Consider the following 121,896-nt stretch of genomic DNA (forward strand, 5'->3'; position numbering starts at 1 on the left):
TCCATTGCATTTTCTAACTGCCTGAGTGAGGCAAACACTAATTGCACCCTCAAAGAGGATAGCTGCATCACTGCAAGTTGCAAAACACAACTTCCACTTGACTGTGAAACATCTTCTTAAATGGTCCTGGATCACCTCTCGACCTTATTCACATCTTATCTCTGCTGCTCACCTTTGCTCCCAGAGCCCTCATCCCTCTGCTGGGGAGCCGCCTGTGCAAACTTTGGAGGCAGAGCAACTCAGATCTCTTTTGGTCCTGCCCTTCCTCTCAGGCCCACGTCCTATGGGGATCAGCTTGCGTCACTGAATGTCCATTTATGCACATTTCCAAAGGAAAAAAAACAGATGGTCAACGTCAGCAAAGATCAGAGTGGACCTCACTAAAGATGTGAGATTTCAGCAGAGACTCTAAGGGTGTGGGGCAGCTGGCCAAGAGGTTCTGTGGAGGAAGGGCATTGCTGGGAGGAAGCACAGGAGCCCTCCAGTAGGAGGGGCCTGGTGTGCACACAGAGTTGGGTGGGCAAGAAGACAGCGGAAGGAGAGGGGTGGGCGAGGCCAGGGCCTGTCCCTGACTGTGTCACAGCTCAGAACTTGTGGCAAATTTTGACTTTTACTCTGAGTGAACTAGAGTTCTTTTAGGGCTTTGAGTCAAATAAGTGATATGATCTGACTTTGGTTTTCAAAAGACTCTGTCCAAACAGGCTAGTAAAGTGTCTGTGGCAGGGGCAGCCAAGCACAGGGATGGCAGAGCCCAAGCAAGGAAACGAGAGTAATTCTAGGCAGAGCAGCCTAGGGACCAGTAACAGAGGAGGACGACTGTGGGGGTAAGGAGTTTCCACAAAAAAGAACCAGCATTCCTTGGGAAAATGCCTGATTCCAAGGCTCAAGCAAGGAAGATATGAGTCTGGAGTGTCTGATGCCAAAAAAATAAGAAAATGTTCAAAGAATGGTAAGAACATGGCGAAAGAATAGAGAAGCCAGTGTGAAAGAGCTCCTGCTAACCTAATTAAGGACAAGATGAGCATCAGAATAAAAAATGATAGTAATATGTAAAATAAAATAGTAAAGTGATTTAAATTATACAAAATTAAAGTAAGTCAAAAATTTTTTAAAAATAGGAAACTATGAGTCTATAAAGATTAAAAAAATTCATAGATAAATTGTTTGATGTGGCATGGGATATATACAAGGAATTTGTTGCAAATTACTTATCATTTACAAAGGAAGAAATGTAAGAAAGTGGAGAAAACTGGCAGACACTAAATGGGCTAATTGAACCTCATCAGTAATAGAAAAATTGAAACTCTGTACCACCACCACGTGATACATTACCCCAAGGAAAACGCAACTCACTCTGTGGCGTTCCTGTCAGAGCAGCATAATTCAAATCTATTTATGAGGAAACATGAGACAACCTCATATGGGAAAACATATTACAAAATAACTTGGCCAGTTATCTTCAAAAATATAAACATCTTGAAAGTCAGGGGAAGCTTGAGGAACTGTTTTAAACTGAAGCTATTTAAAGAGACATGATAACTAAGTACAACATGGGAAGTAGAGTCAGATCCCTTTATTAGATAAGTTATTAAATTCTGGGACCATACACTAATGATCCTACAGTCAGGGCAGCAAAGGAGACACAGAGGTAAAGAACAGACTTCTGGAATTAGCTTTGAAATATATATGTACATTATCATATGTAAAATAGATAGTCAGTGGAGTTTGATATATGATGCAGGGCACCCAAAGCCCACGCTCTGTGACACCTGGAGGGTTGGAATAGGGAGGGAGGTTGGGAGGGGAGTTTCAGGATAGAGGGGACACATGTATGCCTATGGCCAATTTATACTAATGTATGGCAAAAAAAAAAAAATCACAATATTGTAATTATCCTCCCATTAAAATATATAAATTTTTAAAAATATATTGGGACCATATTGGTGAAACTTGAATGTGGTCTGAGGATTCAGTAATAGATTAAAATGTATCATTGTTACTTTCCTGATTTTCAGTGCAGTTGGTTGTTCTGTGGAACAAAGTCCTCATTATAGGTAATACATGCTAAGGTATTCAGCGGGAAGGGAGTCATGTATCAGGTCAGCAGTTATGTTCACATGGCTCAGCAAATAGAAGTCCTTTGTACTGAATTTGCAACTTTTCTGTAATTCTGTGGCTCTTAGAGAGTTTTCAGGGCAGTGAAACTACTCTGTATGATACTTGATTGGTAGATGCATCATGATTTACCTGTTCGAGTTTACAGAATGCAGAACACCAAGAGTGAACCTAATATCAACTATGGACTCTGGGTGATGGTGCTGTGTCAGTGCAGATTCGCCAATTGCAACAAATGTACCCTTCCGGTGAGAGACGTTGATAATGGGGAAGGCCCTTAGTGTGTGGGCTGAGGGAGTAAATGGGAACTCTCTGCACTTTCTGCTCAATTTTGTTGTGAACCTGAAACTGCTCTTAAAAAAGAGAAAGAGTGACTATTATTAATGTGAGAGAAATATTCTGTCTCATTTACCACATCAAAATTTTAGTTCTGATGAAATGGACATTATTCTGCAGAGAATATCTGTCTCCTAAAGATATACAGAGAAAAAGAGTTTGATTATGCTGAATATAAAATTTGCTTTAAAATTATTTGGCAAAACTAATACAATATTGTAAAGTTTAAAAATAAAATAAAATTTTAAAAATAAATAAATAAATAAAATTAAATGCCTCATCTTTTAAAAATGTCCCTTATTTATATAAAACTTGTGTCTTGTATTGGCCTAAACTCTCCTGGATTTTACCTGATTGTCCCAGGTGGCTTTCTGTCTTGGATTCTAACCCGGATCATGTTTCATGGACCCTGCCAAAAGCTATCTAATTCTAGGACATAAATGTCAATCTTATGATTGGGAATCTGAAGTCAAAAATTGAGGAAAAGGAAGTGAATATTTTGATAGATTTTCACAGTGTAGACAATAGTAGGCATAACAGAAAATAGTAAACATGTCAACAATATTTCTTAAGAGAGCATAGATTGAAAGAACAAATGGGTATTAATTTGTAAAGACATTGAGATGCTCAGTTTATAGTCAGTGCTTCTATTATTAAATTTTGGTCTTGGAGATTGTACCCTTCTTGGTTCATTTAATTTCCTGTCTAAGATGACATTTTGCCTCCAATATTAATACAACATGTAAATATCTAAAACATTTTAAACCTATCTTTCCCATGTCCCCATTATTGTAAAGAACATTATTGTTCCATTCATATGTCATGGTATGCGTACAGCGCCACATTTCCTGACAGTGTAGCAAAGAGTTGAACTTTGAGTTGAACTCCAGAGACTCTTGAGCCAAGGAGGACAAAGTCACAGCCTTAGCCAATAAAGTCCTTGTTCCCAAAGCAGTTCAGTCTGTGATTTGAGTCCCAAGACATTAGTTAGAATGTAGGATTCTAGAACCTTTGAGGGAGAGGATGCTTGCTTTCAGAAAGAAGTCTTTTCGTGTTGATGTATGGCAGAAACTAACACAACATTGTTAAGCAATTATCCTTCAATTAAAAGTTATATATTTTTTTAAGAAAAAGCTAAAGAAAAGAAATCTTAGGGCAGAGACAAGATGGTAGGGTAGAAGGATGTGAACTCACCTCTTCTTATGAAAATACCAAAATCACAGCTGGGCATTCATTGACAAAAGAATAACGGAATCTGCCAGAAAAGATATCCTACATCCAAAGAAAGAAGAAACCTACAACCAAGAAAACTCTGTCCAGTAAGGCTCTCATTCGGATCTGACAGAGAAACCAACTTTTACAGACAAACAAAAGCTAAGAGAATTTAGCACCACCAAACCAGCTTTACAACAAATCCTAAAGGAATTTCTTGAGGCCGGAAAGAAAAGGCCACAACTAGAATCAAGAAAATTATGAAAGGGAAAGCTCACCAGTGGCAGCAAACATAGAGTAAAGGTAGGAAATCACCCACACAAAAATATGCCATCAAAACCAGCAATCCTGAGAAGAGGAAAGTACAAACGCAGGATATTGGAAATGTATTTGAAATTAAAAGAACAGCAACGTCAAAAACCTCTTGGTAAGTACAAACAGAAAATCTACAAGAGATACACAGTAAAAAAGAAAAAAGAATCTAAACACAACACTTAAATTCATCAGCAAATCACAAGAGAACAAAACAGGAATGGAAGTAAAAAGACCCACAAAAGCAAACTCAAGACAATGAAAATGGCAATAAGAACACACATATGGAAAATTATCTTAAACATGAATGCTCCAACCAAAAACCATAGGCTGGCTGACTGTATACAAAACAAGGATTAAATCCAAGAAGAAGATATAACAGTTGTGAATATATTCACACCCAACATAGGAGCATCTCAAATGTTAACATCCATAAATAGAGAAATCAACAGTAACACAGAAGTGTGTCTTAACACCCCATTTACACCCATGGACGAATCATCCAGACAGAAAATCAGTAAAGAAACACAGACCTTAAATGATACATTAGACCAAAAGAAGTTCTAAGAGGGGAGTTTATAGCAATAATATCTTACCTCAAAAAACAAGAAAAATCTTAATAAATAATCTAACCTTACACCTACAGCAACTAGAGAAAGAAAAACAAACAAAACCCCAAGTTAGTAGAAGGAAAGAAATAATAAAGAATAGAGTAGAAATAAAAGAAATAGAAATGAAGAAAACAATAGAAAATATTAAGGAAATTAAAAGCTGGTTCCTTGTAAAGATAAACAAAAGTGGTAAACCTTTAGCCAAACTCATCAAGAAAAAAAGGAAGACAGCTCAAATAAATAAAACGAAAAAGGAGAAGTTAGAACTGACACCATAAAAATACAAAGGTCATAAGAGACTATTACAAGCAACTACATGCCACTAAAATGGACACCTAGAAGAAATGGACAAATTCTTAGAAAGATTCTTAGATTCTTAAAAATCTCTGAAGACTGAACCAGGAAGAAAAAAAAAAATATGAACAGACAAATCACAAGTACTAAAGTTGAAATTGTGCTGTAAAAATTCCCAGCAAGCAAAAGTCCAGGATTATTGTCTTCATAGATGAATTTATCAAACATTTAGAGAAGAGTTAACATCTATCCTTCTGAAACTATTCAAAAAAAAAAAAATGCAGAGGAAAGAACACTCCTAAACCCATTCTATGAAGCCACCATCACTCTGATACCAAAACCAAACAAAGATATCACACACACACAAAAAAAAATTACAGGCTAATATCACTGATGAACATTGGTTCAGTCACTCAGTTGTGTCCAACTATTTGTGATCCCATGGACCACAGCACACCAGGCCTCCCTGTCCATCACCAACTCCCAGAGTTTGCTCAAACTCATGTCCATTGAATCAGTGATGTCATCCAACCATCTCATCCTCTGTCATCCCCTTCTCCTGCCTTCTATCTTTTCCAGCATCAAGGTTTTTTGCAATGAGTCAATTCTTTGAATCAGGTGGCCAAAGTATTGGAGCTTCAGCTTCAGCTTCAGCATCAGTCCTTTCAATGGATATTCAGGATTGATTTCCTTTAGGATTTACTGGTTTGATCTCCTTGCTGTCCAAAGGACATAGGTACAAAAATTTTGAACATAGGTACAAAAACTCTCAACAAATATTAGCAAAACAAATCCAATAATACATTAAAAGGATCATCCACCATGATCCAGTGGGATTAACCCCCAGATGGAAGGATTTTTCAATATACACGGGTCAATCAATGTGATACACCACATCAACAAATTGAAGAATAAAAACCATATGATCATTTCAATACTTGCAGGAAAAGCTTTTGAAAAAATTCAACACCCATTTGTGATAAAAAAAAAAACTCTCCAGAAAGTGAGTATAGAAGGCCCCTATCTCAACATAGTGAAGGCCATATATGACAAACATACAGCTAACATTATACTCAAGACTTAAAAGCTGAAAGCATTTCCTCTAAGATCAGAAAGAACACAAGGATGTCCATTTTAGCCACTATTATTCAACATAGTCACAGAAGTCCTAACCATAGCAGAGAAGAAAAAGAAATAAAAGGAATCCAAAATGGAAAAGAAGTAAAATTGTCACTGTTTGCAGACAACATAACATTATACATAGACAACACTAAAGTAGAAAAACTACTGAAGTTCATAAAGATTTCAGTAAGTTGCAGGGTACAAAATTAATACACAGAAATCTCTTGCATTCCTATACACTAACAATGAAAGAACAGAAAGAGAAATTAAGGAAACAATCCCATTTACCATTGCAACAGAAAGAATAAAATGTCTAGGAATAAACTTACTTAAGGAGGCAAAAGAAAACTATATACTCATAAAACTATAAGAAACTGATGAAAGAAATCAAAGATGACACAAAAAGATGGAGAAATATACCATGTTATTGGATTGGAAGAATCAATATTGTGAAAATGACTATACTACTAGAAGCAATATACAAATTCAGTGTAATTCCTATCAAATTACTGATAGTATTCTTCACAGAATTAGAATAAAAAATTTTGCAATTTAATAGAAACACAAAAAACTCTGAATAGCCAAAGTAATCTTGAGAAAGAAAAAAACAGAGCTGGAGGAATCAGCTCCCTGACTTCAAACTATACTATAAAGCTACAGTATTCAATATAGTATGGGATTGGCACAAAAACAGATATAGACCAAGGGGACAGGATAGAAAACTCAGACATAAATCCACAAACCTATGATCACCTATGACAAAGAAGCAAGAATATGCACTGGAGAAAAGACCGCCTTTTCAATAAGTGGTTCAGGGAAATCTGAACAGTTACATGTAAAAGAATGAAATTAAAACACTCCCTAACACCATGCACAAAATAAACTCAAAATGGATTAAATCTACATGTAAGACTGGACACTATAAAACTCAGAGGAAAACATATTTAAAAACACTCTCTGACATAAGTTACAGCAAGATCTTTTCTGAGCTACCTTCTGTAACAATGAAAATAGAAGCAAAAGTAAACAAATGAGACCTAATTAAACTTAAAATTCTTTGTACCACAAAGGAAACCACTCAGTTCATATCAGTTCAGTTCAGTTGGTCAGTCATGTCTGACTCTGTGCGACTCCATAGACTGCAGCTCGCCAGGCTTCCCTGTCCATCACCAACTCCCCAAATGTACCATCCAACCATCTCATCCTCTATCATCCCCTTCTCTTCCCACCTTCAATCTTTCCCAGCATCAAGGTCATTTCAAACGAGTCAGTTCTTCACATCAGGTGGCCAAAGTTCTGGAGTTCCAGTTTCAACATCAGTCCTTCCGATGAATATTCAGGACTGATTTCCTTTAGAATGGACTGGTTGGATCTCCTTGCAGTCCAAGGGACTCTCAAGAGTTTTCTCTAACACCGCAGTTCAAAAGCATCAGTTCTTTGGTGCTCAGCTTTCTTTATAGTCCAACTCTCATATCCACACATGACTACTGGAAAAACCATAACTTTGACTAGATGGACTTTTGTTAGCAAAGTAATGTCTCTGCTTTTTAATAAGCTGTCTAGGCTGGTCATAGCTTTTCTTCCAAGGAGCAAGCATCTTTTAATTTCATGGTTGCAGTCACCATCGGCAGTGATTTTGGAGTCTGAAAAAATAAAGTCTCTCACGGTTTCTGTCATTTCCCCATCTATTTGCCATGAAGGGATGGGACTGGATACCATGGTCTTAGTTTTCTGAATGTTGAGTTTTAATCCAGCTTTTTCACTCTCTTCTTTCACTTTCATCAAGAGGCTCTTTAGTTCTTCTTCACTTTCTACCATAAGAGTGGTATCATATGCATATCTGAGGTTATTGATATTTCTCCTGGCAATCTTGATTCCAGGTTGTGCTTCCTCCAGCCCAGCATTTCTCATGATGTACTCTGCATATAAGTTAAATAAGCAGGGTGACAATAAACAGCCTTGACATACTCCTTTTCCTATTTGGAACCAGTCTGTTGTTCCAAGTCCAGTTCTAACTGTTGTTTCCTGACCTGCATCCAGATTTCTCAGGAGGCAGGTAAGGTGGTCTGATATTCCCATCTCTTTTATGAATTTTCCACAGTTTCTTGTGATCCACAAACTCTTTGGTGCAGTCAATAAAACAGAAGTAGATGTTTTTCTGGAACTCTCTTGCTTTTTTAATGATCCAATGGATGTTGGCAATTTGATCTCTGGTTCCTCTGCCTTCTAAATATTCATCCTGAACATCTAGAAGTTCATGGTTCACGTATTGTTGCAGCCTGGCTTGGAGAATTTTGAGCATTACTTTGCCAGCATGTGAGATGTGTGCAATTGTGCGGTAGTTTGAACATACTTTCGCATTGCCTTTCTTTGGAATTGGAATGAAAACTGATCTTTTCCAGTCCCGTGGCCCCTGCTGAGTTTTTCAAATTTGCTGGCATATTGAGTGCAGCACTTTCACAGCATCATCTTTTAGGATTTGAAATAGTGCAACTGGAATCCATCACCTCCACTAGTTTTGTGAGTAGTGGTGCTAAGGCCCACCTGACTTTGCATTCCAGGATGTCTGGCTCTAGGTGAGTGATCACACCATGGTGATTATTTGGGTCATGAAGACCTTTTTGGTATAGTTCTGTGTTTTCTTGCCACCTCTTCTTAATATCTTCTGTTTCTATTAGGTCCATACCACTTCTGTCCTTTATTATGCCCATTTTTGCATGAACTGTTCCCTTGGTATCTCAGATTTTCTTGAAGAGATCTCTAGTCTTTCCTATTCTATCATTTTGCTCTATTTCTTTGCATTGATCACTGAGGCAGGCTTTCTTCTCTCTCCTTGCTGTTCTTTGGAACTCTGCATTCATATGGGTATATCTCTCCTTTTCTCCTTTGCCTTTACCTTCTCTTATTTTCTCAGCTATCTGTAAGGCTTCCTCAGACAACCATTTTGCCTTTTTGCATTTCTTTTTCTTGGGAGTGGTCTTGATCATTGCCTCCTGTACAATGTCATGAACCTCCATCCATAGTTCTTCAGGCATTCTGTCTATCAGATGTAACCCCTTGACTCTATTTGTTACTTACACTGTATAATCATAAGGAATTTGATTTAGGTCATACCTGAATGGTCCAATAGTTTTCCCTACTTTCTTCAATTTAAGTCTGAATTTGGCAATAAGAAGTTCATAGTCTGAGCCACAAGCTCCCAGTCTTGGTTTTGCTGACTTCTCCATCTTTGGATGCAAAGAATATAATCAATCTGATTTTGGTATTGACCATCTGGTGATGTCCATGTGTACAGTCTTCTCTTGTGTTGTTGGAAGAAGGTGTTTGCTATGACCAGTGCGTTCTCTTGGCAAAACTGTTAGTCTTTGCCCTGCTTCATTTTGTACTCCAAACCCAAACTTTCCTCTTACTCCAGTATCTCTTGACTTTCTGCTTTTGCATTCCAGTCCCCTATAATGAAAAGGACATCTTTTTTGGGTGTTAGTTCTATAAGGTATTGAAGGTCTTCATAGAATCGTTCAATTTCAGTTTCTTCAGCATTACTGCTTGGGGCATAGATTTGTTTTACTCTGATATTGAATGGTTTGCCTTGGAAACGAACTGAGATCATTCTGACATTTTTGAGATTGCATTCAAGTACTGCATTTCAGACTTTTTTGCTGACTATGAAGGCTACTCCATTTCTTCTAAAGGATTCTTGCCTACAGTAGTAGATATAACGGTCACCTGAGTTAAATTCACCCATTCTGGTCCCTTTTAGTTCACTGATTTCTAAAATGGGAAACAATATTTGCAAATGAAGCAACAGACAAGGATTACTCTCCAAAATATACAAATAGCTCATGTAGCTCAATATCAAGAAGACAAGCAATCCAATCTAAAAATGTGTGGAAGACGTAAATAGACATCTCTCCAAAGAAGATATACAAGTGTTCAAGAAGCACATGAAAAGATGCTCAACATTGCTAATTATTAGAGAAATGCAAATCGAAGCTTCAATGAGGTATCACTTCACATTGGTCAGAATAGCCATCATCAAAATATCTGCAAACAATAAATGCTGAAGAGGGTGTGGAGAGAAGGAAACCCTCTTGTACTGTTAGTGGGAATGTAAATTGAAACAGTCACTCTCAAGAACAATAGTGGAAATTCCTTAAAAATCTAAACATAGAGTTACTATATGACCTGGCAATCCCACTACAGGACAAATACCTGAGAAAATTATAATTCAGAAGGACACATGTACCCTACTGTTCATTGCAGCACTATTTACAATAGCCAGGATGTGTAAACAATCTAAATGTCCATCAACAGATGAATGGATAAAGAAGATGTGGTACATTACTCAGTCGTGAAAAGGAATGAAAAAGTCCATTTGTAGAGACATGGATGGACCTAGAGTCTGTCATACAGAGAGTGAAGTAAGTCATAAAGAAAAACAAATATCATATGTTGACACATATGTGGAACCTAGAAAAATGGTACCGATGAACTTATTTCCAAGGTAGGAATAGAACAGACGTGGTGGACACAGGCAGAAAGAGGGAACAGGATGGTGGGATGAATTGGGAGACTGGGATTGACATATATACACCACCATGTGTGAAATAGATAACTAGCAGGAAGCTGCTTAAAGCACAGGAAGCTCAGCTCCATGTTCTGTGTTGACCCAAAGGGGTGGCTTACGGGTGTGGTGAGAGGAAGGTCCATGAGCGAGGGGATAGAAGGGATACATGCGCCCCAAGTTTCACTGCAGTGCTGCTTACATCATCAACAGATGAATGGATAAAGAAGATGTGGTACATATACACAATGGAATGATACTCAGCCATTAAAAAGAATGAAATAATGCCATTTGCAACATCACGGATGGACCTGAAGATTATCGTGCTAAGTGGAAAATATCATATAATATTGCTTATATGTGGAATCTTAAAAAAAAAATGATAAAACAGAAACAGACTCACAGAGTAAGAAAACAAAGGGGAAGGGCTACCAAAGGGGAAAGGTGGTGGACAGTGACAAATTGGGAGTTTGGGTTTGACATGCACATACTATTTAAAATAAATAACCAATAAGGACCTACTGTATAGCACGGGAAACTTTGCTCAGTATTCTCTAACAACCTAAATGGGAAAAGAATTTAAAAAAGAATAGATAAATGTATATGTATAACTGAATCACTTTGCTGTACACGCAAAATTAGCACAACATTGTTAATCAACTATACTCCAAAATAAAATAATTTTAAGAAAAGAAAAAAAAAAAAAGAAATCTTGGTAATTCTTCCTGACTTCAGCCTGTCCTCTGTTCCTTTATTTCTTCAGCATCTCCACTCTGGCCAGCCCCAACACCTCCCTGCTCCTTTGTGGCTGCTACAGTTTCCGTACCATACTTTGCCCACTCATTCTTTCTCCATTGGTTTGGAAGCAAATAAAGTGGAATCCAACGTAAAATGCACTGACCCAACGTAACGAGACATTTCATACTAATAAAGAGAATCATCCAAATTTTAAAATTCTTAGAAGAAAACATAGGCAAAAAGCATTGGAGATTACTTCATGTATGTGACACCATAAGCACTGGAAACAAAAGAAAAAGATTGAACTTTATCAAAATTAAAAATTTGCATGCATCAAAAGACATTATTGACTGTGAGAAGGTAATTCTTACTCTAGAATGGTAGAATAATATTTATAAATCATATCTAATAAAGGATTAATATCCAAAATATACAAAAAACTTCTACAACTAAACAATAGAAACAAAAATAAATCTGATTTTTAAATGGGCAAACGACTTGAATAGACTTTTCTCCAAATGTTATACAAATGACAATAACTTCATGAAAAGATGTTTGGCATTTCTAGTCTTCAGGGAACTGAAGTCAAAGTCACAATGAAATACCACTTCATACCCACTAGGATGCCTGTTATTTAAAAAAAAAAAAATAGAAAAGAAAGTGTATTGGCAAGTCTATGTAGAACTTTCTTTATCATGTACACACACTAATTTAAGATGCACAAATCTTGTGTTCAGTTCACAGTTTTGACAATTGTGTTTACCCATTTAAGCACAATTCAAAGTAAAAATGTGCCTGCAATGAACTGCAGGAGACAAGGGTTAGATCCCTAGATTGGAAAGACCCCCTGGGGAAGGGAATGGCTCAGTTCAGTTCAATTCAGTCGCTCAGTCGTATCCGACTCTTTGCGACCCCATGAACCGCAGCACGCCAGGCCTCCCTGGCCATCACCAACTCCCAGAGTCCACCCAAACCCGTGTCCATCGAGTCGGTGATGCCATCCAGCCATCTCATCCTCTGTTGTCCCCTTCTCCTCCTGCCCTCAATTTTTCCCAGCATCAGGGTCTTTTCCAATGAGTCAGCTCTTCGCATCAGGTGGCCAGTGTTGGAGTTTCAGCTTCCACATCAGTCCTTCCAATGAACACCCAGGACTGGTCTCCTTTAGGATGGACTGGTTGGATCTCCCTGCAGTCCAAGGGACTCTCAAGAGTCTTCTCCAACACCACTAAACGCTCTAGTATATTCTTGCCTGGAGAATTCCATGGACAGAGAAGCCTGGCGGGCTACAGTCCATGGGGTCACAAAGAGTAGGACACGACTGAGTGCGACTAACAAAGTAAAATCTAAGACTGTGGCCTCATACCCCTTTCCAGTCAATTCCTCTCCTCAGAGGCAATTGCTTTCTGACTGTATCACTGTTGGTTAGCTTTGCCTGTTCTTGGACTCCATTTATATGGAAACACCCTGTATATATTCTGTTGTGTCTGGGTTTTATCACTCAATATCATTTCATATCTGTGAGACTTACACACGTTGTTGATTGTGATGGTGGATGTTCCTTTTTATTTCTGGGTAATATTCCACTATATAAATAAACCACAATTTGATTATCTGGTCTTTTGTAAATGGACATTCAAGATGATTTCCAGTATTTGGCTACTATAAACAGAGTTTCCTTAAGTATTCTTACAAAGGGATTATTTATTTATTTGGTGAAAATATGTTTTCCTTCCCTTTGGCAAATGCCTAGGAGTGGAATTACTAGTTCATAGGTAAACATCTGATTACCTTTATACCTAACTTCTGAAGTATTCTCCAAAGTGGTTGTACCACTGCATATACCCACCAACAATGTATGAAGGTTCTGGTTGCTCCTGATCCTATCCAATATTTGGTGTAGTCCGTCTTTTACTAATCCATTCTAATGTGAATGAGATGCCATCCCATTGAGGTTTAGCAGATCCCTGATGACACTGGGCACTTTTTCATGGACTTATTCTTCATCCTTATTTTCTTTCATTATGTTATTGTTTAAATCTTTAACCTCTTTTAATTTTTTAATTGATTTAAGGGGATTTTTTATATTTTGTGTACAAATATATTCTATTATATATTGATACTGTAAATATATTTCCCTCTCATCTATGGCTTACCTATTTTTTGTATTGCTATCTTTGGGAGAATAAAAATTTTAAATTTTGATGAAATCCAATTTATTTATATTTTATTAATGCTTTTTCTGTCCCTTTCAAGAAATGTTGGCTTACTCTTAAGGTCACAAAGATATTTTCCTATGTTTTCTTCAAGAACTTTTGTATTAATTTTTGCACACAGAGTGAGATGAAATCAAGATTCAGTTTTTCCCATAAAAATATTCTATTGTTCCAGAAGCATTTGTTAAAAAGTCTTTTTTAACCCATTGAATTGACTGTGCCTTGGTCAAAAATCAATTGAGCGCAGAAATAAGGATCTATCTCTGAACTTTCTATTCTGTTCTTTCAATTTATTTGTCTCTTATTACCCTCATACCACACTATCTTGATAATTGTAGCTTTATAGTAAATTTTAAAATAAGGAATAATTTTTCAATTTGGCTATTTAAGTTCCTTTGCATTTAGCTATAAATATTAGAATGACATTGTTAGTTTCTATAAAAATCTGATGTACATTTTAATAGACATGGTATCAGATCTATTGCTTCCCACGTGAGTTGGTGATAAAGCATCTGCCTCTTAATGCAAGAGACTCAACATGGGGGTTCAATCCCTGGATCAGGAAGTTCCACTGGTATATGAAATGACAACCCATGCCTGTATTCTATTCTATTCAGTCACTAAGTCATGTACTACTCTTTGCAACTCCAGGGACAGGAAGTTCCACTGTGCATGAAATGACAACCCATGCCTGTATTCTATTCTATTCAGTCACTAAGTCATGTACTACTCTTTGAAACTCCATGGACTGCAGCATGCCAGGCTTCCCTGTCCTTCACTATCTCCCAGAGTTTGCTCAAACTCTTGTCCATTGAGTTGGTGATGCCATCCAACCATCTCATCCTCTGTCGCCCCCTTCTCCTCTTGCCTTCAATCTTTCCCAGCATCAGGATCTTTTCCAATGAGTCAGCTCTTCTCATCAGGTGTCATGTTAAAAAATTGCTTTATGAAGTACACACACTAATCTTAAGATGTTCAAATTTTGTGTTCATTTCATTGAGTTTTGACAATTGCATTTACCCATTCAACCAACACAAAGTAAGGTCTAAGACAGTGACCTCAGAAAATTCCTTCATATCTCTTTCCAACCAATTCCTCTCCTCAATTAATCCATATTCAATTTAATTCTGGATAAAACTTCAACAAGAATATTATGAATCCTTAGCTGATGCTAAGTTTCATATGAGAAAGAAAATATGAGTTAATAGCAAAGATTTTTTAAAAAAATATTATGAGGAAAGCACTCTCCCAGATGTTCTTTAAAATATTTTGAAGCTATAGTAGTTAGATTAATATGACATAGATGTAGAAACACAGAGATAAATGAAACAGAATACAAAGTCCAGAAACACACTTATAAGTAAACAGGACTTCAGTATATTCCATAAAGGTGACATCACAGTCAGTTAGGAAATTACATTCATTGAACAAATAATATTAGAATATATGACTATTTGGAAAAAATAAAACCAGACTTTTACTTCAACTTACATATATACAAAACAATAATGGCAAATGTAATAGAGAGTTCAGTTCAGTTCAGTCGCTCATTCGTGTCTGACTCTTTGCAACCCCATGAATCGCAGCACCCCAGGCCTCCCTGTCCATCACCAACTCCCGGAGTTCACTCAGACTCACGTCCATCAAGTCAGTGATGCCATCCAGCCATCTCATCCTCTGTCATTCCCTTCTCCTCCTGCCCCCAATCCCTCCCAGCATCAGAGTCTTTTCCAATGAATCAACTCTTTGCATGTGGTGGCCAAAGTACTGGAGTTTCAGCTTTAGCATCATTCCTTCCAAAGAACACCCAGGACTGATCTCCTTCAGAATGGATTCGTTGGATCTCCTTGCAGTCCAAGGGACTCTCAAGAGTCTTCTCCAACACCACAGTTCAAAAGCATCAATTCTTCAGCGCTCAGCTTTCTTCACAGTCCAACTCTCACATCCATACATGACCACTGGAAAAACCATAGCTTTGACTAGACGGACCTTTGTTGGCAAAGTAATGTGTCTGCTTTTGAATATGCTATCTAGGTTGGTCATAACTTTCCTTCCAAGGAGTAAGCATCTTTTAATTTCATGGCTGCAATGAAAAATATATAAAAATTGTAATAAAATACAAAAGATAATTTTGAAATCTTAAAATTGATCTTTCTTGAACTCTGTGTGTGCGTGTGTGTGTTAGTTGCTTAGTCATGTCTGACTCTTTGCAACCCCATTGACTGTAGCCCACCTGGCCCCTCCATCCATGGGATTCTCCAGGCAAGAACACTGGAGTGGGTTGCCATTTCCTTCTCCAAAAGGAACTATAGAAAGAAAGAAAGTGAAGTCACTCAGTCCTGTCGGACTCTTTGTGACCCCATGGACTGTAGCCTACCAGGCTCCTCCATCCATGGAATTTTCCCGGCATGAGTACTGGAGCAGGTTGCCATTTCCTTCTCCTCTTGAACTGTAAAGCTCCAGAATTCAAAATGGGAAACATTGGTGGATTTAATTAAATAAAACTAAAAATTTCTTAATGATGAGATTTGCCATAAAGGTAAAAGACAATACCAGTAAGAAATAGTAGAACAAATAGAGAATCAATATTCAATCCATACTTTACCGTATGAGCCACCAGGGAAGCCCAAGAATACTGGAGTGGATAGCCTACCTCTTCTCCAGAGGATCTTCCCGACCCAGGAATCAAACCAGGGTCTCCTACATTACAGGAGCTACCAGCTGAGTTACCATGGAAGCAATATTCAATCCACATATAAATCAAAGGTTGTAAAAGATAATCGGTAGAAGAAATACATATGGCCAATAAAAACCTATCAAAAAGTGTCTGACCTCACTAGTAATCAAGGAAATACATTTCAATATAATATTTTTAAAGATAATATTATATTTCCCCCATCAGATTAATTAGAATTTAAAAGATTTATAATACCTAGTACAAGCAAGGATATGGGAAAATAGTTACTGCTAGTAGATAAACTGGCAAACTCTTTTGGGAAGTGAATTTGGCAGGACTTAATGAAACTTTAGATGCATATGCCTCTGATTCATCTCTTTCATTTCTAGAAATTTAATGTGTAAAAATTTTATTTAAAAATATGCATTAGGATCTCCATTTAGTATCATTCAAGACATTTAAAAATATAGCTACATGTTAAAAAAGAAATTAATAGCAAATACTGAGGTTAAATAAACCATGAAACAGTCATACGGAATGTATTACTATTACTAGGATGAGGCAATCTGGATTTTCTGACATGCAAAAATTTCACATTGCATATATAACAAACCCCCTTATGCATTTTAAATTATATATATCTATATCATGTAAATATTCAGAAAAAGACTTGAAGGGTACACTTCCAGAAGTTATAGAGGTTACTTCTGGGAAGAGAATTGTAAAAATTAAGAATAGACAGTTTCTTACATTTTATTCTGTGTATTTTCTATTGTTTGAATCTTTTACTAAGTTATACTTCTTTTATTAGATTGCCCTATTTGAAATTTTGACCTACAAAAAAATAAACTTCATAAGTGAAGTGAAGTCACTCAGGCGTGTCTGACTCTTTGCAACCCTGTGGACGGGAACCTAACAAGCTCCTCCATCCACAGGATTTTCCAGGCAAGAGCACTGGAGTGGGTTGCCATTTTCCTTCTCCAGGGGATCTTCCCAATCCAGGGATCAAACCCGGGTCTCTCACATTATAGGCAGACGCTTTACCATCTGAGCCACCAGGGAAGTCTAAACTTCATAAGACCCAGTTTAATAGAATAAGAATATTTTGTGTATTGCCTTTGTAACTTAAACAAATGCATAAGAAAAGAAAAGAGAAACTAGAATATGTATACACTCCCTCCCAGACAGAGTTAAATGAGGAGCATCAACCAAGACCCTAAGGATTTACAAGAAGCTGAGCAAGAGGAGGACTACCTCAGTCATTTTTCACATAAAATAGGTGCTTATTCATCATGTTGTTCTTCCTGCTGTTTGTCCAGGAGTTGTATAACTTTTTCAGCTTTGGAGAGATAGGACCTCTTGTCTTCTCCCTGACCCTGGGGCCCTGCCTATTGAGTGTGAGAGTGGTTCCAGAACAACGTGTTCCTCTTTGAACACATCTTGACATTTTTATGTGCTAGAAATGAAAATTCCACATTTTACAAAGCATTGAGAAATGTGATAGCCACTATTTCTACATCTCCATTAGTAATTTTCTAGAGTAATCCTGAGTTCAGTGGTGTGTTACTGTAAAAACAATGACCCAGACATCTTTTTCTTTTTTTCACATTACCGAAAACCCTATTAGCAATCTTATTCAAATAGACTGAGCCTTTTTCTGTAACCACTACAAGCAATTTTAAATCAATCCATCTTTTTTCTTAGCTGAACATAGAGTTGTTAACAGTTTCATTTGTTTTTTTAAACCTTGCTTTCTGAATGATCGCTGCACTGATTTACAGAGAATATATCATCTTAGTTAAGAAAAGAATCTCTCCTAGTCTGTTGAAAGATGACAGGTATAATAACCCACTTTTAAAATTTTTACCAAAGTCAATTTGAATAAGGTCTGTAGGTTAGATAATAATACTAGATTGATGTTAATTTTCTGATTTTAAAAATTGCTCTGTGGTTATATAAGAGCATGCTCTTGTTTTTAAGAAATACACACTGAAGTATTTAGAGGTAAAGGAGTCAATGTATTTCAACTTATTCTAAAACATATGAGAAAAAATTATATACACACTGACAGAGAGTACTATAAAATAAATAATAAAGCACACGTGGTAGATGTAAAAATCCAGGTAACTGTGGGTGAAAGGTAAACAGGAATTTTTGCACACTTTTGCATATCTTTAAAGTCTGAAATGATTTTAGAATAAAGATTTTTTAATCTATATTTTCTCCCAAAGTGACCCATGGACTCACTAGTAATAACAATTTCTAATGCCCCTCAGTATCTCTTTGTGCCAGATATTGGTTCAGGCTTTTACAATTCCAATCCCTGGGAAGTAACACTACTATCCTCACGCTCCTGAGCCTGTGAGTGCCTTGGCCAGGATTTCAGCAGTATTCTCCAGGGCCTGTGGCTGGAGGCCCTGACCTATGGCTTTAGGGGCTGTTCTAAGCCTGCACCGCTCTGTTGAAGCCCGCTTCCCCTATCACTCCCCTAACATCCTCCACCGCCCTAAGCCCACTAATTCATTTCGTTGTTCTTTATGCAATTATTTCTTTTCTCTTCTGTGTGTTCTGAACCTCCTCCTCTCAGCTGAGCCCCTCAGGCCATACAAGCACAGTAAAGTTACTCTCATCCTATTTAAAAAGTCCACCCTTAACTCGATGTGCTTCTCTGGCTTCCACCCTCTGTCTTCATTCGCAACCAGGCTTTTGAAAAGAATAACCCATATCTCCAATTGAATGAGGATTCAATTGAATCCTCATCCAATCCACTTCATTCAAGACAGTAGAGAGAGAATCTACATCCTACACTGTGATTGATTTTTGTCACTTTTTGGTATGGGTGTCTAATAAACAGGGAAATTTTTAATTTAGAAAAAGATAGTGATGGTGCCTTCAGGAAGGAAAAGGCAGACTTTCTCCTTGGTATGCAAAATACACAATGAATGGAACAAATAGTTCCTGGGTATCTCTTTACAAAGCACTCTGTGAGGGATTCGTTGCTGGATGTTTAAGAATCTTGTTCATAATCTATTTCTGGTTGTAAACATAAATCTCATGACCAGAAACAAAACAAAAGCTACAGACAAAGATTCTTAAAGTAGTGGGAGGCTATCAAACAAATCCCAGCTTTTTAGGTCAAATGTGATACTGGCAACCAAGGACAGGAACAAAATCTACACTCAGTTGAATCTGAATCTTCTATTACCAGAAGAGAGTCAAGTAATATTCTCACCTAAAGAAGGCTTAAAATCCAGGACAGTTTGGGGCTTTGCCTGTTCCTTTTGGTTCACACTATCCAGTAGATACCAATCTTGAGTTAAATGAGCCCCTCCCAGTTGCCTTCTTCCTCCAGTAGGGGGTTGTAGGACATTTCCTCACCATTCCCTGAGGACAAGCCTCCATTGTCTGCATCTGGACATTTAGCACTAAGCAAAGACAACTTCGGAGAAGGCGGTGGCACCCCACTCCAGTACTCTTGCCTGGAAAACCCCACAGACAGAGGAGCCTGGTAGGCTGCAGTCCATGGGGTCACGAAGAGTCGGAAAGGACTGAGCGACTTCACTTTCACTTTTCACTTTCACTTTTCACTTTCATGCATTGGAGAAGGAAGTGGCAACCCACTCCAGTGTTCTTGCCTGGAGAATCCCATGGACGGCGGAGCCTGGTGGGCTGCCGTCTATGGGGTTACACAGAGTTGGAAACGACTGAAGCGACTTAGCAGCAAAGACAACTTGGAACAGGGAACAGGGGGCATCATTCAGCATTGTTAACTGAAAGGATGAATGAGTGAACTGTATCTCTAGTACCCAGCACAGAGATGAAATTTTAGGAATATTTCTTGAATGAGTAAGTAAACTCAGCCCAATAGATGAAAGTCAGGGCAGAATTTCTAGCCTTGTGGTTATAATTCCAGTTTCCTCACTGCCCTGCCCCATCCCCAAGCTCACCCCTCTCCTGGAAATATCTGAGGAATTAGATGAGGCGGAAGACCATCAACTGATTATGTTTTACCGAGGATCTTTTCTGAGCTTAAAGCAGGTAAAAGCAAATAACTTGCAGAGCCAGCTCAGTGGTGTGGATGGATGGGTAGCTCAGTGCCATGAGTCAGCACTGCACAATTTTTCTTAGTTTCTTTGTTTCATTTATCCATTCATTCAACAACTAGCTATTTAAAGTTTTTTGTAGGGCTACTCAGGTGGTCCGGTGGTTAAGAATCTGCCTGCTAATGCAGGAGACATGGGTTGGATCCCTAGTCCAGGAAGATCTCACATGCCTCTAAGCAACTAAGCCCGTGCACCCCAACTACTGAAATCCAGGTGCCTGGAGCCTGTGCTCCACACGAGAGAAGCCATGGCAATGAGGAGCCCTTGCATCGCAACTAGAGAGTAGCCCCCACTCACCGCAACTAGAGAAAGCCAGCGCAAACCAACAAAAGACCCAGCACAGCCAAAAATAATCTTTTAAAAATAAAAAATAATAAGATAATAAAAATTATTGTGAACCAGTTTTCTAGACCCTTGAGGCAGAGCAATGGACAAGCCAACAGTGTTCTCTCATGGAATTTACCAGTGGATATACATTCCTTGCCTCCATGAAGTTTATATACCAATAGATGAAAACCAGAAAAGAACAAATACTGACATATTGGAAAGTAATAAATCCCAGGGGTTTACAGGTACTGAAACAGGAAAGGAGATGGAATGTGGATAGAATGTGCAATAAAGTGGTCAAGATAGGACTCACTGAGAAAGTGCTACTGGAGCAAAGTCTTATAGGAGGATAGGGAGCCGGATGTCCAGGGAAAAGCATCCTAGGAAGAAGAAAGCAAATGTAAAGAGTTGGGAACACTCTTGGCTTATTCAAGAAACAGCAAAGAGCCCAATTTGATTGAAGTAAAGCAAATAAGGAAGAAAAATGAGATGAAGCTGGGGCAGAAGGAATTGTGTTGAGCCTTGTTGGCCACTTTATAGATATTTCCCTTTCCTCTGAGATAGGAAGCCATCAGATGATTCCTAGCAGAGGAATAATGTAGTGTGACTCAGATTTCAGCAGGATTACTCTGGCTGCTGAGCTAAGAACAGGATGTAGTGTGGCAGGGACATGCTGTGATACCTGTGGGGTTTTGTAAGCCGATGGGTGTTGTTCTAGTGAAAAGACAAGAAACGATGCTCCAAGGACAAGAAGGGATAACTGCTGGGAAATGTACTTGAGTGGGCAAGAGAGCGGGGGTCTGGTATGCCAGCAGAGGAGCACACAACGCAGAGGTTCCATCAATAGTCATGGGGGAAGGCAGAGTTTATGGGCATAGATGAATGTAAGTGGGTAAATGTGATGGGGGAGTGTGTGTTACTTGTTTTACATTTCCCTCGATCTTTCACTGAAGTAGGAAGCAAGACCATCAACAGAGAATGAAGATGGAGTAAGCAGTATTACAAGTTGGAGGAGAAAAGAATCACCCATATACGAATGCATTTTTAAATAATCCCCCCAAAATCAAAAGATAATACACATAATACTAAAATTTTGGCTATAGATGTAGTTTCAGAAAAAAAAAGATCAGAAAATATTTTTACACACACAGCATATGTAAAGCCATCTGAGTACAACAACATGTACAAACCAAGTGACATGATTTGGCACAATTACATGAAGCAATGAAAACTGTAAATCAATTCTGTAAATGCTATTGAGATTTGAATAGGGTAAACATCTCTTTAGGGCTTCCCTGGTGGTGCAGTGGTAAAGAATCTGCCTGCCAATCCAGGAGAGGCAAGAGACACAAGTTTGATCCCTGGGTCAGGAAGATCCCCTGGAGTAGGAAATGGCAACCCACTCCAGTATTCTTGCCTGGAGAATCCCATGGACAGAGGAGCCTGGTGGGCTGCCGCCTATGGGGTCACACAGAGTCGGACACGACTGAAGCGACTTAGCAGCAGCAGCAGCAGCCAGAGGTTCTGAAATTCCCAGGAGTTTTTTTACTCTTCTCTCCTCAGCCCACAGGACCACCTCCAAGAAATATACTTAAAGCACACTCAGTGCCACTACTACTGGATTTACCAGCTAGATAAGACAACCTCATGGCACATCATGCACAAAATTAAGGTGAAGTACAAACCCAAACACATCTGTGTATTAAATTTGTTTTTTAACCTGGAACATTTCAAAGTATTAGGCATTTTCTTGCTATCTTGGGAGACTGTCCTCCAGCTGAAACCTTAGCAACATTGTCCAGCAACCAAGGCTGCTTGTTGGTACACCAAGCTGGGCCATGTACAGCTATTTCCTAAGGCAGGGACCCAGGTCCCACAGCACACAGAGCATTTAACCAAGAGGACCTGTGGGCATGGTGGGAACCAGCAGTGCAAGGGGCAGGCAGAGGCCACAGGTCCCTGCTCGGGGCCATCAGCAATCTGGGGACTTACCTTGGAAATAAGCGGCCTCATTCTGGAAGCTTTGAAGATTTGTCCTCGTGTGGAGAGCTTAGACTTAGAATTTTTATCTGTTTTGCATTTTTCGCTTTCATTTTTAACTTTTTAAATTTCTCAACCTCTTGGCTTAATTGCATTATTTTAACCTATTGTGTGCGTTGCTTGAATTTTTTAAGAAGAGTGTGTGCTTCTCTTATTTTATATAAATGTATTTATATATAATATCTGTGGACATAAACAAAGACCAACCAATGAGAAAAGCAAAGCCAATTTATTCAGAGCTTGCTATAGCAAAAGAGTGAACTGCATCACTTGGGTTGGGCTCAGGGAGGCTTAAAAGCAGACAGAGGAGTAGGAAATGTTCTATTAGCAAAAAGAGAAGGCTTCAGGTGTGCTCTGACTGGAGGCTGTTGGCATGGGGATGCCGTGGCTGGGCCAGCTAGGACTGGGGCATCCTGTGTGATTGGTTAGGGATACACATTTGGCTTTTTCCTGTTGGCCCTCAGCTGGAAGCAGGGACAAAGATCAGGGAAGCTGTTAGTTATTAATCACATTCTGGTCATTTTGGAGTGATTATTATAGAAGTCATTGTTTAGCTTCCTGGATTATCACTAGAGATAGCAAGCTGACCTCCTGCAAGATTGATTTACAGTGGACCGGCTTCCTGGGCTCAAGGTAAGGGGGTTGGTTTCCTAGCACGCTGCTACAGGTTGTGAGTTAGAATTCTATTTGTGTATGTGGTCTAGCCATTGTCTGTATATTCAGTCTCTCATACTTCACTATTGTTTAGTCGCTAAGTTGTGTCTGACTCTTCTGTGAACCCATGGACTGTAGCCCTCCAGGCTCCTCTGTCCATGGGATTTCCCAGGCAGGAATGCTGGAGTAGGTTGCCATTTCCTCCCATCTTCCCAAACCAGGATCAAACCCAAGTCTCCTGCATTAACAGGTGGATTCTTTACTGCTGAGCCACTGTGGAAGCCCATACTTTACTATCAGTTCAGTCGCTCAGTCGTGTCCAACTATTTGTGACCCCATGAACCACAGCACGCCAGGCCTCCCTGTCCATTACCAACTCCCAGAGTTTACTCAAACTCATGTCCATTGAGTCGGTGATGCCATCCAACCATCTCATCCTCTGTTGTCCCCTTCTCCTCCTGCCTTCAATCTTTCCCAGCATCAGGGTCTTTTCAAATGAGTCAGTTCTTTGCATCAGGTGGCCAAAGTATTGTAGTTTCAGCTTCAACATCAGTCTTTCCAATGAACACTCAGGACTGATTTCCTTTCGAATGGACTGGTTGGATCTCCTTGCAGTCCAAGGGACTCTCAAGAGTCTTCTCCAACACCACATTTCAAAAGCTTCAATTCTTAAGCACTCAGCTTTCTTTATAGTCCAACTCTCACATCCATATGTAACTACTGGAAAAACCATAGCCTTGACTAGACAGACCTTTGTTGGCAAAGTAATGTCTCTGCTTTTTAATATGCTGTCTAAGTTGGTCATAACTTTTCTTCCAAGGAGTAAGCGTCTTTTAATTTCACAGCTGCTGTCACCATCTGCAATGATTTTGGAGCCCAAAAAAATAAAGTCAGCCACTGTTTCCCCATCTATTTGCCATGAAGTGATGGGACTGGATGACATGATCTTAGTTTTCTGAATGTTGAGCTTTAAGCCAACTTTTTCACTCTCCTCTTTCATTTTCAGCAAGAAGCTCTTTAGTTCTTCTTCACTTTCTACCATAAGGTTGGTGTCATCTGCATATCTGAGGTTACTGATATTTCTCCCAGAAACCTTGATTTCAGCTTGTGCATCTTCCAGCCAAGCATTTCTCATGAGGTACTCTGCATATAAGTTAAATAAGCAGGGTGACAATATACAGCCTTGACATACTCCTTTTCCTATTTGGATCCAGTCTGTTGTTCCATGTCCAGTTCTAACTGTTGCTTCCTGACCTGCATACAGATTTCTCAAGAAGCAGGTCAGGTGGTCTGGTATTCCCATCTCTTTCAGAATTTTCCACAGTTTATTGTGATTAATACTAATTAACAAGCATATTTTATATAATATACTTAAATTGTATATAAAATGATCAATTTAAACTTTATATAAAAATAAAGATATTTAATTGTGGAAAAGATAATAAAAAAATCTTTAAATAAAGTAGGCAAATGAATGACATAAAGGAGAAAAATGCCTCCTCTTCTTAGCACTTACATTAATATGGTAGTGGTTCTCAAATCTATTTATACACATAATCACACTATTAAAAAGAATAGAAGTTTATTAACCTAAAATGGGAAGGATGATCCTATTTGTATGGGAATCTTTTTTAACTGAAAGAACTCCTAAATCCCGTTTTCAGTTGCCCTACCTATATCCTACTGATAGACTGACAACCCCATCTGCCTGCTACAGGTGTTTGCTGAGGACTGTTGGGCAGCAAGAACGAACCTGGCTTGGTTAGCTAGGCAAAAGGGCAAGTGATTGCCGAACTGCCCCAGAAACACCATAATCAACCATGCTAGGCACTTGCCCCAAGTCCTCTCATTGAGGAAGTTAAAACTGAAAAATACCCAACATGAGGAGAGTTGGGGCAAAGGAATTAACAAACAAGTGAGCCAAACACTACAGCAGAGGAGCTGCTGGGTCCTTAAGTAAGCCTAGAGTCACTAGAACTTGCCTTTTTTTGCAACTGGAAAGAGTCAAGCTAACACATAACCACTCAAGAAATAAATATTTCAAAATTTTGAAAATATTGTATTAAAAAGTGTAAAATATCAAGATGGGAGGTCCTATGCTTAGTTTGTAAAGATGTGTTTATCAACAGTTTTTCACTGTGTGTGATGCTAAGATGCTTCAGTTGTGTCCAACTCTGTGCAAGCCTATGGACTGTAGCCCGCCAGGCTCCTCTGTCCATGAGATTCTCCAGGCAAGAATACTGGAGTGGGTTCCCATGCTCTTCTCCAGGGGATCTTCTGAACCCAGGGATTGAATCTGTGTCTCTTACATCTCCTGCATTGGCAGATGGGTTCTTTACCAGTAGTGCCACATGGAAAGTGTTTTCAGAAACGATACTGGAAGCACAGACAAAAATTAAAATCTGAACGGCCTATTTCTTCTAGCTTTATAATTCTAAAGGGACCTTGTGTGTCTCTGGCTCCTCAAGTTTCAAACACTCCAAGCTATTCTCAAACTGAACCCACTCACTACTTTTACAATTCATCTGAACATATCTCTTAAATTGAAGTTTACGGGGACTAAGCTTTGTCACAGAGCCATTAGTATCTACTCCCAACACTGACTGGAAAAGGAAATGGCAACCCACTCCAGCATTCTTGCCTGGAGAATCCCATGGACAGAGGAGCCTGGCGGGCTACAGTCCATGGGGTCTCAAGAGTCAATTATGGCTTAGTGACTAGATCATCACCCAACACTGACTATGTAACACTTTCATCTCACAGAGAAATCAGAAAAGAAAAATTTAACACTGGAGTGAATGCTTACTAGAGGATAAGTTGGCACTGTTTTCCTTCTGTTTTCCCTGAAGTGAAAGTTGCTCAGTTGTGTCCAACTCTTTGCGACCCCATGGACTATAAAGTCCATGGAATTCTCCAGGCCAGAATACTAGAGTGGGTAGCCATTCCTTTCTCCAGGGGATCTTCCCAACCCGGGGATTGAACCCAGGTCTTCCTCATTGCAAGTGGATTATTTACCAGCTGAGCCACAAGGGAAGCCAAGGGGATGCTTACTCACCTCCTGCTACAGAAACAGGAAACTTGAAGATTCATCCCTAAAGAGGGGTGGGTAGACATTTAGTGCCTCCACCCTTAGGCCAGAGTGGGATTGTAGGCATTAAAGTTAGGCAGCCTGGTAAGGAGGATGCTACTTTAGCGCAGCTACCTTTCCAAGGGGTGCATGGGTAGGTAGATAGAGTGGCAACCTATAAAAAGGAGAACAGAGCCCCATTGGCTGGAAAAGAGGGTGAGAGGGCCAAAAGGTGAGGTCACTGGGGATTAGGAGAAGGACGGGATGAAAGAGTTGTATCACAGAGAAGAGCAGGCACCTCCATTACTAGTGCTTGCAACTCTCAATTGCCCTTTCTTTCAGGCAGCTTGCCTCTAAGCCAAGCTGAATGAACTTAATAAAGACTCCAGCTATTTATGTTCACGCAAAACGAGGGTAGGCACAAGTGACCTCCTAAGAAGTCAGATGATATCCTCCAGTGGTTTGTGTTCTGGCCCCACTTCTTTTTAATTTTTACATTCATAGCTTAAAATTGCTTTAGATGGCCCAGAGGCTATCCCCTCCCATACATAATAAGAAGACAAGTATCTCACTACATGCTATTAATAAGGTTTTATTATGAATAGGGAATGGATTCATAAACAACTGGTTCTTGACTCTATTGTCAGAAAGAGAGTCTTGGTATTAATCATGCAAAAACTAAAGCATATTGTCTTTGATAGACTCCAAAATTAACTCCAAAGTTTAACATAAAATAACCACTTACCATAAATAAATCTGATTCATTACCTAGAGACACATTTTGCTGTTAATTTATCTTAGAAAATATCCCAAGAAAGCAACTGAAAAGCTTTCAAATCCATCTCTTCCTTTTTATCAACTTTGCCGCTCTTCAGTGTTTCTTCATTGGACAGTCACAACTGAGTTCTAACAAGTGTCTCATCCTGACTACATTCAATGAACCCACTCTGCCCATACATATGTGTGAAAATATAAAAGTCCCACTACCTGACAGTCCCAGCTTCCATCTTTGGAATTTACTCAGGCCACCTCCTGCTCCATGTATTCCAATCTGTTATCCTTCACTCTTTGCTCTTCTGGGTCTCTGACTCTAACCTTAACGGTTTCCTTTGGACAATTCTATTCCAACTCAACCCCAATATCTCTCTCAAACAGAATCCTGGTGTTCACCTCATACCACTCTCCACCTAGCCCTTGGGTAAGAGATACCTCTAACCCTCCCCACAACAGTCTTTCAGCAGCCTATGCCAAATGAAACTGGAAACTTTGTGGTTTTTAATCACTTTATCTATCCTCTAAACTGAAGCCAGATTCATCTCTCTAAAATTAAAATTCACCCCTGCTTAAAATTTTGCAATGGCTCCTGCCGCCTGACTTCAGGAGAAAGTCGGAACTCCTCATGGCAAACATGGCGGACACGGGCGTTCGTGATGTTGCCCCAAACACCTTTTCCTGCCTCCTTACTCACAACCCCTCCCCAACCACTTCTCTTCTTAACTAGTATGATATATTTGCATTTCCCACAATGTACCATGATTCCTTACCTCTCCTATCCCCTCTTTCTAGAATGCTTTTGTCTGGATTGTTTACCAAGTTAATTCTAACTCAGTCTTTAAATATATAGTCAGAAAACTTTCCTTCACTTCTCTGAGCAGAGTTTATCATATCATTATTGTATGTCCTACAGTGTTTTTTTACTAATCTCTTTATTACTGTAATCATTTGTTTTTAATATTTGTCTTCTCACTAATTATTTTTTAATCTCTAGTTCCTTGCATCATATCTGACCCATAATTATTATTGAGTGAAGGGATAAATTAATTAACAAATGTTAAAGTAGATGCAAAACATGTAACTCTATCAGACTTTGGTAATATCATTGATTCCTTAAGGTGGATGAGAAGAAAAAGAAACATGTATTCTCTAGTTAGAACAATATTTTGTGAGAGTTTCTCTGGGACCCTGGTGATTCCTGCACATTCTCCAGGAATTCTGAAATAGAAGAGGTTGTAAAGGGAAGGAAATGAAAGAAATTTAAAAAGATAGCAGCTGATGGCTTTGCTAGGTTAAAAAAAAGTAAAACTTTTCTTTGGTAACATTTTCAAATATATGAGTTACTGACAAAATATTAACCAACCAATATTGTACAAGCTAGGAGGTAAGGAAAATTTACACCCAGGGATGTAAGTCTGTAAGTGATGCTTTGAGCAAACATGGCAGGCAGGACATCAGCCAGGAAAAGATGACACTATAGAATTGCTATTATTAACTGAGTTATACAAGGTATTCATAATTTTGCTATTGTTGTTGTTCTCTATATTACTGAAGGAAAAAGAAGATATTTTTGTGTGAATAAATATCATAGAATATCAGAGAGAGAATAAATAGAACCCTGAGGTCTATTTTCAACATACATAGCTGATTGTATATATTTTTGATAAATTATAAATAAAACATAAAAATATGTTTTGAAATTATATAATATATATATAACATATAATTATATAATACATAATATATAATTGAATTTTAATTTTTTCTTAATTCTGAAAAGTTGGATGGGGAGAAATAAGTTTATTCTTCCACCCTACATGTCTCAGATGTTTTTGATTTTCTGATCCATTTCCATGTGGAGGTAGAAATGATTATTCCAGAGTGCACTGGAAGAGCTTATATATTAATAATAGGATGACAATATGACCTCTATTGTTTTTATTTTCAAAGCACATATCCATCTCCACCAGCTGCAGAGAACCCTGGACATATCAGGCACCAGACAGAGAAGGTGCCCTCAGCATCATCTGTCTCTGACTCGGCTCGGATCAAGAGCCTCTCTGAGAGCGGTATGATTTAGCAATTGTCTTTCAGGAAGTGCGGTCCCTCTGTTCCTCTAGGTACTATGTTACTCATCAAATCAAATCAAACCGTCAGATGAGATGCTTATCAAAACCTGCAAGAATTAGTCACGTTAAATCCTCTATTTGATTTCCTATAAAATTAATGACCATCCCTAACAAAAAATTTCATGTATAACATTTAAGATGAAAGAAAAAAATAACAGGCCTAGGAAGGTCTTAGCTACTCTGAGAGAAATTGTATATGATTCCTCCTTTTAAGCAAGGGAAGTCAAAATTTCAGCCCAGTAGCTGATTTCTCCAGGTCCTCTGAGCCCAGTTCACAGCAGCAGCTCTGCTAGCCATTAGCAGGTGTTACAGCCACTCCAACACTTACTTGCTATCTCCTGAGTTCACAAGCTACCTTCTCCACTTATTCTTGCTTTTCCTCTCTTTTCTTTAGGCTTAAGGCATCACCAACTCAATGGATGTGAGTTTGAGTGAACTCTGGGAGTTGGTGATGGACAGGGAGGCCTGGCGTGCTGCAATTCATGGGGTCACAAAGAGTCGGACACAACTGAGCGACTGAACTGAACTGAACTGAAGCCTTTTTTAGTGGCAAATTCTCAGTTTTACTGTTTTATTCATTCATTCAACAAAATGTATTGTGGTACATTGAGAGCCCTCTATGTGCCAAGTCTTGGAGATTGTGATTAAGACAGAAACAGTGGGAGTTGGGAGGGAGGTTCCAGAGGGAGGGGATATAGTTATACTTATGGCTGATTCACACTGTTGTATGGCAGAAACCAACACAACATTGTAAAGCAATTATCCTCTAATATAAAAAAAAGAAAAAAAAGACAGAAGCAGTCATGGAGTTTACAGTCTAAGCTAGGAATCAACTCATGTTATTTTTGGCTCTTTTACAAACTTACAATTTCTCCGTCAAAAATTCCAGTCTCTTTGCAATTCTCTGAGCCCTTATATTGGTCTCTCTGAACCAGAGGACTCTGTAGACAGTACCAGACCCATGCCCATTAAGGACCTGAGCGGCAGGGTAATACAAATTTTCATTCTACCCCTGTACAGCCCCTGACCCCAAGTTCAAAATGGCCCTCCAGTGAGACGTACTTTAATATAGGTGCAGATTCTACCAGAGGCTACTGACATGAGGATCTTCTAATTCCCATGACATGATCCTTGTCTAACTCTTCTGCCTACTCTGTTCCTTGCACCAAACTACCACGGTTCCCGTGAACACATGACGTCTTTCAGTTCTCAAATCGTTGCAAATGTTCGCCATCACTCTTCTTTTGCCAACTCGTCCATCTGAGGTACTGCTCTCTGTCATTCGGATCATTGCTTAAGGAACACCTCCTCACTGATGCCTACTAGCCTCCCTCTTCCCTTTCTCTTCTCCTTTCCCAACGCAATCACTCCCTCTTCTGTGCTGAAGAGTTACAGGGCATTGGTTTCTAGCTTAGTCTCTGAATTCAAATCAATCTGAGTTTCTCTCCTGGCTCTACCACCTAGCAACTACGTGATCTTGGATGATTTATTTAACCTAAAGAGCTTCAGTTTCCTCATCTGCAAAAAGGGACAATAATAGTATCTATCTTATAGGGTTGTTAGAATTAAACAATATAAAGAATTAAAAGTACTTAGGTTCTGACATATAGTAACCATTGATCATACCATACTGGGTTGTAATTATTTATTTCAGTTTCATTCTTCCCAATGAGACTGGCAGCTTCTTAAGAGCAAGAATCTTGTCTCATTCATCACAGGACCTGGAATAAAGTAAACGCACAATAAGTGGGTTTTTTGTTGTTGTTTAGTTGCTAAGTTGTGTCTGACTCTTTTGTGAATTCATGGACTGTGAGCCTACCAGGCTCCTCTGTTCATGGGACTTCCCAGGCAAGAATACTGGAGTGGGTTGCCATTTCCTTCTCCAGGGGATCTTCCCAATCCAAGGATCAAACCTTCATCTCCTGCATTGGCAGGAGAATTCTTTACCACTGAGCCACCAGGGAAGCCCAAGTGGGTTTTTAAACACATATAAAATTCTTTGCAATTTAATGTAATTCAAAGGAAGGGCTTTTAATTAATTTCTACTGTACTAACTACAAATAGACCATCCTTCTCCCATGCCCTCTTTAAAATTTCCTACTCTTTTATGGCTTAACATCAGTTACTCAGCAAAGTTGTCTATCTAGTGTCTACCATGTGCCACGCAATGTGCTCAGCTGTGAAACTTTCTTGGTAAATATAAAGCAGTCCCAAGACTCTAGAAAAGAGACAGACAAGTAAAGCAGTTTACGTAATCAAGTCCTGTGGGAGTCACAGTGGAGTAACACAAAATGTCATAGAAAAATTTAAGGAGAAGCAATTATGAAAATTTTGGATTTAGAGAAATGAAACCTGGCTGAAATTCAGACCACAGGGTCTTTGCGAAGTTTATCCACTAAGTTAACAGTTGAACAACCAGCTGCCTAGGGGCACTCCTGGTCCAGAGGCACCCTTCTCTAACTATTAGTGACAGGTTCTAGGGTACTTTGGAGAGCAATACCCTAGGGTCTTGGGCATCCCTAGCTTTCTTGCGTCATTACTCCTTGTCGTTGCTGTTGCTCAGTCACTAAGTTGTGTCCAACTCTTTGCGACCCCATGGACTGCAGCACGCCAGGTTTCCCTGTCCTTCACCATCTCCCAGAGCTTGCTCAAACTTGTGTCCATTGAATATTCAATCTTTAGATGATGATATATGCAAATGTGTTGTGAAAAACATGAGATGCTGGGCCAGTAGCATCTGGAGTCTCCGTGCCTCCTAGAAATCACAGCAATGTCTTTCTGTTTTAAACAACCACGTCTCTTCTTGAAAGGGTTCATGATTTTTTCAAAACATCTGTTAAAATTATACATGCAAAAATTATTTTACTATGGTCAGAAAGATTTTTAATTCTTTTTGCCTGTAACCTTTGCTCTACATACAAAACATTCTGAGACAATCTCTAAGTTCTTTCAGTAAATAAAACATTCTCTGGGATATTATGATTATCACCATTACCCCAAGGGTTAGCATAGCTTGACTTTAATTCTTTGTTTCCTGACTCAGTTATCATGCACAGTTTTCCTACACCTGTGGGTTTATTTATATAGTCAAGTAATTTGCAGGAAGTGTAAATACACTGAAGAACAATAAAAGTCAACAGAATCCTTCCTCAGAGATTAAAACAGCTTTTAGCTGTGGCTCTGAGGGACCTCATTCTGGAACTTCCAATCTGTTTAGCAAGGGTCCCTTCCTTTGTCTGAGCAGCCCACTGGGGCAGTTATCTTTAATTCACATTTTCCTTTCCATGTGACATATAGCACTTTCCCCTCTTATTACCAACAGAATGTAACTCTAGATGTTGAATTTGAGTTAACTGGTAAAGGTTAAGAGTTCTGGAGGTCAGGCAGACTGGACTTTAATTCTGTCTCCAAATCATTAATTAGCTATGTGACTTTGGAAAAGTTACTTAACATCTCTGAATCTAGTTTTCTCATTTGAATAGAATTATCATAAAGATTAAATGAAATAACACTTATAAGTTATTAAAGTGTAGTCAAAAGTTTAACTACACTTTGTTCTAAGTACTTTATATGTATTAACTACTTTACCCCGTACAAGGTGTCCATCCCATATCAGATGCTTAGGGATGAATATCATGTGACCACCTTACAGTGAGTTCTACTAGCCCACATCACCCCTACATGCCATGTTTTGTACTTGCCAGTCACAAAATAAAAGCAGTTTTCTCGCCATGACCAGCCCTGACATGCTACTAACCCTAGGCATCCAGCCCTGACCCCTTCTGAACAGGGCCTTCCGTGTGCTCAGCATGGCTGCTTGACTCAGATAGGCAGCCTGCAGCCCTTTGCACTAACTGCTAATGCATCACTGCATTTTAATCCAGCAGAGCTGGCTTTGCTGACAGTGAGGACGTGATGCAAAGCACAGCTCTTTAGTTTCCAAATGAATGAAAACAGCACACTGAAAGAGAGGCTGGCCACAGCTTCTAGCTAGAAAACAATAATGACTCACAGGAAAGACAAAGAACTGAGTAAGCACCAACGACAAGCCACTCATCCCTTCAGCATCACTTGGGAAAATGTGATCTCTGTATGGAACAACTAAAAACATATGGACAAAATCTCTCAGGCTTCTGAAGATGGTCTAATTCCCATCTGGCTTATAAATTTCATCACTTCTAAATTAGCTACACTAGGAGTTGGGGGAAGATGTACAGGGACCATAGATATTAGAAATATTTACATGTGGTATGCATCTGCATCATGACTGGCATTGCTAATCAATTGTGAAATGAATGTTAAATAGCTTTGATGAGAAAGCTTGTTATTTACAGTCTGGTGACAATACAGAAAATATTTCACTGGTGACAAAAGGAGACTGAATCTTCTTTCTGTATGTATATACTGTCAGAGATCTGGACAGAAATCTAAAATAAATCTAAAAATATACAAAATATTTATATATTTTATAATATATAAAGTGTGATACTCCTTCCCTAATGATGATGATGATGATTTCCAACATATAATGCTACCTAATCATTGAATAGCTTAAGTAAGAAAGTGTCTTATTAATCCATAACTTTTTCTTTTAACCTATTCATTATTTTTATGGGTGATTATTCAATATATTCATAACTATTTTTGTGTAAAAACTAACACATCCTAATTTTTAATGCTAGTAAATGTTCAAAATTTTGAACTAATAATATCTCACGGTGGAAAAAATTACTTTGGTAAAAGGGTCTAATGAATTAGTCTTGCCTTCACTTTCTTTGGCATTTCTCAGAAATTGCCAAGAACTAGAAGCTAAAAGGAAATGTCTAGAAGTCAGCATGGTATGCTAAAATATCTTGTACTATCTAAATCAAGAGGTTGTAACCAAAATCAAGAATTCTTAGAAGACAAACCTTATATACACGTTTAATGTTTTTGGCTCCCCAGAATCTAAACCTCTTTGTTATACATGAGGAACCTTACGAGACAGAACGCACCTCCCACTACAGAAGCTCCAGATACTTGCCCAGCCTCCCTTACAACTAGGCTGCTGGCACATGGTCTAGACTCCTCTGACTGGATGCAGCCACCTCCAGTTTTGAATCTGGACCAAACAAGGAGGAAGTTCAGAGTCCATTCTGACAAGACGGACAATAATTATAAGAGTAATAATAGCAGGGACAGAAGCTGCATTTGTTTTTCAGAGCATCGTGACTCCAGACCACCTGCAGTGCCAGTATTAGGGCAAGTGTCTGAACCTGTGAACAGAGACAGTGATATCTTACTGGGAAACTTTCGCAATGTGATGGTAGACGTGATGACTGGTTCTATCACCTACAAGCTTGGTTTTCAAGCCCTTCTAGAGATATCAAATTGTTGCTGTTTAGTCAATCAGGCATGCCCAACTCTTTGCAACTTCAAGGACTGTAGTATACCAGGTTCCCTGTCCTTCAGCATCTCTTGGAGTTTGCTCAAGTCCATGTCCATTGAGTCAGTGATGCCATCCAATCATCTCACCCTCTGTTGTCCCCTTCTCCTCCTGCCTTCAGTCTTTCCCAGCATCAGGGTCTTTTTCAATGAGTCAGTTCTTTGTATCGTGTGGCCCAAGTATTGGAGCTTCAGCTTCCAGTCCAAGGGACTCTCAAGAGTCTTCTCCAGCACCACAGTTCAAAAGCATCAACTCTTTGGCACTCAGCCTTCTCTATGGTCCAACTCTTGAATTATGATATTGAATACCAAACACTTAAACATAAATTTCATTGTGTAAGACCAGAATCCTGATTATTTTATTTATTTTTAAATATTGAATTCATTACTCCAGCTATACGTGGTAGCTTGAGGTAGGTGGCAGTTTTCTTCTAGGTTAAAAGAGAAGGAAACATTGAAACCTAAGCACCACAAGGCAGCTGGCAGTCATTGCAAAACATTTGCTCTTGGCAGGGAGTTCTCACTTTGAATTCCAGTATGTGCTTTTCAGGTGGCAATGGCTGTGCACTAACATGTGATGTGAATTAGCATTTAACTGTTCTCTCTTTCCTGTCCTATAGTCTTCACACCACATTATGGCTTCCAAACTGCTCTTTCTCCACCTCAAATGACCCCCTCGGTGTGCCTGACCGGAAGTAATTCCCATTCACAGTCACTGAGAACAGCTTTGAAATCCTAGGTCAACCTTTTGTTCCATGGGACTTTCCTTCATTTTATTCATTCTCTTTACACTATTTTGTCAGAGTTTCTTAGTACAATATTCTGCTTCTTTGAAGAGGAACCTTAATTAGCTCTTCTACCCCATTTCCTCCTACTTCTTAGGAGATAAATTCATAGATGTCAGTTGTGCTTACTGGTGTTACCCTATTAACTCTCAATAGCATTTAGGAATGTCTTTTCCCTACACCTCTGAAAGACGAGAAAATCTTTTGTGGGAATTGTATCTTTGTTCTATTCCCAAAGAGTAGTGCTACTTTACATAGTATCTTAACAAAATTTTCAGTAAATAACTAGTTAAAACCATCCCTCTTTCTAAGCAAAAAGGTTATTTGGGACCTGCTGGTGAAGTTCACATAGAGCTTTCCAAAGCAAGCATCTATGAAATTATGAGCATATCCACTTGATGAAGGAGCAGTTGGGCATTAGAGAAACTTACTAACTTGCTCGAAGTTAGTTGAAAACATTCAGTATATGTTAGCTCTAATCACAGGCACAATGAACCAGACAGAGCTGGTTCAAAGTGGAACTGAATCGCTGGGACTCTAAAACCAGGCTTCAAACTGCCTACTTTTCCTCTGCATAACTGCACTCTCAGCTGTAAGTGTCATTCATGGTACCTGCCACACCCAGAATCCAGAGCCACTTCTAAGGGAAACTATTCCCTCTTGAGCCCCTGCTGACAGGCAGCCCCTACCATGGTGGTTTGGTCACCCCCTCTCTCGGCTCCACTAATTGAACACGGCTGGGCAGCTGACCAAAAGGAAGCAAATTCACAGACTGGCCGGCCGTTTATGAAGTGGCCTGATACAAAAAGTTTTGACTCAACAGACCTAATTGACTCAACCTTATCATAGGTAATTGTTATACACATTATTCTAATTAACACATGAAATGGAACAGTCTTGTTCAATTTTCTTTCCACCACTCTCATGTAAACATGCCCTAATGGAACATCACATGTTGGAAGCTCCCAATCTTTTAACCTCTGATAATTACTTTTCTTCTAGGTTCTGTGGCCTCAAACAGCTTTGATCCTCTCCACTTTTCGGTTTGTCCTTCAGCATTCCGAGTGCTTTACAGAAATTATTAACAATCCCATAAGGTAAGCACTATCAGTATTTACATTTTACAGATGAAGAAAGCAAGACACAGAGAGATGGTGGTGGTTGGATCAGGGTGATGGGAGAGGAGAAAAGAGGGCAGATTAACAGATATATTTTGAAAGTGGAACCAACAAGAGCTGGCTTCTAGATTCGATGTGGAAGTGAGGGAAGGGGAGAATCCAGGATGATGCTAAAGCCACAGGGTGAATTATGCAGGCATTTGTTCAGCCCACTTGTCAGCTCTAAATGGACATTCCAGAAGCCCTCCCAGAAGACAAAGTCAACGTGTCCAAAACTGAATTTTATCAATAATTTTTTCCATAAAAGACATGCTCCTCTTTTTAATATTTTCTTTTTCAGAGAGTGTCACCATCACTGTATTAAGTGGCAAGTACTTTATGGAAAGTACTAGGGCTTCCCTGGTGGCTCAGTGGTAAAGAATCTATTTGCCAACCCAGGAGATGCAAGAGATGTGGGTTTGATCCATGGGTTGGGAAGATCCCCTGGGGGAGGAAATGGCAACTCACTCCAGTATTCTTGCCTGGGAAAGCCCATGGACAGAAGAGCCTGGTGGGCTACAGTTGATGGGGTTGCAAAAGAGTCAGATAAGACTTTGTGACTAAACAACAGCAACAACTTTACAGAAAGAGACAGGAATGAGAGAAGCAGTTTAAACTATAGTTTTAGATCCTACTATAGTGAAGATCTGTCATTGTTCAAATTGTTTTCTCCAACTTATTAATGTATTTACTAGACATTTAGCTCCCTCATTTGACCATACAGCTCTCAAGGGCAGAGACTGTGCCTGTAATGAGAGCTAACATATGCTGAGTGTTTTCAAAATGTCAGGGCTGTGTTATCCCATGGAGTGAGTGGGAATAGGGGTGGGCAGAAGAAGACAAGGGGTTGGCAGTGAACGGAGGAGACTGAAGGAATCAGTAACTGCCTTCATCTTAGGGGTTCTCTAAGTCTGCTTTAGGAAGTAGGGTGCAACCAAACAGTGCTCAGCATACGGTAAATGCCCAATAAGCATGTGTTGAATGAATGAATGATAAGGCAGACAGAATTATTTGAGATCTGTGTCCTGGTGATCACAGCTGATTGAATGAGCCCCTAACATGGGCAAGTTTGGCACTTGCTGCTGCTACTGCTAAGTCGCTTCAGTCGTCTCCGACTCTGTAGATGGCAGCCCATAGATGGCAGCCCACCAGGGTCCCCCGTCCCTGGGATTCTCCAGGCAAGAACACTGGAGTGGGTTGCCATTTCCTTCTCCAATAAGTTTGGCACTTAATCATATTTAAATTAGTGTTTTCTCTACATTTTTTTCAATTGTATGTCTTACCTTTCTGAGAAAATACTTGTTTTTTTTTTTTAAGTTATGGATTGTGTCTTTTATGATTCCAACTTCAACGATAGAACTCAAAAAATAAATCAGGAGAGGCAGTGGAATATAGATATGTAATGGAAGAAAAAGTTAAACGGTGGTTGGTTATATCTGGGTGATGGGATGAAAGATGATTTGTATCTTTGAAACCTTATGTTTTTATATGTCTTAAAAAACTTTTGGTGGCTCAGTGGTAAAGAATCCACCTGCCAATGCAGGAGATGCGTGTTCAATCTCTGGTCAGGAGGATCCCATGGAGGAGGAAATGGCAACTCACTCCAATATTCTTGCCCGGGTTATCCCACGGACAGAGGAGCCTGGAGGGCTACAGTCCCTGGGGTTGCAAAAGAGTTGGACACAACTTAGTGACTAACTAACAACAAAACAACAAAACCTTTCTACCATAAAATGTACTTTTTTTTATAATTTAAAATGATACTATAAGGTACTAGATATTAAAACCAGTGAAATCCGCCTCCATTAACCCTTGTTCAAGATCCATACAGCTGAAATATTTGAATCTCAATTTCATTATTGGTCAGCTACATATATTAAAAAAAAAAAAAAAGTCATGGAAAATGCCCGCTCCTGCTTCTGTACATAAATAATCGACCACCAAGACAATAAAAACAATTGTTTAGATCCAATCCTACCAACACTTTAAAATGTTCTTGCAAGCATACATTTTAGCAAAGTAAACACAGAAAGCAGCAGTAATCCATTTCATCAAGATAGGGTCTTCTAGTAAACACGTTGTCCTTGCCAAAACTTGTCGAGCATTTAGCTGCCTCTTACAGTTACAAGCAGCTCAAGAGGCTTCAAATCTAAGGACTGAATTATATATGAGCCAAGCCCTGCCAGCCTTTCTACTCTTCTTTTCTCTTTCTCTGTGTTATAGGTATTTTGACAAAGTTGTGTTTACAGAACCATTGGTATCCCAAGGCACTCCTGATCAAAGAGCAATAAGATATTTCAAAATTGCTCCTGTGTTTGTGTTGCCTTGTGAACTTTTCCCTGAGAGGAAGTATTAACGTGGAGACTCTGGCCCCAGATTGGTATCTTCTGTGAAAGTGGATATGGATGAATGACGCTCAAAATGGCCTTCTCTTCAAATGTGAGTTAAATGTAGTTTGTTAGCCCCAGACTCAGGCTAGAGCAAAAGTCTTATGCCAGGGAGGTTACTGCTATGTATATTACACACCTCAATTCTCATTAAAATATTTACTGAGAGAAAAAATGTATAAGTAAAAATTAAAAAATAAAGTGACAAGTTCCTGAATTTCTCTAAGCAAGACTGCAATTACTTCTCAGCCATTAAAAAGAATACATTTGAATCAGTTCTAATGAGGTGGATGAAACTGGAGCCTATTATACAGAGTGAAGTAAGCCAGAAGGAAAAACACCAATACAGTATACTAATGCATATATATGGAATTTAGAAAGATGGTAACAATAACCCTGTATACGAGACAGCAAAAGAGACACTGATGTATAGAACAGTCTTTTGGACTCTGTGGGAGAGGGAGAGGGTGGGATGATTTGGGAGAATGGCATTGAAACATGTATAATATCATATATGAAACGAGTTGCCAGTCAAGGTTCGATGCACGATACTGGATGCTTGGGGCCGGTGCACTGGGACGACCCAGAGGGATGGTATGGGGAGGGAAGTGGGAGGAGGGTTCAGGATGGGGAACACGTATATACCTGTGGTGAATTTATGTTGATATATCGCAAAACCAATACAATATTGTAAAGTTTAAAAATAAAATAAAATTTAAAAAAAAGAAAAAAAAGTAGGAACTGCCAAAGACAGAAAATGCTCACTTTTTAAAATAGATGCTTGTAAAAATGACCCAGAAGGCCTAAACCTTCTCAGTAAACCTCAGGGGTCTACTGAGGACCAGAGGAAAAAAACCAGAGGAAGTCATGTGATAACTGAAGAGCTAGAGAAACATTTTGGGGGAATACTGACTTTGTTTCAAATTAGGTAAATGTTTGAATCAAAGGAATGGTCGTGTGACACAGAAACAGATAAATGGCTGTACTGTATCCAAAACCATTAAAAGCCATCAGATAGCTCCAATCTTTAGTTCCTCTTTGCTTTTTGCCATTAGGGTAGTATCATCTGCATATCTGAGGTTGTTGATGTTTCTCCTGTCATGCACAGATGTGAGAGGTGGGCCATAAAGAAGGTTGAGCGCCAAAAAATTGTTGCTTTTGAACTGTGGTGCTCGAGAAGACTCTTGAGAGCCCCTTGGACAGAAGGAGATCAAACCAGTCAACCCTAAAGGAAATCAACCCTGAATATTCATTGGAAGGACTGATGCTGAAGCTGAAGCTCCAGTAATTTGGCCACCTGATGTGAAGAGTCGACTCATTAGAAAAGATTCTGATGCTGGGATAGATTGAGGGCAGGAGGAGAAGGTTGAAGAGGACAGAGGATGAGATGGTTGGATGGCATCATCGACTCAATGGACATGAGTTTGAGCAAACTCTGGGAGATGGTGAAGGACAGGGATGCCTGGCATGCTGCAGTCCATGGAGTCACAAAGAGTCAGACATGACTTATCAACTGAACAACAATAAGCTCCAATCTATTTATCTTTTCAGCTTAGACAATCTCCTGCCTCTGCCTGTGGCACTTGCTTATGAGAAGACTCGAGCCACCTGACTGCACTCCTTGTTTCTGGCTCCTGGATGCTCTGGCTCCAGGGGATATTTATCCCCTGGAATGTCTACATTCAAACAAAAAAAGTGGACACTGTAAATGTCTCATTGATTTCTACTCTAAGGTTTGTCGGGAGTACCTGGAACCTCCTTATTGTTGTAGTTGTTCAGTTATTCAGTCATGTCTGATTCTTTGTGACTCCATGGACCATGCCAGGCTTCCCTGGCCTTCACTCTTTCCTGTAGTTTGCTCAAACTCATGTCCACTGAGTTGATAATGCCATCTAACCATCTTATCCTCTGTCCTCATCCCCCTTCTCCTCCTGCCCTCAATGTTTCCCAGCATCAGCTGTTTTCCAATGAGTCAGCTTTTCAATTCAGATGGCCAAAGCACTGGAGTTTCAGCTTCAGCATCAGTCCTTCCAATGAATATTTAGGGTTGACTTCCTTTAGGATTGACTGGTTTGATCTCCTTGCTGTCCAAGGGACTCTTAAGAGTTTTCGCCAACACCACAGTTCAAAAGCATCAATTTTTCATCACTCAGCCTTCTTTATGGTCCAACTCTCACATCTGTACATTACTACTGGAAAAACCATAGTTTTGACTATGCAAAACTTTGTCGGCACCTAGGGTAACTGTCTCTGTATCCCTCAGACCCCAGCATCTAGGCTCACTCACCAACCTAGATAGCATATGAAAAAGCAGAGACATTGCTTTGCCAACAAGGGTCTGTCTAGTCAAGGCTATGGTTTTTCCAGGGGTCATGTGTGGATGTGAGAGTTGGACTGTGAAGAAAGCTGAGTGCCGAAGAATTGCTGCTTTTGAACTGTGGTGTTGGAGAAGACTCTTGAGAGTCCCTTGGACAGCAAGGAGATCCACCCAGTCCATTCTAAAGGAGATCAGTCCTGGGCGTTCATTGGAAGGACTGATGCTAAAGCTGAAACTCCAATACTTTGGCCTCATGTGAAGAGTTGACTCATTGGAAAAAGACCCTGATGCTGGGAGGGATTGGGGGCAAGAAGAGAAGGGGACGACAGAGGATGAGATGGCTGGATGGCATCACCAACTAGATAGACGTGAGTTTGAGTAGGCTCCGGGAGTTGGTGATGGTCAGGGAGGCCTGGCGTGCTGCAGTTCACGGGGTCACAAAGAGTCAGACACAACTGAGCGACTGAACTGAACTGAACCCCATCCTAGACTCTGAAGCCAATGTAGACTCTAAATCAAGGTGACCCCCACTTCAGCCACCCAACTCTCCAGTGGTACAGTGACTCGGCAGCAAGCTATTCTGTTTATAGTCCTGTTCTTTCTGTAAACTGCAGCCCTTAATTATGCAGCCGTCTCTTCTATTTTATTGTTGTGCTATTTGTTTGTTTAGGGAAATTTCTTTGTTTTCATTTGTTTGCTGGTGGTTATGTTTCTTTTCCCTCTCCTTTTTTCAAGCCAAGCCCCTGCCTTGTTCCACTACTTCAGTAGTCGGTTCCTTGCCTTGTTCCTCCATGCTTAAGTATTTTTATAATTTCCCAATTGCTCTGAATTTGAATTCTGCTTTGCCCACTGTTTCAGATGTTGTTGTTGTTAATCTCTAAGTTGTATCCAACTCTTTTGCAACACTATGGACTACAGCCCAACAGGCTCTTCTGTCCATGGTATCCTCCAGGCAAGGATACTAGAGACTGTTGCCACTCCCTACTCCCTAGTAGGTAGGGATCTTTCCTACCCAGGGATTGAACCCACGTAAACCCATGTCTCCCTGCATTGGAGAAGGCAATGGCACCCCACTCCAATACTTTTGCCTGGAAAATCCCATGGACGGAGGAGCCTGGTAGGCTGCAGTCCATGGGGTCACTAGAGTCGGACACGACTGAGCGACTTCACTTTCACTTTTCACTTTGATTGGAGAAGGAAATGGCAACCCACTCCAGTGTTCTTGCCTGGAGAATCCCAGGGATTGGGGAGCCTGGTGGGCTGCCGTCTATGGGGTCGCACAGAGTCGGACACCACTGAAGCGACTTAGCAGTAGCAGCTCCCTGCATTGGCAGGCAAATTCTTTACTGCTGAGTCACCAGGGAAGCCCCACTCTTTCAAATACTGAAGCCCTAAAATTTGGTTCTCCTGGCTATATCTTTAGTGCTTTCTAAGAGATTAAGGCCTAAATAAGTAGTCACTAGCTAGAGAGTCACTGAGTGTATGGTCCCCAGTTCCACCAGTCTAGAACCAAGCCAGGTGCCTTCTACACACCAGGCATAGGAGAACTGAAGACACTGCAGTGAACAAAATAGACAGAGTTCCTGCTTTTGTGGAGCTTACATTCTGATGTGGAGATACATAGTAAAATGAATAAGCAAATACAATGATGATGAGTGTCATGGGAAAAAAAAAAAACCCAAAATGTGCTTCATCTGCCCAGGCCTACTGTTGATTTACAATACCTATTGCTTATTATAGGAATTTTTCCTGCATCTGTTGATGAGAACTTCCCTTAGTTATTCAATTTCTATCAGAAATCTTCACAGAATCTGAATTTGGAGCTTTTGACAACTACATTGTTTAAAAAAAAATGATCAGTGTTATTAATATTGTCTGGGAATCTTTTAGCAATTATGGGATCTCCCCTTCCACATGATCATAAGAATCTTCCCCTCTCCTGGGAAGCCCCAGACTCTACACGTGCAACTCACAGGACTCCCTCAACTTCCTCTTCTCTTTCTCTTCCTTTTCAACTATTTGAAAAAAATAATATCTGTTTATTTATAGAATCAAATAGAATGATGTGAATAGTAATGTGTGTGCTAAGTTGCTTCAGTCATGTCCAACTCTGTGAGATCCTATGGGCTGTAGCCCACCAGGCTCCTCTGTCCATGAGATTCTCCAGGAAAGAATACTGAAGTGGGTTGCCATGCCCTCCTCCAGTGGATCTTCCCTGGGGTAGTACACATCACCAATGAATGCAAACTTAAAATTTTTTTTCGGATAGCTAATTCAAGTACCCAATTCAAAATTCAAAAGCCATTATTGGGTGTAGAGTAAAAAGTGAGTCTCTCTTCCTCCCTTTCTTCCAAATCATCCAGTTTCCTTGTCCAAGATAATACTTACTAGTTTCTTATGTTTCCTCCCAGAGATTTTATATGCATATATAAGCAAACATATATTCTTTGTCTTTCACACAAATGATAGCATTCTATATACACTGGTTTTCCCTTACTGTTCCAATAAACAAAGGGTCTTGAAGTTTATTCCACACACACAGGACCACTTCACTCTCTTTCATAGGTGAATGGCATCCTATTATATGGCAACATTACAACTTATTTGAATAGTTTCCTATTAATGTACATTTAAGTTGATCCTAATTTTTTTGACTTTGCAAGTAATGCTGCAATTAGTAGTCTTGTGATTTAGCCTTTTAACATAAGATGTACTCTAACCTAGAAATTCCATAATTCTGTTTCCAACTCTTTCACTTCTGTACATTTGTAATTCTACATGCCTGCTTCCTTCTAAAACAACAGATGCTTGCAGAGGTGATGAGGATGCTTTTAGTACATTTGAAAATCCATGTTGAAATAGCAATTTTAAAACTTTTGGGCCGGATGAACTGCAATGATAGGTGTGGTCCCTGTCAAGATGGCAAAATGTCACCTTAGAAGTATTTCTTAAATGTTTGTTTTTTCAAAATTCCTATGTTGGTCAAATACGGTGAAATGAGTACAATCACACTGTCCAGCTCAGGTAGAATAATCACACAACTGTATGACACAAGCATATTAAAAATCTTGCTGTCTGACTTCCCACATGCTGAAAACAAGAGTCATGCTGCTGATATTGAATCCAGTGGTTACTCATCAAAAGAAAGAAGTCGTGGGATTGGCCAACAGACCATATCTCATACCCTCTAGTTTCCTTTCCCTAAGAACTCAGTATTAAAAAGCAACTCTAACCAGTCACTGTAGTATAAAGAAAAGAAGTGTTTTATCCTTCTGTGTCCATCTTACACAGATTATGTGCTGGGGAAGTGGCCGTTTAGAGTAATAACACTAAGGAAGCATTACATATCATGGGTTGTTGGAATTAACCAGAACTTCTCTGAAAGACATAAAAGAAACTGTGAATGAAAAGTCACAGTAGTCATCTGGATAGATGAAGCTCTTCCATCAGAGGAAATCAAGTGCTGGACAAAATGCTGGAGAAGAAGATGCATCCAACGGTCTAGTAACATCACTTCAACTAAGGTAAGTGTTTTGGCATAACTGATAAAGCAGGAGATGTGAGAACAAAGAAAATAATTCTCATCCCCACGTGTAGCAGGGGATGAGAATATTCCTAAGGGCACCACTAGTAAAGCTCCAGATAGAACTAGAAGTAGTTTTCAGGGGTGTGTACCAGTTCTGAACCTGAAGGTGACCTATGGGCCATCACTTCTGAAGCTCCTAGAGGTCTTAGACAAGGTGACTGGGCATCTGGATGATGAGGCAGCCAAGTAAGGTGTGATGGGCTCCTGAAACTCGGTCTTTTTAGGTTCAAATATGAATCTCCATGTGAGATCGTCTACCTGGGAGTACGTTTTAAAGAAGTTCTGCTGTTGCCACCATTCTTCCTCCCACCTTCTGCCTCCAACCTGTTCTTTCCAAATATTTGCTTTTAATTGATGAGACTGTCCCAAGTCTTTGCCTATTATGGATCCATAGCCTCTCAAATTCTTTAATTATATGCAATTCAAACTCACAATTCAAGGTCCAGGCTGCTTTTATAAAATACAAATGTGCAATCCAGCATTGATAATTAGCAAATGTGCCATATTTGCCTAATGCCTATTTTTGAAGTTTTAATATCAGACATTCAAAATTTGATCCTCAGTTTCACCATTTGCAAACTGAAAATTGTGGTCAGGTTTAATGATCTCTTAAGTTTTCTTTCATCAATCTGACATTCTCTGGAGCCATGAAATTTCTTTCCTTATATATCGTTTTTTCCTTTCAAGTAAATAGAACTTGGAGTAAAGAGAAGAGGAATTCCCTAAAGTTTATTTATCTCAGAGCCACAGAAGGATTGAAATATTCTTTGAACTCTGGTTTACGTAAGATGAACACCGTGGTTGGTTATTGTTATAATTGTGACCATATAAAACGTTCATACTTATTCTCTCTCAGTAGCAAATAAAAGCCTCACTAACCCAACTTTTTGCCTTTTCTAGATAAAGCTATGAAACACTTCCCCAAGTATATCTCCACTATTACCACAAACGCATGCCTAAACCCAAACTCCTCTAAACATGTGCTCAAAACAGTAGTTCCTCTATCCCCAGACTTCCCTTTTTTCCAGTCAGAGATATTACAGGTTTCATATTCATACTCCTAAGTCATTTTCGACTTCTCCTTTTTCTTAGGTTAGTCTCCATTAAGTGTATCCAATCATTTACAAAGTCTCAGTGATTTTCGTCACAATGTCTCACTAACTGGTTCCTTCATTCCCTCCCTCATGATTTCTTCATTCCCCTCTGTTCTCCCATTCTGACCTTCAAACTTGTTTCCCTGCGTCAATCCTTCCCCTTTCCAAACCATCCAGTAACCAATACAATATTGATTTTACTAAATTAGAAATGTTCTCCATGTTACCTTCTGTTCAAAACCCTTCACAGATCCCTCTGTGTATAAAGGCAACATGAGCTCAAACTCTCTGTCTGTCTCTCTCCCTATCTCTCTCTCTCTCCCTCTCTCATTTGTAAATCTCTGTGTAATTTGGCCCTACTTTCCCTTTCCAGCTTTTTTTAATCCCTATTTTTCAGATTTCCCTGGCATTCTATTTTTGCTTACACTGTTTCACTCATATGCCCTTCCTTATCCTCTCTGCTTATCAAAGTACTATCCATCTTCATTACCCAGTTTAAATCTCCCCCTTTTGAAACCCTATCTTTCATCCATTCCAGTCTAAAGTGATTCCTCTATTAGTCTTCTGAACTTTCATTGCCTTTATTACCCATGACACATATTTAAAACTTAAAAATTATTTTGTCTTCTTTTAACTTTCATGTTTTTATCTCCCAACTACATAGTAAGGTAACTAAGGCTGGTTACTGTATCATTCACATAATGAGTCCTGAACTGTAGAGTTAAACTGCCTGTGTTTTAATCTTTGTACTGTTATTTACTGACCTTAACCTTGGTCTCAGTTTTCTCATTTGTGAAATGGAAACAGTGATAGTTATTCCCTCATAGGGGTTTTGTGGGTGCTATGTGAAAGAATATATGCAAAGTGCTCAGAATAGTGCCTGGAACATAGTGAACATTCACTAAATGTCTATTTTAATACTTCTTGCTATCTCTCACCTCCAAAGTACCTAATATAGTACACAATCATGCTAAATCAATATTGAGTGGAATTCAGTTGAGTCAATTGAGGGAAGTAAGATAGACTATGTGGGTGGTATTATTGTGGAGTAGGGGAACTTCCTGGCATCACTAAAATCATGTCACAGATGCCATCACTTACTATTGTCAGCAAGCCAGCCTCTTTCTAAGTCCCTGCCACTCCCTAATACTGCTCAAGAGACTTCTGAGGGTTTGGCTCAGAGAGCATGGAATGCTTTCCCAAGCATCCCTCCCTCACTGCCAATTCAAACTGACCTGGCTGCAGAGAGCAGGTTGCCAAACTTCCTAAGGCAGTACTAAAAATGTAGACCACAGAATTCACATATGCCCCCAAAGAGGCCTGCTGGTCTACTATTTCAGTTACTAGGCCCCAAGACTTGGCCTACTGTAGCGGAAAGCAGACTCAGTGAGATGCTCGCCTTTCCTCGTGCAGTGTCATTGTGCCATGAACACCAGCCAGCAGGACACTCTCTGCTGGGACCCCCCCGTATCCTCCATAGCTAGAGTAACAGATGCTGGCCAAAGAGGTGGAGGCATCTGTACTGCTCACCTGAGCCATAAAACCAGGGTTTTTTTTTTTTTTTAATACAGAAACTGGAAAGTGTGAACCCCACTAAGCATCACAGATATCACTACCATTAAGCAGCCCAATCAGATTCAGCAGAACCCAGGCTTAAAGCGAGTATGCCCCTACTGAAAACAATTCAGAGAGGCAAGAAGTAATTTTGTTAAAAGGTGAATAGTGTGATCAAAAGTGTGATTCAAGGTCCCCTGAAACAAATATGTGCTTTCGATGAAGACGGACCTGGATCCCTCCTATGCAAGGAGGGTCAGTCTTCTGTAGGAAAAAGGGGATTATAACACCTAGCTCAGGTGGCTGTGGTGACACTTAAATGAGATAAGGCACTTAAAGCAGCTGCCTGGTCTGTGACCCCTGGGAGGGGCACAATTCAGGGAGACAATTCCCTCTCCCTCTGAAAGTACAGGCATCCTGCCCAAGGCTAGGAGTGAGGCGTCAGGAGACAATTCCACAGGCAGGTGAGTGAGACGATTTGAACATTGCTGAAACGCTGGCCTAGGTTGTGCTGGATGTTGGACATTCCGCAGAAGTAGAAAGGCCCGATGCGCTCAGCGCTATCACACTCGGAACTCCCACCTCGGTGCTGTCTCCTCCCAACCTCCGGAAAGAGATCTGGATTCAACCTGACTTTCGCCTCCATTTTGACATGTTGCCACTTCAGCAGGGCCAGTTTCCTTACTGCAAGAAGTTCTTCCCCTGGGTGAAATCCCAACAGCTTCACTTGTTTATTAATAAATTCCCTTATTGGTCTTGCTAATGCCGGGTGTGGTTTTTTTCCCCCCTCATTACGGAATACCGATAATAAGCAAACAAGCACGGGAAAAGGAAGACAGCGATTCCCTTGGCCGCCCAGGGAATGATCTGTGTTATTGCTGGGTGGAGGAGGTGTAACCGAGCCGAGGGGCGCCTGCACGGCCCGGGCAGGGGGGAGCGGGGCGGGGAGGTCGGGACCCCCGGGCTGGGCGCGAGGCGAGGCGGCGCGGGAACCTCGGGCGGCCGCAGTGGCCCGGTCGAGCCCGACAGGTTCCAGCAGCTCCCCTCACCCCTCTCCACGCCTCCCGGGTTTTCCCCTGGGCTTGGGGTTTCCTGTTTCAGTTCTCGGTGATCTCCAGCAGCAGGTGCTGGTTTGCCAAGCTCGGCTCCCGACGAAGCGAAGGAGAAGGAAAAAGAGGAAAGGGGAGGAGGAAGCGGCGGCGCAGCGGCTGCGGCTGCGGCTGCGGGCGGGCGGGCGAGGAGCGAACCGGCCGCGGGCAAGACTGGCTCGCCCTCCTCTCGGAGCGGCGGCGCGGGCGGCGGGCAGAGCCGGGGCCCCGGCGGGTGGCCGGCGGGCGGGCGGGCGGCAATGGGGGAGCCTCCCGCTCGCCCGGCGCCCTAGCGGCGGCCTGGGGCTGAAGGAGAGGCGGCCGCCCGCCAGCGGGTCCTGGGGCGGCCCCGGCTTCCCGGGCATGTGGTGATGGCCGATGAGGAGAGGCTGCAAGTAGGTTGAGCAACAGAGCTGGGCGCGCGCGTGGCGGGTGGGGTGCGCGTGGGGCCGGCCGGGGGAAGGGGCGCAGGGGCCGCGGGCGGGCGAGGCGCCGAGCCGGCAGGGCCGAGGTGGCTGCTGTCGCTGCGGGCCCCGCCGCCGCCGCGCGCCTCTCCCTCGCCGGGTCGGCCCTGCCGGGTAGCGGCCCCCAGGTTTGTCCCTCGGGAATGGGGCGGAGGGGCGGACCGCGCCGACCGTGGCCCTCCTGGGGGAGCCGGGCGGCGGGAGGGCTGCGGGCCGGGAGGCCGCGCCCGAGCGTTGGGCGGAGGGGCCGGGACCCGGGGCGGCCGCGCCGGCTCAGCTCCAGGCCCAGGGAGGCCCTGGTCCCGGGAGGTCGAGTCCCTGCGCCCCGGCCGTTCCCGGGGCTCGGACGGGGTCGAGGGGAAAGCCCGGCGCATCCTCCCCCCGTGGGTAGAGCCGGCCCCGCGGGGGATGTCGGGCGAGATGAGGCCGGTCTGCCCGACCCCCGAGGCCTAGGGCTCTGGTCCACTCCCAGCGGAATATGGAAGCGGGCCCGGGCGTCCCGGATGGACAGGGACCCACAGCCCGTCTCCTGGAGCTCGGACCCGGAGCGCCCGTGGGGTGAGGCGGCATCCGACCGCTCAGATCCAGCCCCAGCCATTCGATTTTTACCCGTCGGTCCAGCCAAACTGCCGCCCCCAGGCGGGCCGTGGCGAAATCCCCTCTGTCCTCCCATCCCGCCTGCACCCCTAACCCCTCAATCTCCAGACGAATTCTCATTTTCGCCCTGCGCTCATTCAGCTGGACCGGTTCCCACGTTAAACTCCCGACAAAGAGGTGTTAAAGATGTAACTCGGAGAAATGAATCCTGCTTTTCTTCCCTTAACTGCCTCGTCCTTACCCCCTTGAGGTCCTTAAAAACAGCCTAAAGCTTCCAAGGACTGATTACTCTAACTGGGTGTCTTGCCGTTTGGGTAACCGTTAACAATTCTGGTTTGTGATAGATACAGGGATGAAATACTAATCCAGATTTAGGGAAAGTTTTCCTATTGGTTGCAAGATTGTGTTGGAATATCCCCATGCCCATGAGACGCTTATTGATTCAGGTTTATTTAATTTAATTTTTTTAAAATCATCTTAGAATAGTTGTAGAGATACTTGGGCTCGGTATATTTAGAAATTTGAGAAAGTTCATCAGTTCTCTTATTTCCTCATTTAGTTTTTCTAATGCATATTGTAAACGGAAAACAGTGAAAAGACTCATAAGTTTTGGACTTTATTAAAATCACAAGGAATATAATGTGTTATATATTTTTTAAAGTCAATATATTTAGGGTATGAGGGTATGACTTTCATTTACTTAATCACATATTCAATATTAGTAGCGGTTTCTCAATTTTGGTGTTATCTGTTATTTGAATATAAGTATAGCTTCACCAAGTATTTGTAAAATTGTCTTTCTGTTGATAACCCCAGGAAGATTATTTCAGACTTGCCTCTCTGTTCACCTGTTTTCCAGTTTGGCATTCTGATTTTAAATTACCTTAATCTGTCTACTTGAAGGTACCCTACAAATCAGAATGGACTAGTAACTGACTATGTATCTATAATTTCAAATGTTTGAGTATTTTATTTAGTTTAAGAATTCATTTTACTTTCAAAGTAAGTTACATTTCTACCTCCAGCATCACACAAATACTTAAACACTACATGTAAAGTAAAATGAACTTTTAAACAAAAAAGAGGCCACTTTTTTTAACCTGCTTTTAAAAATGAAAGTCTAATGAAATTAGTTTATTATAATGGAAAATATTAAAAGATAGGAAACAGAAACTTGGAGTGTTTGTATGCTGATGGAAGTTTTTATTAGTCATTTCCTTTTACTACATTTTTGTTTTAATTACTGGACTAATAAAAGTATCCTATTTTATGTTACTGGCTTCTCTGAAGTTATGTTTTCATGGATTATATCTGCCAAATTGGACCCCAGGTGTTCAGTGGATATCACAACTGAGCAACTGTATTTTGGATCTGATGGCATAAAGATAATTTTCAGGTCTGTGATGAGATAGCAGTTCTCTAACTTTGCTTTGGTTTTTATAGCTAACATAATAATAGCTATTGAGGAGTTGGACATGACTGGGTGACTGAACAACAATTATGCACAGATATGCCAATGTCATGCTTATCCTTTGTTTTTATTATTTTCATTCTGCAGATGAGGAAACTGAGCCTGAAAGTTTAAGTAACTTGCCCAGCCTAGTAAATTGCAGAAGGGAGTTTGAACCCCTGAGTCTGACTTTGAAAGTCATCCCTTAACTACCGGGCAGCTCTGCCTTCCTGTGATACTGTTTTTTAGTTTGTCCTTTAAACTGTGTGTTATTGTGTGTTTGTATGTTGATAAATATAGTTTGAAAATGTAAAGATGTATGATAATTCTTATGCCCAGTGAACTAGCATCAAGTAAAACCCATAAGCAGATGTCTGAACATTCAAAGCATTCTGCCTTTAAGATAAATTATCAAATCTCTAAAGGTGGATAGGGAATAAAAATCCCAAGATCTTCCTGCTTGCCTGGAATATTCTTCCTCTAGTCCCTCTCACCTTTTGCCTGGTTCACAGCGCATTACTCAGGCCTCAGCTTAGATCTCACTTGGTTTACACCATTGTAGGTTAAGATTGATAATAGTAGGTGACACTGTGCCAAGCACTGTTCTAAGTGCTGTATATACATTAATGCATCTAATACTTACTGCACTCCTATGAAGAAGCTTTTCAGTACTTTTTTTTTTTTCTTTTCTGATGAGGAAACCAAACTAACTTGTGTTTAAATAACTTACTAGAGGTCTCACAGTTAATAATGACAGAGCAAGTGTTCCAACCAGTTGGATTATTTGGTTCAAGTTGGCTGAGAACCAAATATTAAGGTCTCTTTAACTTAATACATGTTAATAAATATATCTATCATTGTGAGATTTAAACTACATAATGGCATCATCTCAGAGGTTTGGTTCTAAAAAGGTGTATCTTTTTCTTGTATAATTGGAATTAACACTGTTTATAGAGCTTGGTGCTCCATTTTTCCATCCCCATTTAACATGCACTAAGGATTTTCTCATGAGCGTAAAAATAGTTCAAACATTTTCTTCCCAAGAACCTATTTTATGTAATCATTCTCCTATTTCAGTATTTGTTACTCCCTAATATTTTAATGGCTTCCCAGGTAGCACAGTGGTAAGGAATCCACATGCCAGTCCAGGAGACACAAGAGACTCAGGTTCAATCCCTGGTTTGGGACGATTCCCTGGAGCAGGAAATGGCAACCCACTCTGGTATTCTTGCCTGGAAAATTCCATGGACAGAGGAGCCTGGCAGGCTACAATTCATAGGGTTGCAAAGAGTCGGACACTACTGAGCAACTGAGCACACACAATATTTTAATATCATACTTGAGTTGAATATCATAGTAAAATTTTTTCTACATCTGTGTTCTTAGGATGAATTTGTAGAAGTAATGATCAAAGAGAATAAACTTTAAGGTCTTTGATGATGAAAAAGTTTTCCAGGAAAGCTGATTGATATGTACACTCATTAGCAAAGAGAGAGCTGATTGCATTCCATGTATGAATGCACTATTAACTTAAAAATTTTGGCAGTTTGCTAGAAGAGCGTTAGCACAATTTTAAGCTGGTTTTTGTTCTACTTATATTTTAAGATATTAAAGTAGAGCAGGTTGATTAAGGAAAAAAGCAGAGAAAAGTAAAACCACCTGAAATTTCATCCATAAATAGCTTCTGCAAATATTTTGATAAACACTCTCCTATTTTTTGTATTGCTGTATTTACATGTTACAGAATTTTTACTTGGGTTTTAAATTGAAAACACAAGCATTTTCTAATCCCCCATCTTTAGGTGAAATGATTGATTTATTCTCCTGTGTTTTCAAAATACTGTGAATCCGTCTATTGCACTTGCATAGTTGGTGATAGTTAGCTATTTCATTTTTATTCCTTTTTTGCTTTCTGTGCCTGTTATTTCCATCTATAAAACAACAGAAAACTACTAGCTCAAACCTAAATCTGTCATCAGGATGAACAGTCATACAAAATGTTTATAGCTGTACCCTATACTTTGTCTAGGATCTTCTTTATCTTATTTGGAGTCTTTAGGCTCCTCAAGGGCCAGGACTCTGGGCTGTTGTTTTATCCCAAGTCTTCTACTCACCTCATAGATACTTCATGAATGTTAAAGGCCACAGAGTATGCTCTTTAAATGGATCTGCTGAGATGTGGTAGGATGAACAAAAGCCAGGAAATGGTTAAGAGATGATCGTAATAATCAGTGCAGAGCAAATAACACAATTGGTATACCCAACATTTTAAAATTAACTTAAAATGTATAATGTCATTTCTTGAGTGGCCGTATACATTTGCCCTATAAAAATATAATGAGCCTTACCTACCCCACTTAGCTGGGAAAGGTTATTATAAAAGTGAATTTCTAAAAGTTAGTCTTAAGATCTTCCAAGAGCAAAATGTTTTAACTTTTAAATAGAAAAATTTATACCCATAAATTATATTTTTCTGCCTTCAAGTCATATAGCCTTTAAGTTTACTTACTGTAAAACATAATAATAGCCAATATTTATTGGGCACTAATTTATGGCAGGTACAGTATTAAGCACTTTACTTCTATTATCTAATTTAGTTTTACATCAACTGTATAAAGTTTATACTGTTGTTTTGCCTATCTTCCAGGTGATGGAATAGAAGTTACCAAGATTTCTGATTTATCCTAACTAAACAGCAATGCTTGTTTAGCTTTATTATTATTATTATTAATGATGATTAGGACAGCAGAATTCAATGATTTCTGTTGATTTATAGCAGTGATTTTTGGTCTTCTTTCCTTGTTGACGTCACTTCCTCTAAAGCTGAATGACAACAGCTAATATTATGGCTAAAATAAAAGTATTTTAGGTAACAATTAAAGGCCTGTAGGACTCTCAGACTGCCTAGGTTGGCAAACTGAGAGACTTTACTTTGAAAGAGAGCAGTTGGACCCCTGATGGTAGCTAGTGCGTGCATGCTAACTGGCCTCAGCCGAGTTCAACTCTGAAACCCTATGGACTGTAGCCCGCCAGGCTCCTCTGTCCATGGGATTCTCCAGGCAAGAATACTGGAGTGGGTGGCCATGCCCTCTTCCAGGGGATCTTCCCCACCCAGGGTCAAACCCACTGTCTTCCTCCGGCTCCTGCATTGCAGGCAGATTCTTTACCGCTGAGCCACTGGGGAAGCCAACATCAGCTAGACCTGGGTTTAAATCCCAGCTCTGTCCTTTACTGGCTGTGACCCTAGACAGAACTCAGTTTCTCTTTGATTTCTTGTTCAGTACTTTGCAAGCTGTTTTTACTAATTCAAGCTAATGAGTGTAAAAGTGTCCAGAACATAGAAGACACTTAATGTTATTATAAAATGATATAGCAGTATTCACTGAATTGATTAGACAGAGATTTTGTTTTGTTTTTCTGTCTACTTATTCACTGACTCTTGTGTTCTGAGTAATTGAGATTACCAGATTAAAAAATATTTGTAAAATCAAATTTACTGCTTTTAATATGTCAGTTTACATTTTGGATTTTTCAAAGTGGAAGTCACTCAGTCATGTCCAACTCTTTGGGACCCTGGAATTCTCTAGGCCAGAATACAGGACCGGGTAGCCTTTCCCTTCTCCAAGGGAGCTTCCTAACCCAGGGATCGAAGCCAGGTCTCCCGCATTGCAGGCAGATTCTTTACCAACTGAGCCACAGGGGAAATGCAAGAATACTAGAGTGGGTAACCTATCCTTTCTCCAGGGGATCTTCCCGACCCAGGAATTGAACTGGGATCGCCTGCATTGCAGGCAGATTCTTTACCAACTGAGCTCTTCAGGAAGCCCTACATTTTTCAAAGGACTCTCAAATTTGTTACCTCCTGTCTTTTAGGGTGAAGCTAAAATTAGTTTCTGTTCTTTGTTCTTAGTCATCTCTACTCATTTCCTATTCAAAATTATGTGGGCTTAATTTTATCCTTATTCTGTAACTTTGGTCATTTTTAAATCTTGGCTTTTACATTATAATTTATTGTTTTGTATACTTACAGGGAGCAGGTTTCCCATGTAATTAAAGCTGCCTCCCCACTGTTGACTTAAATGTTTTTTATCTTTAAGTCATCATGTTCTTTGAATTGCTCCCACTGAGTTGGCAATTTTATGCATTAGATACTTCTTGGAATTTTGCTGTCATTTTAAATGATTAGTATAGATCTAAAATGCTGGAAATGTTTAATAAATTATCTGTTTTGATAAAGTAGGTATTTCTATTTTTGCTAAGATAGAAAAGTGCCTTAAGTAACATAAAAATTTTAAGTCATAAAGTGTGTTAAAATTAGCAGTATCATGCATAGGAAAAAAAATGGTTTCAAATAGAGATGTTTTCTAAAGGCATATCTATCATTTTATCTTTTAAAACTAAATTTTGAGTTAAAGTTAAGTATTTTTTTTCTTTTTTTTTTTTTCTTGCAAGATATTTGCTTTACAATATTGTGCTGGTTTTTGCCATACATCAACAGGAATCAACCACAGGTATATATATATTCCCTCCTTCCCGTCTCCCACCCCTCTCACCCTCTAGTTGTCACAGAGCACTGGGTTGAGCTCTGTGTCAGATAGCAACTTCTCACTTGAGTTAAATATTTTAACACATTTATTTTATCACGTTTTTAAAATAGAGAAAAAGTTAAAAAAAAAAAAAAAAGATACATAATTTTCCCTTAGAGACAACTTAAAGTTTTGGTAATTTTTTTTTTTTAATTCTCCTACTAACTATAAACACATCCTTTAAAAAATTTGTATGCATAGGTAGTTTTGTTCCTTACTGTTCATTCAATATACTATGTTTTCCTATATCATTAAATATCCTTTTAAAGATCATTTTTGTATGTGAATATTGTGATTATTATTTTGAATGCCAAGTGGCGTTCAGCATGTTCAAGTATGACTATAACTTAATCAAGCTTATATTGCTGAGTATTTAAAGTATGACTATTTTTTTATTGTTATAATGAACAATGATAAATGTCCATGTATGTAGATCTTTGTACACACTTATGAATGTATTTTATACAAATTCCTAGATGTGATCATGCAAATTGCCCTCTGGAAAATTTGCACCAATTTATATTCTTTTTAGAAATCCATGTGTGTTGCTCTCAGTACCCATCACTCTTTGCCTGTACAACCTGTCTTTGTTACTTTGATAGATAAGAATGACATAATAGTGTTAAGAAAGATTTTTCAGTAGAGTCAGAAAGATTGAATTTGAATTCCTGTTCTAACATTTGTATTCTTGGGCAAATTTCTTATATTTTCCTAAGCCTCAGTTTTTTGTGTGAAATTGTGATGATAGTACTTATATATAATATCATGGTTGTGGATATTAACCAATAATGTGTAAGCCCCTGAGAGATGTTAGCAATCATTATTATGAATGAGATTTTGCCTTACTATATTTTATACTTGATATGCTTATATATTATACCTTGTAGTGTGTGGTATAAAGGAAAGTTATTCAATTTTAAATAACCTAGTTACCCTGTGCTCAGTCATGTCCGACTCTGTGACCCCATGGACTGTAGCCTGCAAGGCTCCTCTGTTCATGGGATTTTCCAGGCAAGAATAGTGGAGTGTGTTGCCATTTCCTTCTCTGGGAGATCTGCCCGACTCAGGGATCAAACCTGCATTTCCTGCATTGGCAGGTGGATTCTTTACTACCCAGCCACCTGGGAATCCCCTACTGAACTTTTATGTACTGTTAGTTATATTGTAGGACTTACTTCTAGTACGTTTTCAGTTGAGTCTCTTGATTGTCAGGATCTTAGTGACTCCAAAATAATACCAATTTTTAAAAAACTTCAGCTTTTTTTCTTGTCTTGTTGCATTGGTTGAAATCATAGAACAGTATTGATTAATAATAGGTATTTGAGCTTATTTCTGATTTTAATGAGTCTTTTTCTGTTATTTCATATTTTAAATGCCAATGGCTGTTGTTTCCTGACATAGGTATCCCCTGCTTACATACATATATTCCTGTAAATACCTATAAAAGTTAAACATAAGAAGCTTGAAAATAGATTTATATATTATGGGAAGATTCCCTTAAATTACTAAATTCCTAAGTATCTTTTAGGCACATCTTCAAAATGCATTTTCAGCATTTGACTCATGTTATTTTCTTTTTCAGTTAAGCATGCAGTCAGTCATTTTAAATAAGGCTTAAATGTCAGTAAGGCTGACTTTTACTGCTCTCAGTCCACTAAACGATTCCATCCTTATCTCAGACTTTGAGACCCACTCTACTTTTCACCACTGTCCACTGCTACATGATATTTATAAAATATGACTTAAAGTAAATGAAGCAGATTCGTCTCTTGGAATAAAACCCTTTCTTCAAATAAAGTCTTAGAGTCAGAGTCCCAGTGCCCTCATTACTCAGGCTCTGAGGCAGTTGGCAGAACACTTTAAAATTGACTGCCCCTCAAAAAAGATTCAGATAATTTACAGATCACAGAAATGACACTGCTACTGAAACTGAAGTATTCAGAGGCCAGCAGGAAATCAACCTTGTGATATAATAACGTTTATATTAAATAATTTTGTATCAAGGTCCTAATTTAGCTTGATTTCAAAAATAAGTATAGCAACATATACTATATTAAAATATGGTATTCACAAATCTAGCTAGTATCTAGTGTCATTGTTAAATTACTAAAATTTGGATCCTGAACACTCTTCTTTTTTCTACAGTTTTCCATCCATCCAATACTATATTTTTAAATACCATCTACATGCTGCTGCTGCTGCTGCTAAGTCACTTCAGTCGTGTCTGACTTTGTGTGACCCCATGGACTGCAGCCCACCAGGCTTCTCCGTCCATGGGATTTTCCAGGCAAGAGTACTGGAGTGGGTCGCCATTGCCTTCTCCATCTACATGCTAATGACTACCAAATATTTATCTCCAATCCCGACTTCTCTCTGTTACCCAGCTATCTTGGGACAGCTCTACTTGGATAGCAATTAGTATCTGAAACAAAATTATCTAAAACAGAATTTTTGTCCTTCCAAATCTGTCTCTTTCCAAGTCTTTCCCACTTTTGTAAGAGTTAATACCGACTTCTCAGCTGCTCAAACCAAAAATCTCAAGGTTCTTTGTTCTTCACGTCTCTTTCATCTTCCACATCCATCCAAAACAGGTCTTTAATCATTACTTATGATTAAATTAATTGAATTAACAATGTTCAATATTAGAAAAATCTATTATAGAATAAAATCTACTGGCTAATGTGTATTATTATAATTTGAATATACTATATAACTTATCTGTCTTACATTTAGGACTTTTGGATAAAGTATAAGTAAGATTATACATATATTTGGTTAGTTTTGTCCATCTTTGTTAGGTTTGTCAACATAATTATGCTATTCTCATAAACCGGTTGGGATGTTTTTCATGTTCTTAGGTGCCCTAGAAAATCTCAGTAACAGGAGTTTGCTAGATACCCATAGAACCTATAGGTTTAGTATTCTTTGTGAGAAATGGAATGGAGGGTATAAATCTTAAAGTTTTTATTTCTTCCATGATTATTCACATTTAAAAGCCTTTTATTCCTTTGTCTGCCTTTATTTTTGGTTTGTTTGATCACTTTGACCTTTGTAATTTAAATGTTTAATTGCTTTCTTTTTTTTAGAATACATTTACACCATTAATTTTTCCATTGAGTATCTGTTTGACCACATCACAGGTTATAATCCTGTTGTCATCCATTTTTAATGTCCAGAATTTTATTTTTCTTTAACCACCAGGTTATCTGGAAGAGAGATTTAATGTATATGAAACCATTTACCTCAGATTGGGACTTGAACCCATATGCCAGGACTTGAACCTAGCAAAACCCAGTTTGGGACCTGAAGCCAGCCAAAATCCTGCCTGGGACTCTAACCCATGTGGCTAGGACTCAAACCCAGCCAAAGTCCACATTCTCCCACCTGAGATCTCAGACCTGGTTTTAGGACCTAATGAAGCTCAGTTTCTTGATGTCTCATTGCAGAAAGAATTCAGTGAGAGACAAAGTAACAGATAAGAGAAGTGGCTTTATTCAGAGACAAACACATTCCACAGAGTGTGGACCTTCACAGAGGGTGAGCGCAACTTTGAAGTGTGGTGTGGTTTGCTTTATGGGCTGGGTAATTTCATAGGCTAACGAGTGGGAGGATTATGACAACCATTTTGGGGAAGGGGCTGAGATTTCCAGGATTGGGCAGTTGCCCATGTTTTGGTTTTTGATGGTTGGCCTTGGAACTGTCTGGTGCCTCTGGGTATATTATTTAGCTTGCTGATGTGTTACAATGAGTGTGTACTGAGGATTAAGGTCTAGTCAAGTTGACTTGTCTGCCATCTTGATCCATTTGATTCTAATCAGTTCATGTTGTGTCCTCGGGCTATGTCATTCTTTTAAAGGTTGTGCCCTGCCACCCTCCCTTCTGTTTCATATAGCTACTGAGTTTTTATGGTTTTTATCATTTAAGGCCTATGGATAAACTAAGTAAATCTAATACTTTGGATTGTCAGGGCTTTGTGTCATCATTGTGTAAGGATAGGATGGTATAACTTTCAAAATAAGCTAAGTTCCCAGTTTATTTTAAAAATATTTGTGTTCTATAAACGGGGCATATCTGCCTGCAAATCTCTGCACCTCTTGATCCTCATGTGCTCCCTTCTGTGTGTGTGCTAGGATTTCCTGAGGTTGGAGGTTGAACCAGCAGCTCTGTTTTTCTATGCTCTTTCCTAGTTTAAAGTATTTCAGGGCGTACCTTCCAGGTACTCCCCACTCTTACCCCCCAAATTGTAAAGCTTTGGAAATAAAAACTAGTTCCTTCCTGACCTGTTTTTGGATGGGATGAATATATTGGCCAAGAGAAACTGCAGAATTATAGAAAGTACTCCACATTCTTTAAAATGGACGGTGGAGACCATTCTAGTTATCCCTATAAGTAAGAAAAACAAAATGCCTTAAATTGCTGCCCTTTTATTTCCCATTAACTTCTTTATTTTTCAGTGTTCTTTCAGGCCTTTTGATTACATTAAAGAGACCTCTTTAGAGGTCCTAAGGTCTTTAATCTCTCCCTTTGAATAAGAACGTCTGCAGGGAATCAGAGGCTTCTAATGTTTGAAGTCAATCCTGATCCACAAATTAAAAAGATTTTCTGTACTAAGAGAGTAGGTTCAGAATATAGTTACTATAAATGTGATTCTGAAAAAAAAAAAACATCAGGAATTGGCTTATAAGAAAAAAAACTTCACAAAATCAATTTTGTGAATTTGGTTGATGTAGAAAATTTTACTACTGGCCTAGGTGGCTGGGAAGCACATGCCAGGTTGGCAGCTGCAACTTAGCTTCTAGACCATCGCATGCTGGGATAGCACCTGAGTGACGATCTGGCAGGTAGAGAAAGCACTTTGGAATTCCTGAGTGACAGCCAGAAAGCAGAATGTGAATTTGGCAAGAGCTCTGCCAGGTGCTGAGTCTTGGGCCTAAGCATTCCTCAAAATTACATGTAGATCATAAATGTTTATTCCCCACATTGATAGCAAATGAGTACTTAAGTTTTATGTGCATTTTAATAGGCTGAGTACTTATTTGATGATAAGCACCTAGTATAAGCTAATTCAGTTCAACATGGATTTATATTTTATCAAAATCCTGAAATAATTTCCTGTCAGTGTGTACTTAGCCTCTTCTGCAATTTTTTGTGTTAGCTCTTAAAAAATAGTCAGAATTAGAAGATAAAATAATCAGTTATTTATTTTAGAAATACTAGGTCTAGGGACTTCCCTGGCAGTCCAGTGGTTAAGAATCTGTACTTCCACTATAGCGGGTATGGGTTTGATTCCTGGTCTGGGAACTAAGATCTTGCATGGTGTGTAGCATGGCCAAAAAAAAAGAAAAAGTACTGAATCTAGAGACTGATAGTTTAATTGCTAAATCTTTGCTTCCTAATAAGGTAGCCTTTTGCTTACCAAACCCAATGGCTTAAGAATCTCTTGCAAGAGTGAGAACTGTGGTGAACGCGTTCTATGCTCCCTGCATCCCCTTCTCCCCAAGCATGTGTGTGTGCTCGCACACACAACGCACACAACACACTCAGGCACAGAGGAGGAAAGGTGAACCGACGAGGAAGAAGGTCCAGAGACTGTGCTAAGTTTTCATATTTAACAATCTTTCATCAGTCTTTTCAAATAGTCGCTTTGTTTAACAATCTGTCCGTAGAGTATCCATTGTACCCCTTCCTCAAGAATCTTTCACACTTAGATGCTTAATAATTTCTCTAATCATATAAGCATCACATTACCCTCACTGATCTTTCTTTTCAAGTTTTGATTTTTTGTGGGGAGACTGGCTGGAGGAGCTAGGACAGGAGTATTTAGACTGCCAAATGGCAGCATTAAGTCTCTAGGTATCTTGAAGGCTGAGAAAGAAGATTGAAGATGCATTAAAAAGAGGAGGCAGAAGAGCAACTAGAGCGCACCTCCTGCCCCTGAACACTGGCAGTGCCCTGGCGGCGCCCGTCCTCACCTTGCACTCTTCTTTCCCAGTCGGTCCTGGCCCTCTGGGGCTTGTGGAGGCTGGGAAAGGACTGCAGGGTTGAGAGTGGTAGTCTGGTTAATTTTGACCAAGAATTACAGGGTAAAGGAGAGCCAAGGTTTGCTTCATTGAACCACCTCTGTTTTCTCGTATGTGTATATGTGCTCAGTTGCTCAGTCATGTCCAACTCTTTGCACTCCCATAGCCCGTCAGGCTCCTCTGTCCGTGGGATTTTCATGCAAGAACACTGGAGTGAGTTGTCATTTCCTCCTCCAGGGGATCTTCCCAACCCAGGGATTGAACCTGCGTCAATTGCATCTCCCATATTGGTAAGCAGATTCTTTACCACTAATACTACCTGTTTTCCCAATTCACTGCTATTCCTTCTTTTTTTTCCGCTTAAGTTATTGTCCTTTTATTTATTACTAGTCTTTAATTCATACATAAGTGGGCATGCCTTTTTTCTCTCCTGCCCCATTGAATCCATTCTCCTGGTTTAAAGTTCTTAAACAAACAAAAAAAAACTTATATCTCTCTCCCCACCAAAATATCTTTCTATATCTTACTCTTTTTCCTGCCAAACTTTTTAAAAGAATAAGATGCTGTCATCTCTTCTTCAGATCACACTTACTCCTTAACTGGGAGTTTTTAGCCTGTGTTCTGTGGTTCCCTGAAGCGTCCATTGATGGAAATTGGGCATTCTCTGATTTGAATGGGGAAAAAAATTAGTATTTATATTTATATCCTCTAATTGAAATTTACTGTTTCAATTGTTAATGTAAGCAACAAGTCCAATTTTAGTAAGAGCAAATGTTTCCCTATTGTGTTACAGTTGAAATAAATGTTCTTAACTATCACTTTTAACTACTTTTGAATCATTAAGAGTTATTAGATCTGCTATGTCTTATTATTTTAATATATTAATAAAAGGCATATATTTTACTGTATCACATTTTTACATATTTTGATGACTATTTTAATATAATTGATTTTTTGTAATGCAGTCTGTATTTTACCCATTTAAAAACATTACTTTGAAAAGTGGTGTATAGTCTTCATTAGACTGAGAAAGGATCTATGATGTAAAAACTTGGTTAGGAGCAGCTGCCTCTTAACCCCATCTGTCTTCATATCTCCAAAATAGCTCCCTCAGTGCCACTCATCAGCTTTACCCTATGTCCTCAGTCATTCTGCAGTGTATTTGTATCATTTGATGCCATCAATTATTTTTTGTTACTCTCTCCCGTTTTGTCTTTAATATCAAATCCTTACTGGACCCATTGGCTCATCTTAGAAAATATCTCATAGTACCTTCCTAACTTATCTGCTTTGAGTTTCTTGTCCCTCAAAACTAATTACAGCCGGAATTACCATCCTAAAATGTAGTTAGAAACACGTCATTCACATGCTCAGAAACTTTCAGTGGTTCCCCATTCTTTCTGTTTTTATTTCCAGTTTTATTTTATATTAGTGTATAGTTGATTTAATTACCTTTCTAAAATGTGGGTAGAACTACACCATTCCCTTTTTCAAAAACCTTCAGTAATTTCCAGGTAACAAAGTTGAGACATTAGTATGGCATTCAAGACTTTGCATGGACTATCTACATCTTGACTTTCTAGCCTCTTCTACAGCAGAATTAAGCTCACATTTATTGTGTATATTTTCTCACCTTTCATGTCTCTGGGCCTTTGATCCTGTTTTCTCTAGGGAAAAGTCATCCTTTCCATTCCTTACTCCAGTCCACATCTTGCCCTATCACAGACACATACACAATAGTATATATAGGAATGTGTGTCATCATTGTCATTCTCTTCTTAGCTTATACATCCACCTCTCACAACTTTCTCAAATCTGAGCAAATGTCTTTGTCTCTTGCATTCCATGATTTCAGGCTTCCTTGGTGTTTCAGTGGTAAAGAATCCTCCTGCCAGTGCGGGAGACACAGGTTCAATCCCTGGGTCGGGAAGATACCCTGGAGAAGGAAATGGCAACCCACTCCACTGTTCTTGCCTGGAAAATCCCGTGGACAGAGGAGCCTGGTGAGCTTCAGTGTATGGGTCGCAAAAGAGTCGGACATGACTTAGCAACTAAACAACAACTCCATGATATATCACTATTACTAGCATTAATTTTGACATGCCCTATATTGTATAGGTATTCATCTGTTTGGTTTCTTTAGTATATTTATATTCCTTAGTGTAGCAGCTGTATTCATGTTTATACCCTCTCTCATCTTCACTCAGTATCTCTCATAGTAGGCATTCAAATAAACAAACATTTCTTGAGTGAATACATGAATTCATTGAATACTGACTTAACCTGGTTGATTTAGTTTGATTAGGTGAGCATGGACCAGGCTGCTATTGTTCTGCCTTTCACCAGAGTATTATAAAAAGTATTAGTTGTGCACATTTAAAAATGGAATTTGGTCACCTAGCTAACATCTGCAAAAATGCCATAAGAACTAAGTTACTTCATATCTAATGATAATACTATCAAAATAGAGTCCTAAGTCATAGGATTTTTTTCATAAAAGATTTGTTAAATAACAATTATTTAAGGGAGAAAATTATTATGGCTTTAATTTTTTATAGTAACTTACAGATCTTAAGAGAAAGCTAATTCTGAAGAGTATACTAATTTATTACTTTATTAAATGTTAATGAAATTATGAGAGAGGTGGAGGCAATGGCTGATCATTGTCTACAGCCATTTATTTTAAAATAATTTTCCACAATCCACCATCTATATTGCTAAGCTGAAAGAAATGTTTTCTCATTTTCTGTAAGAAAACCTTTGTTTCCTTTCAGGTGCTTATTATACTTTCTTCTAATTTTACTTCCATTTTCTTCCATGTCCCTTCACTTCTACCCACCATCAAAATCAATGTATTTCTTGTAAATTACTGATTGCCATTCCTTTTTTAAAAACAAACAGGAAACAGACCTCTGTATTTCTGCCTTGTTTTCCCTCATCCCAGCCATTTTTTAAATGTTGTTATTGATTTTTGGCTGCGCTGGGTCTTCGTTGCTGCACACGGGCTTTCTCTAGTTGTGGCGAATGGGGGCTGCTCTCTAGTTGCAGTGAGTGAGCCTCTCATTGCAGTGGCTTCTCTTGTTGCAGAGCACGGGCTCTAGGTGTGTGGGCTTCAGTAGTTCTGGCACTTGGGTTTAGTTGCCCCAAGGCATGTGGAATCTTCCCAGACCAGGGATTGAACCCATGTTCCCTGCATTGGCAGGTGGATTCTTTACCACTGGGCCACCAGGGAGGTCCCCCAGCCATGTTTATACTCATATTCCTTAGTAAGCTTTTTACCATTACCTTCTTTTTTTGGAATATTTTTTTCTTCCAGTTTTATCAAGATATAATTGCTGTAGCACTGTATACATTTAAGGTTTACAGCAGAGATTTGACTGACATACATTATGAGATGATTATTGTAGTAAGTAAACATCTATCATCTCATATAGATACAAAATTAAAGAAATAGAAAAAGTATTCTTCCTTGTGATGAGAACTCTTAGGATTTACTCTAAACTTTCATATATAATGTACAGCAGTGTTATTTATATTTATCATGTACATTGCATCCCTGAGTGAAGTTGCTCAGTCGTGTCCGACTCTTTGCCACCCATGGACTGTAGCCTACAAGGCTTCTCCATCCATCGGATTTTCCAGGCAAGGGGACTAGAGTGGGTTGCCATTTCCTTCTCCAGGAGATCTTTCCGACCCAGAGATTGAACCAGGGTCTCCCACATTGTAGGCAGATGCTTTAACGTCTGAGCCACCAAGGAAGATTGCATCCCTGGTACTTTTTAATCTTATAACTGGAAGTTTGTACCTTTTGACTGCCTTCCCCTATCCCTGCCCCTAGTAACCACAAATCTGATCTGTCTTTTTCTATTTTTTTGTTTGCTTTGAAGTATAATTGATCTACAACACAATGTTAGTTCCTGTTACACATCATTGTGATTTGGTATTTCTATACTTCTCAAAATAATCACCAAGGTAAGTCTAGTTATGATGTGTCACCATATGTATTCATATTTATTGATACCATTGTCTTCTGCTGCTAAGTCACTTCAGTCGTGTCCGACTCTGTGCAACCCCATAGACGGCAGCCCACCAGGCTCCCCGTCCCTGGGATTCTCCAGGCAAGAGCACTGGAGTGGGTTGCTATTTCCTCCTCCAATGCATGAAAGGGAAAAGTGAAAGGGAAATCGCTCAGTCGTGTCCGACCCTCAGCAACCGCATGGACTGCAGCCTTCCAGGCTCCTCCATCCATGGGATTTTCCAAGCAAGAGTCTGGAGTGGGGTGCCATTGCCTTCTAATTATCCTTATTAGCCAAAGTATTCCATGACACTTAAATCTTGAATTGCTTTTCTTCTAAAAAAAAACTTTTTTCCAAAAAATTTTGGGCTTTTCCTAACTAAGTGTTCTTCCCCTTTCCCTCTGAGAAACATTGTTCTAAATTATTTTATTAATTTAACAAAATTCATATTGTGAGATCATGAACAAAGGCAGAACTTTAGAATTATATTAATGAAGACATAAAATAATGAAAATCAGGGTTTCTATCATTTGTATTGAAGTTTCACTTTCAGGATAAACTTTTAAGATAAGAATTAATATTTACTATGTGCCAAGCACTTTTTTCCGATCCCTGGATCAGGAAGATCCCCTGGAGAAGGGCATGGCAACCCATTCCAGTTGGTGTCATTCTTGCCAGGAGAATCCCATGGACAGAAGAGCCTGGTAGAGCCATGCACACAGTTGGACATGACAAGTGACTTAGCACGCATGCACGCATGCACTATTATTATATATTTATTACAACTCTGTGCTCTTGGTGGTGTTTTTATCCCCATTTTATGGTTGAGGAAACTGAGACACGAAGCAATTGTGTCATTTGTCCAGGATATTTGGATACTTTCTGAGAGAGTGTGTGTTACGGTGTCAGTTCTTATGGCCATTACATTATGAGATCTCTCTCTTGCTCATCCTGTTTTCTGTGAACACCATGCTGGAATATGCTCTGTCCTAGAACTTCTAGTAAGGGGTCCGGTACAGGTTTCAGAATACCAGTAAATTAGATATTAGAAATAGTGGTGCATATATAGGAACACATGGCCCAGTCTAATCTAGTTCCCTTTGGTACATGGGGCAATTACTTTGTCACTGAGAAGTTTGGGTAGAATACCATATCCCTTTTCTAACATTAGCAAAATCATGGTACCCAAATGTGGCAAAGCAAGTAAATTTAAAAAAAAACAAAACTAACAAGTTAGTCTTATGATTATTGATGTAAAAATTCATAGGGCAGTATCAGCATATATACTATAATCCTCCAAAATGTTTTGATATTGGTAAATCTGTTAATTTAGTTCACAATATTAGTAACTCAAAGATGATTATGATCATCTTCAGTTCAGTTCAGTCGCTCATTCATGTCCGACTCTTTGCGACTCAATGAATTGCAGCACACCAGGCCTCCCTGTCTATCACCAATTCCCAGAGTTCACTCAAACTCACATCCATCAAATCGGTGATGCCATCCAGCCATCTCATCCTCTGTTATCCCCTTTTCCTCCTGCCCCGAATCCCTCCCAGCATCAGAGTCTTTTCCAATGAGTCAACTCTTTGCATGAGGTGGCCAAAGTACTGGAGTTTCAGCTTTAGCATCATTCCTTCCAAAGAACACCCAGGACTGATCTCCTTCAGAATGGACTGGTTGGATCTCCTTGCAGTCCAAGGGACTCTCAAAAGTCTTCTCCAACACCACAGTTCAAAAGCATCAATTCTTTGGCGCTCAGCTTTCTTCACAGTCCAACTCTCACATCCATACATGACTACTGGAAAAACCATAGCCTTGACTAGACGGACCTTTGTTGGCAAAGTAATGTCTCTGCTTTTGAATATGCTATCTAGGTTAGTCATAACTTTCCTTCCAAGGAATTCCAAGGTCTTTTAATTTCATGGCTGCAGTCACCATCTGCAGTGATTTTGGAGCCCAAAAAATAAAGTCTGACACTGTTTCCACTGTTTCCCCATGATCATCTTAATGTATCATATTAATTCAATCCATATTTAAAATTTTTTTCCCTAAATCTTTCATGTAGAAGGAAAGCATACTTCTATAAGGAACTTTCTAAAGGCTGTATATTGTGTGGTATGTAAATGTATAGCTCTATATACATATAATTACATATAGGTACAGAGGATGAGATGGCTGGATGGCATCAGCGACTCGATGGACATGAGTTTGAGTGAACTCCGGGAGTTGGTGATGGACAGGGAGGCCTGGCGTGCTGCGATTCATGGGGTCGCAGAGTCGGACACGACTGAGCAACTGAACTGAACTGAACTGAACTGAGCACTTATTGAGTGCTTACTTTGTGCCTGGCACTGTTCCAGTGTTAAGTGTTTTGTATATGTTAACTCATAAATCTCAAAACAACTATTTATTTACAGCTGAAGCATGAAGAGGTAAATTTGCCCAACATGATAGAAAAGTATGTTTTGTGTGTATGTGTATGTACAACCTAACGAGCCTTCAGTGTGATGTGCTGTATGCTAAGTATAATGCTTGAGAGTAAAACACTAAAGACATTCCCATTAATATCAGGAGCATCACAAAATAATCACTGTTAACGCTGCAATGTAATTAGACAAAAGTATGGGGCAACAGATATAAAAATTGGTAAGAAAGAGGCAATCTGATGATTTTACATTCTTATATATGCCTGGAAAACCCAAGAGCCTCAGTGAAGCACTAATAGAAACACTGAGTTCCCTGAGATACCTCAGTCACTAAAGTTTCATATATGTGAATAAAATAAGTATTTTTTTAGACACCAACAATAACTAGTTAGAAAATATGAGGGAAGGAAAAAACCACCATTCATAGCAAGAACAAAAGCAAACTATTTTAAGACAAGTTTAAAAAGAAACTTATAAGCCCACTACAAAGAAATCTAGGGAACTATATTGACAGAGGAAATTTCAATAAATTATTCCTGATTAAACAATATAATCTTTCATGCTTTTTAAGCAAGTATTACTGCAACACACTCTCCATCAAACTCCCATTAGCTTTTTGGTTGAAACTTGTCAAAACAGTTCTTAAGTATCTGGAAGCACATACATGCAAAAGATTCTCCTGTGATTCAAATGGTGTGTAAAGTTTTGAGAAGCGTTGCCCTGCAAAGGTCTTCATGATGTGGCTTCCCTGGACCTCGCCTTTCTGACTTCACTTTCTGACTCCTCCCCTTGCTCGCCTGCCACCAGTCATGCAGGCCACCTTGCTGTCCTGCGCTCATCTCAGAGCTTTGTACTTAGCCCTGCGTCCTCCTTTTACACCTTCCTTCCACTTCATTTTGGTATCTGCACAGACACCACCTTATCAGAGAAGGCCTCCCTGATTAAAAGTTTCTCTGTAGTATCTATTGTCACCTGACATGTGTTTATTGTTTGTATCCTCTCCCTCTGTGAACTTGCTGAGAGAAAGGACTGGCTTTGTTCCTGCTGTATCCCCAGGACCTGGCACCTAAGAGGTGCCCATTTGCCAAATGAAACTGGCATTAAAAATTACAGGTTCGGTCACTAAGAATTCTGAGGAGAGAGTGAAATTACAGTCAATCTTGTTTTTCCTTGAACAGTTTGCCCTTGAATATCACAGGCAGTAGGGACACCACCCACCCTCTGTGCAGTCAGAAATTCTTCTATAACGTCAGTCGGCCCTCAGGATCCAGGGTTCCGCACCCCCGGATCAGCCATCCCAGAATCACACAGTCTCGTGGATGCATGCATTTCAAACCCAGTGTTGTTCCAGGGTCAACTGTAGCTATGTTCTGTGAAGTTACGACAAATACTGAACCACTGCTCCTGAGGAAATACAAGATTAGGGTCCTGCAAGCCTCCTGTCGGAACATTTTCATGGACCACTCTATCCATAGCCTTATTGTACATGTGGTACTGTTTGAAAAAGTGAAAGCAAAGTCGCTCAGTTGTGTCCGACTCTTTGCAGCCCATGGACTGTAGCCCGCCAGGCTCCTCCATCCATGAGATTTTCCAGGCAAGAATACTGGAGTGGATTGCCATTTCCTTTTCCAGAGGATCTTCCTGACCCAGGCATTGAACCCGGGTCTCCCGCATTGCAGGCAGACACTTTGCTGTCTGAGCCACCAGGGAAGCTAAACGGTACTGTGGTACTGTTTAGGGACACTTTATTAAGTATACACTGTCGATTCATTAACACTGAACCTATAACAGCTCTGTAACTTGTACCTGAACAAAGCTTACCTAACACGCATATTTCTTCATAAGACACATCACGTCTTTCTTGCACTTAGCACTTCAGCACTAGACTTGGGGCCCATTTAAACAGCAAATTCACTAACAGAAAGCACAAAAATGCGAAAATCATAGAGCTAACCAGTCCTTTTTAGGACACTTGTTTCAACATGAGGGATTTGTTCAGCCTCAGCTGGAATGTGTGCTTCTGGCAACTCAGATTTTTCGCCTCTCTGCACAAGCACATGGCTGTGGAATGGCTGTAAAGCACTGCACAGACCGATTTGGGGGTAAATAGATGTCAGTGAATAGGCAAGTTTGCAAGTACAGAATCTGCAAATAATGAGGACCAACTATACATCATTCTTCCAATAAGTATGTACTGTGTCTCTACTATGTACCATGCCCCCAGACATTTATCAAGTCCCAACCGTATGCCAGGCCCTGTGCAATACTCAGATAATCCAAAAATGAGTTTAACGGTATTCTGGGAAAGGTTTCAAGGCAGAGTTGGGAACCTTCTATACTAATAGGTGAGATTTTATCCTGTGAAGCTATGGAGAAAGATATTTTAGGAGAAAGTATCTTTAAGTCAGTGTTTTTAAACTTAGCTGTACATTAGAATCACCTGGCCTATGGCCATGCTTCACCCAGACCAAAAAAAATAAACATGTCTCAGGATGAAATTCATATGCCAGTATATTTCAAATCTCCCCAGATGATTCCAATGTGCAACCAAATTGAAGGAACTGCCTTAAATCCTCGTGTTTGGCTCGAGTGCAGGTTATGTGAAGGGAAGTAAAGAACAAATAAATCTGGTAAAGAGATTTTTGGCCCAGTTATTGAAATGCTGTAATTTAGCACATATTTATTAAGCACCTGTAGGCACTCTGCTAGTGCTGGAAATACAGCAGAAAACGAAATACAAGAATCTTTGGTCTGTTAGAGTTTATGGTTGAATTGTTTTGGCAGCTGTTTAGGATGATTCATAGTCTAGATTTAACTTATAGTATTTGGTGATTTTCATTTAGAAGGAATCTTGTCAGAATTCTAAATTTAATTGCAAATTACTATATCATCCTCTGATATGAATAGAACTCTATAAAGAAAAAATTGTGTTGTGAACTTCTGTGCTAGTCTTAGCATTTTCTAACACAACCATTAATTTTGTTAGCCTCTCAAAGAGTTTTTCAGTTTCTTGCACACTAGGACAATTATCTAAAACCAGTAGTACCATTGGAAGTACTAACTCAAGCATTTCATTTCTCATCTTACAGGAATTGGTGTATAAGAAACAACTGTCTTGATTATTAGTAAGAATTTATATTTAGATCAAACTTAACAGAACTTTAATTGGGTCATAGTTGGTTTGCAACTCCTTTTATATTATTTGCTGTAAGCTACATTTTATTTTTTCCTGAGTTCCTTTATGTTCAATGTCCTATTATACTATCTTCTAGATCATTAGCAAAAACAGAGACCCCTAGAGTCCTCTTATAATTCTGTCTGATACAGTTATTCCTTGTGGTCTGAGTCTGTCAATTTCACTTTTAAACTTTTGGTCAAGCAGTTTTGAATTAGCTTGCTAAATAGTTATTTAACACCTAAAAAAGAAAAGACCTGTACCAACCTCAGCTTGTATACATAATCTGAGCTGAAATGAAGGTGCATGAGTGAGCATGTGTGGTGGGAAGTGGGAGGTACCATGCTATAGGGTCAGCAGGAGAGACTAGGCTTTGAGAGGAAAGTTGTAAATGTTATTATCATTCCTGTCAGAGATAAGGTGCCACATATACCATCCAGTTGTCTTATAATGCGGAGAATATGTCTTGCATATATTTCATATAAAATTACACAGTTTGGGTCAGCTTTTCCTCAGTTTCAGGGGTGCTTAATACAACTGTGTGTTTTAACATGGATGATATCATGTGCTTCATACTTCTTTTAAATCATACAGGTCCTTTTTCCCTCATGAATTTTCTCTCTCCTGCTCCCCACACAGCTGCCTTTGCAACCTAGTACATCATTTTGGGTTCATTTATATTCCCTGAGCTCTACTAAAATCTCTCATTCCTTGAATATTTGCAAGTTGTATAGGAATTGAAGATCACCTTTTTAAAAAACTTGCTTGTTTATTCGAATTTTTTAAAAATGTGAAATGGAGCTTGCGGGGCCTTAGGGGAGAGAATTGCCTGGCCATCCAGTGGTTAGGACACGGTGCTGTCACTGCATGGGCCCAGGTTTGATCTCTGGTCCGTGAACTTCAATCCCACAAGTCAAGCCACACAGCCAAAAAAAAAAAAGAAAAGAAAAGAAAAACTAAATGGAAAGCTAGTCATTAGGAAATATTTGAAGTCTTAGGATATGGGTTATATTGTCACTTAAAGTGACTAGAAAAGTTTCTTTGTTTTTAGATCACTGAGAAAAAATTCTACTTTGTGGATATACTATTTGTCTCTGAACCATAAAGAGAATCAAGATTTGTCTTCTCTTAGTCATATGGTGCTGAAGTATTCTTATAGTGAAACCCTAAGAATTTTGACTTGGGGAAGCATTATCTTTCTTTGTTATAGAATTGTTTCTTTTATTTTTTTAACTTTATCCCTTCATAGTATTTTTAAAGTGGTCTGTTCAGAGTTAATTTATGTAAGTCTTTTAATCACCTTTTTTTTTTCCTTAGTAGCTCTTTATAACAAAACGTTATTGAATATTGTTTTTTCCTGTCTTAGTTCTGAACCAACTGAGAAACAGACAAAGGAGCCAGGCAGATGGACATAAAAACAGCAACTCTTGTTAATGAAGCTAATGCAGAGCATGACTTAAGAGCACAGCACAAAGGGCTTAGTAACACTGAACCCCCAAATTAGAAAGATTTAATCACTCAGTCTCAGGCAGCGCTGGAGAGCAAAGCAACTCTGTGCTGTCTGCACCAGGGTGGACCCCAAGAGAAATGCGCAGAGACAGGGGCATTGGCTCACACAGACCCCTTCCCCAAGAGGAGTAGGAGGCCGTAGGGTAACTCCAAGGGATGCCTCTCTAGTCAGGAAGTTGGGGCAGAGAAGGGGAGACCAAGAAGAGACCTCTCATGCCTGCCAGGCCTGAGCTTATTACTCAGTTGCACAGCTGCCCTGAATATTGAAAGCAGCCCCCATGGCAGAGCCAGGGCTGTGGAAACACTGCAGATCACTGCGGGCTCTTTGATAAGCTCACCCTGTTCACCAGGAGAAATAAAAGCTAGCAGGGAGCATTTTGTTCATGTGAATGCCTGCATTCAAATTTGCAGGAGCCCATTTCTTTACTGGTCCTGTTTTTCAGATGTCTTCTAGATAGCAACACACTGCTAGGTACCATATAGGTTTTTTTTTCTGAATGGATTAGGAAGATTAAATGGATCTGCCCTCAAGGAGCTTACAGCCTGGTTCATAAGTAAATGCTATATTGTGCAGTACAGACTATTCATGTTATAGAAATTCAGTAAAAACCGGACTGGTCCAAGAAGATTTTATGGAAAAGTAAGCCTTGAGCTGGAATTAGAACAAATATGATGTGGGTAGGTGAGGCTGTGCAAGAGAACATGAGTGAAGGGACCGTTGTTTCAGCATCTGTGACTTCACCTTAATTGAAGTGGGAAATAAGATGACAGAGCTTAGGGGAGCCCCCACTGTAAGGGGAGTCTTGAGAACAACCCAGAGGACAAGAGATGTGGTCTACTAGTGGTGTCAGTGAAAATTACTTTGGCAGGGATGTACTTAGGGAGTATTGAAGGAAGGAGATAAATTAAGAAACAAAAGTAATCTAAGTCTAAGGAAATGAAATATAGTAAGGGTCTCTCATGCCCATCTGACTTACTACATATATAATAACTGTCATAGGTTAGAGAGTAGTCCCTGATTGATTTTGCTCCATTCTTTTACACTGGGTGCATAAGTTAGGTTTTTGGTTAGTTGGTTGTTGTTGTTGTTTAATCAAATTAATAAGAGTTTTTTGTTTAAATTTAATCTTTCAAACTTCTAGAGACAGTTGGGAAGATTTGAATTAATAATCTTATTTCAGTGGTGGTGTTGTGAGGATCAAAAGAGATTGTAGATTGAAGGAGAAAAAAATGCATACTAGGAGAAAGGTTCCAGGAAGCCAGGTTGGATCACCCCTGACAAAGAAAATTGATGCCAACACCAGCATGACAGCCCACGTGTTTCCCACTCATACCTCAGCCAACAGTTGAATTCTCAAATGTTAGGAAAGCCTTTGACACTGACAGATTTTAGTATTACAGCCTGATACAGCTGTTTGCATTTTCTCTGCAACTGGGAGTGGAGCAGGACCATTGGACTCAAAAAGGCCAGGGAGGGCCTCTGTTCACCTACAGGTGTTTTAATGTGCTTATCAAGTTATCCAATACTAGCAACCAACATAGTCTAAATACCACAGCAGGATCTGATTAGCTTTTTCAGATCACTGCCTTTATTTGCTGTTTGCAAAAAAGCTTAATCCAGTCCTAGGGATCAGGCTTCCCACTGAGCCTGTGGGTAGTTTTCTCTCATTCTTTGTGTTCACAGTGGCAGGAATTAGTGAGAGGATTCCTCCTCCTCCTGAATTAAAGCTATAAAGTAGTAACTATAGTAGCAATGGGGAAAAAGAGAAGAAAGAAAGTCCAAGGGAAAGAGGGACTGTCTGTTCATACTAAAGAGTGTCTTTTTTATATACAAAAGGGAAAAGGGTTCAATGTAAATTCATAAATATTGACCTCACTGTCTCTAGTCAGTACATAGCTTATGTTTTATTTGGTTTTAGTTAACAACTTTGCATGAATATATATTATATTTTTTATCTTGATCTTATTTAATCAAATTCAGTTTTACCAAAAGTCTATTTATTAACTATACTAGTGGCCTTGATTTATCTTTCTTACCTTTTACTCATGAGATTTTTTTTTTTAAGTACCAGCACACCACCAAAAAAAAAAAAAAGATAAAATTCTAACTTTTTTGATTCCTATAGTGTTCATATGCATAAAATTTGAACTCTATGAAATTCACTTTATAATTTTCAATAAACTCTAATATTAGAAATGCTTTATATTGATCTCTAGTGGCTTTATGAAATTAGGCCATGGGTGTAACTGTTGCAAAAACATTGCTGTAATCCTTGGTAGAAAAAGAATAATTCTTCCTTTAGGAATTAGTTTGATACTTAGAATCTAATCATTACATTTAGTTTAAAAGTATTTCCACAAATTTTAAAATTTTCTAACATTTTTAGAATGACATACTTCCATGGAATATTAAGTTCTTTTTGAGGAAAAATATCTGTAGACAAACAATGACCTACAAACACCATACTTCATATTTTAGTTTTCTTTCTGGAAATACCACTAATTTTTAGGCTTTTAGTAGGCATACGGAATGTTTTCAGTGAGGTAGCTGAAAAATTTTAACCGTATAGAGTATATTTTCCTCTTATTTTGTAAACAGAAAGCATCTATCTGACTTAAATTTGACTGAGTACAATAAAGACCACGCCCAAGAGTCCCAACCAATATTAACTTTTTTCTAAGTTTTCTCAAATGGTCCTGTGAGTAGTGTCTATATATTTGTATGTGAGAAGAGAGATTGATTTAGATTGATTGAGATTGTTTGGGTGCCTTAGCCAAATTTTATACCTGTACAGTGCTTGATTATGTAACGGGAAAGCCTAACCTCAGCGTCAATGAGCTTATATCAGAAAATTGTATTTTAAGAGGAGCTTTTTGCCTTCAGTCGTCTAATTTGCACTGGAATAAAAGAGGATGTGTGTGTGTGTGTGTTCTACATCACATAAGCAAGTAGTAGAACAGCTCTAGATATTGTTTAGTAAGGAAATATTCTCACAACACCTGATGGTGTTTAAATTTTGATTGAATTTTCATAATCAGAGACCACTCAAGATATAATTTATGCAGCTCTCAAAAGCAGATAGTCCATAACATTATAAATACTCTAGTCTGGCAATCTTTGAAATAAATCAGGATAACAAGCTTCCTCACTGACAGGGATGATTTCTGTATACTTGGTGCCCTTGTAAAATATTTCAATGTTTCTTCTTTGTAAATAACTTTGTTACTTGTTCCTGAACTGAAATTTATACATCTTACAAATTTTATGGAATACAAATACAACACATAACATCATGTTGTATATTAAAGCATAATGAAAGATCTTTCTTTCATTACATGATTAGTTTCGATAATAAAATAATTTTACACTATTTGACACAAAGGGGGTCATTTTGGTGGTTTTAGATTGAAATTAAATAGTTTTGTCTAAATATTCAGTTTGGATGACTCACTTGGCATAAAGTTGGACCAGACTTGCTTTATTTTACTACATTGTACTTCTAATGAACTTTTAAAAATCATTTCTGTTTATAAGCTCTTAAACCTTTTTCTTTTGCAATCTTACTTTCATCATCTCTGTTTTATTGTCTTGCAACAAATCAACCAATACTTAACAAATATTTTATATTTCCTAGTATTTCCAGGGAAGTAGTTCTACTCTAACCTCTGTCTCATTTCCCCTGTAAATCATTTATTAAAGAAAAGGGGTTACTGCAGTAGTTAATTACTACTTTGACACACCTCATTTTCTTTTTTTCCTCAGAAACAAAAAACTCAAAGACTAGAGGATAGCCTAAACTTTTAGGAAACATGCAACTTTTACTACTTTAAAATATAATTGGTTTCTTTGTTTTGTTTAAAAACAAGGAGGAAAAGCTGAAGTCTGCCCAAGCCAGGTGTTTCTTGTTGGCAGCCTGCTCCCTAATGACTCTGCTCTCAAAGAGCAGCTGCCTACTAGCCAGCTTTGTATGGCCTATTGTTGCTGCACACCCCCTCGTTAATACACAGGCTGCCCGGGGCAGCCCCAAGAATGACATCAACTTGCTTATCTTAGAAACCTGCGAACCTGACGCAGGGTGGTGAGGTTGGCTTGCATCTGCCTGGCCGACTAATTGTGAGCTTTCTGGCCTGTGATTGGCTGTTATTCCACTCGGTAATAGGTTAAGCAAAGACATTGCCATTCCATCTGTTCACTCATTCATTGTTCTTCTTGCCTGCCTGGAAGTCTGCAGCTAAAATTGTGTTAAGGAGTTACTCCTGAAGCTGCTACAGAAACCAATGTCTTTGTATTTTCCTGTGAACGTGAGTATATGTGCTACTTAATGCCTTGGAAGTTAAACTTTGCTAAATATTCAGAATATTACTTTGAACTCTGTTAAGGATAGAATGCACACATTTGAAAGGCTACCAATTGTTACATAGTGCCAAAATACCAGAAAATGTAATTCTTTCTGTAAAACATGTCTGTGAAGCAGACTTTTTACATTTTTATATTCTGCAGTTATATAAATGATTACTTACAGTTTCATAAACATTTGCAAGACAGTAGGCATGTAAGTAACCATTTGTACTTAAAGATAAGTTAAAATATTATGGTATTTTGATAAACAGTGAATTTAGATTTTATCTTCTTGTCGCATTCCTAGTTTCCTTAAGGTGTCACTGTCAGACCTAGATGCTGCAAAATGATAGTAAGATTTGATAGCTTTTTCAACTGTCTTAAAAATCTAGCTTGGGGAGATGGATTGCTGTTTGATGTTTCATCTTGTTGTAATTATGATGATTAAGCATTCATTTGCTTTGTCAGCAGTTTCAGTACTCCTGTATAGTTTCATGAGTTTCTTCCCACTTTTTTTTTTTTTTTTGCTTGCATTAGTTTTAGATATGAGATTGAAGATGTCTCTTAGAGAACTGTTGCTTTCAAGAGATCTGTAATGGGGAAGGGAGGAGACAAAGACTTTCATCTATCAGTTGGGAGGAAAAGAAAGAGCATAAAGGGTTAAAAAAGAGGTTTTCCTTTCTACCACATGCCCTATTGTGTAAGCATATGCGTAAGTCTATTGAAAGTTTTCAGAAGATGGGCAGGCCACCAGTTGCTGGTCTCCTGCAGTTCCAGTAGACATCTGTTGCCCCAGAGCATTAACCAATCTGTTCAAAGGGACATCCTTCTTTTGTTAGCTGGAGAGATGCAGACAACAGCACTCACTGAAATACAATGGTAATTAAATACACAGAGACTACAGCAGTAGGTATTTATTACATATTCATTATTTTATTTTCATTGTTCTCCTACTATTACCATTTGGATAACAATCAGAACCCACTTTATGGCATTGTAACTCGATGTTACAAACAAACAACTTGATTTAACAAGTTTATGGTCTAATATTCCTGATTAATATGATGCTCTTTAGAATATAAAAATATTTTTGTACTGGATTTAAGATAAAGGATTATCTAAGTTATCTAATGAGAACTTTAAGAAAAGCTCACTAAATGGGGGAATCTTTGTGTATGCAGCAGATTTTTAGTAAATAGCCATTGTATCATAAATCTGCTTTCAGCTAGTATAAAACTTCTTTTTGGCAATTAAATAATTGTTTATACTTTATCATCAACAAAATTAGCATGACATTTTAGTTCTTTTTCAACATATAATATTATTTTTTAACTTACTAGGCCTTCAGCAAGAAAAATTGTTCATTTCCAATACAATATTTGAAGGAAATCTAAAGCTCTGTGAGTGCAGAAATCTGTTCTTAGACTATTAGATGTTTCCCTAGTACCTTTTGTGTTCATGAATATAGTATATATAAGGACCAGTCATAACAGGTCTCTGATAGAGAGCCTAAATGTTAAGCTGTATTCTTGGAGTTTTTTGATAACTGTGGGAATATAAACACTGACCTACTTTGTGTATGAGACTATCTAGGCTGCTCCTTCATGAAATGAGGAAAATTACTCTTGTTAATAGATGATTAAAGATGATTTATATGTGTTTGCATTTCAAATGGCAAAACTTAAAAGTTCATGGTTTAAAAACTGAGGAGAAAAATATTTTCTTCCTTGCATGTAATAGTAAATTTTGTGATGTTTTTGGAATCTTTGCTAAATATTTTCAAAATTATATTGGTCATTTTTAAGGCACTGAACAAAAATTAAGATCATATACCATTCTTTGTTCTAAGATGTCTTATAATAAAAATTCCTTGTAAAGTTTTGCACATTACATTAAGTAATACTGCAGTCTATGAAACTATTTTTGTTGGCTTTTAAATTTTAAGAATAGCATTTAATTTTTTCTTGACTGGATTTCAAAATATTGCCAATTTTTCTTAGTGCCATATTCGTTCAGGGCAATCTTTTACTAATTACAAGTAAATAAGAAAGCATTTTAGAGATTAAAGTTTTAAAAACCAAATCTTTACCATTTGGGTCAGTAAAAATAAGTTATTTCAAATTTATATTATGTAATGGAGAAAATATATGCATCTTACAGGTCTGGTAATTAAACTTATTTGTTGTTATATGTACTATTTCATATTTAGTCTGTTGATTTATAGGAACTAAAAATTATTTAATTGCTTGCTTGGTACAAGATGACATTGGATAACATTCTTTGAGGTAACCAGTGAAATCTGGAAGATGAAGAGAGGCCTGTCAGTGTGAAAAAAAAGTTCAACCAGAATATTTTAAAAGAAAAGTTGTTTTGCCTAACAAAATTAGGTATAAATTTTTTGAAGTAGTGTAAATCAAGCTTACACTTATACCTAATATTAAAAATCATATTAGCTTACTTGGAAACATTTTAGTTTCATAGTACTTATATGAATTATCACAAGCTAAAGGTGTGGTATTCACTCAGTACAAATGAGTTTTATCTAGCTTAATATTATAAAAAGGAAACAACTGATAATACCATTTTATCCCTATCTAATCATTGTAGTCCTATAATAAAATTACACAGAGCAGATTTACATAGTGTTAACAACACTTTTAGTATGAGACTGAAAGTGATAACAGAAAAGATTTAAATACGTTTTTAGGCTGGTTAATTTTCAGTTTAAAAACTTTAGAATATCTGGTTTTACTTCAACAAATGTGAAAATTCTTTAAACATAATATTTCATTCTAATGTTCCCCACTGGCTGTATTTTTCATAAAGTGTTCATTTTGTTTAAAACAGTCCAAAAGAAAAACATTACAGCTCAATATTAAAATAATATTTCCTAGTTCAATTCAGGGATTTGGTCGGTGAATCATTATCTTGACGAATTATCTCACAACAGCACTTATGCAAAATCCAAACTTTTTAGGGGAGATCAAAAATGTTGCCCATTAAATACACTTCCTGCAGTCAGAGCAGATTGTGAGGTTTACAGAACAATGATGTCGGAGCTTCCAGATTGGTTTGGCAGCTGCATTGTTCTCAGAGGGTAAACCAGACGCACTTAAGTCCCAGTCTCTTTTATAGGCTTTTGTTCATACCAAATTATTCTTTCACTGTGCTAGCATTCATGATGGCACGTTGAAAGAGTGCCGCTTAGCAACCAGCTCTGGTTGCCAGGCAGCCCAGCTTCCAATAGGTTTTCCTTGTTTAAGATACTTTTGGTGGAAGCTCTACCAAGGCCACAATACAGATTTTTTTTTTTAACTGTATCCCTTTATTAGAATGCTGTTGTGATTTGTTGCTTGCATTATGGTGTCAGTATATTACAGTAGTTAATAAATCACTGAGTATAAAAATTTGCTTTCAAAATCCCTTCCTCTAATTCTAGTAATTGGGCTCATGCACATCCATATTAATAGAAAGAAATTGAAATGGATACAGCTTCATAATAGAGCAGATGTATATAGAGGTCTCCCGAGGAAAATTTCTTTTTTTATCATTTGTGCAATCAGAAGCAAAGAGAGGGTGATGTTTCTTTAAAAACTAATGAATGCCATATTAGAACAATGATATTAAAGTTATCTGTCTTCTCAAGGGATAAAACCTGAAGAAACTCCTGTGGAAATTTGTAGGAGTTCTACACTGGAGGGATTTTAAGTGTACTGTTATCAAGCTAAAGATTCCATGGTCTCTTCTCTAGTATTTACCATAGTTAATATAATTTATTTCATTATGTAGAAATATTTCACTCTGTAATAATTTAATCAAATGCATTCAAATGTGCAGCTTCTTAGAAAATCACTTAGCATTTTCTCTTAGCATTTATATAATATCTTCTTTCTACTGTAAATAAGATGTTGAGGAACTGTAGAATAAAATGTTTTTCCAATTTCCTTTTTTAGATTATTTAAATAGGTGTTTTATGACAGTCTCAAATTCAGCTGCCACTGGCTTACTAATGTTAATCATGGATAGAACACTGAAATTGCCTTAATAAGTAAACTACTGATGTGCATATTGTCCCTCCAGTGAAGCACAAGAGAAAATAATTTTATTTTGCTAACCTGTTCCTGGTAGAGAAATAATGATGAATCTCAATAGACTCTAAAGAAACTAGTAAAATGACAAAAGTGTTTTAAACGTAAAAGCATTCCTGCATGCGGAAAGTAGAAGAAAAGATGACTTTAGCCAAATGCAGATGCAGTTAAGTAATTATCTAATGTGATACACAAGTATTTTCTGCCATAAAATTCAAGAAATTAGAATAACATTTATTCACTTATTCAATGTACTTAATTATCTGCCGCTAATGAAATATATTCCTATACTTTCTATAATTGTGCTAGAATAAGAGCTTTTCCCTCTGGAATGAAAGAGACCACTCTTTGGCACTTAATAAGGGTAGCACAGTGTTGAGAGTTGTATTCTGTTACTATGTTCAGGATTCACAAAATAAAGATTATTAGGGCAAAAATATTCACTTCTTAAGTGGAATATAATTCACTTTGTAATTATTTCATTCCTTGTTGGCTCTTGTAGAATCTGTGGTCTTTTATTACCATACCTAAATTATTTTTGAAAGTCTTTAGATTAATCCAAATTAACAGCTTTTAAATTATAGTAAGTTAATGTTTTCCTTTTCACATGGCTTTCTCTTTAAAAGAATTTTTGCAAATTTTTGTGAATTCTTTTAGAGAAAATGCATATAACCTGTCATAGCACATCTAAAATATGCTTTTTTTTATTATAATATTCTGTGTGTCACTGTAGAAACAGGCCTTTCTAACTCTGGGAAAATCTCTTCTATCTAGATTGAGAAGCAGCATGATACTGTGGAGAAAGCAAGGGTTTGGAAACCAGACAAAACTGGGTAAAAAAAAATCAGTTCCTCCACTTATTTACTTTGCTGCCTTGGAGGGAATACTTAGCCTTTCTAATTCCTAACTTCATTGTCTGAAAAAGACACGATACTATCTTGGAAGTGTGTTAGGAGTAATGAGAGGACGTAGATGAAACAAAGTTGATATTCAGTAGTTTGATAACTCCCAACTTTTTTGAACCAGAAATGAACCAGTAAATATGAAATTCTAAATATTCTACATTTTTCTCTAGGAATACGGGGTGCTTTGCATTCAAGAATACAGAAAAAACAGCAAAGTGGAGTCAAGTACACATAACAGCTTCATGGGCTTGAAGGATCATCTGGGGCATGACCCAGGCCACCTTTATGTGGAGAGCGCTGACCCACATTTAAGTACATCTGTACCTTGGTCAATGGTAGAAAAACCAACAATGGATAAAGTTAATTCTGGCAAGGAAGAAAAAGAGGTGTCTGAAGAGAATGCGAGCTCTGGTGACTCTGAAGAAAGCACAAATTCTGATAATGAGTCAGAACAATTGAGTAGCATTTCAGTAGAGCCATGCTTATTAACCAAGCCTCACAGACAGCTATGTAGGTCTCCATGTTTAGAGCCTCACATACTCAAATGCAGTGAAATATTGCAAGACTTTAAACCTGAAGAGTCCCAGCCATCCAAGGAAATGAAAAAACCCCCTGATGTGGTGCGAGAATACCAAACAAAACTGGAGTTTGCACTGAAGTTAGGTTATTCTGAAGAACAGGTTCAACTTGTGCTAAACAAACTTGGTACTGATGCTTTAATCAACGATATTCTGGGAGAGCTTGTCAAACTTGGAAATAAAAGTGAGGCTGAACAAACAGTTAGTACACTTAACATTATAATGCGGGAAACGTCTTCCCTGGAATCTCAGCGTTCTGAATCTCCAATGCAAGAGATTATAACAGATGATGGGGAAAATCTGAGACCAATAGTTATCGATGGCAGCAACGTGGCAATGAGGTAAGTGGGGAAATCTTCATTCATTATTACTAAACAATCTTTAAAACATATTTCTAATTTTGTGACCATTTCTCTTAATGTCAAAGTTGTTCTTCATCCCAGCATTAGCTTCCATATTTCTAATTGTGTCTTTCTTAGTTCTCGCTCTTACTTCCAGAGTGGTCAGCCATTCTCACCTCATTTGTCCCTAAATAAAAAACTTCCTTTTCCCCAGAAATGTTTCCCCCCACTCATCTGGCTAACTTTACTATGGTATAAAAATGAGCACATATCCCAGTATAAAGTTAAATACTAGTTTTAATTGAAGAACTTGAGTATGATCATATTGAACAGTTTTGGAGTCTAGAGGGATAGATGGCCTATTTCTCTACAAAGTCAAATAACCAAAATCCCAGTTCTTTGAGAAGATTTTTTTTTTTTAATTTGGGAACAAAGCCATAATTTCAGGTGTTTGTTTTTTTTTGTTATTGTTGTTGTTGTTGTTCCACTTAAGAAACATAATTCAAAAATAATTTTTTAGGATTTTGATGGCTTAAAATGTAAAGTGAGTCTAAATTCAATTTGTATATAGTTAACTGTCCACAATGTTCAGAATACTATGGGGATATAAAAAGGTATCGGTTCTTCTTTCAGAAAGCTTAACATTTCATATATCGTTTCTCAAAGTGATCTGAGAATAACTACCAAAGAATCATTGGGGAAACTTGTGCTAACTTGTGTGCATTCTAGAGCAGTGCTTGTTCAATGGCACAATAAAAAACAAGTAAAATTAATATGAAAAACATTTTAGCTAGGCTAATAGAGACAAAATATTATTATTTCAATATATGTCCAATAAAAAAATTGTTAGAGATATTTTGGCATTATTTCTTTCATATTAAGTGTTAAAATTGGGTATCTTACAGCACATCTCAGTTCAGACTGACCATACTACAGATGCTTAATTTGTAGCCTGTGTCTACATATTAGACAGTGTAGTTCTAGAAACTGCCAAGTCCACACATAGACCTACCAAGTCTAGATCAAGGTATAGCCCAGCCATCTCCTTTTCTAACAAATACCCCCACTGATAATGGTGCCTCCTAAAATTTGAGAACCACTGTTTTATAGGAGTTAGCAAGCATTTCTGCATAGGGTATGAGAAGGATTAACTTGTAATCCTCAAAATAATACTGCTTCCACTTGATGGAAAGGGAAAGGGGATCTTTCATTTATAAGCAAACTTGCCCAAGGTAAAATGTAATTCACATCCAGGTGTCTGACTTCAGAGTCTATACATTTTTCACCATCTAATGAAAGGTGTAAAGCAAGTTAAAAATGTTCAAGTCAGATTTTCCAAAACCTCAAATACCAAGCTAGAGAATTTAAACTTGGCTCTGAGCCACAGGTAACTGACAATCTTTGAGGAGGGAAATGTCAAGAGTAGAGCTGTGCCTTAAACTGATAATCTGGCCATGATATTTATAGTGGATTATAGGAGGCACAGAGAAGGCAATGGCACCCCACTCCAGTACTCTTGCCTGGAAAATCCCACGGACGGAGGAGCCTGGTGGGCTGCAGTCCATGGGGTCGCTAAGGGTCGCACACGACTGAGCAACTTCACTTTCACTTTTCACTTTCCTGCATTGGAGAAGGCAGTGGCAACCCACTCCAGTGTTCTTGCCTGGAGAATCCCAGGGGCGGGGGAGCCTGGTGGGCTGCCATCTATGGGGTCGCACAGAGTTGGACACGACTGAAGCAACTTAGCAGCAGCATAGGAGGCAGGCGATCAAGTTGGATGCAAACAACACTTTCTAATGGAGTAAATAGGGCCATAAGTATGAAGGTATGAAGTGTACATACAACTTTGAGAAGTCCTTCAGCAAAATATTCTCTCTGTTGTTTAATCTTTCCCACACTTGGCCATGAAATGATTTTTTTTCTTACAAATAATCCAGAACTATTGAACAAGTACCTTAGCAGAGTGATAATGTGTAAAGCCAAAACACCATGGAATCGCCAAACAAGTGAGTAATGAAGGAAGGCAGCCTAGAGAAACACCTGCCACCATAGCCATATGCAGCTAAAAGCAGCAGAGGGGTTTTTAACAAAATACATTTTCCAGGGCTCAACTCTGACTCAGAAGTGTATGATAGAGCTCAAATAACTCTACAGTATTTTTAAAGTGCCCAGGTATTTCTGATGCATAGTCAGTGTTGAGAACCATTCATCATGAAAAGTATGGATAGCAATAGGTCGGGAGGTGGAAAAAACTAATGATCCAGGAAAAGAGTAGTTTAGAAAATACCAGTTTTAGTAGTGCTAGTAAAACCAGAGACACACAAATGCCATCAAAGAAGAGGCTTTAAGGAGAGAATATCCTGTGGGTAGAACTGAAAAAAGATCAAGGACATGACAGCCAGGAAGTCATTGTCTTCAAGAGCCATATGGTATTAAAGATAGAAAGCTGGTTACAGTATGTCAAGAAATGAAGGAATAGAGCTACACTGTTGTTCTAGAAAGTTGACAGGAAGGGAAGGAAGAGGAGGAGCTGGGAAAGGACTTTTTAGTTTTACATAAAATGAAACTATATCAGCTGAGGGGCTTGGGAGAAAGTCTTCACAACAGCAATAATATGAGTGTTCAATTTTTGAAGCAGAGTTCTCTGAAGGAGGAGACAAAAAAGACGAAAGTGGAGAATTTGGCATTGGAGGTAAAGGCACTTTGGGGTTGTCAGAAGAACAACCTAGAGGGGAGAAACCGCATCAAAGTCCATAGAAGTGAATTCTTTTAAGTGGATGTCCTTTAGATAAATGATGTCACAGTTGAATCAACTCACATGATTGAAATCTAGTTCCCAGTGGCAATTGAAAAGTACTTTGATAACTAAAAATCTACATAAAACTCTAAACTTTTTGTATCCCAGATGATGAGATACAAAAATAAATGGCATAATGGAGGCATTTCAAACAGTCTGTTATATATAATTATCGAAAAGATACTTGTGCTGCTGCTGCTGCTAAGTTGCTTCAGTCATGTCCGACTCCATTCGACCCCATAAATGGCAGCCCACCAGCCTCCCCTGTCCCTGGGATTCTCCAGGCAAGAACACTGGAGTGGGTTGCCATTTCCTTCTCCAATGCATGAAAGGGAAAAGTGAAAATGAAGTCGCTCAGTCGTGTCCGACTCTTAGTGACCCCATGGACTGCAGCCTACCAGGCTCCTCCATCCATGGGATTTTCCAGGCAAGAGTCCTGGAGTGGGGTGCCATGGCCTTCAACATAATTATTGAAAACACAATTATACCCCCACACTATTTGGGCCCCATTCTGTTCCTTTTACTATGAAGATGGAACAATGCAGATTCGGTTCTCACCTCCATCATATATTTTATTCCATCATGTAAACTGAGATGCTTCAGGCATTTCAGGAGAGAACGTGACAGCACATTTGTATTATAGCAGGATTATACTGTAAGTCACAGTGAAATGTAATACCACGCCACAACTTGGAAAGTGCCAGAACTTACGGAAATTTACAGTAAACTTCTACATTCTGCCACTTATGAGATCTACATAAAGTAAAAAAGTCATTTAGAAATGCATATCTACTTCAGATTCAAAATCTTAATTTTAACAAAAATGCAGAGATTTTACCCATTTTCTGTTGTATAAAATATAACAAACATGCTTTTACTTTTTAACCTAACATCCTACTCATGGTACTTTACCAAACCTGTTGTATAATAAATTTATATACATAATAAATTATAATAGGTAAATGTGAGAGTAAATTAAGAATAGAATATTTTATTTCCTTTCTGATTTCTCAAGCAGATATATTCCATACGTAAGATGAATATATTTTAATTTCATTTAAATGCTAGTAATAGTACTGATATAAATGACTCTTTAGATGTAAATTAAAAGTAGGAAAGAAAGGCACTTTATTAAAATTACCAAAATGGGCTTTTAAAAAAGTTAGTTCTCTACACACTATGTTTGTGATTCTGAGTAACTTGTTTAAACTGTCCAACCTCAGTTTTCAGGATTCTAAAAAGGGGGGAACTCTTATCTTGCAGGCTTGTTATTAGAATTAAAGATGATCAGTACCAAGGGCCTGGCATGTAATAGGTGCTCAGTAAATTACAATTATTATTACATTATAAAGCTAGATTCTACATTTTAATCCAGAATATAGTAACTAATGTAATGAAAACTTAGTTGTTTCAGTTTTTTTATTCAACATTTCAGTTCAGTTCAGTCGCTCAGTCGTGTCTGACTCTTTGCGACCCCATGGACTGCAGCACGCCAGGCCTCCCTGTCCATCACCAACTCCCGGAGCTTGCTCAAACTCAGGTCCATCAAGTCTCAGTGACTCCATCCAACCATCTCATCTTCTGTCGTCCCCTTCTCCTCCCTCCTTCAGTCTTTCCCAGCATCAGCATCTTTTCTAATGAGTCAGTTCTTCACATCAGATGGCCAAAGTATTGGAGCTTCAGCTTCAGCATCAGTCCTTCCAGTGAATATTCAGGATTGATTTCCTTTAGGGTTGACTAATTGAATCTCCTTGCAGTCCAAGGGACTCTCAAGAGTCTTCTCCAACACCATAGAATTATGTTGAATTATAGTTAATTCAGCATTTAACCCATAGGAATTTAGCAGTTCATTTTGTTCTTATGAACCTATAGGTGTATTTTAATTCTTCATATTTATATCATCAATTGTTTTCAATGATTTCTATTTGTTTCATAAAGGAGACTTGGGCTCTTAGATCTGGGTGAACCCAAAATTGCCCAAGGATAAGCCCTATAACTGTAATATACAGCATAGTTCCCAAAATGGCAGGGATCCTGTGTTGCTTTGCAGGAAACATACTTCTTTCAGCTTATTAATATCCCCTTACAAATGTGCCACACTGATAGAAGTTATGGGTAAGTTTCTTAAATAACCAATTCACCCAAAATTGACAAATATTCAAAAATAGAGTAAACTAATAAATTTAGCAAAAGCCCTAAATTTTTGTACCAAAGTTCTTGGTTGCTGAAATATAAAATAGAATGAAATTAATATTTAGTGAAGCTGGACTAACTAGCAATTACTGACAAAAAGGTGCAGTTAATTCTTCAAAAAGCTAAAAAAAAAAAAACAAACTTCTCAATAATTTTGCAAATTGGTCATTCAGCAAATAGGCCTCTTTCCATAGTAGGGCAGATACTTTGATAAGTATACCATGAAGTGTATCAGTTCAGTTCAGTTGCTCAGTCGTGGCCAACTCTTTGCGACCCCATGGGCTGCAGCATGCCAGGCCTCCCTGTCCATCATCAACTCCTGGAGTTTACTCAGACTCAGGTCCATCAAGTCGGTGGTGCCATCCAACCTCTCATCCGCTGTCATCCCCTTCTCCTCCTGCCTTCAGTCTTTCCCAGCATAAGGGTCTTTTTCCAATGAGTGAAGTGTATACTCCACATTTAGACACGGAAATAAAGCATAAGCAATATTTATCATATTTCTAAAATGAAATTCTAAATGATACTGTGATTTTTATTTCCTCCACATAGCTTTACCATTCTTCAAATTCTGATTCTGTTAAAGCTGCAGTAGTTCAGCAGTGGGGTATGGAATTATTCTCTATCCACAAGTATCCGATAGTTTAGTTTTTCCTTAAATGAGTCCAGTGTTTTCATTTGCCTGTGGTTTTAGGTTCAGATGACATTTCCTGCCGTTAACAAAGTACCATGTTGTGAGCCGTCAGGGAAGGGAGTGTAAGTTGGATGTCAGTGCTCTTGATTTCTTCAGTAGGCTTTCATGACCTAGTCACTAGACTTCATTAAAATTGTTTCTCTACATTCTCCTTTACCTTCTACCAAATATATGAAATAAAAGTGGTGAACAAGAAAAAAACCCAGAGCCTTATTACTTCCTCTATGCCATGTGCAGCACAGATTCTCCTGTTTCATGGAATAGAAGCTAGGCGCAGCAGCCTTCTCTATTTGATATGAACAAACTGTTGACACTCCTCCTTACCACTACTCCCTATCATTGCAATTCCTCTCTCTTGGTCAGTAAATCCAGCCTTTTGGTTTTAGAGCGAATCTCCTAACTGGTGGGTAGGCCTTATTGCTGGATGTTTGTGTAGAATATTAGGAAGATATTTTCTTTGCTAAAAATCTTAGGTGGGCCATTTTTGACCAATAGGATCCCTTCCTGTATTGCCTTATGTTTATATTTACCTTTAAGAAAGTCGACTCTATAGAGAAATTAAGAGAAGGATTTGAGCACTAAGACTGCAGACAAAGACACCTATTTATATTTGAAAATATATGCAGAAGTTAAATTGTGGACAACTTCTGGCAAAAGAACTAAGAATATTGCTTTTGTATACCAATCTAATGGCAGAGAATACAGATATAAAACAACCATCTGCTTGATCCCTACCCATCAAAAAGACTTGTCTTAGAAACCAGCTGGTGTGGCATATATCTGAACCTTACCTGGGGTGAAGAAAAACACTCCAGGTGAGTCATTGAAGTCATTTTCTTAAAGTCTAGACAGATACAGAGTCAGAATATGAACAGAAAAATGTCCAAGTTGTATTAACTTTTCTTTATATCAAGAATAGTGGACTAAGCCTACATATTTATAAAATACAAGCAGAATTTAGCAGTGTTTATAAATAGGATTTATTTATATAGATTAATCTTTCTAAAGGCACAAAAGCTTTTATGTATCTAATCTGATTTGTGAAAGTTAAATGGACTTGAGAACTCTTTTCAGTGTGAATTTGAATATTGAAGTCTATCTTGTCTAGGCTCCATAATTTGCCTTCAGCTGTTGGGTGGGTTTGCCATCCTGCTGCCTGTTTACCATTGTAGTATACAGGGCTATACTAAATCCTCCTAGACACCTAATCCAAGTTTTTGGCTTAGATTACAGATATGAGACTACAACTTGCCAGGGTTCAATCAAAGTTGATTTTGGTTCTGAACAAAATGTCTCAAAATTATGTGCAGTGGACCTGCATAGTCCAGTATGGTGACTACTGGCTACATGTTGAGCTATTGAAATGTGCCTAATCCAAATTGAGATAGTCTGTAAATGTAAAATACATACCAGATTTTGAAAACCTAGTACAAAAATATGTGAAATATATCAACAATTTTCATGCTGAATATGTATAAAAATGATAATTTGTGATACATTGATTTAAATGAAATATATTACTAAAATTAATTTCACCTACTTTTTACTTTTTAAAAGGTAATTTTAAATTATATTTGTGGTTCACATCATACTTCTATTGGACAGCTTCTCAGTGAAATGTTTTTAAAGTCCCAACTTAGTAAGGGCTTAATCAATTAAAGGACAGCTTAATTTCCCTCTAGATGACTGTCAGCATCATAGCTTCTACTTAAGGTTAGTTGGCAGTGTCCCATTTCTTATTGTTTTAAAGAAAATCCTAGATACTACAAAAAGAATCAGAGAATCAGAACTAGTTTTTTCTGTTGTTTGATTATATCAGGGTGGAATCTGACAAAGACAGATACTAGTTCTATTCCACCGCATCTCTTTATAACCCTAAGTGTGTCTTCTACATGTCATCAGTCATGAATTTTAATACGTGGTCAGTAAATGGTCAGTAAACTTTCCTGTTATCTCATATGTGCCTATTTAAACCTTAACCTATGAAATAGCAATGTTAATAATCCCATTACATGTGAATAAAGTTATTGATAATTATAAATCACCTAACTAGTGATTATAAGAAATGGGAAAAGTCACCCAGTTATAATAGGAAAAAGTGATTCAGGTTTTACATTTCTGCATCTACTTAACAGACACGTTCTCTTCAGCATCTTTAAGCTAATTGACCCACTTGGATCTAGATTAGCTAGATGTGCTTCCTATTGTTAATTCTGGCTTCAAATTGTGGGCCTTATAAAGTGAGGAAATCTTTCTACTTCCCTTTTTCCTAATCCTTTCCGATTCTCAAAACTTTGGCCACACTGCTCCGTGTCTGTATCAACAGGAAGGTAAGAGTAAACTATTTCATGTTAAGACTTCCATTGTAATTTTGGGGTTGAAATTTTCATTGTCCTAAATCAGTGATTTTTCAGACTTTTATTTTCCTTTAAAGCAGTACAATCCTGCAAATCTTAAAAGGAAGCCTACTGTTTAAAACAAACAAAGGTAGAAACGGAAATTAAAAATTCCCTTCATTGCCCCCTACAAAGGCCTCTGAGCCACACTGGGATTTCTATTTAGGACACAACTTGGTAAACTTGATCAAGTTACCTGCAACAAGGGAGCATTTTCTGGGTGTATTGCCTCCTGACCAGTAGGTTTCGGTTCAAAGTGATCTTGATGTAGTGGGAGAGAGATCAGAGAATAAAAGCTGAGTAGCTGTAAGAGTGACAAAATCAGCATAAATTGCTCCTTATGAGCCTTGAGTATAAAAAGTTCTAGATGCCCAAGGGTCAGCATATGCAATTATAGATATTTAAATACAATATGAAATTTAATTAGACTACAGTGATAGGAAGGAAAATATTCTCTTATTTGCATATTGAAGATGATATCCAGCTGCACACCTTTCTCCCTATTTAAGGGAAATGGGATAAATGTTGGAGAATTTCTTAACAATCATTTAACAATGATAATGCATTAGTATTTGAAAGCGTTGCTTAAAATTAAAATCTATTTTCACATATTCAACATGATTTATGTGCAATGAGGCCAAAAAACTGAAAAATTAAAGTCATCAAATATTTGAAGAGCACCTAGGTATGTTAATAATTTAGTATTCAATAAATATTTTTTATTATTACTATTAATATAATTAAGCTAACTATATCTAAACTTGAAGGACTTAGGACTTTCAGTACTAAAGATTCAAATATGGTTTTCTAGTTTAAAAGGATACATTTTACTCATATTTTTCATTCTAAGTACTTCACTGACAAACTTGTATCCTTATCATTATATGTAGCTGATTCCCTGGTGGCTCAGATGGTAAAGCATCTGCCCGCGATGTGGGAGACCTGGGTTTGATCCCTGGGTTGGGAAGATCCCCTGGAGAAGGAAATGGCAACCCACTCCAGTACGCTTGCCTAGAAAATTCCATGGATGGAGGAGCCTGGTGGGCTACAGTCTCTGGGGTCACAAAGAGTCGGATACGACTGAGCAACTTCACTCACTCACTCATAATGACCCAATAAAGTCACAAAAGTTTTATGATCATATTTGAATATTCCAGTGGAGAGTGTAGCAAACTTATAGGTCAAGGTTTTGATTTAAATAAAAAATGATATATAGAAGCTTATAAAAAACTGATGGATTATCTTTTAGGTTTTTTTTTTAATTTTTTTTTTAGTCCCCTGATTAGCTTGATCTCATTTTTGTTTATTTCCCTTGTGGCTCAGCTGGTAAAGAATCCGCCTGCAAAGCAGGAGACCTGGGTTTGATCCCTGGGTTGGGAAGATCCCCTGGAGAAGGGAAAGGCTACCTACTCCAGTATTCTGGCCTGGAGAATTCCATGGACTGTGTAGTCCATGGGCTCACAGAGAGTCGGATACGACTAAGCGACTTTCACTTAGTGATCTCCACATATCAAACACATTGATCTAAAAAAAAAAATCACAATTTACTTTCAGCAGTGAGATTAAAGCTATTACAAATTTACTGGTTTCATTTTCATTCCAAAGTAGGCTTTTTTACCATTTTCTAAAAATTAGGACCAAAAGGATATGAGGAAGTAAGGAGCTAGTATTTGTTGAAACCTTCTGTGTGCAGGCACTCTGTTTCCTGCTCTGTGGCTGTCACCGTGTTCAGTTCTCATTATCCTGTAATGTAGGTGGGATTACCTCCATTTTAAACATGAGAAAAGTGAGGTTCAGAATAAGTAACTTGCCAAGGTCACACAGACATGTACTAAAGAAAATACTTAAATTCATGTCTAATTCCATACGTTGTTATTTTCACTGTGTTGACCTATTCATGAAAAGCCATCTATTTAATAGTAATGCTAGTTAGTCGTAGAATTAGTAATACTAATACTATCATGGTAATTAGTAGTCCTAATTTACTATTGCTTTCCTAGTGGCTCAGATGGTAAAGAATCTGCTTGCAATGCAGGGGACCCAGTTTCAATCCCTGGGTCAGGAAGATCCCCTAGAGGAGGAAATGGCAACCCACTCCAGTATTCTTGTATGGAAAATCCCATGGACAGAGGAGCCTGGTGTGCTACAGTCCATGGGATCGCAAAGTCAGACACGACTGACCAACACTTTCTTTTCTAATACTTTGAATTTACTATTAGCAGTAGTACTAAACATGCCCTTCTAGGTATGATTTTTACAATTAGATTTTAGATGAGTTAAGGAAAACCTTTTAAGAATGGCTTTCCCGTGTACACCCATGGCGGATGCATGTTGATGTATGGCAAAACCAATACAATATTGTAAAGTAAAATAAATAAGTAAATAGCTGAGCAAAAAATAAAATAAGTAGTATTGGATTATAATCCAAAATGTAAAAAAAAAAAAAAAGAATGGCTTTCCTTTGATCATATACAAGTATATAAGGGATACACTTATTACATAAATTTTAGAAAATAAGAAAATAAAAACCACCTATGATTTCCAAGGTTCTTTACAAGCATTATAAGTAACAAGTTATGTGTATGTGCTTAGATGCTGAGTCATGTCTGACTCTTTGCAACCCTATGGACTGTAGCCAGCCAGGCTCCTCTGTCCATGGGATTCTCCTGGCAAGAATACTGGAGTGGGTTGCCATTTCCTCCTCCAGGGTATCTTCCCAACCCAGAGATGGAAACCATGTCTCTTACCATGTCCTGCATTGGCAGGCAGATTGTTTACCACTAGCGCCACCTGGGAAGCTAATAAGTAATAAGTTAATTCAAAGCAAATACTCAAACTAAATCAAAATCAGATTTGAAGAAATAACAGATAATTGGATAAAAGGTTGCTTATTTTTCTTTTTAATGCCTTGAAGAGAATTATAAAGAAGCTGTCCCTTCTAATAGTTGCTTTCATTCCCTTATTAGGTTTCTCCGTGTTTCTCAGTTGCTCCTCATGTCTGCCATGGGAAGATAACAGTTATAATTCTAAAATTGCCCTTCCTTATCCTGTGGTTAACCTAGTAATGATATGTGTATATATAACTTATCAGTGTAATACATGAAACTATGTTTCCTAAATACAGCAGATGGAATGGTTCACCCATTTTCCCTCTCTTCTAGGTCCTGTATTGAGGCAGGCTACATTAAAATGTGTGGTTCCCTGAATTTTTCTCTGCATCACAAAATATACCTTTGTAATCTATTAATATCACAGGTGACTAATTTAATGCCACATAATAAGCAAGTGTACTTCAGTTCTCTAGTGGAAAGTATATATGATATTTTTATGATATAACAAATATCATATTAATTTGAGTGTTTATGAAATTGCCCTTCTGTTGAAGACAGAAAAGTAGAACTGATGGGCTTTTCAAATTTGTTACAGTACTATATGTGAATAAATTAAAGATAAAGTGAACCTACAAAATAATGAAAAGTTATGATAGTGGAAATCGTATAAAGAATATGTTTGTCAAGATGATTTTGTTCATTTCAGCTTCCCTTGGTTTCCAGTTTCTAGTTCACGAGTAGGTACATACGTCTGAAACTCTGAGTGGGAGTCCCTGGATACACACAATGAGGCTTCAATTAGCCAAGTGCCAGACCTTCCTGGCACTTTTCACAGCCTGGTCTACAAATTAATTTCATCTTATTGTCTGGAATGAGCTCTACAATGAATTACAGAAATCTGCTGGGGAAGCTGCAATGACTAATAAATGAGCAGTTCATTTTCCATGTGGAATATTAGTTGCCCATGTCCTAGAAAACCTCTCATTCAAAATTTGGGCCCATAGCCTGGCACACCCCTAGCACATATTTACTCTCAGTATCGTTAAGCACATACTCACCATCTCCTAGGAGTTTCAAAAATCTTTTGCTTGGAGTACAGAATATGATAGCCTTTTGTTTATCCAGGAGATATCTTCCCAACAGATGAACAGCATTTAGAGACAAGAGAGGCATGTTCCTCCAACAGAAGACCTATTTGCTCAGGAACCTTAGGGAAAAAGAAGGGGTAGAAGGTTGTCTGGGATACCCACAACTTGGATGTTTTTCTGTATACAGGTGGGATGAGAGGGGTCAGTAGAAATTGCAGAATATGTGCATAGTTCCAGTTCTGTAAGAAAGGATAGGAAAAGTCTAAGGCAGGAAAAAGAAACATATATAATGTGTTTCCATGAGGCTCCTCTGTTAGGTCGGTTTTGCTCATTAATAGTTGGCACCACTTGCCAATTGTCTCCTGTCTGCTTTCAGCAGAGCAGTCCCCACTGGAGATGGGAAAGCTTCAGAGTGAGGCAGCATTCCTTATGTCTCCCTCAGTTTCTGGCAGCGTTCCTTTTCCTGATGTCCGGCCTTCCTGCGATGGTAACATATTGACTTTTCATTGACAAGTCTACCTTATTTGTTGGTAGGCCCAGAAACGTGTTTGCTCCCTGTGTGCATAACTCTCACTAGGCAGGTAGCACTGCATTCTTGAGTTTCTTTTTGTCTTCACCTTTCTCCACTCCCCCTCCCCCCCGCAACTAGATAACTGTTGCCAGTACCTGAGTAACTGGCCCTGATGTACAGATGTACATCCCCTGATGTACAGATACCTTTTCTCTTATTTGTGCTTGAATTCCAGCAACAAAGCTACCATGGAAGTGGAGAGGATTAGTGTCTATTCTGATTCACCCCTGAATCCATCCCCTTTAATTTAGAAAATGCCTCCGTGAACCACTGATGGAATCACTGGGACTCACATAGCAGCAGCTCTGCAGCTTCTCCCACATCCCCTTTTGCAGAAAGACTTAAAAGTCTGCCATCAGCAGTGGGTGTCCGAGGCTTGAGGATCCTCCTGAGTCACTGGAGAAGAGACCCGAGGCCATGGCACTCCATTCGCCAGTCATGCCTGTTCCATCAGTCAGGTGTCCATCCTCACACACGTGGCTGTAAACTGAAACCACACCGCAGAAAACCTTGGCACATTATTGCAGATCTTTCTAGGGCTCTGGAAGATAACTCTTAAGGTAGACATCAGCTAGAGAAAAGGGTTGTGGTGTCCTCACCACATCTGATCCACCCAGCAGTACTAAATTCTAAAAAGCATTAGAGTCGCTGGAGCTCCAAAGGGAGAAGGCTGATTCTCTCCACATTTGATGAAAACCAAGTTGGCTCATATGGCCCTGTAGTTTCAGGCTCATGCTGCTGTTTTGCAGCCTGACTCCTTTTGTTTCCCCTTCCTTCCAAGTTATCAGGGCAACTATTTGCCAACCTGATGCCTTAATTCACCAACCTGATGCCTTAATTCTAGGATAGTTTCTTATCCACATTCTCAGACTCCTTGTTACTTTCTCTTGATCATTTCTGCCTCCCTAGCTATGTTTTGCATGTTGAATGTAGGGGGAGTCTTGGAGGTGAAATCCATACCAGAACATTCAAGTAAGTTATCCCCAAATCCTAAAGCCCTTGGGAACCATCTGTCCAAGAAGCCGTCATCTCCTCTTCCCAGGTCCCAGATGAGCAAAGAAGGCTGAGGGTGGGAGCTTCTACTGAGGTGGAAGGGAGCAACCGCAGAGAAGGGTTGAGAACCTGGAGAAAGACAAAGGTGCTTTCCATTTCTTAATCTCTTCTTTCCGTTTTTAAATTCATTCTTACTGGCTGTCCAGTTCATTCTTTCATTTATTTCCTGAGATCCAGAGATGCTAATAATCCTTTTAAGTAGGGTTTTTCTAAAATTTGGTATAAATATACCAATTTGTCTGCTTCAGATGAGCCTTCCTCTGGCCACTGCAAAGCAAGATTTTTCTAAACATGCCTATTCCAAACATGACAGAGTAAAATAAGCCCTTTCAGAAAGAGATCCACTGGCAGGCTCCTTATATTTTTCTGCATTAAAGGCCAGGTTTAATCACACACAACCTTCAAGGTGTATTATCCATTTTGCTCAACAGGAACTTAGAATTAGCAGTGACTTTGGCATTTTCCCTGGGAAACCAATCCCACTGAGCAAAAGTAGTCGAAAGGATACTTTATAGCAAACATCCAGGGTCTTTTCCTAATCAAAAGTGGCCATAAATCTTCTGAGTCACCAACAGGACTTGCTTGCGGTATACCATCCTATTGCCAAATTGTTGAAATAACAAATAGAGGCCCATAGGATCATGCCAATTCATAAATAGAGAATTAGCTATTTTTACTACTAAGCAAAAAACCCCAAATGCATACACATATAGCCTGTAAGTGACTACAGAACCGTGATGAATTTCCTTCTCTATTTATATGGCACTAGAACTACAGTTTGTAAACATCATCCTACTTTTTTAGTAAACACTCAACAGACAGTTAATTTGCACTGATAGCTACATTGTGTTCACTCTGACATCCTGTTTTTCATAACTTTTTTATCAAGATCACTCTGTTTTTATAATTCTTTATCAGAGCCTCCCTCAGTTGCTCCTTATATTATAACCAGCACATCCTTCAACACGCCTCATGAGGGTAGGTCCAGTTCAGTCTCCCCCAGCCTCTCCCGGTCTGTGGAAGTCCCATCTGCAGTTTGGAGTCACCCAGTAGCTGCTCACTTTCCTGTTACTAGGAATGATTCTGGGCCTTGGCAGCTGGCAGGGACTTCCAAGACAACAGCAGCCATTCCAGGGGTTTCCTAGTTAGCATTCATTTCTTTGGCCTGTTCAGGAAAGGACTGGCTGGGGAAGTATTGGACACCCAGGGACCAACCCTACACGTCCCCAGGTGCCTGTCCCTTTCCCCACCCTAGCCATAAAAGAGAAAGAAGACGGTAGCCTGCCCCAGTGGGAGATCTCAGGCTGGCCAACTGCTGAGTACTTTCAATCCGATTTCAAGGTACCACTGGATGTGGAATTACTATGTTGAGAGAAAACACGGCTTTCAACTTGATAATAAAGTATTCCCAAATTGCCCTCCTGAATAGTCATACCAATTTATACTCCCACCTGTAATGTATGAGTTACTTCTGTCACACATCCGTGGCAACATCTGGTGTTTGCAGACTATTTCTTCCCATATGATGGGTGTGAAGTGGTGTCTCACTTTGGCTTTAATTTGCATTTCTTCACCGTTGAGCTTTTTTCATTTGTTTGTTGGTCATATGGGTTTCCTGTCTTGTAAATTCACTGTTTATATCTATTGCCTTAAAAAAAAATAAAAGGGGAGGATTACCCTTCTCAATGTACAGGAATACTTTATGTATTCTAAGTACTAGTCTTTTTATCAGTCCTGTGTATTGCAAGTACCTTCTCAGTCTATGGCATTTTTATTTTGTTTATGGAATCTTTTTCACAAAGAAGTTTTATGTACTCAAATGTATCATTCTTTTCCTTGGTAGTAAAAAGAATTTCTCTATCTTGATATGAATGTGTCCTGTAATTTCTTCTAAAAGTGTTACAGTATTTTCATATTTAAATCTTTGATCTATATACAATTTATTTTTATGTGTGGTATGAGGTAAAAGTACAATTTTATTTTTTCCACCTAAATAATTGACTGCCCTAGTACCATTTGTTAAATGATCCATATTTTTCTTCATCTATCTGTAATGTCACTTTTATCATTTATACACATGTATAGCTGAAAGTCCAGTACTTTGAGCACCTGATGTGAAGAGCTGACTCATTGGAAAAGACTCTGATGCTGGGAGAGATTGGGGGCAGGAGGAGAAGGGGACGGCAGAGAATGAGATGGCTGGATGGCATCACCGACTCGATGGACATGAGTTTGAAGGAACTCTGGGAGTTGGTGATGGACAGGGAGGCCTGGCGTGCTGCGATTCATGGGGTCACAAAGAGTCGGACACAACTGAGCGACTGAACTGAACTGAACTGATATATGTGTGCGAGAGAGATCGATCTTAGGTTCACTTTTCTGTTGTTTATTTTCTGTTTTTTAATCTTAACTAATATAACACTGATTGGATTTCTGTAGTTTTATGCAGAAGTACTGATAGCTAGGGGGGAAGTTCCTCCTTTCTCGTTCTTCAGGATTACTTAACTGTCCTTGGCCTCTTGTTTTTTCAAATGAACTTCAGGATCAACTTCTCAAGTTTCACAAAAAACCCTTTGATATTGGGATTTCAGTGTACTAACATTAATTTGAGAATTACCATCTTCATACATTGAGTCTTACCATCCATGAAAATGGGATATTGTTCCTTTCATTTAGGTCTTCTCTTATGCTCTTTAATACAGGTTTTCAATGTTCATTTTCTCTATAAAGCTCTGATAATATTTTCTTTAGATTTGTTTAGTTTTTGTTACTGTTATAAATAGGGTCATTTTTTAAATTAAAATTTTAAATTGGTTTATGGTATATAGCAATATTAATCTTTAATAACATTGTCAACATTGTATGATAGATTCATGTCTATTGAAATCTATTCTGTGGCCTAGTGCACAGCCAATTTTATAACTCTTCGTGTGTTCTTGAAAAGATTTTCTCTTTAACTCTGTGCAAGGTTTTGCATTTGTCTAGTAGGTCAAGCTGGAGAAGGCAATGGCACCCCACTCCAGTACTCTTGCCTGGAAAATCCCATGGATGGAGGAGCCTGGTGGGCTGCAGTCCATGGGGTTGCTAAGAGTCGGACACGACTGAGTGACTTCCCTTTTACTTTTCACTTTAATGCATTGGAGAAGGAAATGGCAACCCACTCCAGTGTTCTTGCCTGGATATCCCAGGGACGGGGGAGCCTGATGGGCTGCCATCTCTGGGGTTGCAGAGTCGGACACGACTGAAGTGACTTAGCAGTAGCAGTAACTTTTTTATTCCTAGTAATGTTTTGCCTTAAAGTATATTTTTTTCTGATGTTAATAGAGTTTTGCCAGTTTCCTGTTGGTTTATGGTATGAATAACATAGCAGTTAAGGATGTGTTTAGCAGCAACTAGTTTCTTAAGCAAATGTTAGGGAGTTGTTTGTTCTCAAATAACAAAATCAGAGAGAGATGTGGGTCCAGCAACAGCTGGTCCTTCCTTTTGCCTTTCACAGTGTGGCAACAGAAGTCATCATCTTTACATAATTGTATTAGTTTTGCCAAACATCAAAATGAATGATGTGTTCCCCAGAAGTGCACCAGGCATCCAGCATCATGCATCGAACCTGGACTGGGTTTCCTACATGATATTTTACATGTTTCATTGCCATTCTCACATCTGTAAAGTGGAAGGCAAAACTACTTGTCTAAGAAGTCATCATCTTGCTTGCTTCCCCCTGTAAGGGTTTGCAGGATGGGAGGCAGGGCGTGGGTGCAGGGGAGGGAGCAGATAATGGGAACAAGCTTTGTGGTAAGTGTTGCGTACGGTATAATACCTGGGTTAGAATCTATAAAATCTGTGTCCTGTGTTTGTAAGTGGTTTGCTATTTATACAGATTTTATGAAAGTTCTTTACTTACAAGACGGAATCTTTCTACAGTGCGAGTGACGGTTGCCTTTACCAACTGAAGTCACCTTCACAAAATGCTTACGGTCTTCCCTTTAGAGCCAGAGGCAGTGAAACGCTCAAGTCTCAGCACACCAAATGTCACAGTGACTAGTAAAGCACAATACACTCAAATCTCAAAGCATTAATGCAGACTGTATTTATCCTTGGCTCTCAGCATGTTGAGTTTTGTCTTGAGGAATAATTAGTATGTATATCTTCACAAGAAAATGCCATCATTTTTTTATAGTTTTCAGAAAACTGCTTAAATTTCAGTATTTTCTAGGAAATTTAACATCACTCTGTACCATTTGCTGGGGCATTGTCGAAGCCATCAGGTATCCCTTCTTACCTAGCAAATGTACTTCAGACTCCCCCTTCCTTTAACCCTTCCTCTGAAACTTTTAGTGCATCTGATTTCACCTCTAATCTTGTCCCAAACCATTAGGACAGGTCTATGGAACACAAACAGTCCTGTGGGTTTGCATTATAGCCTCCAACACCTACAAAGCAAGTTATTCTATTTCTGTTTTGTCCTTCAAATATGGTTAACCATATTTAGACAGTTTTACTGCTTCCCAGAGAACCACCAGAACAATATATTTATATACCTAATGTTTGATTTGTGTTAAAGGTTAACAGAGCATTTACTTACCTTATTCCATTCAGCCCTCCTTAGCCCAAGAATTAAAGAATTTCTGCCCCATAGATAAGAATGGAGCCTTCAGGGCTCAAACTATAATAAGAATGTAATTATGTCAGTGAAAGCAGGAGACTCTTTTAAAACATTAGAATAGTGTTATTTTGAATTATTAGGTTAAAGTGCAGTGCTAAGATAAATATTTATTGAATGACCACACTGTTAGTTGGGCATTTTCATTTAGACACTAAAACTGCTAATCCAATTTTGAATGCCCTTTTGTCATTAATCCTTGTCCTACACAATATTGTTAAACAGAAACCAGGTGTCTTTTCACTGCAGGACATAGAAAGTGTTTCTTGTATGAGATTAAGCATTGACTTTTTCATTTAAGTGCATGTGTGAATGTGTTTTACATTAGTCACCTAATAAATTTCATGCATTGCTTAATCATTGGATTCAAATATATGCATAAGAACTCTTGAGAAGGAAAAGTGTTTAGAAACTCTTATTAAGTATTCTGTTTCCACTGTTTTTACAGATTTTTTTCTATGTGATTTCTTTTTACATTTGACTGAAGTTATTCTCACTGTGCTCAGGCCCAATTTTCCCTCTCCTATCAAAAAGAGCCTTCTCTTTCTAACTAGTTTACCTTTACAACTTCTCATTTGAAGACCCACTTTTCTTTATTCTCCACACAATAATCCTAATTTTCTTTTTGTTCCTTACATTTTTCCATTCCTTAGTTATTTCATTGGTCCTCTGAGCCATAAAACTCCATCTTAAACTTGAATTTCTTTAAACTATTTTAATTATGTTATCATGTCTGTTTATAAATTTGAATTAATGAAGTCAAATTTAGGTTTCATTGTGTTTTAAGTGTTCTAAAATAATATTTCAGCCATGGAAACAAAGAAGTCTTTTCCTGCCGAGGAATAAAATTAGCAGTGGATTGGTTTTTGGAAAGAGGCCACAAGGACATCACCGTCTTTGTTCCTGCTTGGAGGAAAGAGCAGTCCCGGCCTGATGCGCTTATTACAGGTGAGCCCGTGAGCTTCCGAGCACACCTGAGCCAGCGTCTCACTGAATAATCCGTGCGTCTGCCACAGTTTACTCAGTCCCTTGGTGGGACATTATTTTCTAGTTTAAAAATTATCTGGTTATGTAAACTAAACGGTAATTCTTGCTACTTAAGCCATTTTTTTTTTTTTTTACTTTGCAACTTTTTACTTCAAATTTTGTAAAAATTCTGACCTTTAGAGACATGCTAGGAGTCAGGAGGCCTAGATTCAAATTCATGGCACTTTGAGCAGCACACTGACCCTTCTGGGCTCCAGTTTTCTCATCTGCTGTATGAAACTAGGCAATAATCAAAAGACCCTGATGCTGGGAAAGATTGAAGGCAGGAAGAGAAGGGGACAACGGAGGATGAGATGGTTGGATGGCATCACCGACTCAATGGACATGAGCTTGAACTCCAGGAGATAGTGAAGGATAGGGAAATCCGGCATGCTGCAGTCCATGGGGTCACAAAGAGTCGGACATAACTTAGCGACTAAATAACAACAGTGACTACAGATCAAAAAAGACCCTAGGGTCATCCTGTCTGGTGTCAAGTAGAGGAAATGATTCAATCCCAATAAAATATCCATGTTTTGCATTATCTTGTAATTTTTAAATGTATGAGTTTCAGGCAGAGGTGTCCCCTGTAACTGTTAATTATTGCTGCTCAACATTTTGCTCCAGTCAGTGGTTCTCAAATAGCATTCAACCCTTCCTGCCCCTTTCTGCACCTAACATTAACAAAACTGAGGAACCTGTGTGAAGGAAGCTACACTCTTCAAATAAAAAACCAATGGAGTGACCACCCACCGTGTACTCCAAGGGAAGTTTAAGACTTTATTTTTCTCTATAATTATTAAATTAGAATAAGAACCCGTAGACAAGTTATGATGGAGCCCATAGTCATGGAATCGGACCCTAGCCTATATAAACTGTGAGTTCCCTGGTGGCTCAGAGGATAACGCATCTGCCTGCCATGTGGGAGACCTGGGTTCAATCCCTAGGTTGGGAAGATCCTCTGGAGAAGGAAATGGCAACCCACTCCAGTATTCTTGCCTGGAGAATCCCATGGACAGAGGAGCCTGGCGGGCTACAATTCACGGGGTCGCAAAGAGTCGGACACGACTGAGCAAGTTCACTTTCACTTTCACTATATAAACTGTAAAGTGGGAAGGGTGGGCATAATTCAGTCAGCAGTCCCAAGACACTGGATAACTCTTTGGAAAAAATATGCATATTTAGATCTTTATCTTACACCATATAACAATAAATTGCAGATGGTTGAAGAATTAATTGTCAAAAATCTCCATCAGAGATGATAAATAGTCTTTGAATGGCTAGGTTAGACCTTCCTAAATTTAAAAGTTTTAGAAGAAATTATGACAGGAAAGATAGATTTAATTGGATCAAACTTCTGTATTTCAGAAAATTTTCTTGAAAATAAGCAAGAAAAATACAACAAATAAACAAAGAATCCACATCCATAACATAAAAAGAACTCTTACACATTGATACAAACAGTGCACATTGATAAAAACAGTATATTTGGAAGAATGCAAATGCCAAACAAGAGGGGAAAATTGTTCAACCTCATTAGTAAATAAAGAAATGCAAATTTAAGTGACTTTTTTTTAAACCCATAAAATTAGCAGAGATTAAAAACTTGATAATACTCAGTGCCTGGAGGGAGTTACTTGTACACTGCTATGGAAACATAGATGTTACAACCTTTCTGGAAAAGTTTGGTCTTAAAACATTAATACTTGAATCTACTAGTCCCCCTTCTAGGAATAATGCCCCAGAAAATAAACAAAGGTACAGGAAAAATTTTTGACCACAAAGACATCCAGTGCAATATTACTTATAATAGAAAAAAAAATGGAAATAAACCATACATTAATTATAAAAATGGCTTAGTAAATAAATACATATCTATATGATAGAATATGTAGTATTAGAATATCTGGGCAGAATTTTTAATGATCTCAGGGAATGCTCTTTTACTTTAAGGCAGGTTTTGTTATTTTATGGGTGTGTGACATATACGTACATACATAATACACACATATAGAAGGAAAAAATACATAGAAAATGATTAGAAGGAAATATGCCAAAATATTAACAGTAATTGCCTCTGGGTCATTTCTTATGAAGTCTTGTTTTCTCCCTGCTTCTTAGTACTTTTTCTTTCCCAAATTTTGACAGGAAACTATAATGCATTAATAATCAGGGGGAAGATAAACTGAAAAAGAAAAAGCAATATTTAAACGTATAAATGAAAGCTTCTTGAGTGTGAAAGGAATATGAGATCCAAAAGAAGGGAAAATGGTAATACTCAGTGTGAGATGTGGCTGAGTTTAATCTTTCAGATACTAGCACATCAGGTCTCTGGAGCTCATCAGTATGCAGTTTACTTTGTGAAATGTGTACCACTATTGTCAGAGGCTCTTAGGTGTTTTCTCCTCCAGGTAATAATTCTCTTGACTAAAACCATCAACAAGGTAATAACTAGTAAGTTGAATTGTCCAGTCTTTTTTCACTATACCAAAAAAAGAAACTTGATAAGAAATATTTATGCCAGGTTGAATGACTCACAAGCTGGAATAAAGATTTCCAGGGGAAATATCAACAACTTCAGATATGCACATGATACCACTCTAATGACAGAAAGCAAAGAGGAACTGAAGAGCCTCTTGATGAAGGTGAAAGAGAAGAGTGGAAAAACCTGGCTTAAAACTCAGCATTCAGAAAACGAAGATCATGGCATCCAGTCCTATCACTTCATGGCAAATAGATGGGGAAAAAGTGGAAACAGTGACAGACTTTATTTTCTTGGGCTCCAAAATCACTACAGTGGTAACTGCAGCCATGACATTAAAAGATGCTTGCTCCTTAGAAGAAAAGCTATGACAAACCTGGACAGCGTATTAAAAAGCAGAGACATCACTTGGCCAACAAAGGTCCATGTAGTCAAAGCTATAGTTTTTCCAGTAGTCATGTACAGGTGTGAGAGTTGGAACATAAAGAAGGCTGAGTGCTGAGGAACTGATGCTTTCAAATTGTGGTGCTAGAGAAGATGACTGAGAGTCCCTTAGACAGCAAGGAGATCAAATTAGTCAATCCTAAAGGAAATCAACCCTGAATATGCATTGGAATGATTGATGCTGCAGCTCCAATACTTTGGCCACCTATTGCAAAGAGCCAACTCATTGGAAAAGACCCTGATGGTGGGAAAGATTGAGGGGAGGGGCAGAAGAGGGGGACAGAGGATGAGATAGTTGAATGGCATCACTGACTCAATGGACATGATTTTGAGCAAACTCTGGGAGAAAGTGAAGGAGAGGGAAGCCTGGCATGCTGCAGTCCATGTGGTCACAAAGAATCGGACAGGACTTAGTGGCTGAAACAACAGCAAGAAATATTGTAAAGTTTTCAGATACAGATTCAAGCTTGCTCTTTAGCTGGGCTTCCACTGATTGAACAGATATTAAACAAATGAGCACAAGACTGTTATCAAGTACTGTGCTAGGAACTAGAGATTCAATTAACTTACCAGCTAGACTGAATTCATATTTATTTAAGTAAGGACTATTTATCCTAATTAATTATCACTAATTATCTTCCTAATTAGTGTCCTTTTAACCTTCTTTGGCTGGTAAAGAAATTCAAATTAAGCAAGATGGTGATGACTTTTAGGCAACCATCCTACTCCTCCAGTCACTTCCAGGATCCAGGCACATCGTACATGAGTAAACCCTCCCACAGATAAAGGGCCATGGATTATGCATGAACAGGGCATAAACTGGACAGTGAATAAACTGGAAGACCTCAGAATACACTTCTTTAACTAGCTTCCGTATTCCTTTCACAGTCATTTATTGAGTATTCTTATCTGAGTCCTGATGATGGGTACACTGATAAATGAGATGTCAAGGGGCATCTCAAAATGTTTGTAGGGGGCACACACAATAACTATAACATGGCAAATCCTGTGGCTGAGACTGGGCTTTTTATTTTGTTTTGGTTTTCTATCATTTTCAAAAGAGATCAAAAATTACCTGCATCTATTAAGGATTAGATCTGATAGACAAGAGTGCCTGATGAACTATGGATGGAGATTCATGACATTGTATAGGAGACAGGGAGCAAGACCATCCCCAAGAAAAAGAAATGCAGAAAAGCAAAATGGCTGTCTGAGGAGGGCTTACAAATTGTTGTGAAAAGAAGAGAAGCAAAAAGCAAAGGAGAAAAGGAAAGATACACCCACCTGAATGCAGAGTTCCAAAGAATAGCAAGGAGAGATAAGAAAGCCTTCTTCAGTGATCAGTGCTAAGAAATAGAGGAAAAGTATAGAATGGGAAAGACTAGATATCTCTTCAAGAAAATTAGAGATACCAAGGGGACATTTCATGCAAAGATGGGCTCGATAAAGGACAGAAATGGTAGGGACCTAAGAGAAGCAGAAGATATTAAGAAGAGGTGGCAAGAATACACAGAAGAACTGTACAAAAAAGATCTTCACAATCCAGATCATCACAATGGTATGATCACTGACCTAGAGCCAGACATCCTGGAATGTGAAGTCAAGTAGGGCTTGGGAAGCATAACTATGAACAAAGCTAGTGGAGGTGATGGCATTCCAGTTGAGCTATTTCAAATCCTGAAAGATGATCCTGTGAAAGTGCTGCACTCAATATGCCAGCAAATTTGGAAAACTCAGTAGTGGCCACAGGACTGGAAAAGGTCAATTTTCATTCCAATCCCAAAGAAAGGCAATGCCAAAGAATGCTCAAACTACCACACAATTGCACTCATCTCGCAGGCTAGTAATGCTTAAAATTCTCCAAGCCAGGCTTCAATAATACGTGAACCGTGAACTTCCAGATGTTCAAGCTGAATATTTAGAAAGCAGAGGAAACAGAGATCAAATTGCCAACGTCCGCTGGATCATCGAAAAAGCAAGAGAGTTCCAGAAAAACATCTATTTCTGCTTTATTGACTTTGCCAAAGCCTTTGACTGTGTGGATCACAATAAACTGTGGAAAATTCTGAAACAAATGCGAATACCAGACCACCTGACCTGCCTCTTGAGAAACCTATATGCAAGTCAAGAAGCCACAGTTAGAACTGGACATGGAACAACAGACTGGTTCCAAATAGGAAAAGGAGTATGTCAAGGCTGTATATTGTCACCCTGCTTATTTAACTTACATGCAGAGTACATCATGAGAAACGCTCGGCTAGAAGAAGCACAAGCTGGAATCAAGATTGCCAGGAGAAACATCAATAACCTCAGATATTCAGATGACACCACCCTTGTGGCAAAAATGAAGAAGAACTAAAGAGCCTCTTGATGAAAGTGAAACAGGAGAGTGAAAAACCTGGCTTAAAACCCAACATTCAGAAAACTAAGATCATGGCATCTGGTCCCATCACTTCAGGCAAATAGATGGTGGAAACAGTGCCCAAAATCACCGCAGATGGTGATTGCAGCCATGAAATTAAAAGACGCTTACTCCTTGGAAGGAAAGTTATGACCAACCTAGCTAGATAGCATATTAAAAAAGAGAGACATTATTTTACTAACAAAGGTCCATCTAATCAAAGCTCTGGTTTTTCCAGTAGTCATGTGTGGATGTGAGAGTTGGACTGTAAAGAAAGCTGAGTGCTGAAGAATTGAAGCTTTTGAACGGTGGTGTTGAAGAAGACTCTTAAGAGTCCCTTGGACTGCAAGGAGATCCAACCAGTCCATCCATCCTAAAGGAGATCAGTCCTGAATGTTCATTGGAAAGACTGATGTTGAAGCTGAAACTCCAATACTTTAGTCACAAGATGCAAAGAACTGACTCACTGGAAAAGACCCTGATGCTGGGAAAGACTGAAGGCAGGAGGAGAAGGGGACGACAGAGGATGAGATGGTAGGATAGCATCACTGACTCAATGGACATGAGTTTGAGTAGGCTCCAAGAGTTGGTGATGGACAGGGAGGCCTGGCGTGCTGCATTCCATAGGGTGGCAAAGAGTCAGATACTACTGAGCGACTGAACTGAACTGAACTGATTAGTTGAAAGACACAGTGTTTAGTGAGAGCTTTCTGAACACTGTGCTAGGTGCTTTCACACCTGATAACTCATTGATTCCTCACAGCCTATAAACAGCATTTGAGAACATAAAGAAGCAGGCTCAGTAAGACTACAGTTGCTAGATAGAGTGGCAGAACCTGAGATTTATCCATGAGTTCTGAACTCTGAACACTCATACTTCTACTTCTCTGCTACTTTTCTAAACCAAAGTTCTGGTCCTGAAGTCATTTTGTCTCATGACAAAACTCATTTTGACATCATGAAATCTACATGCCAAGTTGACCCATGTCACCTCTCCATCCCCTATACTCTGCTCATACTTCCGTTGTGGCAGTTACAAACCCAGCTTGCCCAGTCTACATGCTTGCCCAGCCCAATAACTGAGGCCTCCTTGAGGAGAGAATGTTCTTCATTTTGGACATTATTGACAGCACAGCACATACCATAGAGTAGGCATGTAGTGATTATCCACTTAAAAGAGAAATTTTTCAGAAATCAGTAACTCCAGTTAGTAAGCACTGAGGAGAAGTGGGCCTTTTTTAAAAAAATATTATGACGTCTGTCAGCTCATACCCAGCACTTTGTGCTAGAACTTAACAATGGTGGGAAGTCTGGGATTGAAAGAGCTAAAGTATGATGAAGGCATGGTGAGGAGACAGTTTTATCATTAGTCAAAATATGAGCTCTGCTACCTTTAAAAAAACAAAAACAAAAAAACCCAAAACACTAACAAGTCAGTAGAGTTTGAAAGTGTGTGCCAACCAAAGAGAAAATGAGCATTCCCCTACCTGTCCATTTTTAATCAATGGCTGTTTTCCCCATGTAATCACTTCTCATTTCTTGCTCAGTCCAGCCCCACAAGACAGCTGGTCTTTGTTAGTACCTGTCTCAACAGGAAAGGACACAGAACACAGAATGGCCTTGTCCAGAACAGCACTTGTGACTTCACCGCCTCCTTGCTCTTTGAAACTTTTGAAGACCCTTCCCTTTGCTAGCTCGACGTCTTTACTTCTCAAACTCTGCCACCATCATCACATCCACTAGTTAGAAAAACAGCACCACAAAATAAACATGGGGGAAAGAATCTGTTGCTCAGACGTGAACCCACCACAACTGCTTTGTTAGGACAGTGTCGTGCTAGGGGCGTGTGAGAAGCTAGTTCACTGTGTAGAACTGGTGGCTCCAGCTGTCAAAGAAAAGTTTTATGTGATGAAAATCAGACTTTGTTCAGTCATGTTTCAGTTTTATGCTTTTTTTTTTTAAGATTTAAACTTTTCATGTTTTTTAGGTTTGCTTTGTTTGGCTTTTTTTAAACCTTCTTTTAATTGAAAATCCTGAAGGAAAACTGTTACTGGGAGCTACAAATTTGCTCCATCTACAAACTATAAATCATAACCCCTAATTAAATGGGTGCATGCATCCAGTTCATGTTATAAAAACTGACTTTGTATGAAAGTTGTGAGATGTGTTTTGCATGTTTTTATTACTGAAAATCCTACCCTGATTATTCTTGCAGATCAAGAAATCCTACGTAAATTAGAGAAGGAAAAAATCCTGGTGTTCACGCCTTCGCGACGAGTGCAGGGGAGGCGAGTGGTGTGCTATGATGACAGGTTCATTGTGAAACTGGCCTTTGAGTCGGATGGTATAATTGTGTCCAATGATAACTACAGGGATTTGGCAAATGAGAAACCAGAATGGAAAAAGTTCATAGATGAGCGATTATTAATGTACTCATTTGTCAATGACAAGTAAGTAAAACCACTTACAGTAACACTGCTTCCCTGCAAATCTAAGTATCCCTGGTAGCAGGCTATAGGCTTGTCTTTTTGCCACTGACCAGACCTAAGACAGTTTCTTCCAACTATTGATGTCCCCACTCATCCTCAGTGGGAGTCAGAAAATGGCAGAGTCCTGCCTCAGGAGGCCCTGTGTGAGATGCAGGCTGCCCTGAGTGACTGACATGTGGAGGCTGGCCACCTTCAGAGGATGCAAATGTGCAACACACTGACCACCAGAACACTGCCTTTCAAAATCTACTTTAGAGCATTGAGAGCTTATTTAAATATAAGATTTTTAAAAAATATTGTAGCAATGTAAAACTATTCATGATTAAATTGATAATGGACATATGATATGCACAAAGATGTCAGGTCAACTGTATTTACCAATATGTGGGAAAAGCTCACCTGTTGATAATCAAAAATGAAAATTAAATCTACAAAGAGTATATTTTTCACCCATTTAATTCACAAAATTAAAAAACATATTTTTGTATATGCCTTATGCTGTTATCACTGGAGAAGGAAATGGCAACCCACTCCAGTATTCTTGCCTGGAAAATCCCATGGATGGAAGAGCCTGGTAGGCTACAGTCCATAGGGTCGCAAAGAGTCGGACGTGACTGAGCAACTTCACTTCACTTCACTATGCTATCTATTAAAGACATAATGAAACTGATAAATTTGGGTATGGTTTAGCAGAAGTCTTAAAAATACCCTCTCAAAGCAATGGTCTCATTTCTTGGAATATATAATGAGGGAAAAAGGAAGATCAAAAATGTTCACTTCTGTATATTTATAATTGCAAAAATTCAAAGACAACTAAAGATACAATACAGAAATCAGTTAATTGCGGTACATCTCCTAGTGGAATATTATTCAGCTATTCAGAAACATGGGGAAATATTTGTTAAAAAGCAAAGTATAAAATTGCATTTGTGCTTGTAAAGTGCTGTGTACATAGAGGAAAATAACTAAAATGCAACACATAATGGAGAATAATTGTATTAAGATTGTAGGATTGAGTGTTTGTCTTCCATTTTTAAACTTTTAATATTACCATATTATGTGTATAATAGTAAACATCATAGTTGCTCAATGGTATTACTCAGGCATGTTAACACTCCCTTAGGAGTTGACACATTATTCACATTTTACAGGTAAACATGTGGTTTATTTCATGTTCAGTAACATAACTAGTAATAGAAATCCTCAGTCACCTCTTGACAGTATTCATGCCATGAATTCTTGCTTCGATTGGACAGTTGATCTAAGATAATAAGTTTATTTCCTTAAGATCTTTTCTATCTCAGCTAAGAAGTAACCTTGTTATAGTGGGAAGAGAATGAATGTGGAGTTAGACAAATTGAATCTTGGTTATACCATGTGAACTGAGATAAAAATACTTAGTTCATCTAAGCCTAAGTTAGAAAAGTGTAATCACCTGTGAAATGGAACTAATTCTTCAAGGGATTATTGCTGGGATGAGATGCAGTGATGTGTGCAGGGCATCTGACACATGCTAGGGGTCTGGGTCGTTTCAGTCTGCCTGATCCTCTCTCCCACCTCTCCCTTCTGTCCTTCAGCAGCTTCTCCTGGCTCCCACCTGCCTCATATTGCTTCGCAAGATTAATGTTCTTAAAGCCTGTTGTAAAATGCCATTGTGATCATTTTCTTAAGTCCTTACAAAATCCCGTGAGAAAAGGAAGAATTAATTAGAACATGCTAGGCCCAAAACTTGTTTGAATTAAATGCAAGTTCAGCTTGAAACATTTTAATTTTGTTTTCATTAAGAAAACTTTTTGTACTGATTTTTTTTATCCTATAAATGTTGAATCAAAATATTTGGATTAAAATCTCAAAATAAATACCTTAGGGTGAATATTCTTTACACTCTGTCTTTAGAACTAAATTGTCAACCTTCTACTTTAGATATAATTTTGTATTATGTCCATGACAGGTTCATGCCTCCAGATGACCCTCTTGGCAGACATGGCCCAAGCCTGGATAATTTTCTAAGGAAGAAACCTATTGTTCCTGAACACAAAAAGCAGCCTTGTCCATATGGTAACTTTCTTTATAGTATCTAATAAATGCCTTTAAGTAGCTCAAATGGTAAAGAATCTGCCTGCAATGCAGGAGACCGGGTTCAATCCCCACGTCAGGAAGATCTCCCAGAGAAGGGAATGGCCACCCACTCCAGTATTCTTGCCTGGAGAATGCCATGGACAAAGGAGCCTAGTGGGCTACAGTCTGTGGGGTCACAAAGAGTCGGACACACTGAGCGACTACACTTTCAGTTTTTTTCACTTTAAAGCACAATATTAAACATTTGTTATTAAAAATAAACATAAAATTTTGGATGGCATATAGTATGCGGTTCTTTTGAATGTAATTAAATTAAAAAAATAATAATTGTTTTTACCTAGTTGGGTTCAGTGTATAGTCATTTCCCCTGAAATTAAAGCACTGTTCTAAAAACTCAGATAAATTCTACATGAAGTTAGTTTCCAGGTAGATAAAAACTTGGAGTTCTTCCATCTAGCTGCATATCAGATTAGAGTGGCTTTATCACATCACAGCAGCACATTTTGCTCTGCAAAACAAAATGTCCTACCTGACTGCAGAGTTGTACTGGAAGAGGAGAGGCGGGTAGGAGTTGAGGACGTGAAAGGAATTATTACTCAGTCAGCTGACTTTCTTATTGCTCTTGATAGCACTGACATGGGAAGACTGAAAGGTGGCATTTCTCAGAAGCAGGGAGCAGAGTGGCCTTGAGCACAGCTCCCATTCCTGCGCTTGCTTCTTTCTTAAAAGTGCCACACTGAGTGTTTAGGATCTGGCGGAATGCTCCTTTGCCTAATTGATTTTACTCTTCATAGGAAAGAAGTGTACCTATGGACACAAGTGCAAATATTATCATCCGGAAAGGGGCAGTCAGCCTCAGCGGTCAGTGGCTGATGAGCTGCGTGCCATGTCCAGAAACACAGCGGTCAAAACTGCGAATGAAGGAGGACTGGTGAAAAGCAACAGCGTCCCCTGCAACACTAAGGGCGACAGCACTTCTGATGTCAAGCGAGGTGCTCCAAAGAGGCAATCAGACCCAAGCATAAGGACTCAAGTCTACCAGGACTTAGAGGAAAAGCTTCCCACCAAAAACAAACTGGAAACCAGGTCTGTACCTTCCTTAGTTAGTATACCGGCTACTTCTACCGCCAAACCCCAAAGCACTACATCTTTAAGCAATGGCCTTCCATCTGGAGTTCACTTCCCACCTCAGGATCAAAGACCACAGGGGCAATATCCTCCGATGATGATGGCAACCAAAAATCATGGAACGCCAATGCCTTATGAACAGTATCCAAAATGTGACTCGCCCGTCGACATTGGATATTACTCCATGTTGAATGCGTATTCAAATCTGAGCATCTCAGGCCCACGGAGCCCTGAAAGGCGTTTCTCGTTAGACACAGATTACAGGATCAGCTCTGTCGCCTCTGACTGCAGCAGTGAAGGGAGCCTGAGCTGCGGGAGCAGTGACTCATACGTGGGGTACAACGACCGCCCCTACGTCAGCTCCCCCGACCCGCAGCTGGAAGAGAACCTCAAGTGTCCGCACATGCACCCTCACGGCCGCCTTAACTCCCAGCCCTTCCTGCAGAGTTTCCACGACCCCTTAACCAGAGTGCAGAGTTACAGTCACGAAGAACCAAAGTACCATCACAAGCCTCCGCTCCCGCACCTAGCCGTGCGCCTGCAGCACCCGGCCGTGGGCGCGCGGTCCAGCTGTCCCGGCGACTACCCGTCCCCGCCCGGCTCGGCACACGCCAAGGCGCCGCACCTCGGGCGCTCCCTGGTGGCCACAAGGATAGACAGCATCTCCGACTCGCGGCTCTACGACGGCTCTCCGTCCAGGCCGCGGAAGCCCCACGCCCGCCAGGAAGGGCTGGGCGGCTGGGACCGGCAGAGCTACGGGCTGGACGCGTACGGCTATCGGCAGACATACTCCCTGCCCGATAACCCCACGCAGCCGTGCTACGAGCAGTTCACCTTCCAGAGCCTCCCCGAGCAGCCCGAGCCCACCTGGCGTGTCCCATACTGCGGCGCGCCGCCTCCGGACCCCCCCAGGTACCAGGACAGCCGAGAAAAGGTCTTCGTCAACCTGTGCAACATCTTCCCGCCGGACCTGGTGAGACTTGTCATGAAGAGGAACCCTCACATGACAGACGCCCAGCAGCTGGCTGCAGCCATTCTAGTGGAGAAATCACAGCTGGGCTATTGAAAGATGATGCATCTTTGTGGTGTTTAGTAGTTTTTTTTTGTTCAGCTTAAACGCTGAGGGAGGTTTGCTACAATAGCACATGTGATCTCCTTCTCAGCAAGGAGGTTATATAGTATCCATTTTTGTGAAATACTGTATCATGGAATCTGTATGTATAGCCCCACATAGTGGAAGTATCACGGGATTGCTTTACATTCAAACATTTTTTTTTTAAACATTTCCTTTTTAAAGCTATATATCCTTGGCTGGAAATTTTTCCAGTTTATTAGATGTATCTGTGATCTTTGATATTAATCTTTGGTGCATCAGGGGTTTATATGCAGCACTTTTTATCTTTGTTTCATGTTTTATTAACTTGGTGTTTGTCTATCACTTGCAAGCAATTACAATACCTTCAGAATGTTGAACATTGGACTAGACCTAGCAGACTGTTTTTTCAAGCCAAGCTTAATTGGGGTCTTTTACAGCTTTTTAAGTTATTTTTATTTGGGGAAAGTGGGCTTCTTTGTGTTATAATCATTATTTATAGAAACAAAGATATACTACAGCACTGACTTTATATTTTAAACAAAATGTAAGTTACAAGTTTATGTTGAAATGGGTAACAGTATATATTAGAATGATTTACAATATGGCACTTTTCATTGTTCTATTTTCGTTTGGATTTTTTGTGTTAAGTAATTAGTTAATTTAATATGGTTGACTTAAAGGAAAGCAGATGCAATCAATGGAAAAACTCGTTTCCATTTTTTATATATAAAAAAGGCAAAAGCCGTTAACTGTTACAGTATAGAGCTTTGTTATCCAGCTATGATGTGCTTCTAGACAGTAGAAATGGAATTGAATTCCTAGACTTCCATTAACTTGTATTTTTTAATGTGTTTGTTTGTCTTTTTGTTTGGGGGCACAACAATACTGGATAAAATAACCCTTTTGCAGTACTTGCCTGTTTTTAATGAATCTAATTATTCTCAATGCAACTTTTATATTTAATATACTCTTTAGCTGTCCTGCTATTTATCAAGGCTGGCCTGAGGTGGTTTTATGTGTTGAGGATATGCAACATTTGTTGATACTGCACTATAGAAATGGTGATGGAGGAGTTGTAAATGGTAACTTAAAATTTTTGTAAGATACTGTATATTTTCCATTTTCCTGAAGGTAATTTTTTTGGGGGGCCTGTCATATTATTAAGGCCAGATTCTTGCCACAAATAGTGTAGTTTTAGATACAGACTGAAGTCTGTTCTTGTATTAGTAAGGGATATTTCTGGTTTCAAAGTCATGGGTTTTGCTGAGTGTGGATTCGTTTCTGTTGTTGGTTAGAAGAGAGATGTTGCAATCCGTGGCAGATAGTTGTGGGACTGACATGAGGACTTCACTGTTGCCTCCAGTTTTTGAATTTTGCTTAGTTTAACAGACTCATTCTGAGCTGTTTCTGGAGTCTGCCTAGATGCCATGGTTATCCTGATTATTCTACATGCTACAGTTTGAAGTAAAGCCCTGAAAAACCAGAAAGTACCTTTTACTGTTGATACAAATTGTATCTTTTTAACTATAAGAACTATTTTGATTTGTAGATCTAGTTAAAACACAAATGTGTAACTCCGATTAGACTTTTGGGCAACATTTTATCCCTTATTTAAATACAAATTTTTAAAGTAAAATCGAAGTCTAGAATAGGGTAGAAAATAAAAGTAACAATTTAGGTAAATAAAAGTGTCTGTCTTATAGTTTTATATATTAAAATATATTAAATGAATTTATTGGCATTTTCTTTCTCCTAAAACTTACCTAGCGTGAACTTAAAATAAAGGTAAAATGCTGCCTGAAAATAACGTCCAAGCACCTTTGACTAGTACAACATTTTCACTACTCGTGTGACACTGTGTGTCACATGAAGTAGGATTTGGGTTACAGTAAATGCTTCTAAAAGGCATTGTGCATATTGACATATCCAATAATCTGAACCGTGTTCAGCAAACCTAATTCAGGAAAGTGGGGTTCAAGTCGCTGCTGCCGCCTGCGAGGTGAGGTGCCCCTCGCTGCGCCTGCAGAGGATATGGGCGCTGCCGCACACCCCTGCCGCAGCGCCCTCTGAGCGACCTGCTCACTTGTGAAATCGTTCTCCTGATTTTCTCGGTCACTCTCTGTAAACAAGTTTAATGTAGACGTTAACCCAGTGCCAAAAGTAGGGTTACAAATGTGGAGTACCTTTCATTTCAGTCTTCTAAGCTTGCTTTTTTTTTTTTTAAAGTATGAAATCATTTTTAAATTGTACATGTAGGTTTTGCTTCCATTTTCTTAAGTTTTAGCATTTGAATTGTTTGAAGATTTTGCCAAACTTTATTACTTTTCTTAAATGAGCTCTTAGATGAAATGTATAGCACACCCTTTAATTTGACCTCCTAATGTCTGTAGCTAACCATCTGTCATTGCTTCCTGGATTTTAGACTATGGCAAAACAGTGGAGCTTGCCCCTGCCTGTCCTGACGTGACTAGCTCTGAGTAGCCACACTGAAATCCTTCAGTGTAATTGACTGCAAGTTAAGAAGTAGCAGTTTTCTTATGTCGAGGCAATCTGTACTCCTCTCCATTTTTTGGAAGCACTGATGTTGCTTTTGGAGCTTAAGAATGAGATACAGCAATTTGGCTGACTTGAGATACAGCAATTTCTTAATTATCTAAAGCAATAAGTAAAAGGATCCATCATTAAATTCAGAGCTCATCTCAGAACTTCATTTTAGCCAAAACTTTCACTTTAATCATATCTTCAGACTCACTAACAAATAACCGGAGAGAGGTATATTAGTAAATAATGAAACTGCCAATGGTGGTCAGCTGACAGAAGAGGAGGGATTCAGACTGGAATATTCTGCCCTGAGTAATTGACAGTTGACTGGACTTTACACAGTAACTAGCCGGTTTGTTGTCTCTGTGTCTTACTACAGAGGGAGTTGTACTCAACTGGCCAAATTCTGGCCCTTAGTATTTCCTCCTTTCTTGCATGCGATACCTAAGTTTTCAGTCTCCTTTATATGATCCCTGTATCCTGATAGAGTGTGTCACTGACCTAAACATTTGAAAGAAATGTACACCAGTATAAAATATTTGATACTGGTAGAAACTTGAACTTTGTGTTTTTATGAAAATTCATTTATGAGAATATGTAATATAACTAAAAAGAGTGTTTTATATATATATATACATACACGCATACACATTTGTTAAGAAGTATTAAAAATGTAAGAATGTTACTCTTTTGATGGCTAACTTTTCCTTAATTGAACTGTTTCTTTGAGTTGTGGACGACCAAGTCTGGAGTCTGGATGACCAATGATAAGATTTAGAACCACTTGAATGGAAAGCAACTCTTTACTGGCTTTATTCCTGATATTTTTAAAGAATTATTTTAATAATTTTAATAGAATGTGTAATTTTAAAACACACAAAAAACTTAAAGTAGTATTGCTTATACAGATAATTATTTAACATGTCTTTTATGGATGTATCTATATGTATATAGACAGTAATATATTTATAAAATAAATATACTTTATGTTGTAGTTGTTGTAATAGATGGGAGGATGGATGGCTCTGGATATGTCTGTGTGTGTTTTGAAAACTCGAGCTGTTTTTCCCCTGACTTAATGGCAATTACCCTAAGGGATATTTGCTTTTCATTATTCTTCTTGCTACTCAGCTTCCTTATTCAAGATAAATAGGATGTACAGTTTCCTGGCCATTCTTTTAGATGTGGCTCATCCATTTTATTATCATCCAGCTCCTGGAGAATTTCTGAGTGACCTAAAATCAAACAGATTATGGCTGGAGAGATCAGTTGTGTTCCAAATATGTTAAACACGGAAATTCAGCTAGTATGTTGAGTTTCCTTGTTATACACCGAGAAAGCAGAGTGTCAATAACAGTAGAGAAGTAAATGCATTATTTTATATTGGTCTGGGAAACCCTGCAGGGCAAGGGTTGACAAACTTTTTCTGTAAAGGATAGGATAGTAAATAATCCAGGCTTTGAGGATCACATGGTCTCTGTAAACCATTCCCCTCATCCCTTAAAGTGAAAGAAGCAGCCGCAGAAAATACATACATGAATGGGCATGGCTGTATGTCAGTTATATGCTCACAGAAAGGGGCTGCAGGCCAGATTTGGCCCAGGGGCCAGAGTTTGCTGATTCCTACCCTAGAGGGAGAAAAACAGGCATATTAAGCAGCAAATACTGATACACATTAAGAAATCATACTTATATTTCAGTTGGCATTCAAAGAAAATCCACTATTGATGACCTTAAAAAGATTTCTCAGATAGTCACATATTAAAAGCATCTTAATTCACTTATGTTTTCTGCCTGGTCACACCCATTATTTAGTAGAGATAATTTCTTGTTAACCATCCAAAAAAAGAATTCTGTAAAAAGATGTTTTAATAAATATTGGAATTTTTTCATGAACTTTATACTGATAAATGGGAATCCTTACCTACCTTTTGGTTTTTTAAGGGCCTCATGGACCAAAAAATTCTGTTGTATTTTGAAAATTAGCATATAATTAGCCATAAAATATTTTAAAGACTGCATTTATCAGTTACATTTTTCTGCTGGTTTTTGATTTCTAAAAAATGACAGATTGGCCCTTCTTTAAAAATGGTTTTAAAGATCAATATATTTTAAGTTTACATGCTGTAAATTTTATTCTGTAAAATTAAAAATTGTGACTAGTATAATTGTGAGTGCACTTGTTGTATTGTGAATCTCTTTATAAGAAACAAAATGTATACCTGCTTTCTCTATCCAAACCTCTAGTATAGATTTAAGACACCTTAGGACTGTCCTCAGTGAAATACTCTTAACAGGATCATGTATGGTTTTAAATTCATTGGAGTACACCACTGAGGGTGTTCATTCACAGTGGTTTGTAAATGATGTTAACATCATAAAATCACATCTGTTGGAACCCTAGTTTTGAATATTGTCATCCACTTAAGTTGCTATAGTTTCTTTTAAGATTGGAATATAACTCTAGTTTTAACGGGTGTTTACGGTTTTAAATGTTTGGGTTTTTTTTTTCCCTTAATGCCCTCTGTTAACCTGCTTTTTGCTTCTGTTACAATAACACTTTGTTATGTTGGGAGTGGCTTTTTCCCTAAAGCTCTTAGTCTTTCAGATTGAAAAACAGTTTAAGGTTTTGATCACTTGACAATTTGGCAGTAAAAAAAGAAATTCTGTGCGTGTTTCAGTTCAGTTTTATAGATAGTGTAAAATTTCATTTTTTAAACCATATACCGAATTTGCCAATTTTCTGTCTAGATATTTCAGATGAATAACAAATTGTTCATTTAAAGCTTTTGACCCCATTCTTGAAGCAACTTGTGCCTCAAGGGAAGATAACATTGAAGAACAATGGTTTGTTTTTATAAAGAATGTGTTTTAAATATGAAGACTTTCTTCATTTGGGGGAAATTATAAACATCTCATCTAATACAGAACACCCGTCAACGTGCACACTTCCACAAACATGCGGACATGACATTGCCAGTGAACCCAGTTATGGACTTTATCTTTTCCTTCTAGGTTTTATCCTCCCAAATCAGAGTCGTTTGCTGAGAGTAGAAATTCCAATTTGATCCTTCAAACTTATAAGAAAACAAGGCGAAGAATATGTTTAGAATAACCATCTGATGAATTCATGTGATTCTGTTTATTCTATGTCTGTTCTGTGTGTTTGTGTAGTGGGATTTTTACAGCTCCAAAAAAGCAGTATTTTAGACCTACCGGAAATCCATATCAAAACAGCTATGTGATTCTGCCTCTGAGAAAAAAATATATATATATTAAAAAACTCAGTTTTCTTATGGTGGTCTGTTTTTGTTTCTTGAAGAAACTGACATGCAGCAGCACGGAAGCCCCTAATGACAAGCGTCCTCCCCTCGCCCCATGGCCCGCCCGCCTGCCTGCAGCGCCTAGGACAGACACGTCCTCTGTAGCGTCAGCACACATTCAGTGTCAGTGTGTGTTAGAGCTGTGATTAATTCCTATGACGATCAGAATTAAATGCCAAAGACAACTAGTCCTACCTTATGGTTCTAATAATGTCCCATCATTGATTAACTCAGGCTGTTTGTGGCTTTGCCTTGAGGCTTCTTTATCACCTCTTGTAAATCTTTGTTGTAAAGGTCTTTCTGCATCTCTCCTTGCATGAATCAAGTTTAGTATCTTACTAATGCTGCCCCCAGTAGGTTCCCTTCACTTCTTTTGCGACCTCTTAGGAATTTTTCATCTCAGCAGATTTCTTTTACCCCTCATTGCTTTTCCGACTTTTGCTTTTCTTATTTTTTTTCCTGAAGTTGCTATTTGCCATTGTTAAGTATACTCTTCCCCCCGCCCCCACCCACTTAAACTTTTTAACTAGGATCTTATGTGTTTAGGTAACTTGTTTCAGCTTTGTCAGCAAAGTTGATTTTTCATGTTAAACTATGGTTGGCAGAGAACTCAGCAAATCCACAGTATTAGGTGGGAGAGTCTGAGCTGAGACTCTCAGAGAGTGTTAGACTACAGTGTTGGCTGGGGCTAGTAGTTTATTTCTCCCCCACCTAGAACTTTTGTCTAAAGAGAAAAGATTCATACTCACTAATGAATCAATTAACGTTCAGGAAGAGATTATAAAAAGAAACTGTAATGATGAACTTATTCTAAACAAAATACCTCCAGTTGGCCCTCTCATTAGTTAGGGTATGTACTTAACATTGTTTATCCTCAGCCTCAGATGCTCTTTTTAAATTAATGATGTTTATTTGGTGTTTTAAGCCTTTTTATAAGCATTTTTTTTTTTTTAGTCTTTCAGTGTTTTAAAGGTTTTCTTTTAAGATCTTTAACCTTTTTAAAAATGTATTTCTATGTTAAGACTACAGCCTTTGGAGGCAACCATCTTGCCGCATACATCCTACAGGTAGAGACAGGCACGTTCAGTTCAGTTCAGTCGCTCAGTCGTGTCCGACTCTTTGCGACCCCATGAATCGAAGCATGCCAGGCCTCCCTGTCCATCACCATCTACCGGAGTTCACGCAGACTCCCGTCCATCGAGTCAGTGATGCCATCCAGCCATCTCATCCTCTGTCGTCCCCTTCTCCTCCTGCCCCCAATCCCTCCCAGCATCAGGGTCTTTTCCAATGAGTCAACTCTTTGCATGAGGTGGCCAAAGTACTGGAGTTTCAGCTTTAGCATCATTCCTTCCAAAGAAATCCCAGGGCTGATCTCCTTCAGAATGGACTGGTTGGGTCTCCTTGCAGTCCAAGGGACTCTCAAGAGTCTT

General features: G+C 38.8%; 1 protein-coding gene and 1 long non-coding RNA gene across 3 annotated transcripts; both read left to right on the plus strand.

Annotated features, from left to right (window-relative positions):
• The first annotated feature begins 44,571 nt into the window (after positions 1-44,571).
• ZC3H12C (zinc finger CCCH-type containing 12C) lies at positions 44,572-120,439 on the plus strand. 2 transcript variants are annotated; one of them, XM_061440236.1, is made up of 6 exons: positions 44,572-44,882; positions 82,429-83,177; positions 102,266-102,405; positions 110,026-110,260; positions 112,251-112,357; positions 113,173-120,439. In XM_061440236.1, the coding sequence occupies exons 2-6, from the start codon at positions 82,501-82,503 to the stop codon at positions 114,570-114,572; spliced, it is 2,559 nt and encodes an 852-aa protein (XP_061296220.1). In that variant the 5' UTR covers positions 44,572-44,882; positions 82,429-82,500; the 3' UTR covers positions 114,573-120,439. The 2 variants fall into 2 exon arrangements, with proteins under 2 accessions (XP_061296220.1, XP_061296219.1); XM_061440235.1 differs by lacking the exon at positions 44,572-44,882 and adding an exon at positions 48,556-49,075.
• LOC133261706 (uncharacterized) lies at positions 54,013-78,142 on the plus strand. The gene is made up of 2 exons (XR_009741085.1): positions 54,013-55,702; positions 57,923-78,142. It is a non-coding gene; the product is annotated as an uncharacterized LOC133261706 (long non-coding RNA).
• Positions 120,440-121,896: the final 1,457 nt, after the last annotated feature.

This window comes from Bos javanicus, chromosome 15 (assembly GCF_032452875.1).
Source record: "Bos javanicus breed banteng chromosome 15, ARS-OSU_banteng_1.0, whole genome shotgun sequence".
Taxonomy (NCBI): domain Eukaryota; kingdom Metazoa; phylum Chordata; class Mammalia; order Artiodactyla; family Bovidae; genus Bos; species Bos javanicus.

What these genes read in the sequence shown, in the direction of transcription:
- ZC3H12C (XM_061440235.1), top strand. Translation starts at nt 49,052, where the DNA reads ATGGCCGATGAGGAGAGGCTGCAA. An exon ending in CCGATGAGGAGAGGCTGCAA is followed by an intron (nt 49,076 to 82,428) that starts GTAGGTTGAGCA and finishes ATTTTTCTCTAG; the next exon opens with GAATACGGGGTGCTTTGCAT. An exon ending in GCCTGATGCGCTTATTACAG is followed by an intron (nt 102,406 to 110,025) that starts GTGAGCCCGTGA and finishes TTATTCTTGCAG; the next exon opens with ATCAAGAAATCCTACGTAAA.